This window comes from Pseudophryne corroboree, chromosome 2, assembly GCF_028390025.1.
Source record: "Pseudophryne corroboree isolate aPseCor3 chromosome 2, aPseCor3.hap2, whole genome shotgun sequence".
Taxonomy (NCBI): domain Eukaryota; kingdom Metazoa; phylum Chordata; class Amphibia; order Anura; family Myobatrachidae; genus Pseudophryne; species Pseudophryne corroboree.
Window position 1 is genome coordinate 602910864 of NC_086445.1, and position 144179 is coordinate 603055042.

General features: G+C 48.1%; 1 protein-coding gene across 2 annotated transcripts; it reads left to right on the top strand.

The window, feature by feature from the left end:
- The first annotated feature begins 43493 nt into the window (after positions 1-43493).
- Positions 43494-96037, top strand: GPN2 (GPN-loop GTPase 2). 2 transcript variants are annotated; one of them, XM_063954710.1, is made up of 5 exons: positions 43546-44228; positions 51895-52051; positions 52280-52440; positions 91516-91643; positions 95146-96037. In XM_063954710.1, the coding sequence occupies exons 1-5, from the start codon at positions 43806-43808 to the stop codon at positions 95216-95218; spliced, it is 942 nt and encodes a 313-aa protein (XP_063810780.1). In that variant the 5' UTR covers positions 43546-43805; the 3' UTR covers positions 95219-96037. The 2 variants fall into 2 exon arrangements, with proteins under 2 accessions (XP_063810781.1, XP_063810780.1); XM_063954711.1 differs by lacking the exon at positions 95146-96037 and having other exon boundaries at positions 43494-44228; positions 52280-52454; positions 91516-91629.
- Positions 96038-144179: the final 48142 nt, after the last annotated feature.

The following is a 144179-nucleotide window of genomic DNA, read 5'->3' on the forward strand; positions in this document are numbered from 1 at the left end:
GACTGCCCGATTGATCTCGTTCCAGGGAAGGTTCCACCTCGAGGCCGAACTTATCCGTTGTCTCTGCCTGAGACGCATTCTATGGAGGAATACATTAAAGAGAACCTAGCAAAGGGGTTCATTCGACCTTCTTCTCCAGCCGGCGCAGGCTTCTTTTTTGTAAAAAAGAAAGATGGTGGTCTGCGGCCGTGCATCGACTACAGAGGTTTGAACGACATTACCATCAAGAACCGCTATCCTTTACCCCTGATTACTGAGCTCTTTGACAGAGTTAGCGGAGCTACCATCTTTACAAAGCTGGACTTGAGAGGTGCATACAATCTCATCCGGATCCGTGAGGGTGACGAGTGGAAGACCGCATTTAACACCCGTGACGGACATTATGAGTACCTCGTCATGCCCTTCGGATTGAGCAATGCTCCAGCTGTCTTCCAGCATTTCGTCAATGAGATCTTCAGAGACATTCTATACCGTCATGTCGTGGTCTATCTAGATGATATCCTCATCTTTGCCAACAATTTAGAGGAACATCGTTTTTGGGTAAAGGAGGTTCTGTCCCGTCTCCGTGTCAATCATCTCTATTGCAAATTAGAGAAATGCGTCTTTGAAGTCAAGTCCATTCCGTTTCTAGGGTACATTGTGTCCGGTTCCGGACTAGAGATGGATCCTGAGAAACTACAAGCAATCCAGAATTGGCCGGTACCCTTAACCCTCAAAGGGGTCCAGAGGTTCTTGGGGTTCGCCAATTATTACCGAAAGTTTATACGAGACTTTTCCACCATTGTGGCGCCTATTACTGCTTTCACCAAGAAGGGTGCTAACCCGTCCAAGTGGTCTGAAGAAGCCATGCAAGCTTTTCATCTTTTAAAACAGAGGTTCATCTCTGCGCCTGTCCTGAAACAGCCTGACATCGACTCTCCTTTCATCCTAGAGGTGGATGCCTCCTCCGTTGGAGTAGGAGCGGTGTTATCTCAGAGGGCTAAAGATGGCCATTTACATCCTTGCAGTTTCTTCTCACGGAAGTTCTCCCCAGCTGAGCGCAACTATGCCATTGGCGACCAGGAGTTGCTAGCCATCAAGCTCGCTCTAGAGGAGTGGAGATATCTGTTGGAGGGAGCTTCTCATTCAATCACCATCCTTACAGACCACAAGAACTTTCTATATCTGAAAGGCGCACAATGTCTCAACCCTCGTCAGGCCAGATGGACACTTTTCTTTTCCAGGTTCGACTTTAAACTCCAGTTCTGTCCGGGCTCTCAGAATCGCAAGGCCGATGCCCTTTCCCGCTCATGGGAGCAAGAAAATGAGTCAGAGTCTTCAGACAAGCATCCTATTATAAATCCGTTGGCATTCTCCACGGTAGGGATGGACTCTACGCCCCCATCAGGGAAAAGTTTTGTGAAGCCGACACTAAGGAAGAAGCTCATGCATTGGGCCCATGCTTCCCGCTTTGCCGGACATACAGGTATCCAAAAAACCCTGGAGTTTATCTCTAGGTCCTATTGGTGGCCAACTCTGAAAAAGGACGTTTTGGAGTTTATTGCATCTTGCCCAAAGTGTGCTCAACATAAAGTATCCCGCCAGTCGCCTGCGGGGCAACTGGTTCCACTATCTGTTCCTCGTCGTCCATGGACCCATTTGTCGATGGATTTTATTACAGATTTGCCCATGTGCAACAAGTTTAATACCATCTGGGTGGTAGTTGACCGGTTCACCAAGATGGCACACTTCATTCCTCTCACCAGTCTTCCGTCAGCTTCCAAGTTGGCTCAAGTATTCATACAAGAGATCTTTCGACTCCACGGTCTTCCAGAAGAAATTATCTCAGATCGAGGAGTTCAATTCACAGCCAAATTCTGGCGAAGTTTATGTCAAGCCCTCCAAGTCAAGCTAAAGTTTTCCACGGCTTACCATCCTCAGACCAATGGTCAAACTGAGAGGGTGAATCAGGACTTGGAGTCCTTCCTCCGCATCTATGTGTCCTCCTCTCAAGATGACTGGGTTCAATTACTTCCCTGGGCCGAGTTCTGTCATAACAACCAGTATCATTCTTCATCTTCTTCAACACCATTCTTCACCAACTTTGGATTCCACCCTAAAGTCCCTGAGTTCCAACCGCTTCCAGCAACTTCTGTTCCCGCAGTGGATATCACCTTGCATCAGTTTGCCAATATCTGGAAGAGCGTACGATCAGCTCTGCTCAAGGCATCGTTCAGGTACAAGAAGTTTGCGGATAAGAAGCGTCGAGCAGTTCCTGCTCTCAAGGTGGGTGATCGGGTATGGTTATCCACGAAGAATTTGAGGTTAAGAGTTCCCAGTATGAAGTTTGCACCTCGCTACATCGGTCCTTTTAAAATTGATCAAGTCATCAATCCTGTTGCTTACAGACTCCAGTTGCCTCCCTTCTTAAAGATACCCAGGACATTCCATGTTTCCCTGTTGAAACCGCTAATCTTGAATCGGTTTCATTCCTCACTTCCTCCAACTCCGAAAGTCCAAACTCAACGAGGCGTTGAGTATGAAGTAGCCAAGATCCTGGACTCACGTCACCGTTACGGTCAACTTCAGTATCTTATTGACTGGAAGGGTTATGGCCCTGAGGAACGTTCATGGACCAATGCTTCTGATGTCCATGCTCCTGCCTTGGTCCGGAGATTCCATTCCAAGTTTCCTCAAAAGCCAAAGAAGTGTCCTGGGGCCACTCCTAAAGGGGGGGGTGCTGTCACGATCCGGGTATCTGGACGCCATTTCTTACCTATCAGATGCCTCCTAAGGCTGGCTCAGCGCTCCAGGACCGGATCCCATCTGTCATCCTGATGTGCACATTCCCGCATCCTCGCCTGTCTCTCTGGACGCAGTCACAGTAACGCCTTATACATCTGGCATGGCGTCTCCCGCGGCCTCCGCCGCCGTCCCTGAGCTTCTGCATTCAGAGTGGCGATTACGTCAGCCGCGGCCTCCGCTGTGTCCGCGTGGTTGGATGTGCATCTGTCAGCCTGGCGTCTCCTGTCTCCGGTGGCCGGCGCCGCCATTACTGTTTTCCAGACCACATGGATTACAAACCAAACTTTCCTCCAAGTGTCTGCATGGGCGCAGCCATCTTGGATTCTGTCAGCTGATCATTTCCTCCAATCTGTTGTCAGTTTTGTTAATCTGCATAATTGCCTAGCCAATCCCTTCCTTGCTGCAGGTATAAATACACTGTGCCTGAGCAAGGAAGGCGTCAGTGCTTTGGTTGTCAAACCTAGTTCCAGTTTGTCTCTCTTCTGTGAATGTCTTCCAGGTTCCAGCTCCTGTCTCCAGACTTCTGCTATAGAGACCCGCACCAGCATTCCATCTGCGGTGTAGCCTGACTCTCCGATCCATACTGGACTCACCTGTTTCCAGCTACAACATCACCTGCTTCCAGCTCAGCTTCCAGCAGTGTACAGCTTCTCTTAAAGGGCCGGTGTCCTTTCTGCAGTTTACCACTCTCCACCGGTATTATTATTTCTCCGCTCTCAAATTCTACATTTCATCTACATTGCATCGCTCTCAAGCTTTATTTATTATTTAACTGGTTCCAGCCAGTATCCACTCCGTGCCAACACCTGTCTGGTTCTAACCAGTACCCACAGCAGCATTTTATCTACAGCAGTCCAGCTTTCCCTGGAACACCAGCTGGTACGACCCTGGGCTTTCCTCATTGCTACAGTTGAGCCTGGTAAGGACTTTCCAACTTGCAGATAATAAGAACTGTCTCATACCACCAGAGCTCTGTGGCCCCTGCCACCCTGTAGTACCCAGGAACTGTATTATTATTTCTCTGCTGATTTTTATGTTACTTTTACTGCTACTGTGATGCATGGAGTTTGTCATAAATAAATATCATTGACTTTTACTCAAGTTGTCGTGGTCACGCCTTCGGGCGGTTCCTCTTCATGTTACTTACATGTCCAGGGGTCTGATACAACCTCCCAGGTTCCGGTACATCTCAGCCCCTACAACTGAGGCTGCCTTCCGTCAGCTCAGGCCCTCAGTTGTGACACAGGGTGAGCGCCCGAGTCCTGCGGTCCCTCAGTTGTAGGTCGGATCAGCCCGTGGACACCAGGCGTGGAGCACAAGACGGCAGGCGGGAGAAGCGCTGATCGGGTCCGGGAACAGCCGCTGATGACTTCCGGTCCGGTCCCGCACAGCATGATTATTCTTAATATCATCAGTCATTACTAATTTTATTTGAATAGAGAATTTTAAATATAATTGGGATATTAACTGTGTATTTAATTAAAGTTGTGTGTATAAGCTTTTAATACGCTCCTTACCATTGGTTATTAGTATCAATGTGACTTTTCTATTTGCTGACATCCAGATTGTCCTTCTAGGAGCTGCATAAATACTGTTATTTTATTTTTTTACTGAGGTACATACGAATTGATTCCCTTTTTAAGGGGTATTTTAAGATTAAATTCTTACTGTGCGCCCAATTTTTTTCATTTGTGCCAAAGTATTGGGACACATCTGAAAAAAATTGCTGAGTGTGAAGAAGAGGCAGGGCCAGAATTTTGTTGTTTGTCTTTTGCCTTATTTGCTTGAGAGCCCTTTAAGACCCGTTGCGGCCTCGCCACATATTTGTCCATGATGACAGTGGTGTGTCAGTAGGAGATATGTAAAGTGCCGTCAGAGGTGATGGACAATGAGTTGGGAGGAATCAATATAGCCGAGTCCAATTGCCACTATCCACCAGCAGCAGGATTAACAGACAGTAAAAGTATTCACAGGCTCCGGGCCACAGCAGTGTTAGCTAGAGATTAACTGGATAGTCGTACAGAACTTCCGTACAGCAATGAGGAATAGGTCATTGGAGCCAGACCTCAATAACAAACCCCACTCGTGGATACTTACAGTGGGATCTGTTGATTAAAGGCCCAGACAGAGGGTAAATATAGGCTATAAGTGGCGTTCGTGTTTCAGGCGGGAGGAACGAGTCATATAGCAGGAAACTGTGGAGCAATAACAATTTACAGCAGGAGCTTTGTTCACTCACCACTCCTGGCAGACGGCACCCTGTCTAGCCTTGCAGCGTAGCAGATACTGCAGCTAGTAGCAGGGATCCAGTCAGCCGAGGACAGGAGGAGGCACCCCCAGTCACCGGGCACTGTGCTGAGGAGTCAGGCGACTGGATATCAGCGTCCCGCTGCATGTGCGAGTCCCGCTGTAGACCATGTGAGTGAAGCAGCCGGTGAACAGCACTGGGTACTGAGACGGCTGACAGGGGGAGCGTGGAGCTGCGGTAGGAGAGACGCAGGATCTCCAGACCCTGTGCGTCCACTGTATTCCCGGGTGCCGCCAGAGGTAGGTGGGAGGCAGGGGCAAGTCATGGAAGCACTCGGCCACAACCAAGATGGCGGCCGTGGGCAGGAGCACTTGCTTAAGTGCAGGATTCCGGGGATATCGGAGCGGTGGAGAGCCTGGGAAGGGACCCTCTTGTACACTGCTATCTCCTACACCTCCGCTGCAAATATGGGGTCCCAGCACCCAGGGAATACCCCAGTTAGGAGCACGTGTACAGAGCAGGGAGCAGAGAGCTTATATAAAGCGACCCGTTACCAGGTCCGCCCACCGGAAGTCCGTGCTTCTCCATCTTTAATATGTTCCAGTAATATGTCCAGTAATGTGCACTGCCCCTTTCCTCATCCATATGTCCATTATTATGCCCCACCCATCTGTATAACCATTACTGTTCTCACCACTTTCCTACGGCGTAGCTTGTAATGTACCTTCTCTCCTCCCCATAGCAGTTATATTATGTAACTCCTGCCCATAGCATAGCAGGTAATGTGTATTTGCCCCCCCCCCCCCCACAATAGAATACAATGTGCCTCCCCATAGTAGAAAATGTAATGTGACATCCCTTTTCCACATAGCACAGTCATACTATGTACCTCCTTCCCATAGTATGGCATGCAATGTGCCCCACATCCCCAGAGAATAGCATGTTTTGTGCCCCACTCCCCATATCAAATGTAATGTGCCTCCCCCTTCCATAGTATAGAATGTAATGTGCCTCCTCCCTCCCCATAGTACAGGAGGGATGTAGTTATGTAACTGGCGGTCAGGAGAGCGCCGGTCACAAAACCTCCCCCTACATCCCAAAGCCTGACAATCCCAACAGTCCACAACACCCATAGAGTGAGAATAGAACCTGTGGCAAGTGTACCGACCTGCAAGGGAACCATCGATGGTTTCACCCACCAATGGTCATCCCTTCTTTACTACGGAGTGGGCTGCCGGCAAATCAGTGACTGGGGACAGGACTTCATGGGTGTCAGGGGCGGAGCTATGCTCAGTGTCCTGACACAGTGTAGAGGGGTAAAAAAAAAATCTGGTTGATCTTTACCATTGATGGAAGAAAACCATCTGCTTCTCCCCCATCGATGGCTAAAGCATTCAACATCGCCCATAGACCATCAAGGATTTTGAATCATCGATGGTTGATGGCCATCCCTAATTTGATGGCAGATAAGAACTACTTGGCCCATCCAATCTGCCCTAAACACTTGAGCATGCTTATACACTAGGGTTAATTTTTGATGGGAGCAAATTAACCTGCCAATATATTTTTGGGTTGTGGGAGGAAACCAGAGAACCCAGAGGAAACTCACACAAGCATGGGGAGAATATAGAAACTTCACACAGAATGGATGACCTCAGTGCCGTGAGGCAGTAAAGCTAACTATTACACCATCCGTACAGCCACAGTATAGAATTTAATGTGCCCCCACCCATAGCATGGAAAGTAATGTACCTCACTCTCCCATAGTGTAGAATATAATGTGCCTCCCCTCCCCATATTACAGAATACAATATGCCACCTCCCTCACCATAGTATAAAGGGGGCGATTCAGCATAAATTGCAAATGTGCTGAAAATAGGATTTTTGTTACCTACCGGTAAATCCTTTTCTCGTAGTCCGTGGAGGATGCTGGGGTCCACATTAGTACCATGGGGTATAGACGGGTCCACCAGGAGCCATTGACACTTGAAGAGTTTGAGAGTGTGGGCTGGCTCCTCCCTCTATGCCCCTCCCACTAGACTCAGTCTAGAAACTGTGCCCGAGGAGACAACATGCTTCGAAAATAAGAATTTACTTACCGATAAGGACCATGGGGAATAGCGGCTCCGCAGGAGACTGGGCACAAAAGTAAAGCTTTAGAACTACCTGGTGTGCACTGGCTCCTCCCCCTATGACCCTCCTCCAAGCCTCAGTTAGGATACTGTGCCCGGACGAGCGTACACAATAAGGAAGGATTTTGAATCCCGAGTAAGACTCATACCAGCCACACCAATCACACCATATAACTTGTGATCTAAACCCAGTTAACAGCATGATAACAGAGGAGCCTCTAGAAAAGATGGCTCACTACAGCAATAAGCCGATTTTTTTTTGGTAACAATAACTATGTACCAGTATTGCAGACAATCCGCACTTGGGATGGGCGCCCAGCATCCACTACGGACTACGAGAAAATAAGATTTTACTTACCGATAAATCTATTTCTCGTAGTCCGTAGTGGATGCTGGGGACTCCGTCAGGACCATGGGGGATTAGCGGCTCCGCAGGAGACAGGGCACAAAAATAAAGCTTTAGGATCAGGTGGTGTGCACTGGCTCCTCCCCCTATGACCCTCCTCCAAGCCTCAGTTAGGATACTGTGCCCGGACGAGCGTACACAATAAGGAAGGATTTTGAATCCCGGGTAAGACTCATACCAGCCACACCAATCACACCGTACAACTTGTGATCTGAACCCAGTTAACAGTATGACAACGTAGGAGCCTCTGAACAGACGGCTCACAACAATAACAACCCGATTTCTTTGTAACAATAACTATGTACAAGTATTGCAGACAATCCGCACTTGGGATGGGCGCCCAGCATCCACTACGGACTACGAGAAATAGATTTATCGGTAAGTAAAATCTTATTTTCTCTAACGTCCTAGTGGATGCTGGGGACTCCGTCAGGACCATGGGGATTATACCAAAGCTCCCAAACGGGCGGGAGAGTGCGGATGACTCTGCAGCACCGAATGAGAGAACTCCAGGTCCTCTTTAGCCAGGGTATTAAATTTGTAGAATTTTACAAACGTGTTCTCCCCCGACCACGTAGCTGCTCGGCAGAGTTGTAATGCCGAGACCCCTCGGGCAGCCGCCCAGGATGAGCCCACCTTCCTTGTGGAATGGGCCTTGACAGATTTAGGCTGTGGCAGGCCTGCCACAGAATGTGCAAGTTGAATTGTGCTACAAATCCAACGAGCAATCGTCTGCTTAGAAGCAGGAGCACCCAGCTTGTTGGGTGCATACAGTATAAACAGCGAGTCAGATTTTCTGACTCCAGCCGTCCTTGAAATATATATTTTCAATGCCCTGACAACGTCCAGCAACTTGGAATCCTCCAAATCGCTAGTAGCCGCAGGCACCACAATAGGCTGGTTCAGGTGAAACGCTGACACCACCTTAGGCAGAAAATGAGGACGCGTCCGCAGTTCTGCCCTGTCCGAATGGAAAATCAGATATGGGCTTTTATACGATAAAGCCGCCAATTCTGACACTCTCCTGGCTGAAGCCAGGGCCAGTAGCATGGTTACTTTCCATGTAAGATATTTCAAATCCGCCGATTTGAGTGGCTCAAACCAATGGGATTTGAGAAAATCCAAAACTACATTAAGGTCCCACGGAGCCACTGGGGGCACAACCGGGGGCTGTATATGTAGTACTCCTTTTACAAAAGTCTGGACTTCAGGAACTGAAGCCAATTCTTTCTGGAAGAAAATCGACAGGGCCGAAATTTGAACCTTAATGGACCCCAACTTGAGGCCCATAGACAATCCTGTTTGCAGGAAATGTAGGAATCGACCCAATTGAAATTCCTCCGTGGGGGCCTTCCTGGCCTCACACCACGCAACATATTTTCTCCAAATGCGGTGATAATGTTGTGCAGTCACCTCCTTCCTGGCTTTTACCAGTGTAGGAATGACCTCTTCCGGAATGCCTTTTTCCCTTAGAATTCGGCGTTCAACCGCCATGCCGTCAAACGCAGCCGCGGTAAGTCTTGGAATAGACACGGTCCCTGCTGAAGCAGGTCCCGTCTTAGAGGTAGAGGCCACGGATCTTCCGTGAGCATCTCCTGAAGTTCCGGGTACCAAGTTCTTCTTGGCCAATCCGGAGCCACGAGTATCGTTCTTACTCCCCTTTGCCGTATAATTCTCAGTACTTTTGGTATGAGAGGCAGAGGAGGAAACACATACACTGACTGGAACACCCACGGCGTTACCAGAGCGTCCACAGCTATTGCCTGAGGGTCTCTTGACCTGGCGCAATACCTGTCCAGTTTTTTGTTGAGGCGAGACGCCATCATGTCCACCTTTGGTTTTTCCCAACGGTTCACAATCATGTGGAAGACTTCTGGATGAAGTCCCCACTCTCCCGGGTGTAGATCGTGTCTGCTGAGGAAGTCTGCTTCCCAGTTGTCCACTCCCGGAATGAACACTGCTGACAGTGCTATCACATGATCTTCCGCCCAGCGAAGAATCCTTGCAGCTTCTGCCATTGCTCTCCTGCTTCTTGTGCCGCCCTGTCTGTTTACGTGGGCGACTGCCGTGATGTTGTCCGACTGGATCAACACCGGCTGACCCTGAAGCAGGGGTTTTGCCAGGCTTAGAGCATTGTAAATCGCTCTTAGCTCCAGTATATTTATGTGAAGAGACATCTCCAGGTTTGACCATACTCCCTGGAAGTTTCTTCCCTGTGTGACCGCTCCCCAGCCTCTCAGACTGGCATCCGTGGTCACCAGGACCCAGTCCTGTATGCCGAATCTGCGGCCCTCTAACAGATGAGCACTCTGCAACCACCACAGAAGAGACACCCTTGTCCGTGGCGACAAGGTTATCCGCTGATGCATCTGCAGATGCGATCCGGACCATTTGTCCAGCAGATCCCACTGAAAAGTTTGTGCGTGGAATCTGCCGAATGGAATCGCTTCGTAAGAAGCCACCATCTTTCCCAGGACTCTTGTGCATTGATGCACAGACACTTTCCCTGGTTTTAGGAGGTTCCTGACAAGTTCGGATAACTCCTTGGCTTTCTCCTCCGGAAGAAACACCTTTTTCTGAACCGTGTCCAGAATCATTCCCAGGAACAGCAGACGTGTCGTCGGGGTCAATTGAGATTTTGGAAAATTCAGAATCCACCCGTGCTGTTGCAGCACTATTTGGGTTAGTGCTACTACGTCCCCCAGCTGTTCCCTGGACCTTGCCCTTATCAGGAGATCGTCCAAGTAAGGGATAATTAATACGCCTTTTCTTCGTAGAAGAAACATCATTTCGGCCATTACCTTGGTAAAGACCCGAGGTGCCGTGGACAATCCAAACGGCAGCGTCTGAAACTGATAATGACAGTTTTGCACCACGAACCTGAGGTACCCTTGATGTGAAGGGCAAATTGGGACATGCAGGTAAGCATCCTTGATGTCCAGGGACACCATAAAGTCCCCTTCTTCCAGATTCGCTATCACTGCTCTGAGTGACTCCATCTTGAACTTGAATTTTTGTATGTACAGGTTCAAAGATTTCAGATTTAGAATAGGTCTTACCGAGCCGTCCGGCTTCGGTACCACAAATAGTGTGGAATAATACCCCTTTCTCTGTTGTAGGAGGGGTACCTTGACTATCACCTGCTGAGAATACAGCTTGTGAATGGCTTCCAATACCGTCGCCCTGTCTGAGGGAGACGTTGGCAGAGCAGACTTTAGGAACCGGCGAGGGGGAGACTTCTCGAATTCCAACCTGTAACCCTGAGATATTATCTGCAGGATCCAGGGGTCCACCTGTGAGTGAGCCCACTGTGCGCTGAAATTCTTGAGTCGACCCCCCACCGCCCCTGAGTCCGCTTGTAAAGCCCCAACGTCATGCTGAGGGCTTTGCAGAAGCCGGGGGGGGGGCTTCTGCTCCTGGGAAGAAGCTGCTTGGTGCACTCTCTTACCCTTTCCTTTGCCTCGGGGCAAATATGACTGTCCTTTCGCCCGCTTGTTCCTATAGGAACGAAAGGACTGCGGCTGAAAAGACGGTGTCTTTTTCTGTTGGGAGGGGACCTGAGGTAAAAAGGTGGATTTCCCGGCTGTTGCCGTGGCCACCAAATCCGATAGACCGACCCCAAATAATTCCTCCCCCTTATACGGCAATACTTCCATATGCCGTTTGGAATCCGCATCACCTGACCATTGTCGCGTCCATAAACTTCTTCTGGCAGATATGGACATCGCACTTACTCTCGATGCCAGAGTGCAAATATCCCTCTGTGCATCTCGCATATATAGAAATGCATCCTTTAAATGCTCTATAGTCAGTAAAATACTGTCCCTATCCAGGGTATCAATATTTTCAGTCAGGGAATCCGACCAAACCACCCCAGCACTGCACATCCATGCAGAGGCGATGGCTGGTCGCAGTATAACACCGGTATGAGTGTATATACTTTTCAGGGTAGTTTCCAGCCTCCTATCTGCTGGATCCTTGAGGGCGACCGTTTCAGGAGACGGTAACGCCACTTGTTTTGATAAGCGTGTGAGCGCCTTATCCACCCTAGGGGGTGTTTCCCAGCGCGCCCTAACCTCTGGCGGGAAAGGATATAATGCCAATAACTTCTTTGAAATTAGCAGTTTTCTATCGGGGTTAACCCACGCTTCATCACACACTTCATTCAATTCGTCTGATTCAGGAAAAACTACAGGTAGTTTTTTCAGACCCCACATAATACCCCTTTTTGTGGTACATGCAGTATCAGAGATATGTAAAGCCTCCTTCATTGCCGTGATCATATAACGTGTGGCCCTACTGGAAAATACGTTTGTTTCTTCACCGTCGACACTAGATTCGGTGTCTGGGTCTGTGTCGACCGACTGAGGTAAAGGGCGTTTTACAGCCCCTGACGGTGTCTGAGACGCCTGTACAGGTACTAACTGGTTTTCCGGCCGTCTCATGTCGTCAACTGATTTTTGTAATGTGCTGACATTGTCACGTAATTCCATAAATAAAGCCATCCATTCCGGTGTCGACTCCCTAGGGGGTGACATCACCATTACCGGCAATTGCTCCGCCTCCACACCAACATCGTCCTCATACATGTCGACACACACGTACCGACACACAGCAGACACACAGGGAATGCTCTTATCGAAGACAGGACCCCACTAGCCCTTTGGGGAGACAGAGGGAGAGTTTGCCAGCACACACCCAAGCGCTATAAATATATAGGAACAACCCTATAGAAGTGTTGTCTCCCTTATAGCAGCTTAATATATATCAAAAACGCCAAAAAAAAGTGCCCCCCAAGGGCTATATGTGATGTATTTTTTAGCCAGAACAATGTATTCTCATTGCTGCCCAGGGCGCCCCCTGCAGCGCCCTGCACCCTCCGTGACCGCTGGTGTGAAGTGTGTGACAACAATGGCGCACAGCTGCAGTGCTGTGCGCTACCTCATGAAGACTGAAAAGTCTTCTGCCGCCGGTTTCTGGACCTCTTCGCTTTTCGGCATCTGTAAGGGGGTCGGCGGCGCGGCTCCGGGACCGGACTCCATGGCTGGGCCTGTGTTCGATCCCTCTGGAGCTAATGGTGTCCAGTAGCCTAAGAAGCCAATCCATCCTGCACGCAGGTGAGTTCACTTCTTCTCCCCTAAGTCCCTCGTTGCAGTGAGCCTGTTGCCAGCAGGACTCACTGAAAATAAAAAACCTAAAAACTTTTTCTAAGCAGCTCTTTAGGAGAGCCACCTAGATTGCACCCTGCTCGGACGGGCACAAAAACCTAACTGAGGCTTGGAGGAGGGTCATAGGGGGAGGAGCCAGTGCACACCACCTGATCCTAAAGCTTTATTTTTGTGCCCTGTCTCCTGCGGAGCCGCTAATCCCCCATGGTCCTGACGGAGTCCCCAGCATCCACTAGGACGTTAGAGAAATAGAATTATCGGTAAGTAAATTCTTATTTTCTCTAACGTCCTAAGTGGATGCTGGGGACTCCGTAAGGACCATGGGGATTATACCAAAGCTCCCAAACGGGCGGGAGAGTGCGGATGACTCTGCAGCACCAAATGAGAGAACTCCCGGTCCTCCTCAGCCAGGGTATCAAATTTGTAGAATTTTACAAACGTATTTGCTCCTGACCAAGTAGCTGCTCGGCAAAGTTGTAAAGCCGAGACCCCTCGGGCAGCCGCCCAAGATGAGCCCACCTTCCTTGTGGAATGGGCTTTTACAGATTTTGGCTGTGGCAGGCCTGCCACAGAATGTGCAAGCTGAATTGTACTACAAATCCAACGAGCAATAGTCTGCTTAGCAGCAGGAGCACCCAGCTTGTTGGGTGCATACAGAATAAACAACGAGTCAGATTTTCTGACTCCAGCCATCCTGGAAACCTATATTTCCAGGGCTCTGACAACGTCTAGCAACTTGGAGTCCTCCAAGTCCCTAGTAGCCGCAGGCACCACAATAGGTTGATTCAGGTGAAACGCTGAAAACCACCTTAGGGAGAAACTGAGGACAAGTCCTCAATTCCGCCCTGTCCGAATGGAAAATCAGATGAGGGCTTTTACAGGATAAAGCCGCCAATTCTGACACGCACCTGGCCCAGGCCAGGGCCAACAGCATGACCACTTTCCATGTGAGATATTTTAACTCCACATATTTAAGTGGTTCAAACCAATGTGACTTTTGGAACCCAAAAACTACATTTAAATCCCAAGGTGCCACTGGAGGCACAAAAGGAGGCTGTATATACAGTACCCCTTTCACAAACGTCTGAACTTCAGGGACTGAAGCTAGTTCTTTTTGGAAGAAAATTGACAGGGTCGAAATTTGAACCTTAATGGACCCCCATTTCAGGCCCATAGACACTCCTGTTTGCAGGAAATGTAGGAATCGACCTAGTTGAAAATTCCTCCGTCGGGGCCTTACTGGCCTCGCACCACGCAACATATTTTCGCCAAATGCGGTGATAATGTTTTGCGGTTATATCTTTCCTGGCTTTGATCAGGATAGGGATGACTTCATCCGGAATGCCTTTTTCCTTCAGGATCCGGCGTTCAACCGCCCTGCCGTTAAACGCAGCCGCGGTAAGTCTTGGAACAGACAGGGTCCTTGCTGGAGCAGGTCCCTTCTTAGAGGTAGAGGCCACGGATCCTCCGTGAGCATCTCTTGAAGTTCCGGTTACCAAGTCCTTCTTGGCCAATCCGGAGCCACGAATATAGTGCTTACTCCTCTCCATCTTATAATTCTCAGTACCTTGGTTATGAGAGGCAGAGGAGGGAACACATACACTGACTGGTACACCCACTGTGTTACCAGAGCATCTACAGCTATTGCCTGAGGGTCCCTTGACCTGGCGCAATACTTGTCGAGTTTTATAAACATGTGGAAGACTTCTGGGTGAAGTCCCCACTCTCCCGGGTGGAGGTCGTGTCTGCTGAGGAAGTCTGCTTCCCAGTTGTCCACTCCCGGAATGAATACTGCTGACAGTGCTATCACATGATTTTCCGCCCAGCGAAGAATCCTTGCAGCTTCTGCCATTGCCCTTCTGCTTCTTGTGTCACCCTGTCTGTTTACGTGGGTGACTGCCGTGATGTTGTCCGAATGGATCAACTCCGGGTGACCTTGAAGCAGAGGTCTTGCTGAGCTTAGAGCATTGTAAATGGCCCTTAGCTTCAGGATATTTATGTGAATTGATGTCTCCAGGCTTGACCATAAGCTCTGGAAATTCCTTCCCTGTGTGACTGCTCCCCAGCCTCGCAGGCTGGCATCCGTGGTCACCAGGACCCAGTCCTGAATGTGCGGCCCTCTAGAAGATGAGCACTCTGCAACCACCACAGGAGAGACACCCTTGTGCTTGGTGACAGGGTTATCCGCTGATGCATCTGAAGATGCGACCCAGACCATTTGTCCAGCAGGTCCCACTGGAAAGTTCTTGCGTGGAATCTGCCGCATGGGATTGCTTCATAGGAAGCCACCATTTTTTCCAGAACCATCTCATTGATGTACTGAGACTTGGCTCGGTTATAGGAGGTTCCCGACTAGCTCAGATAACTCCCTGACTTTCTCCTCCGGGAGAAACACCTTTTTCTGAACTGTGTCCAGGATCATCCCTAAGAACAGAAGACGAGTCGTCGGAATCAGCTGCGATTTTGGAATATTGAGAATCCAATCGTGCTGCCGCAACACTACCTGAGATAGTGCTACACCGACCTCCAACTGTTCCCTGGATCTTACCCTTATCAGGGAATCGTCCAAGTAAGGGATAACTAAAATTCCCTTCCTTCGAAGGAGTATCATCATTTCGGCCATTACCTTGGTAAAGACCCGGGGTGCCGTGGACCATCCCTACGGCAGCGTCTGAAACTGATAGTGACAGTTCTGTACCATAAACCTGAGGTACCCTTGGTGAGAAGGGTAAATTGGGACATGAAGGTAAGCATCCTTGATGTACCGAGACATCATGTAGTCCTCTTCTTCCAGGTTCGCAATCACTGCTCTGAGTGACTCAATCTTGAATTTGAACCTCTGTATGTAAGTGTTCAAAGATTTTAGATTTAGAATCGGTCTCACCGAGCCGTCCGGCTTCGGTACCACAACAGTGTGGAATAATACCCCGTTCCCTGTTGCAGGAGGGGTACCTTGATTATCACCTGCTGGGAATACAGCTTGTGAATGGCTTCCAAAACTGTCTCCCTGTCAGAAGGAGACATCGGTAAAGCCGACTTTAGGAAACGGCGAGGGGGAGACGTCTCGAATTCCAATTTGTACCCCTGAGATATCACCTGAAGGATCCAGGGGTCTACTTGCGAGTGAGCCCACTGCGCGCTGAAATTCATTGAGACGGGCCCCCACCGTGTCTGATTCTGCTTGTAAAGCCCCAGCGTCATACTGAGGGCTTGGCAAAGGCGGGAGAGGGTTTCTGTTCCTGGGAACTGGCTGATTTCTGCAGCCTTTTTCCTCTCCCTCTGTCACAGGGCAGAAATGAGGAACCTTTTGCCCGCTTGCCCACGAAAAGACTGCGCCTGATAATACGGCGTCTTCTCATGTTGAGAGGCGACCTGGGGTACAACCGTGGATTTCCCAGCTGTTGCCGTGGCCACCAGGTCTGAAAGACCGACCCCAAATAACTCCTCCCCTTAATAAGGCAATACTTCCAAATGCCGTTTGAAATCCGCATCACCTGACCACTGTCGTGTCCATAACCCTCTACTGGTAGAAATGGACAACACACTTTGACTTGATGCCAGTCGGCAAATATTCCGCTGTGCATCACGCATATATAGAAATGCATCTTTTAAATGCTCTATAGGCCATAATATACTGTCCCTATCTAGGGTATCAATATTTTCAGTCAGGGAATCCGACCACGCCAACCCAGCACTGCACATCCAGGCTGAGGCGATTGCTGGTCGCAGTATAACACCAGTATGTGTGTAAATACCTTTTAGGATGCCCTCCTGCTTTCTATCAGCAGGATCCTTAAGGGCGGCCATCTCAGGAGAGGGTAGAGCCCTTGTTCTTACAAGCGTGTGAGCGCTTTATCCACCCTAGGGGGTGTTTCCCAACGCACCCTAACCTCTGGCGGGAAAGGATATAATGCCAATAACATTTTAGAAATTATCAGTTGTTATCGGGGGAAAACCACGCATCATCACACACCTCATTTAATTTCTCAGATTCAGGAAAACTACAGGTAGTTTTTCCTCACCGAACATAATACCCCTTTTTGGTGGTACTCGTATTATCAGAAATGTGTAAAACATTTTTCATTGCCTCAATCATGTAACGTGTGGCCCCACTGGAAGTCACATTTGTCTCTTCACCGTCGACACTGGAGTCAGTATCCGTGTCGGCGTCTATATCTGCCATCTGAGGTAACGGGCGCTTTAGAGCCCCTGACGGCCTATGAGACGTCTGGACAGGCACAAGCTGAGTAGCCGGCTGTCTCATGTCAACCACTGTCTTTTATACAGAGCTGACACTGTTACGTAATTCTTCCAACAGTTCATCCACTCAGGTGTCGACCCCCTAGGGGGTGACATCACTATTACAGGCAATCTGCTCCGTCTCCACATCATTTTTCTCCTCATACATGTCGACACAAACGTACCGACATACAGCACACACACAGGGAATGCTCTGATAGAGGACAGGACCCCACTAGCCCTTTGGGGAGACAGAGGGAGAGTTTGCCAGCACACACCAGAGCGCTATATATACACAGGGATAACCTTATATAAGTGTTTTTTTTCCCCTTATAGCTGCTGTATCTTTAATACTGCGCGTAATTAGTGCCCCCCTACTCTTTTTTAACCCTTTCTGTAGTGTAGTGACTGCAGGGGAGAGCCAGGGAGCTTCCCTCCAACGGAGCTGTGAGGGAAAATGGCGCCAGTGTGCTGAGGAGATAGGCTCCGCCCCCTTCTCGGCGGCCTTATCTCCCGTTTTTCTATGTATTCTGGCAGGGGTTAAATTCATCCATATAGCCCAGGAGCTATATGTGATGCATTTTTTGCCATCCAAGGTGTTTTTATTGCGTCTCAGGGCGCCCCCCCCAGCGCCCTGCACCCTCAGTGACCGGAGTGTGAAGTGTGCTGAGAGCAATGGCGCACAGCTGCAGTGCTGTGCGCTACCTTGTTGAAGACAGGACGTCTTCTGCCGCCGATTTTCCGGACCTCTTCTGTCTTCTGGCTCTGTAAGGGGGCCGGCGGCGCGGCTCTGGGACCCATCCATGGCTGGGCCTGTGATCGTCCCTCTGGAGCTAATGTCCAGTAGCCTAAGAAGCCCAATCCACTCTGCACGCAGGTGAGTTCGCTTCTTCTCCCCTTAGTCCCTCGATGCAGTGAGCCTGTTGCCAGCAGGTCTCACTGAAAATAAAAAACCTAAAACTAAACTTTTCACTAAGCAGCTCAGGAGAGCCACCTAGTGTGCACCCTTCTCGTTCGGGCACAAAAATCTAACTGAGGCTTGGAGGAGGGTCATAGGGGGAGGAGCCAGTGCACACCAGGTAGTTCTAAAGCTTTACTTTTGTGCCCAGTCTCCTGCGGAGCCGCTATTCCCCATGGTCCTTACGGAGTCCCCAGCATCCACTTAGGACGTTAGAGAAAGAAGGATTATACACAGATAGTGGTGAGATCCATACCAGCTCACACTGTCAAAGTCGAAAAAATAAGATTTTACTCACCGGTAAATCTATTTCTCGTAGTCCGTAGTGGATGCTGGGGACTCCGTAAGGACCATGGGGAATAGACGGGCTCCGCAGGAGACTGGGCACTCTAAAGAAAGATTTAGTACTACCTGGTGTGCACTGGCTCCTCCCTCTATGCCCCTCCTCCAGACCTCAGTTAAGGAAACTGTGCCCGGAAGAGCTGACATTACAAGGAAAGGATTTTGGAATCCAGGGTAAGACTCATACCAGCCACACCAATCACACCGTATAACGCGTGATAAACTTACCCAGTTAACAGTATGAACAACAAGCAAGCATCACTCAACTGATGCCACATAACATAACCCTTTAGTAAGCAATAACTATATACACGTATTGCAGACTGGCGCCCAGCATCCACTACGGACTACGAGAAATAGATTTACCGGTGAGTAAAATCTTATTTTCTCTAACGTCCTAGTGGATGGTGGGGACTCCATAAGGACCATGGGGATTATATCAAAGCTCCCAAACGGGCGGGAGAGTGCGGATGACTCTGCAGCACCGAATGGGCAAACTCAAGGTCCTCCTCAGCCAGGGTATCAAACTTGTAGAACTTTGCAAATGTGTTTGAACCCGACCAAGTAGCAGCTCGGCAAAGCTGTAATGCCGAGACCCCTCGGGCAGCCGCCCAAGAAGAGCTCACCTTTCTTGTGGAATGGGCTTTCACTGATTTTGGATGCGGCAATCCAGCCGCAGAATGAGCCTGCTGAATCGTGCCACAGATCCAGCGACCAATAGTTTGCTTTGAAGCAGGAGCACCCAGCTTGTTGGATGCATACAGGACAAACAGCGAGTCAGTCTTCTTGACTCCAGCCGTTCTGGTCACATAAATCTTCAAAGCCCGGACTACGTCAAGCAACTTGGAATCCTCCAAGTCACCAGTAGCCGCAGGCACCACAATAGGTTGGTTCAAATGAAAGGATGACACCACCTTTGGCAGAAATTGCGGACGAGTCCGCAATTCTGCCCTATCCATATGGAAAACCAGATAGGGGCTTTTACATGACAAAGCCGCCAATTCTGACACACGCCTAGCCGAAGCTAAGGCCAACAGCATGACCACTTTCCACGTGAGATACTTTAGCTCCACGGTCTTAAGTGGCTCACACCAGTGGGATTTCAGGAAACTCAACACCACGTTAAGATCCCAAGGTGCCACTGGTGGCACAAAAGGGGGCTGAATATGCAGCACTCCCTTAACAAACGTCTGAACCTCAGGCAGTGAAGCCAGTTCTTTTTGGAAGAAAATGGATAGGGCCGAAATCTGGACCTTTATGGACCCTAATTTTAGGCCCATAGTCACTCCTGACTGTAGGAAGTGCAGGAATCGACCCAGCTGGAATTCCTCTGTAGGGGCCTTCCTGGCCTCACACCAAGCAACATATTTTCGCCATATACGGTGATAATGCTTTGCTGTCACGTCCTTCCTAGCCTTTATCAGCGTAGGAATAACTTCATCCGGAATGCCTTTTTCCGCTAGGATCCGGCGTTCAACCGCCATGCCGTTAAACGCAGCCGCGGTAAGTCTTGGAACAGACAGGGCCCCTGTTGCAACAGATCCTGTCTGAGAGGCAGAGGCCATGGGTCCTCTGTGAGCATTTCTTGCAGTTCCGGGTACCAAGTCCTTCTTGGCCAATCCGGAACAATGAGTATTGTTCTCACTCCTCTTTTTCTTACGATTCTCAGCACCTTGGGTATGAGAGGAAGAGGAGGAAACACATAGACCGACTGGAACACCCACGGTGTTACTAGTGCGTCCACAGCTATCGCCTGAGGGTCCCTTGACCTGGCGCAATATCTTTGTAGCTTTTTGTTGAGACGGGACGCCATCATGTCCACCTGTGGCAGTTCCCATCGATTTGCAATCTGCGTGAAGACTTCTTGATGAAGTCCCCACTCTCCCGGGTGGAGGTCGTGCCTGCTGAGGAAGTCTGCTTCCCAGTTGTCCACTCCCGGAATGAACACTGCTGACAGTGCTAGTACGTGATTCTCCGCCCAACGAAGAATCCTGGTAGCTTCTGCCATTGCCACCCTGCTTCTTGTGCCGCCCTGGCGGTTTACATGGGCCACTGCAGTGATGTTGTCTGACTGAATCAGCACTGGTTGGTTTCGAAGCAGAGGCTCCGCTTGACTCAGGGCGTTGTATATGGCCCTTACTTCCAGGATATTGATGTGCAGACAAGTCTCCTGACTTGACCATAGCCCCTGGAAGTTTCTTCCTTGAGTGACTGCCCCCCATCCTCGGAGGCTTGCATCCGTGGTCACCAGGACCCAGTCCTGTATGCCGAACCTGCGGCCCTCGAGGAGGTGAGCACTTTGCAGCCACCACAGAAGAGACACCCTGGCCCTGGGGGACAGGGTGATCAGCCGATGCATCTGAAGATGCGATCCGGACCACTTGTCCAACAGATCCCACTGAAAGATCCTCGCATGGAACCTGCTGAAGGGAATGGCTTCGTATGACGCCACCATCTTTCCCAGGACTCGCGTGCAGTGATGCACCGATACCTGTTTTGGTTTTAGGAGGCCTCTGACCAGAGTCACGAGCTCCTGAGCCTTCTCCTCCGGGAGAAACACCTTTTTCTGGTTTGTGTCCAGAATCATGCCCAGGAAGGGCAGATGCGTCGTAGGAATCAGCTGCGACTTTGGAATATTCAGAATCCAGCCGTGCTGTTGCAACACTTCCTGAGAGAGTGCTACGCTGATCAGCAACCGCTCCCTGGACCTCGCCTTTATGAGGAGATCGTCCAAGTATGGGATAATTGTAACCCCTTGCTTCCGAAGGAGCACCATCATTTCCGCCATCACCTTGGTAAATATTCTCGGTGCCGTGGACAGGCCAAACGGCAACGTCTGGAATTGGTAATGACAGTCCTGTACCACAAACCTGAGGTACTCCTGATGAGGTGGGTAAATGGGGACATGCAAGTACGCATCCTTGATGTCCAGAGACACCATAAAATCCCCCTCTTCCAGGCTTGCAATGACCGCTCTGAGCGATTCCATTTTGAACTTGAATCTTTTCAGATAAATTTTCAGGGACTTTAAATTCAATATGGGTCTGACCGAACCGTCCGGTTTCGGTACCACAAACATTGTGGAATAGTATCCCCTTCCCTGTTGAAGGAGGGGAACCTTTACCACCACCTGCTGGAGATATAACTTGTGAATTGCCGCTAACACTACTTCCCGTTCCATGGGGGAAGCTGGCAGGGCCGATTTGAGGTAATGGTGAGGGCATCACTTCGAATTCCAGCTTGTATCCCTGAGACACAATCTGTATAGCCCAGGGATCCACCTGTGAGCGAACCCACTGGTGGTTGAATTTTCGGAGACGCGCCCCCACCGCTCCAGCTGTGGAGCCCCAGCGTCATGCGGTGGATTTAGTGGAAGCCGGGGAGGACTTCTGTTCCTGGGAACTAGCTGTATGGTGCAGCTTCTTTCCTCTACCCCTGCCTCTGGCAAGAAAGGACGCACCTCTGACCTTCTTGCTTCTTTGTGATCGAAAGGACTGCATTTGGTAATACGGTGCTTTCTTAGGCTGTGAGGGAATATATGGCAAAAAATTTGACTTCCCAGCCGTAGCTGTGGAAACTAGGTCCTAGAGACCGTCCCCAAACAATTCCTCACCCTTATAAGGCAACACCTCCATGTGTTTTTTAGAGTCGGCATCACCTGTCCATTGCCGAGTCCATAAGACCCTTCTGGCAGAAATCGACATTGCGTTTATTCTAGAGTCCAGCAGGCAAATGTCCCTCTGGGCATCCCGCATATATAGGACAGCGTCTTTGATATGTCCTAGGGTCAGTAAAATAGTCTCCCTGTCCAGGGTATCTTCCTTCATTGCTATAATCATGTATCGGATGGCTTTAGTCATTTCAGGCTGCAACTTTGCCTCATCGTCATCGACACTGGAGTCAGAATCCGTGTTGACATCTGTGTCAACCAACTGGGATAGTGGGCGCTTTTGAGACCCTGACGGCCTCTGAGCTGTAGAATCAGACACGGGTTGAGACCCTGACTGATTATCCAACCTTTTATGCAAGGAGCTCACGTTATCATTTAACACCTTCCACATATCCATCCAATCAGGTGTCGGCGCCGTCGGCGGCGACACCACATTCACTTGCGCTTGTTCTGTCTCCACGTAACCGTCCTCGTCAAACATGTCGACACAAACGTACCGACACACCGCACACACACAGGGAATGCTCTAATTGAGGACAGGACCCCACAAGGCCTTTTGGGGAGACAGAGAGAGAGTATACCAGCACACACCCCAGCGCTATATAACCCAGGGATTACACAGTAACTTAGTGTTTACCCAGTAGCTGCTGTTTTTGATAATTTGCGCCTAAATTTATGTGCCCCCCCCCCTCTCTTTTTACCCTTTTTCTACCTTGATACTGCAGGGGAGAGCCTGGGGAGCTTCCTCTAAGCGGAGCTGTGAAGAGAAAATGGCGCTGGTTAGTGCTGAGGAAGAAGGCCACGCTCCCTCAGCGGCAGGCTTCTGTCCCGGGTCTGTGTAATAAAATGGCGGGGGCTCGTACATATATACAGTGCCCAGCTGTATATATGTGTCTTTTTGCCAAGTGGTATCCTAATTGCTGCCCAGGGCGCCCCCCCCTGCGCCCTGCACCCTACAGTGACCGGAGTGTGTGGGTAGTGTGGGCGCAATGGCGCACAGCTGCAGTGCTGTGCGCTACCTCATGTGAAGACAGGAGTCTTCTGCCGCCGATTTCGATGTCTTCTTGCTTCTGCCGGCTTCTGACTTCTGGCTCTGCAAGGGGTACGGCGGCGCGGCTCCGGGAACGGACGACCAAGATTAAGATCCTGTGTTCGAACATTCTGGAGCTAATGGTGTCCAGTAGCCTAAGAAGCGCAACCTAGCCGCAGTTAGTAGGTTTGCTTCTCTCCCCTCAGTCCCACGTAGCAGAGAGTCTGTTGCCAGCAGAAGCTCTCTGAAAATAAAAAAAACCTAACTAAAATACTTTCTTATTAGCAAGCTCAGGAGAGCTCACTAAAAGCACCCAACTCTGGCCGGGCACAGATTCTAACTGAGGTCTGGAGGAGGGGCATAGAGGGAGGAGCCAGTGCACACCAGGTAGTACTAAATCTTTCTTTAGAGTGCCCAGTCTCCTGCGGAGCCCGTCTATTCCCCATGGCCCTTACGGAGTCCCCAGCATCCACTAGGACGTTAGAGAAATATTGGAATACATGCCTAATGTACTAACCCCATGCACATGCCCGCTGCTCGTGCACTCAGTCCGCCGTGCGTGCACATATCCGCAATTTGCGTAGGATCGCTCCGGCGATCGTGCGCATGATATGGGTATTTACGGCGGAGTTTGTGAGCGCGTAGCGTGTTATTAGAACATGTGCATATATAGCGTACATTTTAGATATAGTTCCCCTAGACCATGTCAGCGAGTATTATTAGTTTAAACAGTTCCTGGACAGAGGGATTCGCCTTTGCATGATAGGAAGGGTCAGACTAAGGTTAGAAGGTGATGTCTAGTATCCAGCTGTAGGGTATTTTAAGGGAAACATACTGGTGTTGGTTAGAGAAAAATTGCATGTTCCTGCGTATAGTTATGTGCAGAAGTAGAATATAGATATAAATTGTATTTAAAAATATTAAGAATGTGGAGGGAACGAGAATGGAACCCAGTCACACATAAATTAAATCTCCCACAGACTGAGATACAATGGCCTTATTTACACTAAACTTTGAGATTCTATGAAGAGGGCTTACACCTTTGTTTACTAAGATGGCCAGGTTTCTCTTCAGAATAATGAGTGCTGAGTTGTCATTATCTCACCTGAAAGTAAGGGACAAACAAGGGTAAACAATGCCCAGGAGCCGAGTATGTTTGGAAGATCAGAAACAATAGCTAACCACAACAAAACCAGACAGATAGGAATTTAGGATACTAACATTCCTAGTCCAAAATCCATGGAGATAGAGGTATTCATTTATATATATTATATATGTATATATATATATAAATGAATAAATATATAATTCCTAACAAATTGTAATAGCAGGAGTGTGTGTGTGTATATATATATATATATATATATATATCCAAAAAAGATACAGGCACTCACCACTTCCTTGATGATGAAAACTTTATTGGTGTGTCTCACATAGAGACAATTAACAGCATGTCAGCAAAAGGTGTCGACGTTTCGGCTCCATCTGAGCCTTTTTCAAGACTAATAAGATTATAACAGGTTCTCACCCAGCAGCCCATGACACACATCAAACCCTGGAGCACTTTTATAGCAGAGGCATATCACAAACCCCGCCCATCAATCATCCAACAGGAAATAACAAAAACACTGATATTAGAGTGTTTAATCGAAGATATATATACAGCCAATCGATTGTCCTATGGCATCAAAGAATTACACAACATGTGAGCATAACAACAACTGTTTAAAACCACAGAAACAACGGATAGCGGCTAATAACCGCGTTACCGGAAGTGCTGTGCATTCCATTGCCCGTGGAACGCACACGTCCATCCGGCGGAAGTAGATTAGCGGACGTGACGTGCGCTCCACTGTGTATGTGGCCGGAAGTGTAAATGGCATAGGACGGCTGTACGTCATCGCTAAGCAACCCGGCTGACGCCAATATATGTGATCACATGACCAACAAGAACACATAAGTGAATATGATCATAGATTGTATGTAGTAAGGCGCGCAAGCACGGAAACCACCATTGGTCGCAATAGTCCAACATTTTGCACCAAATGGTGTATTGTCTTGAACAAGTGTTCGCTAGACCTCATCCTCCTCGTTATTGAGGAGGTTGGGGTCGAATTGAAACAAGTGCGAGAGGACTTGGCTGTATTTAACTCTACACACTTGTCTACATTGATGGTGGACACTGCTGATAAGTGGCTTGATCGTTTGACTGAGCAAGTAAACACTTATCAGCAGGACCTTATTACGTTTAAGCGGAAGAAATTGGTTACCGTAAATGCCGATTACACAAATAATCAGGTTTATAGATGGTTGAGGGGTGAACCCAAAGGTTATACTGGTCGGAGACCACGCTTACAAACCAGAAACAGATACCAAGGTCCCTTAGACAATTCCTCATCCCAATCAAACTCTGAGAGTGAGGTGACTGATAATAGACCCCCCTCTGGCGCTTTTTTAGGGAAGTGCGCCCGGACCAATACCAACCCCAACAGAAACGTAGAACGAGGTTCCCCTCGAGGAGGGGTGGCTATAAGGCGAAGGGGACGCCCAAGAAAATACCAATAGATACTGTCTTTAATCTGTCAGAACACACGCTCTCACCTGTGGAAATAGAAGTATTAGCACTAGGCCTTTCGTTTGTGCCCACTGTTCCACACAATAAATTTGGGTGGGTTGTAGACCATTATAAATTTGGGAGAAAACTCAGATTGCGTGAGTTTTTCTCCAGCAAAACTAATGAAATGACCCAAATTACTGGTTTAGCCAGACCGAGTGTGTTTGACCTTCAGTCAACCAATTCGAGTATACGAACATTTCTCCGTTTGACTAATAATGAGATGAGTACCAGGGTTGCACCACCACGGTACAGTAACCTTTCTTCCGCACAAAGGGCTGCATTAAAGAGTTTGATTAACAACGAACAGATTGTGATTCGACAAGCCGATAAGGGCGGTGCCGTGGTAGTGCAGGATTGGTGTAAATATAATGCTGAGATACTCAGACAATTAGCAGACCCCATGGTATATGTGAAGTGTAGAGGCAACCCAATGTTGCAGATTAAAAAATTGGTGGATATCACCATCAATCAGTCTTTGGCGTGTGGATGGTTGGACCAAAAAATAGCTGGCTATTTGACAGTGGATAGTCCAGTATGTCCAATCATCTACACGCTACCTAAAATACACAAGTCTATGATTGATCCCCCGGGTCGCCCAATTATCTCGGCAATGGGCTCTGTTTTACAGCCATTGGCAATCTTTATCGATTCATTTCTTCAACCACTTGTATCCAGGATGCCAAGTTATATTAGGGATACGGCAGACCTGCTTGATAAGATTGATTCCATTGGCATTATACCTGAAGATGCCTGGCTAATAACTTTGGACATTCAGTCCCTATATACAGTCATACCGCATACAGAGGGCCTAGAGGCCATGCGTGAATCTTTGATCACAGGTCCACATGATGGTCCACCGTCTGAATTTCTGCTGGAGCTTGCTAGCTTAGTATTAAACAAAAATAATTTTGCCTATGGCAAGGATTTCTTTATGCAGTGCAGTGGCACTGCGATGGGGTCAAACCTGGCCCCATCGTATGCCAATTTGTACATGCATAAGTACGAATCCAATAACATCATACCGAGATTTGGATCCAAGTGTCTATTTTTGTTCGTTATATTGACGATGTCTTTATCATTTGGCTAGGGACCGACACAGAGTTCTATGAGATGATTGATTATCTACATAGTCTAGATAGCCCTATCCGCTTCACATATCACATCAATCGTGATAAAGTGAATTTTTTGGATGTCTCTTTTTCGACACAAAGGTAAACTTGCCTCAACCCTCTATAGAAAAGAGACTGACAGAAATACGCTGCTTCATGCCTCCAGTCACCACCCTGTCCATCTGAAAGAGAGTCTTCCCATCTCTCAATTTATGCGTGTGCTCCGAAATAACACCTTGAATGAGGACACTGAGATACAGATTAAAGCGATGGCTGAAAGGTTTTACGAACGCGGCTATTCGAGGAGAACTGTCGAAAGATGTCTGCTTAAAGCAAGATACAGGCACTCCCACTCTAGCCACAGTCATCGTGCCAAGCCAGTAGCCAATAGAATGATCTTCACGACTACATTTGATGTCGCCTCATCACATTCTAACAAGTCTTACGTAAACATTGGCCAATTATCGCCACTGACCCAGTTTTCAAAGGGTTAGGCCATCAACCACCTCTCTGTGCCTACAGACGTGGAAAGAATTTACGACAGACGCTAATGCGTCCGACTTTGCAACCATCTGCCACTAGTAAGACCTGGCTTTCAGATACCAAGAAAGGTTGCTACCGGTGCCCTAATTGTACCACGTGTCGGTCGATGATGACTGGTGCAAGCTTTGCACATCCACATAGTGGTCAACAAATCAAAATCCGTCACCGATTACATTGTACCATGGACCATGTAATTTATATCATTATCTGTCCCTGTGGGTACTATTATGTTGGCATGACAACTAGAAACTTCCGTGACAGAATGGCTAATCATCGCACATCAATTCGAGCTGCACTGGTCTCAAAGGTGTCTGAAAAACCAGTAGCACAACATTTTGCAAGTAGGGGGCACTCAATTTCTAGTTTGAAGTGCATGTTGATCGATCATGTACCAAAACCTCCACGTGGGGGTGACTGGGAGAGGCAGTTATGACAACGAGAGGCTAAATGGATATACGAGCTGGACACTCTGACACCACGAGGCCTAAATGAGGCAAATCCATTCAATATTTTTCTCGGATAGGGCTATGACTAGACATTTTTTAATATTTGCATTTTCCATAGTGTATGTTTATAAACATGTGTGTTGTCTTATTTGTGATTTTTTTTTGCCTTTTGTGTTGGTGATCACTCTGGTTCACCTAGTGGCAGAGGCTATATCACACACCCAATACGGTCTCCATTAAGTCCTGGGTTCCATATATATCTACATTGTGTGTATAAACTCCTACTACACATTTCTCAGCTAAGTTGTATAAGTCATTGTGAATTATTCTATATATATACCTACAAAGGCGAGAATATGTGGTTCTTTTGGTTAGTGATGGGCGGTTAACAAGCTTTTACCCCAGGAATGAAGTTTTGCTAACAGTAAATATGCATCATTATGTGATAATTATTTGTTATCTATTGGAATCAAACTAAGAGTTGTTTAGTGTGGTTAATGCCTGTTCCGCACTCAGGACTAATATGGAGTCCCTGCCTTATGTTCAATACATCTATTAATGATTTCCGTGCTTGCGCGCCTTACTACATACAATCTATGATCATATTCACTTATGTGTTCTTGTTGTTCATGTGATCACATATATTGGCGTCAGCCGGGTTGCTTAGCGACGACGTACAGCCGTCCTATGCCATTTACACTTCCGGCCACATACACAGTGGAGCGCACGTCACGTCCGCTAATCCACTTCCGCCGGATGGACGTGTGCGTTCCACGGGCAATGGAACGCACAGCACTTCCGGTAACGCGGTTATTAGCCGCTATCCGTTGTTTCTTTGGTTTTAAACAGTTGTTGTTATGCTCACATGTTGTGTAATTCTTTGATGCCATAGGACAATCGATTGGCTGTATATATATCTTCGATTAAACACTCTAATATTAGTGTTTTTGTTATTTCCTGTTGGATGATTGATGGGCGGGGTTTGTGATATGCCTCTGCTATAAAAGTGCTCCAGGGTTTGATGTGTGTCATGGGCTGCTGGGTGAGAACCTGTTATAATCTTATTAGTCTTGAAAAAGGCTCAGATGGAGCCGAAACGTCGACACCTTTTGCTGACATGCTGTTAATTGTCTCTATGTGAGACACACCAATAAAGATTTCATCATCAAGGAAGTGGTGAGTGCCTGTATCTTTTTTGGATATGTTTCTGGATTTCTTGTAAATCTTTTATGGAGTACCACCCAGGTTGCAAATTGAAGCAGTGAGTGTGGACTTTCTGGATAGATATATATATATATATATATATATGGGTATATATAATAAGATTTTACTTACCGATAAATCTATTTCTCGTAGTCCGTAGTGGATGCTGGGGACTCCGTCAGGACCATGGGGATATAGCGGCTCCGCAGGAGACAGGGCACAATAATAAAAGCTTTAGGATCAGGTGGTGTGCACTGGCTCCTCCCCCTATGACCCTCCTCCAAGCCTCAGTTAGGATACTGTGCCCGGACGAGCGTGCATAATAAGGAAGGATATTGAATCCCGGGTAAGACTCATACCAGCCACACCAATCACACCGTACAACCTGTGATCTGAACCCAGTTAACAGTATGATAACAACGAAGGAGCCTCTGAAAAGATGGCTCACAACAAGAATAACCCGATTTTTGTAACAATAACTATGTACAAGTATTGCAGACAATCCGCACTTGGGATGGGCGCCCAGCATCCACTACGGACTACGAGAAATAGATTTATCGGTAAGTAAAATCTTATTTTCTCTGACGTCCTAGTGGATGCTGGGGACTCCGTCAGGACCATGGGGATTATACCAAAGCTCCCAAACGGGCGGGAGAGTGCGGATGACCCTGCAGCACCGAATGAGAGAACTCCATGTCCTCCTCAGCCAGGGTATCAAATTTGTAGAATTTAGCAAACGTGTTTTCCCCTGACCAAGTAACTGCTCGGCAAAGTTGTAAAGCCGAGACCCCTCGGGCAGTCGCCCAAGATGAGCCCCCTTCCTTTTGGAATGGGCTTTTACCGATTTTGGCTGTGGCAGGCCTGCCACAGAATGTGTAAACTGAATTGTATTACAAATCCAGCGAGCAATCGTCTGCTTAGAAGCAGGAGCACCCATCTTGTTGGGTGCATACAGGCTAAACAGCGAGTCAGATTTTCTGACTCCAGCCTTCCTGGAAACATATTTTTCAGGGCCCTGACAACGTCAAGTAACTTGGAGTCCTCCAAGTCCCTAGTACCCGCAGGTACCACAATAGGTTGGTTCATGTGAAAAACAGAAAACACCTTAAGGAGAAATTGAGGACGAGTCCTCAATTCTGCCCTGTCAGAATGAAAAATTAAGTAAGGGCTTTATATATGATAAAGCCGCCAATTCTGACACACGCCTGGCTGAAGCCAGGGCTAATAGCATCGTCACCTTCCATGTGAGATATTTTAAGTCCACAGTGGTGAGTGGTTCAAACCAATGTGACTTTAGGAAACTCAAAACAACATTGAGATCCCAAGGTGCCACTGGGGCACAAAAGGAGGCTGTATATGCAGTACCCCTTTTACAAACATCTGAACGTCAGGCACTAAAGCCAGTTCTTTCTGGAAGAAATTCGACAGGGCCGAAATTTGAACCTTAATGGACCCTAATTTTAGGCCCATAGACAGTCCTTCTGCCATTTCCCTCCTGCTTCTTGTGCCGCCCTGTCTGTTTACGTGGGCGACTGCCGTGATGTTGTCCCACTGGATCAATACCGGCTGACCTTGAAGCAGAGGTCTTGCTAAGCTTAGAGCATTGTAAATTGCCCTTAGCTCCAGTATATTTATGTGGAGAGAAGTCTCCAGACTCGATCACACTCTCTGGAAATTTTTTCCTTGTGTGACTGCTCCCCAGCCACTCAGGCTGGCATCCGTGGTCACCAGGACCCAGTCCTGAATGCCGAATCTGCGGCCCTTTCATAGATGAGCACTCTGCAGCCACCGCAGAAGAAACACCCTTGTCCTTGGAGACAGGGTTATCCGCTGATGCATCTGAAGATGCGATACGGACCATTTTTCCAGCAGATCCCACGTAAAGGTTCTTGCGTGAAATCTACCGAATGGGATCGCTTTGTAAGAAACCACCATTTTTCACAGGATCCTTGTGCAATGATGCACTGATACTTTTCCTGGTTTTAGGAGGTTCCTGACTAGCTCGGATAACTCCCTGGCTTTCTTCTCCGGGAGAAAACATCCTTTTCTGGACTGTGTCCAGAATCATCCCTAGGAACAGTAGACGTGTCGTCGGAAAAAACTGCGATTTTGGAATATTTAGAATCCACTCGTGCTGTCGTAGAACTACTTAAGATAGTGCTACTCCGACCTCCAACTGTTCTCTGGACCTTGCCCTTATCAGGAAAGCGTCCATATTTCTTTTAAGAAGAATCATCATTTCGGCCATTACCTTGGTAAAGACCCGGGGTGCCGTGGACAATCCAAACGGCAGCGTCTGAACTGATAGTGACAGTTCTGTACCACGAACCTGAGGTACCCTTGGTGAGAAGGGCAAATTTGGACATGTAGGTAAGCGTCCCTGATATCCAGTGACACCATATCGTCCCCTTCTTCCTGGTTCGCTATCACTGCTCTGAGTGACTCCATCTTGATTTGAACGCTTGTATGTAAGTGTTCAAATATTTCAGATCTCACCTAGCCGTCTGGCTTCAGTACCACAATATAGTGTGGAATAATACCCCTTCCCTTGTTGTAGAAGGGGTACTTTGATTATCACCTGCTGGGAATACAGCCTGTGAATTGTTCCCAATACTGCCTCCCTGTCGGAGGGAGACGTTGGTAAAGCAGACTTCAGGAACTTGTGAGGGGGAGAGGTCTCGAATTTCCAATGTACACCTGGGATACTACGTGTAGGATCCAGGAGTCCACTTGTGAGTGAGCCCACTGCGTGCTGAAACTCTTGAGATGACCCCCTACCGCACCTGAGTCCGCTTGTACGGCCCCAGCGTCATGCTGCGGACTTGGCAGAAGCTGTGGAGGGCTTCTGTTCCTGGGAATGGGCTGCCTGCTGCAGTCTTCTTCCCTTTCCTCTACCCCTGGGCAGATATGACTGGCCCTTTTGCCCGCCTGCCCTTATGGGGACGAAAGGACTGAGACTGAAAAGACTGTGTCCTTTTCTGCTGAGATGTGACTTGGGGTAACAAAAGGTGGATTTTTCAGCTGTTGCCATGGCCACCAGGTCCGATGGACCGCCCCTTTATACGGCAATACTTCCATGTGCCGTCTGGAATCTGCATCACCTGACCACTGTCGTCTGGCAGATATGGACATCACATTTACTCTTGATGCCAGAATGCAAATATCCCTCTGCGCATCTCGCATATATAGAAATGCATCCTTAAAATGCTCTATAGTCAATAAAATCTTGTCCCTGTCAAGGGTATCAATATTTTCAGTCAGGAAATCCGACCAAGCCCCCTCAGCGCTGCACATCCAGGCTGAGGCGATTGCTGGTCGTAGTATAACACCAGTATATGTGTATATACTTTTAGGATATTTTTCAGCTTCCTATCAGCTGGCTCCTTGAGGGCTGCCGTATCTGGAGACGGTAACGCCACTTGTTTTTATAAGCGTGTGAGCGCCTTATTCACCCTAAGGTGTGTTTCCCAACTCGCCCTAACTTCTGGCGGGAAAGGGTATACCGCCAATAATTTTCTATCGGAGGAAACCCACGTATCATCACACACTTCATTTAATTTATCTGATTCAGGAAAAACTACAAGTAGTTTATTCACACCCTACATAATACCCTTATTTGTGGTACTTGTAGTATCAGAAATATGTAACACCTCCTTCATTGCCCTTAACATGAAACGTGTGGCCCTAAAGGAAAATACGTTTGTTTCTTCACCGTCGACACTGGAGTCAGTGTCCGTGTCTGTGTCGACCGACTGAGGTAAATGGGCGTTTTTACAAGCCCCTGACGGTGTCTGAGACGCCTGGACAGGTACTAATTTGTTTGCCGGCCGTCTCATGTCGTCAACCGACCTTGCAGCGTGTTGACATTATCACGTAATTCCTAAATAAGCCATCCATTCCAGTGTCGACTCCCTAGAGAGTGACATCACCAATACAGGCAATTTGCTCCGCCTCCTCACCAACATCGTCCTCCTACATGTCGACACACACGTACCGACACACAGCACACACACAGGGAATGCTCTGACAGAGGACAGGACCCCACTAGCCCTTTGGGGAGACAGAGGGAGAGTTTGCCAGCACACACCAAAAACGCTATAATTATACCGGGACAACCCCTTATACAAGTGTTTTCCCTTATAGCATTTTTATATATGTAATCATATCGCCAAATAAGTGCCCCCCCTCTCTGTTTTAACCCTGTTTCTGTAGTGCAGTGCAGGGGAGAGCCTGGGAGCCTTCCTCACAGCAGAGCTGAGCAGGAAAATGGCGCCGTGTGCTGAGGAGAATAGGCCCCGCCCCCTTTTCGGCGGGCTCTTCTCCCGGAGTTTGTGAGATCTGGCAGGGGTTAAATACATCCATATAGCCTCAAGGGCTATATGTGATGTATTTTAGCCATAAAAGGTATAATACATTGCTGCCCAGAGCGCCCCCCCCAGCGCCCTGCACCCTCAGTGACAGTTGGTGACTGTTGGTGAAGTGTGCTGACAACAATGGCGCACAGCTGCAGTGCTGTGCGCTACCTTATGAAGACTGAAAGTCTTCTGCCGCCTGTTTCTGGACCTCTTCAACTTCGGCATCTGTAAGGGGGGTCGGCGGCACGGCTCCGGGACGAACCCCAGGGTGAGACCTGTGTTCCGACTCCCTCTGGAGCTAATGGTGTCCAGTAGCCTAAGAAGCAAATCCATCCTGCACGCAGGTGAGTTTTCTTCTCTCCCCTAAGTCCCTCGTAGCAGTGAGCCTGTTGCCAGCAGGACTCACTGAAAATAAAAAACCTAACATAAACTTTTATTCTAAGCAGCTCAGGAGAGCCACCTAGATTGCACCCTTCTCGTCGGGCACAAAAATCTAACTGAGGCTTGGAGGAGGGTCATAGGGGGAGGAGCCAGTGCACACCACCTGATCCTAAAGCTTTTATTATTGTGCCCTGTCTCCTGCGGAGCCGCTATATCCCCATGGTCCTGACGGAGTCCCCAGCATCCACTAGGACGTCAGAGAAATATATATATATATATATATGTGTATGTGTATATATATATATATATATATATATATATATGAATATGTGGATATATGAATATCTTGAAGATTGAAATAGATAGTAATATCATGTGTGGGATCATATTGTTCAGAGTCACGTGAACATTAATCTGGCGGGAATAAGAACATTGTTAAAACTTACCTCATTAAGATATTAATAATACCAGATTTATGTTTAATGTGATGGGTTTAACTGATCGTGGGGCGGGAACTCAGATGTAAACAACAGAAACCACATCCCAAGTCCTAGCCATCGCCCACTTCTTGAACTAACCAATGGTCCCCGGTGCAGGACATGTCCCACCCCCTAACCAATGGAAGAAGAGCACACAGTGTCTATTGTATTATGCCTTGATCTACTGAATAAAGAGCGAGCTGCAGGCCAGGTCACTATCAAAGACTCTGAACGCTATCTACCTGATGAGTGGAGGACCGGATCCGGGAAGCGCTTGCGAATATTCTCACGTACGTACATTCTCTGTAGCCATTATTCTGTTTAGATTTACCTGTTAGCCTGTAGTGTATAAATTGTATTGTTTTTACCTTTTTGGAACAAATCCACGGAGGCCTTAGAACCCTGTGGTTTCAACTACAAAACAGTATTGTGTTTTCACTTTCTTGCCTGGGCTTTAAAGTAGTTTAACCTGTTTAAGGTGTGTAAGCATTGTTAAGGTGTACGCACTGCGGATACTTTGTATTGCCAGTGCTACTTAAGGTTGAAAGGTATTACATCATTACAGTACTTTGCTGTTAAGGGTTTAAAGTATAAGCATATCATTACATTATATCGTTAACAAGGTTTAAAGGTTATTAATTGTGTGTGCGCTCGCTGTGTGTTCTCTGTACACTCAGCGCGGCCTGTATACGCCAAGTGCGTACCACGTGGAGGTTTCTGTATGCAAATAGCGTACAAAGTGCGTAGCACGCGCACGTAGTCTAGCGGCCATAGCGGCTCAACGGTAATAGTGTACAAAGGGGTATAGCTTTGCGGTCTAAGATAATACCGACATTATCAATTGAGGGCTCGTCCGGTTCCTTCTCATACCTGCAGCCTAGCAGAGTTTTCGCAGACTTTATCTATCATCAAAGGGTGGAAGGGTATCCCCCTGTACACCTTCTCTTGGTCGGGGGATATAAGTGCTGATTAGATAAGCGTCTGCCCTGCATGGTTTGAAGGGATGCTGGAGGGATCCGTAAGGTAATAACGCAAAAGCTATTTTTCTTTTTAAAATCTGTAAATTTCTGTTTTGGCGCCAAATGCGCACACACCTGTATTTTGTACTTTGCATATCTGCTCCGTTGCCATAATCACTGATTACTAGGTTTATTTTGACCTGTACTGGAAAATTTGTTGCTATTTAGTTAACATATAGAGTTAATATTTAAGGGAGTAAGTGTAAGACGCACACGCAGCCTGGCCTGGTTGATACAGTACTCAACTAAAACGAAGTTGTACTGAACCAAATAACATTTGCAGGAGAACGAAGCGCTGGGCGGGCACCCAGAATCCTCTACGGACTACGAGAAAAGGATTTACCGGTAGGTAACAAAAATCCGATTTTGTCTTACGTCCTAGAGGATGCCGGGGTCCACATTAGTACCATGGGTATGTACCAAAGCTCCCAGAACGGGAGGGAGAACGCTGAGGCTCCTGCAGAACTGACTGACTGAACTTCAGATTATCAGAGGCCAAAGTATCGAACTTGTAAAACTTTGCAAACGTGTTCGACCCAGACCAAGTTGCAGCTCGGCAAAGTTGCACTGCCGAGGCACCCCGGGTAGCCACCCAGGAAGAACCCACCTTACGAGTAGAGTGGGCCTTAACAGATTTTGGACACGGCAGCCCTGCCCTAGAATAAGCATGCTGGATAGTGAACCTAATCCAGCGAGAAATAGTCTGCTTGGAAGCAGCTCTATCTTCATGGAAGATCAAGTAAGGGCTTTTACAGGATAAAGCCCCCAGCTCGGACACGCGTCTAGCAGAAGCCAAGGCCAACAAAGTGACCGCCTTCCATGTAAGAAATTTGACCTCTACCTCCTGTAGAGGTACAAACCAATCCGACTGGAGGAACTGCAACACCACGTTAAGGTCCCAAGGTGCTGTAGGTTGGATATGCAGAACTCCCTTCAAAAAGGTCTGAACCTCAGGGAGGGCAGCCAATTGTTTCTGAAAGAAAATGGATAGGGCTGAAATCTGGCCCTTCACAGAACCCAAACTCAGGCCCATATCCACTCCTGCTTGCAGGAAGAGGAGGAAACGTCCCAGTTGAAACTCCATCGCAGGAATCTTCTTGGACTCACACCAAGAGACATATTTCTTCCAAATACGATGGTAATGTTTAGACTTTACCCCTTTCCTAGCCTGTATGAAGGTAGGAATAACCTTCTTCGGAATGCCCTTCCGAGCAAGAATCAGGCGCTCAACTTCCATGCCGTCAAACGTAGCCGCGGTAAGTCTTGATAGGCGAACGGCCCCTGCTGCAGCAGGTCCCCCGAAGAGGAAGAGGCCTCAGCTCTTCTTGCAGTAGATTCAGAAGGCCCTTCTTGGCCAGTCTGGGGCAATGAGGATCGCTTGAACTCTTATGAGCTTTAGGATTCTTGGGATGAGTGGGAGTGGTGGAAACACGTACACTGACTGGAACACCCACGGAGACACCAGGGCGTCCACTGCCTTTGGGTCCCTTGACCTGGAACAATAACGTCAAAGCTTCTTGTTGAGACGAGAGGCCATCATGTCTATTTGGGGTAAACCCTAAAGATCTGTTATTTCCTTGAACACCTCCGGATGGAGTCCCCACTCTCCTGGATGGAGATTGTGTCTGCTAAGGAAGTCTGCTTCCCAGTTGGCTACTCCCGGAATGAAGATGGCTGACAGCGCTAACACGTGCTTTTCTGTCCAGAGGAGTATTCTTGTCACCTCTGACATTGCCGCTCTGCTCTTCGTTCCGCCTTGCTGGTTTATGTAAGCCACTGTTGTTACGTTGTCCGACTGCACTTGAATGGCCCGATTACTCAGAAGAGGGGCCGCCCGAAGAAGACCGTTGTAGACGGCTCTTAGTTCCAGGATGTTGATGGGCAGGTCGGCTTCCAGGCTTGACCACCATCCTTGGAAGGTTACTCCTTGAGTGACTGCTCCCCAGCCCCGAAGGCTCACATCCGTGGTTAGAAGGACCCAGTCCTGAATCCCAAACCTGCGTTCCTCCAGAAGGTAAGGCAATTTGAGCCACCAGAGGAGTGAAATCCTGGCCTTTGGCGACAGATGAATTCTCTGATGCATGTGGAGGTGAGATCCCGACCACTTGTCCAGGAGATCCAGTTGGAAGGTCCGAGCGTGGAACCTCCCGTACTGGAGAGCCTCGTAAGAGGCCACCATCTTTCCCAATAGGCGAATGCATTGATGAACCGACACCCGGGGTGGCTTCAGGACATCCCGGACCATGGCTTGAATCACCAACGCCTTTTCCTGCGGAAGAAACACATTCTGCACTTCCGTATCCAGGATCATTCCCAGAAATGACAACCTCTGGGTTGGTTCCAAATGTGACTTTGGAAGGTTCAGAATCCAACCGTGACTCTGGAGCAGTCGCGTTGTGAGAACAATGGACTGCCGCAGCCTCTCCTTGGACGATGCCTTTATCAGCAGGTCGTCCAGATATGGAATGATGTTCACACCCTGCTTGCGGAGGAGAATCATAATTTCCACCATCACCTTGGTAAACACCCTCGGTGCTGTGGAGAGGCCGAATGGCAGTGCCTGGAACTGGAAATGACAGTCCAGCAATGCGAAGTGGAGATAAGCCTGATGCAGCAGCCAGATCGGAATGTGGAGGTACGCATCCTTGATATGCAGGGATACCAGGAATTTCCCTTCTTCCAGACCTGATATCACCGCCCTGGGAGACTCCATCTTGAACTTGAACTCCTTTAGAAAGGGGTTCAATGATTTTAGGTTCAGAATGGGCCTGACCGAACCATCCGGTTTTGGTACCACGAAAAGGTTCGAATAGTAACCATTGTTCAGCATGTGAGGTGGTACTGGCACAATGACCTGTGCCTCTACCAGCTTTTGGACAGCGTCTTGTAGTACAGTGCTGTCCTCCAACAGAGTTGGCAAGCCTGACTTGAAAAAGCGATGAGGAGGGAGACTTTGAAATTCCAGCCTGTATCCCTGAGACACAACATCTACCACCCAAGGATCCAGGTCGGATGATACCCAGACATGACTGAAGTGTCTGAGTCTCGCTCCCACTGGCCCCACCACCGGGGCGTGCAGTCCACCGTCATGCGGAGGACTTTGGCGTACCCGAAGCAGGCTTTTGTTCCTGTTAACCTGCAGTGGCAGGCTTCTTGGACTTAACCCGACCTCCCCTAAAGAAGGTATTGGAAGTTCTGGCCTTTCTAGGCTTGTTAGGCTGAAAGGACTGCGTTGCAGATGTAGAGAAAGATTTCTTCGGAGCAGGTGCTGCTGAGGGAAAAAACGAAGATTTACCCGCTGTAGCAGTGGATATCCACGCATCTAGAGCTTCCCCAAAGAGAGCCTGACCTGTATAGGGTAGGGACTCCACACTTTTTCTGGATTCCGCGTCGGCCGACCACTGGCGCAGCCACAGTCCCTGACGAGCTAAAACAGACATGGAAGATATTCCCGCAGCCATGGAACCCAGGCCTTTCATGGATTCTACGATAAAACCTGCGGAATCATGTATGTTGCGTAAATACAATGCAACGTCATCCTTATCCATCGTATCCAAATCCTCAAGTAAGGTAGCCGACCACTTTACTATTGCCTTTGCAATCCATACAGTAGCAATAGTGGGACGTAATATGGCCCCTGAAGCAGTATACATTGATTTATGCGTGTTATCAATTTTCCTATCAGCCAGCTCCTTTAAGGCGGTTAATCCTGGAACAGGTAAAACCACCTTCTTTGAGAGTCTGGACACAGAGGCGTCAACAATCGGCGGGTGGTACATTTTTTCCTATCCTCCTCAGGGAAAGGAAGTGACACCTGGACCCTTTTAGGAATCTGGAATTTTTTCTCAGGGTTTACCCATGCTTTTTCAAATATAGCATTCAATTCCTTTGACGCAGGGAAGGTTAGCGAGGCTTTTTTATTTTCAGTGAAAAAAGCCTCCTCAACCTGCTCAGGTGTGGTATCATTAACATTTAACACATCCCTAATAGCCTCTATCAACAATTGCACCCCCTTTGCAAGAGATACGCATCCCCATCACTATCTGTAGTGTCAGAATCAGTATCCGTGTCGTCTTGTGTGACATACACAAGCGCACGTTTGTGGGGGTATATAACGGGGCGTCCTGAGGTACCAGAACTAGGCCATACTGCCATAGAGCTCTGTAATACCTGGGTTGCAGATTCATTACTTGCAACCCTGTCAGAAATCTGAGAAATCCAAGATTTGACAGAGGAAAACCACTCTGGTTCCCTTGCTGGTATCTGTGCTAAACCAGTGCTATCCTGATTACATGGAATGGGATCATCCTGGGAGGATAAATCCTCTGCAGCATATGACACAGTGTCCCTGGACATAGCTAAAGGAGACCATCAAACACTCCACACACACAAACACACACACACAGGTGGGGGCAAACAGAGTCCCCCCCCCCCCAAGAATGGCAAGAGAGACACAGAGATCGGAGCCAACCCACACACACAGCGCTTTCAGCAAAGGGAGACCCCTTGTCAGCGCAGACTGTGTCCCTTAATAGGAGACACAGTCGGTTTACAGCTTCCCCTCCCCCTTCTACAGCCCCCTGATACCGTGTACTGACAGTTGGAGCTGCCGTGGAGGGACCTGTTCTTCCATCTAGCAATGTGCAGGCAGGAAAATGGCGCTGGAACGCTGCTGGGTCCGCTCTGAGAAGCTCCGCCCCCTTAATGGTGCTGTCTTCCCGCTCTTCATAGATTATACTGGCCTGAGGTAAAACTTGCTGGCTGAGATAGAAACATACATAGAAACATAGAATTTGACGGCAGATAAGAACCACTTGGCCCATCTAGTCTGCCCCCTTTTTCTTTTTATCCTTTAGGTAATCTCAACCCTTTTTGAATCTTAATTCTTTGTAAGGATATTCATATGCCTATCCCAAGCATGTTGAAATTGCTCTACAGTCTTAGCTTCTACCACCTCTGATGAGATCCACGGACCCCGACAGACTTGTGGACCAGTGTGGGGGTAAGCGCTGGCTCAGGGCGCCCCTCACAGCGCCGCACCATGTGCCTCTGAACCTTCACAGGAGCACAGTTGATACTGCTCTCCCTCCCTGTTGCCGCCATCTTCACACCGGCCCCCCGCTTGCTAGGGGGGTCAGTGTCTCACTCACCACTTCTCCAGCACTGTAAGGGGTTGGCGGCATGCTGCTGGGGCAAGCGGTCCCCTGTGGCGGAGACCAATCAGACCCCTCTGGAGCTCAGTGTCCACTCAGCGGAGACAGTGGCTCAGACCCCGCAGGGCGGACACTGCTCCCCCCCTTAGTCCCTCGTTGCAGGCAGGCTGTTGCCAACAGCCTCCTGTAAAAACAAACTCTAAAAATAACTTTAACTAGAAAAGCTCTGTAGAGCTCCCCTGGCTGTGACCGGCTCCTCCGGGCACATTTTCTAAACTGAGTCTGGTGGGAGGGGCATAGAGGGAGGAGCCAGCCCACACTCTCAAACTCTTAAAGTGCCAATGGCTCCTGGTGGACCCATCTATACCCCATGGTACTAATGTGGACCCCAGCATCCTCTAGGACGTAAGAGAAATCGCTATTAGGCGTTTTGTGGGCGTCGATGCACCATTTTGGGGGAGTGGTCCGGACAACGCAGGCGTGTCCGGACAGTTTGTGGGGCTGCGGCCGAAAAGATGGCACCCCTCCGGCTTCCATGTTAGCAAAGCGGGGGTGGGGCTCTGTGCTGGGTGTCTCCTCGCATGTTAGAGTAAAGGGTTGTAGTTGTGCGATTTTTCTCACAACTACAACCCATGCAGAATTGGGCACAAAATGTAATGTGCCCCCCCTTCGCATAGTATAGAATGTAATGAGCATCCCCATAGACTATTATGTACCTACTCCTCATAGTATAGAACAGAGGTTCTCAAACTCGGTCCTCGGGGCCCACACAGTGCATGTTCTGCAGGTCTCCTCACAGAATCGCAAGTGAAATAATTAGCTCCACCTGTGGACCTTTTAAAATGTGTCAGTGAGTAATTAATACACCTGTGCACCTGCTGGGTTACCTGCAAAACATGCACTGTGTGGGCTCCCGAGGACCGAGTTTGAGAACCTCTGGTATAGAATATAATGAGCCTCCCCATAGAATTGAACAGTGGCTCCCAAACGCAGTCCTCAAGGCACCCCAACAGTTCAGGCTTTGAGGACATCCATGCTTAGTCACAGGTGACTTAATTAGTATTTCAGTCCGTTTAATTATACCATCTTTGAACAAGCAGGGATATTCCTAAAACCTGGACTGTTCAGGTACCTTGAGGACCGCATTTTGGAACCACTGGTATAGAATGTATTCCACCCACCCTGCCCCCAGTAGGTACTGCAACTTACCTGGCTTCTGCTTGTCCTGTTCTTTGGGCAGCTGCCTCAGCTACTCAGTGCCGTAACTAGGCATTTTAGCACTGTGTGCAAGAAACGACATTGGCGCCCCCCCCCATGCAAGATAGGGGCAGTGCGCGCCGCAGGCGCGCGAAAAATATATAGGGGCGTGACTTCATGGGGAAGGGGCGTGGCCACAAAATAATAGCAATTCATACTACGGTGCGCAGTAGTCTACATTATTCAAATTACGCTGCACAGTAGCGCCACTACACCAGGTAGAGCCCCTTTTATACATTACAGCAGACAGTGTCCCCCTTTTTACACATTACAGCAGACAGTCTCCCTTTTAACACATTGCGGCAGCCAGTCCCCCTTTTTACACATTGCGGCAGACAGCGTCCCTTTTTTTACACATTACAGCAGACAGCGTCCCCTTTTTTAACATTACGGCAGACAGCGTCCCCTTTTTACACATTACGCAGACGGTGTCCCCCTTTATACACATTGCGGCAGCCAGTCCTTTTTACACATTGCGGCAGCCAGTCCCCATTTTTACACATTGCGGCAGCCAGTCCCCCTTTTTACACATTGCGGCAGCCAGTCCCCCTTTTTACACATTGCGGCAGCCAGGCCCTCTTTTTACACATTGCGGCAGCCAGGCCCCATTTTTACACATTGCGGCAGCCAGTCCCCCTTTTTATACATTGCGGCAGCCAGGCCCCCTTTTTACACATTGCGGCAGCCAGTCCCCCTTTTTACACATTGCGGCAGCCAGTCCCCATTTTTACACATTGCGGCAGCCAGTCCCCCTTTTTACACATTGCGGCAGCCAGTCCCCCTTTTTACACATTGCGGCAGCCAGGCCCCCTTTTTACACATTGCGGCAGCCAGGCCCCCTTTTTACACATTATGGCAGACGGTGTCCCCTGAGAGAGAGAGAGAGAGAGAGAGAGAGAGAGAGAGAGAGAGAGATGCATACTTCCCATCTCCCCGCTGACAGGCTCCTCGTGCAGCTCCCTCGGTGCAGGCAGGTGAGAAGGAGGAGGAGGGAGGGGGACTGGAGCCGCAGCAGCGCTATTTCATTGGTAGTAAGCGCCGCTGCAGCATCCCCCTCTCCTTCCGTATTGGCTGCCCGGCGCTGCTGTGGATGCTGGGATGGAGGAACCGCATCCCAGCATCCACAGCAGCGCCGGGCAGCCAATACGGAACGAGAGGGGGATGCTGCAGCGGCGCTTACTACCAATGAAATAGCGCTGCCGCGGCTCCAGTCCCCCTCCCTCCTCCTCCTTCTCACCTGCCCGGCGCTGTTGCTCTCCGCCCCAGTGCGGCGGCGGCGCACGGCGCAGACTTCAGAGGCATGTAATGAGTCAATTTGACTCATTACATGCCGCTGGCCGTGCGCCCACTTGGCACACACGTAGTTACGGCCCTGCAGCTACTCCTTAAACCAGAGGTTCTCAAACTCGGTCCTCGGGAGCCCACACAGTGCATGTTTTGCAGGTCTCCTCACAGAATCGCAAGTGAAATAATTAGCTCCACCTGTGGACCTTTTAAAATGTGTCAGTGAGTAATTAATACACCTGTGCACCTGCTGGGTTACCTGCAAAACATGCACTGTGTGGGCTCCCGAGGACCGAGTTTGAGAACCTATGCCTTAAACACTCCACCAGCATCATGCATAGGTGGGTTTCCAGTACAGGCACCCTGACATTCCTAATAGGCAACATTACAACAGGTTAAAGTGCACCCAAGTTGTTTGCCATGGCCTCTCTGGCTGCCGTCTGGCAGCGAACGCATGAGGCTGGAGTCTTCTGGAAGCTAGGGGCATCCCCTTCAGGGTTGAGGCTAGATCCAAGTGGCCTAAGGGACCTTTTCCGTCAGGAAGAGGAGCTACGACCCAAGGGGGAGGAGCTACGCCAGCGGGACAGTTGCTCTAGTATCCACGCCACCAACTATTACCTTTAGTAATTCGCCACCGTGCCTGAAGCGTGGCGAGCGTACTTTTCGGGTACCTTGTTCGGCCGTAGCTCCTCCCCCTGGTGACGGATCTCCTCCCCTAGGTACGTCAGAAGGTCCCTTCTCCCACTCCGATATAGAATCAACCAAAACACAACACACCCATCACCTATCGGCTTCAACGGCATCACACAGTGACAGTCACAGAAACAGGAAGTCTCCCGACCCAGCATTTAATTAGTCACATGGTACAAAGATGTTCGTCACGTTGATGTGATGTCACCGTAGCCGCTGCCCGCCTGCAGCTGCACAGTTAGGGACCACTAGCTGCTAACCTGCTGCTGCTCTGCACGGTGGTCACTCCAGCATGGCGGTAGCCAGTGGTGGCGAGCAGCGGCCGCTACTCGGCTTCGGGCAGGCAGTGATCGGTCCCCCTGGCTCCGGGAAGAGCACCTATGTCCGCGCTGTACATGCACTGCTCACTAGCATGGGCCGCCCGGCTGCCATCATCAACCTGGACCCGGCGGGTGAAGAAGAGCCCGGGGCGGCTGTCACCCTGCGGGAGCTGCTGTCTCTGACGGAGGTGATGTCAGAGCTGCACCTAGGACCGAACGGCGCCCTGCTGTACTGCATGGAGTATCTGCAGGGGAACCTGGACTGGCTGCGGGACCGGCTGCTCAGCCTCCGGGGCTCTTACCTCCTGTTTGATTGCCCGGGGCAAGTGGAGCTTTACACCCACCACCCGGCTCTGCCCAAAATACTGAAGCAGCTGGAAACTTGGGGCCTGCGGGTGAGGCTCAATCCACCATGTGTTGTTGCTGTTGTTGTTGTTATTATTATTTTCTCTAACGTCCTAAGTGGATGCTGGGGACTCCGTCAGGACCATGGGGTTTAGCGGCTCCGCAGGAGACAGGGCACAATAATAAAAGCTTTAGGATCAGGTGGTGTGCACTGGCTCCTCCCCCTATGACCCTCCTCCAAGCCTCAGTTAGATTTTTGTGCCCGGCCGAGAAGGGTGCAATCTAGGTGGCTCTCCTGAGCTGCTTAGAATAAAAGTTTAAGTTAGGTTTTTTATTTTCAGTGAGTCCTGCTGGCAACAGGCTCACTGCTACGAGGGACTTAGGGGAGAGAAGTAAACTCACCTGCGTGCAGGATGGATTTGCTTCTTAGGCTACTGGACACCATTAGCTCCAGAGGGAGTCGGAACACAGGTCTCACCCTGGGGTTCGTCCCGGAGCCGCGCCGCCGACCCCCCTTGCAGATGCCGAAGTTGAAGAGGTCCAGAGGTCCAGAAACAGGCGGCAGAAGACTTTCAGTCTTCATAAGGTAGCGCACAGCACTGCAGCTGTGCGCTATTGTTGTCAGCACACTTCATACCAGCGGTCACTGAGGGTGCAGGGCGCTGGGGGGGGCGCCCTGGGCAGCAATGTAGTATACCTTTTTTATGGCTAAAATACATCACATATAGCCCTTGAGGCTATATGGATGTATTTAACCCCTGCCAGATCTCACAAACTCCGGGAGAAGAGCCCGCCGTTTTAGGGGGCGGGGCCTATTCTCCTCAGCACACGGCGCCATTTTCCTGCTCAGCTCTGCTGTGAGGAAGGCTCCCAGGCTCTCCCCTGCACTGCACTACAGAAACAGGGTTAAAACAGAGAGGGGGGGCACTTATTTGGCGATATGATTACATATGTGAAAATGCTATAAGGGAAAACACTTATATAAAGGTTGTCCCTGTATAATTATAGCGTTTTTGGTGTGTGCTGGCAAACTCTCCCTCTGTCTCCCCAAAGGGCTAGTGGGGTCCTGTCCTCTATCAGAGCATTCCCTGTGTGTGTGCTGTGTGTCGGTACGTGTGTGTCGACATGTAGAAGGACGATGTTGGTGAGGAGGCGGAGCAAATTGCCTGTATTGGTGATGTCACTCTCTAGGGAGTCGACACCGGAATGGATGGCTTATTTAGGAATTACGTGATAATGTCAACACGATGCAAGGTCGGTTGACGACATGAGACGGCCGGCAAACAAATTAGTACCTGTCCAGGCGTCTCAGACACCGTCAGGGGCTTGTAAAAACGCCCATTTACCTCAGTTGGTCGACACAGACACGGACACTGACTTCAGTGTCGACGGTGAAGAAACAAACGTATTTTCCTTTAGGGCCACACGTTACATGTTAAGGGCAATGAAGGAGGTGTTACATATTTCTGATACTACAAGTACCACAAATAAGGGTATTATGTAGGGTGGGAATAATCTACTTGTAGTTTTTCCTGAATCAGATAAATTAAAGGGTGTGATGATACGTGGGTTTCCTCCGATAGAAAATATTGGAGGTATACCTTTTCCCGCCAGAAGTGAGGGCGAGTTGGGAAACACACCTTAGGGTGGATAAGGCGCTCACACGCTTATAAAAACAAGTGGCGTTACCGTCTCCAGATACGGCCGCCCTCAAGGAGCCAGCTGATAGGAAGCTGAAAAATATCCTAAAAAGTATATACACACATACTGGTGTTCTACTACGACCAGCAATCGCCTCAGCCTGGATGTGCAGCGCTGGGGGGGCTTGGTCGGATTTCCTGACTGAAAATATTGATACCCTTGACAGGAACAATATTTTATTGACTATAGAGCATTTTAAGGATGCATTTCTATATATGCGAGATGCGCAGAGGGATATTTGCATTCTGACATCAAGAGTAGATGTGATGTCCATATCTGCCAGACGATGTTTATAGACACGACAGTGGTCAGGTGATGCAGATTCCAGACGGCACATGGAAGTATTGCCGTATAAAGGGGCGGTCCATCGGACCTGGTGGCCATGGCAACAGCTGGAAAATCCACTTTTGTTACCCCAAGTCACATCTCAGCAGAAAAGGACACAGTCTTTTCAGTCTCAGTCCTTTCGTACCCATAAAGGCAGGCGGGCAAAAGGCCAGTCATATCTGCCCAGGGTTAGAGGAAAGGGAAGAAGACTGCAGCAGGCAGCCCATTCCCAGGAACAGAAGTCCTCCACAGCTTCTGCCAAGTCCGCAGCATGACGCTGGGGCCATACAAGCGGACTCAGGTGCGGTGGGGGGTCATCTCAAGAGTTTCAGCACGCAGTGGGCTCACTCGCAAGTGGACTCCTGGATCCTACACATAGTATCCCAGGTGTACATTGGAAATTCGAGACGTCTTCCCCTCACAAGTTCCTGAAGTCTGCTTTACCAACGTCTCCCTCCGACAGGGAGGCAGTATTGGGAAAAAATTCACAGGCTGTATTCCCAGCAGGTGATAATCAAAGTACCCCTCCTACAACAAGGGAAGGGGTATTATTCCACACTATATTGTGGTACTGAAGCCAAACGGCTCGGTGAGATCTAAAAGATTTGAACAATTGCATACAAGGGTTCAAATCAAGATGGAGTCACTCAGAGCAGTGATAGCGAACCAGGACGATATGGTGTCACTGGATATCAGGGACGCTTACCTACATGTCCAAATTTTGCCCTTCTCACCAAGGGATTTCAGGTTCGTGGTACAGAACTGTCACTATCAGTTCAGACGCTGCCGTTTGGATTGTCCACGGCACCCCGGGTCTTTACCAAGGTAATGGCCGAAATGATGATTCTTCCTAAAAGAAATATGGACGCTTTCCTGATAAGGGCAAGGTCCAGAGAACAGTTGGCGGTCGGAGTAGCACTATCTCAAGTAGTTCTACGACCGCACGAGTGGATTCTAAATATTCCAAAATCGCAGCTTTTTCCGACGACACGTCTAATGTTCCTAGGAATGATTCTGGACACAGTCCAGAAAAGGATGTTTTCTCCCGGAGAAGAAGGCCAGGGAGTTATCCGAGCTAGTCAGGAACCTCCTAAAACCAGGAAAAGTATCAGTGCATCATTGCACAAGGGTCCTGTGAAAAATGGTGGTTTCTTACAAAGCGATCCCATTCGGTAGATTTCACGCAAGAACCTTTCAGTGGAATCTGCTGGGAAAATGGTCCGGATCGCATCTTCATATGCATCAGCGGATAACCCTGTCTCCAAGGACAAGGGTGTTTTCTTCTGCGGTGGCTGCAGAGTGCTCATCTATGAAAGGGCCGCAGATTCGACATTCAGGACTGGGTCCTGGTGACCACGGATGCCAGCCTGAGTGGCTGGGGAGCAGTCACACAAGGAAAAAATTTCCAGGGAGTGTGATCAAGTCTGGAGACTTCTCTCCACATAAATATACTGGAGCTAAGGGCAATTTACAAGGCTCTAAGCTTAGCAAGACCTCTGCTTCAAGGTCAGCCGGTATTGATCCAGTGGGACAACATCACGGCAGTCGCCCACGTAAACGGACAGGGCGGCACATGAAGCAGGAGGGAAATGGCAGAAACTGCAAGGATTCTTCGCTGGGCGAAAAAATCATGTGATAACACTCTCAGCAGTGTTAATTCCGGGAGTGGAAAACTGGGAAGCAGACTTCCTCAGCAGGCATAACCTCCACCCGGGAGAGTGGGGACTTCAGCGGGAAGTCTTCCACATGATTGTAAACCGTTGGGAAAAACCAAAGGTGGACATGATGGCGTCCCGCCTGAACAAAAAACTAGACAGATATTGCGCCAGGTCAAGGGACCCTCAGGCAATAGCGGTGGACGCTCTGGTAACACTGTGGGTGTACCAGTCAGGGTATGTGTTCCCTCCTATGCATCTCATACAAAAAGTACTGAGAATCATAAGAAGGAGATGAGTAAGAACGATACTCGTGGTTCCGGATGGGTCAAGAAGGACTTGGTACCCGGAACTTCAAGAGATGCTCACGGAAGAACCGTGGCCTCTACCTTTAAGAGAGGACCTGCTCCAGCAGGGGCCTTGTCTTTTCCAAGACTTACCGCGGCTGCGTTTGACGGCATGGCAGTTGAACGCCGGATCCTGAAAGGGCATTCCAGATGAAGTCATCCCTACTCTGGTCGAAGCCAGGAAGGATGTAACTGCAAAACATTTTCACCGCATTTGGCGAAAATATGTTGCGTGGTGTGAGGCCAAGAAGGTCCCTACAGAGGAATTCCAACTGGGTCGTTTCCTACATTTCCTGAAAACAGGACGGTCTATGGGCCTAAAATTAGGGTCCATTAAGGTTCAAATTTCGACCCTGTCGAATTTCTTCCAGAAAGAACTGGCTTCAGTGCCTGAAGTTCAGACGTTTGTAAAAGGGGTACTGCATATACAGCCTCCTTTTGTGCCCCCAGTGGCACCTTGGGATCTCAATGTTGTTTTGAGTTTCCTAAAGTCACATTGGTTTGATCCACTCACCACTGTGGAATTAAAATATTTCACATGGAAGGTGAAGATTCTATTAGCCCTGGCTTCAGCCAGGCGTGTGTCAGAATTGGCGGCTTTATCATATAAAAGCCCTTACTTAATTTTTCATTCTGACAGGGCAGAATTGAGGACTCGTCCTCAATTTCTCCTTAAGGTGTTTTCTGTTTTTCACATGAACCAACCTATTGTGGTACCTGCGGCTACTAGGGACTTGGAGGACTCCAAGTTACTTGACGTTGTCAGGGCCCTGAAAATATGTTTCCAGGACGACTGGAGTCAGAAAATCTGACTCGCTGTTTAGCCTGTATGCACCCAACAAGATGGGTGTTCCTGCTTCTAAGCAGACAATTGCTCGCTGGATTTGTAGTACAATTCAGCTTGCACATTCTGTGGCAGGCTTGCCACAGCCAAAATCAGTAAAAGCCCATTCCACAAGGAAGTGGGCTCATCTTGGGCGGCTGCCCGAGGGGTCTCGGCTTTACAACTTTGCCGAGCTGCTACTTGGTCAGGGGCACACCCTGACTGAGGAGGACCTGGAGTTCTCTCATTCGGTGCTGCAGAGTCATCCGCACTCTCCCGCCCGTTTGGGAGCTTTGGTATAATCCCCATGGTCCTGACGGAGTCCCCAGCATCCACTTAGGACGTTAGAGAAAATAAGAATTTACTTACCGATAATTCTATTTCTCGTAGTCCGTAGTGGATGCTGGACGCCCATCCCAAGTGCGGATTGTCTGCAATACTTGTACATAGTTATTGTTACAAAAATCGGGTTATTCTTGTTGTGAGCCATCTTTTCAGAGGCTCCTTCGTTGTTATCATACTGTTAACTGGGTTCAGATCACAGGTTGTACGGTGTGATTGGTGTGGCTGGTATGAGTCTTACCCGGGATTCAATATCCTTCCTTATTATGCACGCTCGTCCGGGCACAGTATCCTAACTGAGGCTTGGAGGAGGGTCATAGGGGGAGGAGCCAGTGCACACCACCTGATCCTAAAGCTTTTATTATTGTGCCCTGTCTCCTGCGGAGCCGCTAAACCCCATGGTCCTGACGGAGTCCCCAGCATCCACTACGGACTACGAGAAATAGAATTATCGGTAAGTAAATTCTTCTTCTTCTTCTTATTATTATTATTATTATTATTATTAGCACTCCGCTCTATGGCTGCGACTGGAAGTGACATAAAGGGGCCCGTTCTCCTCATCTGAGCAAGTAGGGATTTACAAGTTCCATCTTTACAAACTTCTGCAATGCCCTGCTGAGTGTAGTGGTACAGTAAATGCACCTACACCAATGGTTCCCAAACTGTCCCTGGGGTGCCTCAGGACACTTGCAGGGGTGCCTTAGATTGGTGGTCCAGGACCAATGTAAATTATTTATGGTCAATGTAATACCACTTTCAGACAGAAAAATCTCAAAAACCTGGATTTTTCACAGGTTTGTGTTCCCGGGAAAAACCCGTGTTACAGTCCCTTACCCCCTTTCACACGGAACACAAAACCCGGAAAATTCCCGGGTCAACCCCTTTCAGACAGAACCCGTGTCAGCCGTGCAATAGACTTGTGTGTCATAAAAAATGGACTGTTTTTATGGCACACAGAGATGAGGTCATGAAAGTGGGTGGTGGGTGTCATTAGCCATGGCCAATGAGAAACTGCTGAGTAGCCCCGCGCAGCATAATGATGACCTCAGACGCCAGTGCAGTGCCCGCTCAGCCAATCGGAGAGACCCTGCTGCTCAGCCAATTGCCAGTGCCCCGCCAGCTCAGCCAATAAGCGCTGTCAGCCGCGACCCGTTTATAAAATACCGGGTCGGACCCTTTCAGACAGCCGGCAACCCGTGTAAGAGCCGGGAAAACCCCAGGTAAATTCCTGGGTCGAATTCCTGGGAACTCGGTCCCGTGTTGACCCTTTCAGACAGAAAAAAATCCCGGGTCGTCCCTTCAGGAGCCGGGAAATTACCGGGTTCTTTTCTCTGTCTGAAAGGGGTATAATAGGCAAAACCAGCGCTGGTGGCTGCCAATCATAAACTGTGTGGACAAACAGAACCAATTCCTGTCCCTAACCACACAATTGAACCTAAGGATAACATATAAACACAATTTACTTCATTTAATATTTATTCTAAATCTCTCAAAAGAAAACTTTTGGCCTAGGGGTGCCGTGAAAAAAATTCTGATACTCTAGGGTGCCGTGATTCAAAAAACTTTGGCAACCACTGCCCTACACGTTACCCACAGATTGCGGTAATGTCCCGTTCCCGCGAAAAGTCAGGTTGGGGAATCTGGTATATTAAATACGATTAAAATTCATTCCCTGAACGGGATTGGCAAATTGGGTATTTTTAACACGTTAACTTCCTAGATTGGCGATCATCGATGATCAGTGGTGCCTGTTGAATTGGGGAAATGGCTTTCCACAATATGTGGGACTTCAGAACTTCTGCATATAAGCAGGAACTCCAATGGGTTGCAATTTATTTAGGCAAAGATAAGTTAAGCATCAGTTCAGAAAGAGAAGGTGCGCACTGGGTAAATTGGTACACCAGCACTTTTGTTAACTCATAACCACTTATGCAGCACAATAGTCTAAAGGTGGGTACACACTGGTAGATATATCTGCCGATCAATTGATCGGCAGATAGATCTATGGACGGATCGGGCAGTGTGTTGAGCATACACACTGTCCGATCCATTGGGGTCTGACGTCATGAACTGGGCGGGCATGTACACATGGCCGTCCAGTACAGCTCTCAATCACCGCCGGCTGCCGCAGCATGTGTACGGGCGGTCGGACACACAGCGACGCGCCAATATATCGGTAGATATATTGGCCATCGGCTGTGCTGCGGGGCCTCCGCGATACGTCTGAACGACGGAGTTCACAGACGTATCGGCCGTACACACTGGCCGACGGACCCGCGATATATTGGCCGCTCAAGAGAACGCCCGATATATCGGCCAGTGTGTACCCACCTTAACATTACCTGCTGAATAAAAATGCATTAAAGCATAAAATCGGATTGTCCAACTAACTATACAATAATATCACTGTTTAGATTATTTACCTGAATTGTCCTATCTGCAAACTAGCAGTGATTTGCTGTGATGTTGCAGAAGATGTAAGTGAAAATTGCTAATTTTATTTCCATTTTTGTATTTTCAGCTGTGTGCAGTACACCTTGTGGACTCCCATTATTGCACAGACCCAGCCAAGTTCATCTCTGTCCTGTGTACTTCTTTGAGTACCATGCTTCATGTGCAGCTGCCACACATCAACATCCTTTCCAAGATGGATCTTATTGAGCAGTATGGTCGCCTTGGTGAGGCTGGGATGCATCACGGGAGGGTGTTTAGAAGGATTGGTCAGGGATCCATAGAGACCGTATGACCAAGGACATCATTCAACAGGCGGTGTAGAGTTTGTTGCAAACTGAGTGAAGTTCTAATCTGAAAACCAGCAGCAAAGAATAAATTATTTAAAAGATTTGACAAGTTCATGATTGTTTACATTCATACTATCAAATTGACATGTCTCTTTCTCATTGCAGCTTTTAATATTGACTACTACACTGAGGTTATGGATCTTTCCTATCTGGTGAATCATCTGACCTCTGATCCATTTTTTCGGCGGCATCGTAGGCTTCATGAGAAAATAGCGGAGATCATCCAGGATTATGGACTGGTGTCATTCATGCCACTCAGCATCAAGGTCAGGACAGATTGGTGAGATGTGGAAAGGTGTGCATGGAGGAAAGCGTTGCAGTGATGTAATGGAACTAATTTATCCCAGCTGTAAAATAAAAGTAAAAACCTGATAAAAGTCAGAGCACAGTACTGCAGACACTGTAACATCACAATGTTGTAGGTCTTGTATATTTATACAGGTCAGAAATGATCTCAAGTATGTTTTTATTTTACAGAAGAGGGTACATTTAGCTCTTTGTAATACACTAAACAAACCAAGGGGTCTATGTACTAAGCTTTGAAGATACAGTGCTCCTAAAGGCCATGTTACAGGTTGTTTGGAAAATTACTGCTAGGAGCTGATTGGTTGGATTTCCCCCCCCTCTTTTGTTCTAGAGGATGCTGGGGTCCACATTAGTACCATGGGGTATAGATGAGTCCACCAGGAGCCATTGGCACTTTAAGAGTTTGAGAGTGTGGGCTGGCTCCTCCCTCTATGCCCCTCCTACCAGACTCAGTTTAGAAAATGTGCCCGGAGGAGCCGGTCACAGCTAGGGGAGCTCTCCTAAGTTTTCCTGGTAAAAAAGTTTTTCTCTGACGTCCTAGTGGATGCTGGGGACTCCGTAAAGGACCATGGGGAATAGACGGGCTCCGCAGGAGACTGGGCACTCTAAAAGAAAGATTAGGTACTATCTGGTGTGCACTGGCTCCTCCCTCTATGCCCCTCCTCCAGACCTCAGTTAGATTTCTGTGCCCGGCCGAGCTGGATGCACACTAGGGGCTCTCCTGAGCTCCTAGAAAGAAAGTTTATTTTAGGTTTTTTATTTTACAGCGAGACCTGCTGGCAACAGGCTCACTGCATCGAGGGACTAAGGGGAGAAGAAGCGAACCTACCTGCTTGCAGCTAGCTTGGGCTTCTTAGGCTACTGGACACCATTAGCTCCAGAGGGATCGACCGCATGGAACTGGCCTTGGTGTTCGTTCCCGGAGCCGCGCCGCCGTCCCCCTTACAGAGCCAGAAGCAAGAAGAGGTCCGGAAAATCGGCGGCAGAAGACATCAGTCTTCACCAAGGTAGCGCACAGCACTGCAGCTGTGCGCCATTGCTCCTCATGCACACTTCACACTCCAATCACTGAGGGTGCAGGGCGCTGGGGGGGGGGCGCCCTGAGCAGCAATAAAAACACCTTGGCTGGCAAATATATCACAATATATAGCCCCAGAGGCTATATATGTGATAAATACCCCTGCCAGAATCCATAAAAAAGCGGGAGAAAAGTCTGCGAAAAAGGGGCGGAGCTATCTCCCTCAGCACACTGGCGCCATTTTCTCTTCACAGTGCAGCTGGAAGACAGCTCCCCAGGCTCTCCCCTGTAGTTTGCAGGCTCAAAGGGTTAAAAAGAGAGGGGGGGCACAAAATTTAGGCGCAATATTGTATATACAAGCAGCTATTGGGAAAAATTCACTCAATATAGTGTTAATCCCTAAATTATATAGCGCTCTGGTGTGTGCTGGCATACTCTCTCTCTGTCTCCCCAAAGGGCTGTGTGGGGTCCTGTCCTCAGTCAGAGCATTCCCTGTGTGTGTGCGGTGTGTCGGTTCGGCTGTGTCGACACGTTTGATGAGGAGGCTTATGTGATGGCAGAGCAGATGCCGATAAATGTGATGTCGCCCCCTGTGGGGCCGACACCAGAGTGGATGGATAGGTGGAAGGTATAAACCGACAGTGTCAACTCCTTACATAAAAGGCTGGATGACGTAACAGCTATGGGACAGCCGGCTTCTCAGCCCGCGCCTGCCCAGGCGTCTCAAAGGCCATCAGGGGCTCAAAAACGCCCGCTCCCTCAGATGGCAGACACAGATGTCGACACGGAGTCTGACTCCAGTGTCGACGAGGTTGAGACATATACACAATCCACTAGGAACATCCGTTACATGATCCCGGCAATAAAAAAATGTGTTACACATTTCTGACATTAACCCAAGTACCACTATAAAAGGGTTTTATGTTTGGGGAGAAAAAGCAGGCAGTGTTTTGTTCCCCCATCAAATGAGTGAATGAAGTGTGAAAAAGCGTGGGTTCCCCCGATAAGAAACTGGTAATTTCTAAAAAGTTACTGTTGGCGTACCCTTTCCCGTCAGAGGATAAGTTACGCTGGGAGATATCCCCTAGGGTGGATAAGGCGCTCACACGTTTGTCAAAAAAGGTGGCACTGCCGTCTTAGGATACGGCCACTTTGAAGGTACCTGCTGATAAAAAGCAGGAGGCTATCCTGAAGTCTGTATTTACACACTCAGGTACTAGACTGAGACCTGCAGATAGTGCTGCTGCAGCGTGGTCTGTAACCCTGTCAAACAGGGATACTATTTTGCGAACATAAGACGTCGTCTTCTATATGAGGGATGCACAGAGGGATATTTTGCCGGCTGGCATCCAAAATTGATGCAATGTCCATTCTGTCAGGAGGGTATTAGAGACCCGACACTGGACAGGTGATGCTGACTTTAAAAGGCACATAGAGCCTTATAAGGGTGAGGAATTGTTTGGGGATGGTCTCTGGGACCTCGTATCCACAGCAACAGCTGGGAAGAAATTTTTTTACCTCAGGTTTCCTCACAGCCTAAGAAAGCACTGTATTATCAGGTACAGGCCTTTCGGCTTCAGAAAAGCAAGCGGGTCAAAGGCGCTTGCTTTCTGCACAGAGACGAGGGAAGAGGGAAAAAGCTGCACCAGTCAGCCAGTTCCCAGAATCAAAATTCTTCCCCTGAGTCCACCGCATGACGCGGGGGCTCCACAGGCGTAGCCAGGTAAGGTGGGGGGCCGCCTCAAAAATTTCAGCGATCAGTGGGCTCGCTCACAGGATCCCTGGATCCTTCAGGTAAGTATCTCAGGGGTACAAGCTGGAATTCGAGGCGTCTTTCCCCCCCCCCCGCCGTTTCCTCAAATCTGCCTTGCCGACAACTCCCTCAGGCAGGGAGGCTGTGCTAGAGGCAATTCACAAGCTGTATTCCCAGCAGGTGATAGTCAAGGTGCCCCTACTTCAACAAGGACGGGGTTACTATTCCACACTGTTTGTGGTACCGAAACCGGACGGTTCAGTGAGACCCATTTTAAATTTGAAATCCTTGAACACATACATAAAAAAATTCAAGTTCAAGATGGAATCGCTCAGGGCGGTTATTGCAAGCCTGGAGGAGGGGGATTACATGGTATCCCTGGACATCAAGGATGCTTACCTACATGTCCCCATTTACCATCCTCACCAGGAGTACCTCAGATTTGTGGTACAGGATTGCCATTACCAATTCCAAACACTGCCGTTTGGACTGTCCACGGCACCGAGGGTCTTTACCAAGGTAATGGCAGAAATGATGATACTCCTTCAAAAAAAAAAAGGGAGTTTTAATTATCCCGTACTTGGACGATCTCCTTATAAAGGAGAGGTCCAAGGAGCAGTTGTTGGTCGGAGTAGCACTATCTCGGGAAGTGCTACAACAGCACAGATGGATTCTATACATTCCAAGGTCACAGCTGGTTCCTACCACACACCTACTGTTTCTGGGGATGGTTCTGGACACAGAACAGAAAAAAGTGTTTCTCCCGCAGGAGAAAGCCAAGGAGCTGTCATCTCTAGTCAGAGACCTCCTGAAACCAAAACAGGTATCGGTGCATCACTGCACACGAGTCCTGGGAAAAATGGTAGCTTCTTACGAAGCAAAATTCCATTCGGCAGGTTCCATGCAAGAACCTTTCAGTGGGACCTCTTGGACAAGTGGTCGGGATCGCATCTTCAGATGCATCGGCTGATAACCCTGTCTCCAAGGACCAGGGTATCTCTACTGTGGTGGCTGCAGAGTGCTCATCTTCAAGAGGGCCGCAGATTCGGCATACAGGACTGGGTCCTGGTAACCACGGATGCCAGCCTTTGAGGCTGGGGGGCAGTCACACAGGGAAGAAATTTCCAAGGACTTTGGTCAAGTCAGGAGTCGTCCCTACACATAAATATTCTGGAACTGAGGGCCATTTACAATGCCCTTAGTCTGGCAAGGCCTCTGCTTCAAAACCAGCCGGTACTGATCCAATCAGACAACATCACGGCAGTCGCCCATGTAAACCGACAGGGCGGCACAAGAAGCAGGATGGCGATGGCAGAAGCCACAAGGATTCTCCGATGGGCGGAAAATCACGTCTTAGCACTGTTAGCAGTGTTCATTCCGGGAGTGGACAACTGGGAAGCAGACTTCCTCAGCAGACACGACCTACACCCGGGAGAGTGGGGACTTCATCCAGAAGTCTTCCAACTGTCGGTAAACCGTTGGGAAAGGCCACAGGTGGACATGATGGCGTCCCGCCTAAACAAAAAACTAGATATTGCGCCAGGTCAAGGGACCCTCAGGCAATAGCTGTGGACGCTCTAGTGACACCGTGGGTGTACCAGTCGGTTTATGTATTCCCTCCTCTGCCTCTCATACCAAAGGTACTGAGAATAATAAGAAAACGAGGAGTAAGAACGATACTCGTGGTTCCGGATTGGCCAAGAAGAGCTTGGTACCCAGAACTTTAAGAAATGATATCAGAGGACCCATGGCCTCTACCGCTCAGACAGGATCTGCTACAGCAGGGGCCCTGTCTGTTCCAAGACTTACCGCGGCTGCGTTTGACGGCATGGCGGTTGAATTCCGGATCCTAAAGGAAAAGGGCATTCCGGAGGAAGTCATTCCTACGCTGATAAAAGCCAGGAAAGAAGTAACCGCAAACCATTATCACCGTATTTGGCGAAAATATGTTGCGTGGTGTGAGGCCAGGAAGGCCCCAACAGAGGAATTTCAGCTGGGTCGTTTTCTGCACTTCCTACAGTCAGGAGTGACTATGGGCCTAAACTTGGGTTCCATTAAGGTCCAGATTTCGGCTCTGTCGATTTTCTTCCAGAAAGAACTGGCTTCACTGCCTGGAGTTCAGACATTTGTAAAGGGAGTGCTACATATTCAGCCCCCTTTTGTGCCTCCTGTGGCACCTTGGGATCTCAACGTGGTGTTGAGTTTCCTAAAATCACATTGGTTTGAGCCACTTAAATCTGTGGATTTGAAATATCTCATGTGGAAAGTGGTCATGTTATTGGCCTTGGCTTCGGCCAGGCGTGTGTCAGAATTGGCGGCTTTGTCATGTAAAAGCCCTTATCTGATTTTCCATATGGATAGGGCAGAATTGAGGACTCGTCCCCAGTTTCTCCCTAAGGTGGTATCAGCTTTTCACTTGAACTAACCTATTGTAGTGCCTGCGGCTAATAGGGACTTGGAAGATTCCAAGTTACTGGACGTAGTCAGGGCCTTAAAAATGTATATTTCCAGGACGGCTGGAGTCAGGAAAATTGACTCGCTTTTTATCCTGTAGGCACCCAACAAAATAGGTGCTCCTGCTTCTAAGCAGACTATTGCTCGCTGAATTTGTAGCACAATTCAGCTGGAGCATTCTGCGGCTGGATTGCCGCATCCTAAATCAGTAAAAGCCCATTCCACGAGGAAAGTGGGCTCATCTTGGGCGGCTGACGAGGGGTCTCGGCTTTACAACTTTGCCGAGCTGCAACTTGGTCAGGGGCAAACACGTTTGCAAATTTGATACCCTGGCTGAGGAGGACCTTGAGTTCTCTCATTCGGTGCTGCAGAGTCATCCGCACTCTCCCGCCCGTTTGGGAGCTTTGGTATAATCCCCATGGTCCTTACGGAGTCCCCAGCATCCACTAGGACGTCAGAGAAAATAAGATTTTACTCACCGGTAAATCTATTTGTCGTAGTCCGTAGTGGATGCTGGGCGCCCATCCCAAGTGCGGATTGTCTGCAATACTTGTATGTAGTTATTGCCTAACTAAGGGTTTTTGGTGAGCCATCTGTTGAGAGGCTCAGTTATATTTCATACTGTTAACTGGGTGTAGTATCACGAGTTATACGGTGTGATTGGTGTGGCTGGTATGAGTCTTACCCGGAATTCAAAATCCTTCCTTATTGTGTCAGCTCTTCCGGGCACAGTATCCTAACTGAGGTCTGGAGGAGGGGCATAGAGGGAGGAGCCAGTGCACACCAGATAGTACCTAATCTTTCTTTTAGAGTGCCCAGTCTCCTGCGGAGCCCGTCTATTCCCCATGGTCCTTACGGAGTCCCCAGCATCCACTACGGACTACGAGAAATAGATTTACCGGTGAGTAAAATCTTATTTTATTTTTTAGAGTTTATTATTTTCCAGGGAGGCTGCTGGCAACAGCCTCCCTGCAGCGAGGGACTGAGGTGGGGAGCAGTGTCTGCCCTGCGGGGTCTGAGCCACTGTCTCCGCTGACTGGACGCTGAACTCCAGTGGAGTCTGATCGTACTCTGCCACAAGGGACTGCTCTCCCCAGCAGCATGCCGCCCCCACCTTGCAGAGCTGAAGAATCTGTGACGGGTGAGACACCGACCCCCCCCCCCTAGCAAGCGGGGGGTCTGTGTGAAGATGGCAGCATAAGGGTAGGAGTGCAGTATTAACTGCGCTCTGGAGATGGATCAGCGGTACATGGTGCGGAGCTATGAGGGGTGCCCTGAGCCAGCACGACACCCTACACTGGTCCAGAAGCCTGTCAGGGACCCCGGATCTCAGCCAGCACTAAATTCTCAGGCCAGTATAATCTGATGAAGAGCGGGAAGACAGCACCATTTTGGGGGCGGAGCTTCTCCTCAGAGCAGACCCAGCAGCGTTCAACGCCATTTTCCTGCCTGCACAGCGCTGACGAGAATCGGGTCCCTCCACAGCAACTCCAGCTATCTGTAAACGGTACCAGGGGGTTGTAGAAAGGGGGGGGGGGGGAGGCTGCAATAGGACTGTGTATCCTATTAAGGTACACAGCGCTGAAAATGGGTCTCCCTTTGGTAAAAAAGCGCTGTGCGTGGGTTGGCTCCAATCTCTGTGTCTCTTGGGGGGGAAACTCTGTCTGCCCTCCCCTGTGTGTGTGGTGTTTGGTGGTCTCCTTTAGCTATGTCCAGGGACACTGTGTCATATGCTGCGGAGGATTTGTCCTCCCAGGATGATCCCATTCCATGTAATCAGGATAGCACTGGTTTAGCACAGATACCAGCAAGGGAACCTGAGTGGTTTTCCTCTATCAAATCTTGAATTTCTTAGACTTCTGACACGGTTGCAAGTAATGAATCTGCAACCCAGGTATTACAGAACTCTATGGCAGTATGGCCTGTTTCTGGTACCTCGGGACGCTCTGCTATATACCCCCACAAACGTGCGCTTGTGCATGTCACACAGGATGACACTGATACAGATTCTGACACCACAGACTGTGATGGGGATGTGTTGCGGGGGTCTGCATCTCTTGCAAAGGGGGTGCAATTGATGATAGCCTCTATCAAGGATGTGTTGAATATTAATGATACCACACCTGAGCAGGTTGAGGAGGCTTTTTTCACTGAAAATAAAAAAGCCTCGCTAACTTTCCCTGCGTCAAAGGAATTGAATGCTATATTTGAGAAAGCATGGGAAAACCCGGAGAAAAAATTCCAGATCCCTAAAAGGGTCCAGGTGTCACTTCCTTTCCCTGAGGAGGATAGGAAAAAATGGGAAAACCCGCGATTGTTGACTCATCTGTGTCCAGGCTCTCAAAGAAGGTGGTTTTACCTGTTCCAGGATTAACCGCCTTAAAGGAGCCGGCTGATCGAAAGATTGATAATACACTTAAATCAATGTACACTGCTTCAGGGGCCATATTACGTCCCACTATTGCTAGTGCAAAGGCTATAGTAAAGTGGTCGGCTACCTTACTAGAGGATTTGGATACGATGGATAAGGGTGATGTTGAATTATTTTTACGCAATGTTCACGATTCAGCAGGTTTTATCGTAGAATCCATGAAAAACCTGGGTTCCGTGGCTGCGGGAATCTCTTCCATGTCTGTTTCAGCTCGTCGGGGACTGTGGCTGCACCAGTGGTCGGCCGACGTGGAATCCAGAAAGATTGTGGAGTCCGTACCTTATACAGGTCAGGCTCTCTTTGGGGAAGCTTTAGACGCGTGGATATCCACGGCTACAGCGGGTAAGTCTGTTTCTTCCCTCAGCTGCACCTGCTCCGAAGAAATCCTTCCCTTCATCAGCAAGACAGTCCTTTCGGCCTAACAAGCCTAGAAAGGCCAGACCGTCCAATACCTTCTTTAGGGGAGGTCGAGTTAAGTCCAAGAAACCTGCCGCTGCAGGTTCCCAGGAACAAAAGCCTGCTTTGGGTACGCCAAAGTCCTCCGCATGACGGTGGTACCGCGCGGCCTGGAGGTGGGGCCAGTGGGAGCGAGACTCAGACAATTCAGTCACGTCTGGGTATCGTCCGGCCTGGATCTCTTTGTGATAGATATTGTATCCCAGGGATACAGGCTGGAATTTCAAAGTCTCCCTACTCATCGTTTTTTTTCAAATCAGGCTTGCCAGCTCTGCTGGCAGACAGTACTGTCCTACAAGAAGCTGTCCAGTAGTTGGTGGAAGCACAGGTCATTGTGCCAGTTCCTCCTCATTCGCAAGCCACAGGTTACTATTCGAACCTTTTCGTGGTTCCGAAACCGGATAGTTCGGTCAGGCCCATTCTGAACCTAAAATCATTGAACCCCTTTCTAAGGAGTTCAAGTTCAAGACGGAGTCCCCTCAGGGCGGTGATATCAGGTCTGGAAGAGGGGGAATTCCTGGTATCCCTGGATATCAAGGATGCGTTCCGATCTGGCTGCCGCATCTGGCTTATCTCAGTTTCGCATTACTGGACTTTCATTTCCAGTTACAGGCCCTGCCGTTCGGCCTCTCCACAGCACCGAGGGTGTTTACCAAGGTAATGGCAGAGATGATGGTTCTCCTCCGCAAACAAGGGGTGAACATCATTCCATATCTGGACGATCTGCTGATAAAGGCATCATCCAAGGAGAAGCTGCTGCAGTCAATTGTTCTCACAACCCGCCTCCTCAAAATCCACGGTTGGATTCTGAACCTTCCAAAGTCACATTTGGAACCAACCCAGTGTTACGTTCCTGGTGCTCAGAACGAGAGATGTTGCGTAGTGAGTCCAGAGCACCAGAACGTGACGCTGAAATAAGGTGTGGTATGGAAATAGCCCCAGCAGCCTACCTCCATTGTTTCACCCGTGTGGTCAGTTCACGCCTGCGTGACTATGGTTTCTTGGGCCCACGGCAGCCACGTTTGAAGGGCGGATTAGGTCTGCCCAACTCCGATGCCCCCAGGTCTTAGAGTGAGACAAGGCGTGAACCGAGACAGGATAATAACAAGGGGACCTCTAACTAAAGCAAACAGAAGGCTAGGGGCTACTAACAACCCTAAAACTAAATACATGTGCGGCACGCCACCAAAGGAAAAGAACAACAAAGAAAATGCTGTCCACACGCCGACACTATACTGTTGTGTACCGGCGGTGACAGCATATGCAGAACCCTCTGCAAAACACCAGTAACAGATATAACCAAGGAATACAGCGGCCTAGGCCGACTGATGCGGCAAAGCCGCTACTCGCGGAACCGGTACAAATACTGGCAAACGGACAGGAACCCCCAATGTAGCCGACACAGGCTCTCAGAACCGGAGGACAGGCAGAATCCCAAACGACAGACCGGTGGACACCAAGAAGCCAGATACTTGACCAGGCACAGACAAGGCCACAGGACTTCTGGACAGGAACGCTTCACGGCAGGACATGGGATCAGACACTGGAACCGACACTCAGGAACTGGCAGGAACTAGCTCAGAACTCAAGAACTATCACCAGTGTCTGTGTATTGCACTCAGCCAGAATATAACAGAGAGCCCTAATTAATTATGTTGTGCAGCTGCCCTGTTGCATGACTCCAAACTGACAAGATGCAATTAGCAGACAGGTGAGGCCAAACACATGGAAACAGGCTGCAATTACACAGACTCACCACCGACCGCAAACAAGAATCTTCTAAACCAGAGAAAATGGAAATCCTGGTCTGCAAGAGAACTATAAACATAAAATAGGAATGAACCACTACCCGTGGTTCATAACACCCAGAGGTTGTCCTTTCTGGGATGATCCTAGACACAGAAGTGCAGAGGGTGTTTCTTCCGCAGGAAAAGGCGTTGGTGATACAAGCTATGGTCCGGGATGTCCTGAAGCCAGCCCGGGTGTCTGTTCATCAATGCATTCGCCTGTTGGGAAAGATGGTGGCCTCTTACGAGGCTCTCCAGTACAGGAGGTTCCATGCTCGGGCCTTCCAACTGGATCTCCTGGACAAGTGGTCAGGATCTCGTCTCCACATGCACCAGAGAATACGTCTGTCGCCGAAGGCCAGGATTTCGCTCCTCTGGTGGCTGCAATTTCCTCACCTTCTGGAGGGACGCAGGTTCGGGATTCAGGAATGGGTCCTTCTAACCACGGATGCGAGCCTTCGGGGCTGGGCAGCAGTCATTCAAGGAGTAACATTCCAAGGAAGGTGGTCAAGTCTGGAAGCAGGCCTGCCCATCAACATCCTGGAACTAAGAGCCGTCTACAACGGTCTTCAGGTGGCCCATCTTCTAAGAAATCGGGCCATTCAAGTGCAGTCGGACAATGTAACAACAGTAGCTTACATAAAACGGAAAGGTGGAACGAAGAGCAGAGCTGCAATGTCGGAGGTGACAAGAATCATCCTCTGGGCAGAAAGACACGCGTTGGCGCTCTCAGCAATCTTCTTTCCGGGAGTGGACAACTGGGAAGCAGACTTCCTCGGCAGACACGATCTCCATCCAGGGGAGTGGGGTCTCCATCCGGAGGTGTTCAAGGAAATAACAGACCTTTTGATGGCCTCTCATCTCAACAAGAAGCTCCAACGCTATTGTTCCAGGTCGAGGGACCCACAAGCAGTGGCAGTGGACGCCCTGGTGTCTCCGTGGGTGTTCCAGTCGGTGTATGTGTTTTCACCACTTCCACTCATTCCAAGAGTTCTAAAGCTTGTAAGGAGGACAAGAGTTCAAGCGATCCTCATTACTCCAGACTGGCCAAGGCGGGCTTGGAACGCGGACCTTCTGAATCTCTTGCAGGAAGAGCCGAGGCCTCTTCCTCTTCGGGAGGACCTGCTGCAGCAGGGGCTGTTCGCTTATCAAGACTTACCGCGGCTACGTTTGACGGCATGGAAGTTGAGCGCCAGATACTTGCTCAGAAGGGCATTCCGAAGAAGGTCATTCCTACCCTGATACAGGCTAGGAAAGGGGTAACGTCTAAACATTACCATCGTATTTGGAAGAAATATGTCTCTTGGTGTGAATCCAAGAAGTTTCCTACGGTGGAGGTTCAACTCTGACGTTTTCTCCTCTTCCTGCAAGCAGGTGTGGATATGGGCCTGAGGTTGGGATCTGTGAAGATCCAGATTTCGTCCCTATCCATTTTCTTCCAGAAACAATTGGCTGCCCTCCCTGAGGTTCAGACTTTTTGAAGGGAGTTCTGCACATCCAACCTCCCTTTGTACCACCTACAGCTTCTTGGGACCTTTAACGTGGTGCTGCAGTTCCTCCAGTCGGATTGTTTTGAGCCTCTACAGGAGGTTGAGGTCAGATTTCTTACATGGAAGGTTGTCACGTTGTTGGCCTTAGCTTCTGCTAGACGTGTGTCCGGATTGGGGGCTTTATCCTGTAAAAGCCCCTACTTGATCTTCCATGAAGATAGAGCTGAGCTCCGGACACGTCAGCAGTTTCTTTCCGAAGGTTGTGTCGGCATTTCATATCAACCATCCTATTGTGGTGCCAGTGGCTACTGACTTCTCAGTTGCATCTAAGTCCTTGGATGTTGTGAGGGCTCTGAAGATATATGTGAAGAGAACTTCTCGTCACAGAAAATCAGATTCTCTGTTTGTCCTATGTGATCCCAAGAAAATTGAGTGTCCTGCTTCTAAGCAGACGATCTCTCGCTGGATTAGGTTCACTATCCGGCACGCTTATTCTACGGCAGGATTGCCGTGTCCAAAATCTGTTAAGGCCCACTCTGGTCGTAAGGTGGGGTCTTCCTGGGCGGCTGCCCGGGGTGTCTCGGCATTGCAACTTTGCCGAGCCTCAACTTGGTCTGGGTCGAACACGTTTGCAAAGTTTTACAAGTTCGATACTTTGGCCTCTGATCTGAAGTTCAGTCAATCAGTTTTGCAGGAGCCTCCGCACTCTCCCTCACGTTCTGGGAGCTTTGGTACATCCCCATGGTACTAATGTGGACCCCAGCATCCTCTGGGATGTAAGAGAAAATAGGTTTTTGGTTACCTACCGGTTAATCCTTATCTTGTAGTCTGTAGAGGATGCTGGGCGCCTGCCCAGCGCTTCGTTTCCTGCACCCGTTTTATGGTTCAGTACAGCTTGGTTTACTTATGTACTGTATTATTTGGTAAGTAATGTTTCAGCAGTTGCTGAGGTTTTCAAGCTAGTTGGCTTGATGTGCCTTGTGAGCTGGTGTGAATCTCGCCACGATCTGTGTTAAATCCTTCTCTTGACTATGTCCGTCTCCTCGAGCAGTTTCTAGACTGAGTCTGGTAGGAGGGGCATAGAGGGAGGAGCCAGCCCACACTCTCAAACTCTTAAAGTGCCAATGGCTCCTGGTGGACCTGTCTATACCCCTATGGTACTAATGTGGACCCCAGCATCCTATACGGACTACGAGAAAAGGATTTACCTGTAGGTAACCAAAATCCTATTTTTATCTCCAGCCACTTTATCTCTCTCCAAAGCTTAGTACATAAACCCCCAAGTATTGTGTATAAAACAAAGCAAGTTTCTTGCGTGAAGTGATCCTCATACCCAGATGTGTTACCTTCACTAACTATTGCGCATTCCATCATGGAACACTTTTGCAATGAGTCATGTGACACAATTGACATTACTATGCTCCGCTTATAAATTGAATGCGTTCATTTAATGTAAAAGATAAGAGGTATGGACCCACAAATATTCCTGTATCCGTTAATCAATTTAGGGGGAGATATACTAAGCAGTGAAAAGTGAGCGAGTGCAAAAGTTGCCCATGGCAACCAATCGGCATTGAAGTAACATTTATAATTTGCATAGTATAAAATTACACAGAATAGCTGATTGGTTGCCATGGCCAACTTCTCCACTGGCTCATTTCTCCACTCGTTTTACTGCTTAGTGCATCTCCCCCCTCAGCAATCTCAACTGTTAGTGACTACTATCTTACTTGCAGTTTATGGCTTCCTACATTCCTTTATCTCTGCCTATGTACTAGACATAGTAGTGATAATGTAACACTGTACTATGCCACACCAGGCAGTGGATAAATCTGAACATCCAGAAAAGATGAAGATATAAGGTAGACAAATTAAATGCAGACATGAAAACAGATGGTAAAGACTAGAACACAGGTTCTCAAACTCTGTTTTCAGGACCCCACACAGTTCATGTTTTGCAGGTTCACAGGTGTATTAATTACTCACTGACACATTTTAAAAGGTACACAGGTGCAGCTAATTATTTCACTTGCGATTCTGTGAGGAGACCTGCAAAACATGCACTGTGTGGGGTCCTGAGAACTGAGTTTGTGAACCTGTGGACTAGAGTGTCTTACAATTGAATAGGAAAAGTGTAGTGCTGAGATGAGCGAGTGTGGTTCATAAGGGAGATTGGTAGAGTAGAAGGGAACAGTAGGAGGAGCTTGTGCTGTAAGAAATGAATGGGGTATTTAAAGATTTGAATGCTGCAGGAAAGTCTGCTAACTATTAGGGAGTTCTGTAGGTATGTAGGAATAAATGTATTGTGTGTCAGCACTGATACCGCTTCTCCCTCATGTATGACTGCAGCGGTGTGACAGGGATGCTAAAAGATAGCAGGCCGATATCCAGGGCAATGTATGAACAGCCAGCATCACTGGCCGTTCCAACACCTGCAGGTGGCGATGCCCATACACCACAGCAAGGACAGAGGTGTCCCCGGCTATGGCGGGTGCCGGCTGCGGACTGCGCAGGGGATCTCGCGTGATTAGCACAGAGGAGCCGTCTGGGAAGGAGACATAGCGAATCATCACTGAGCTGATGCACTGTGAGCACAGGGGGGAAGCATTGCTGAAGGGTGGAGCTTTTGCCTCCCCGCTTCAGCAGACAAGATGTTTGTACATTTTACCAATGTCCCTTCCTGCTTTGCCTTGGTAATGAGGCGAAGCAGGAAGTGTTTTATAGCGGCACGATCCGTGGCGCTATAATATATTTACCCTATAGTGGCATGGGAGAAGCCTTGTAGGTGGGAGTGAGTGTTAGTTGTCAGAGGAGGTCAAAGAGGGCGGCATCCGGTCTCCAAGTCGACCACACTTGCGTCGACAATGTCTAGGTCGGCCACTATTGGTCGACAGTAACTAGGTTGACAGGTCACAAGGTCGACACCCAATGATCCACGTGGATTACGATTGGGAATAGTAATCTTGCCCGAAGCATGGCGAGCGAAGCGGTGCACTAATTAGGGTTCCCAGTCACACTACGGAGGAAAAGACACACAAATAAAAAAAACCTCATGTCGACCTAGAGACCCTGTTGACCTAGTTACTGTCAACCAATAGTGGTCGACCTTCCATACCACACCCAAAAAGAGGACATGGAGAGTTTTTCAAGAAAAAAAAATTGATGTATTAAGTGATAAGAACTATGTAGGTGATGTTAATTTTAGTTGGATTCTGCAGGGTATGAATAGTTATAGTGGCATTAAGCGTGATACCAAGGCTGGAGACTGAGAATATTGTGTCATTGGTTATTCTGTCCATACTCCGTGAGATAAAACTCACCATCAGACAGACCTTCCCATACACTGTATATACACTGAGATCCGAACACCAATTATTGCATCTGTTGGGTGTGCAGGAAGATTTCTCATGCCTGACAGAGTAATAACTGGTGCTCTGTTGTGGCCATTGTGTACAATTATCTCTTGATCAGCCGATTATTACGCTGTGAATGGCTGCCTTTAGTGAGATATGAGTGGATGGGGTGACGCTGAGAGGAGAATGTAAGATCTGTATTGCTCATGCTGAAATTAATGTTGTGTTGAAATACATTAAAATAATGCTACAGTCTGGTTAGGACAGATAACTGGGGTATGTGGCAGACAGCTTGCTGAAGCTAGCAACAGTGGGAAACTATTGTGTACTCTGTGATCCTGTACCCAAAGTATGGTGAGCAAACAGCCAGTCGCTGAAAGGAAGCAGGAAACAAGGGTGTGTGCTAGGGAAGAATAGGAGGGAGGAGCGCCCTTGCTGTAAGAGTTTGCATAGGAATGGCTGAACTGAGAGAGGATACATGATGGAGGTGGAAAGCAGACAACGTATGTTTTAATGGTGAATTTTAAGCTGGAAAGCACAAAAGTGAAAAAAGGTGCTGCAATGTTATTTAGTAGCCGAATTGTATAGACTGCCCAACTTTCTTATACCTGTATCCCTTTGATCCTGATTTAATTGGGGGTACTACTCTATGACCTATCAGACTGAAGTACAATGAAAAGGGGAGAGAAAAGGTAGGTCTTTAGTGAAGTACAACCAAGGCCAGTTGTTGTTGTTGTTGTTGTTGTTGTTGTTAATATATAACTTTATTAATTAAAAAATTATGTATATATATATATATATTTTTCTGCTGCGTGGTACACTGGGCTCCACAGGGAATGACATTGGGGTGTAGAGTATGATCTTGATCCGAGGCACCAACAGGCTAAAAGCTTTGACCTTCTTCCCGGAATGCATAGCGCCGCCTCCTCTATAACCCCGCCTCCGTGCACAGGAGCTCAGTTTTGTAGTTGTATGCCTGCACTGCATGGCACCAACAGGTGGGCTGCTCCAACAGCCCTGAGAGAAGCTTTTTAAGAATATTGAAGACTTCAAGGGCTGCAGCAGAGACACTGAGTGTGTTAGATGTCAGTCAGACATCTCCTGCTGCAGCTCCATCACCTCCCCCAGCGGCGCTGTATACTCCCGCGCCCTGGTTGCCGGGTACTTACAGCGGAGGCTCCGGTTTTCTTCAGTCAGGCACACACACCACCGCAGCTCTACAGGATCGTGTGGCCGCATTCAGGGAGGAGGTAAGTGGGTCCCCCAGACGGGACCCGCTGTAAACCGCGATCTGGCGCGGCCGGTGGGAGGTGGGCTGCGCGGGCTGGCGTGGACAGTGTGGCAGTACAGGGACCCCACTAGACCACCAGGGCAAGGGCACAGGTCGGATTCTCTCAAAAATCCGTTTGGTAAGGCCCACAGTACCCGGTGGTGAAGTCCAGCAAGGGGATAAGGCTCTGACCTGTAGACCCTCCCCCAGCCCTGAGCGCCATTTAGAGTAAATGTTCCCGCCCTGGAGCTGCATATCTCTCTCCCTCACTCCCTGTCAGCGTTTGGGTGCCATTAGGACAAGTTGAGCTGATCCTGGGACTGTTTGGGCAAATCCTCCTCTGTAAAGCCGCCTACATGTCAGCGCTGTGCATTTTACAGGACACTTAAGTATTCTACATGTCTGACAGTGTTAGTTAAGAAAAAGTGCATTTTTTGACTCACTCAGCTGGGATTCCTACCGCAAACTATGTATCCCTATTTAGTGATAATGTTTATCCGTAATCTCAGGTGACCCTGTCCGTATAGTCTGATCCTTCCAAATTTTTGGAATGGCTGCTAACGCCCCTGATTGATTTGAAGAAGAACCTTGTAGGATGTTTGCAAACCCCCCCCCCCCCCCCCCCCTCCCCCAACTCCCATGACCTTTATTTCGTACCCTTGATTGTGTTGTCTTATCTTTTTTTTCTCTCTTTTCTATCCTGTATTTTAATTGCATATAACTGATTTGTGTGTGTGTTTTTCTATGGTATGTTTTCTGGGGATTGCAACTAAGATGCTACATGCTGTAGCAAACCGTTCTATACTGATTCTTTGACATGGTCTGTTTTGGAGCTTTGATGGCGTGGCTCTTACACATTTTGCTGCAGTGCCTATTTCGTATCGCTGTGTTGCATAACCCATATCCCTGCCTTTTACTTCTGTATGCAATTATTTTGTATACTGTGTATTATATTTTGTACTGTTCTCTCCTTTCTTGTATAAGAAAAATCCAATAAAAACCTTTAAAAAAAGAAAGTGCATTTAGTCAGGGTTATTTAGTACAAGTACCCTGTGATATACATCCAGTCTTTACTGTGCATTGTTATATCTATTGAGTGTATAGCTATACTTAGTATTACTCTGTATTGCTAGTCCAGTGCAGTTTTATTGCATGTCATAATTTCTGCATTGTACAATGTGACTATGTGTGTGCATATAGCTGCTGTGTGACCTCCATTTTGTGTATCTCACTCAGATTGCTATCCCTATATTCTGTAACCTGAGGGGGCTAAGTGCATCAGGATTATTACTTAATATAGGTGGTTCACAAGATATACTTATTGTGTATTTTTCTCTGTGATTTTTAGCCACCATATACCTCTTGAACTCTCTGTTTGTGCTAATACACTACACGGGGTTCTTGTCAGGTGTTGTGCTGCTGATATTGTACTGGGTTGCCTTGAATTGAGCTTTCAGACATGTCGGCTACAAGAGGCGACGGAGCTGGGGCTGATCCCACATTGCGTGGTGGTGACGCTGCAGACACATTAGAGGAAAACATAGCAGCAGAGGGTTTAGGTTCTGGGGGTTCCCTACCCCCCAGTGGGAACTTAGCAACAGGGGTGCATAATGACGCACCTTGGGCTACTTTCTTCACGTTATTGATTACACTGGTAACTAGACTTACGCCCCCTATGGGACCTCCTGTGCCGTTGCAACCGCTTATGGTCCCTGCGGTTAATCCGCCACGGGCATATCAACTGTCCACTCTGTTACAGCAATTGAACCAATCTCTGACAAAACAGAAATCTCACCCTCGTCCGTCTAAGACCAAGGGGTCCTCTAAGCGGGCTGTTACTCCCTCACAATCCACCAACGTCCCAGACACCTCGTCGGATGGCGTATATACTGACCCCAAAGACATTGATACTGATAATTGTGATGGGGAATCTGTTTCACAGGTGGATGTTCCTGACTTGTTGGAGGCTATCGGGATAATTCTTCAAATTACTGATGACCCAGAGCCTGATACTGCCCCTAAGAAACCGGACAGATTTAAACGTCAGAAAATGGTTAAACAGGTTTTGCCTCACTCTGACCATTTAGTTGACATACGTCAGGAATCCTGGGAAAATCCAGGAAAGAAATTCTTGCCTCACAAGAAGATGCAGGCTCGCTATCCCCTCGGGGCGGAGCTAAGTAAAAATTGGGAGACACCCCCGCCAGTGGATTCGCAACTGACGCGGCTGGTAGTGTCCTCAGCTCTGCCTGTAACTACCGTCACGTCTCTGAAAGAACTGACGGATAAGCATGGGGTTGTTTTAAGGCGATTTACACCCTAGCGGGTGCGGCGCATCGGCCCAACATTGCAGCAACTTGGGCTGCAGAGGCTGTTGAAGCGTGGGCTCAGGAGTTGGAAGCTGAGCTGACTTCCAACGTTTCTGATCATGCTAGACCAGTGGTTCTCAAACTCTGTCCTCAGGACCCCACACAGTGCATGTTTTGCAGGTAACCCAGCAAGTGCACAGGTGTATTAATTACTCACTGACACATTTTAAAAGGTCCGCAGGTGGAGCTAATTATGTCACTTGTGATTCTGTGAGGAGACCTGCAACACATACACTGTGTGGGGTCCTGAGGACCGAGTTTGAGAACCTGTGTGCTAGACAATGTCTATCGTATATTGTCACAGCTTATCATAAGGAGGCGGCTTCTGATGCCGGTATTCTGGCGGCCTAGGCTTCTACTACGTCCATTTTGGCTCGCCGGATTCTCTGGTTGCGGTCCTGGTCTGTGGATCTGGACTCTAAGAAAACCCTGGAGGTGTTCCCTTTTAAGGGAGACATTCTCTTTGGAGTAGACCTCAATAAGATAGTGGCTGACTGAGCCTCTGCTAAAACAGCTTGTCTACCTAGTACTGCTCTTTCGGTACCGAAGGCTAAGAGTACTTCCTTTCGTCCTTCAGGGAAAGCAAAGGGTCAGGCGTACCTGAAACAGGCCCGCAATTCCAAACCCACTAAGCCCAAACCTAAACGGGCCTGGGCTGCCCGTCAGCCTGCTTCCAAAACTGACAAGCCTGCTGCATGACGGGGCAGGCCTCCCTCTGGGAAATCCCAGGGTGGGGGGCCGACTTCTAGGGTTTACCCAGGAATGGTTGAAGACCACTTCCGATGCCTGGGTACGGGAAGTCGTCACTCGAGGTTACGCCGTATCCTTCAAGAATTGTCCCCCTCATCGATTTTGCCTGACAGATGTCCCTTCAGATCTGGTGAAGGCAAAAACTCTTCATTCGGTGGTACAGTCCCTCCTGGACACAGGAGTGGTAGTACAGGTGCCTCTGGCTCAGAGAGGCAAGGGGTACTATTCACCGCTGTTCCTAGTCCTGAAACCAAATGGGTCCTCTTGGCCCATTCTCAGCCTCGAGTCCTTGAACAAATTTGTGAGGGTCTCCAAGTTTCGTATAGAAACTCTTCGCTCTATTGTTCTGGCCTTGGAACCTGGGGATTATATGGTCTCCCTGGACATACAGGCTGCTTACCTGCATATTCCCATTGCAATGTCGCATCAGCAGTACCTGAGGTTTGCGGTTGGCAACCTCCATTACCAATTTCGGCCTTTACCTTTTGGTTTGACGACGGCTCCGCGAGTCTTCACCAAGGTCATGGCGGTAATGACGGCTGTACTCCGCCGTCAAGGGGTCATGATCCTGCCGTATCTGGACAACTTGTTGATCTTGGCGAATTCCACAGAAATTCTCCTACGCCATCTGGATCTGACGCTCCAGTTTCTGTAAGCCCACGGGTGGCTCATCAACTGGAAGAAATCTTCCATGGTCCCTGTTCAGAGCATGCTGCACCTGGGGGCGTTGTTAGATATTCACAACCAGCAGTTATTCTTGTCTCAAGAGAAGGTCCTGAAACTTCAGGACAGGATTCGATGCTTCCTATCTCGTCCGCAAGTGTCGATACATTCGGCGATGCAAGTGCTAGGTCGCATGGTGTCTGCTTTTGACATGGTGGAATACGCTCAATTTCATCCCCGCCCTCTCCAGAGGCTGATTCTTGCCAAGTGGGATGGCCTGCCTCACCGGATCAGGTCTCGCATGATCTCCTTGTCTCCGGAGGTACGTCTGTCACTGAGCTGGTGGCTTCAGGACCAACGATTGAGCAGGGTTTGTCCCTTCAGGATCGCCAACTGGGTCCTTCTGACGACGGATGCCAGTCTGAGAGGTTGGGGCACGGTGTTGGAGCAACACTCCCTTCAGGGTCGGTGGACCAAGGAGGAGTCTCTCCTCTGAATAAACATTCTGGAACTGCAGGCGGTGTTCAATGCTCTGAACTTGGCCCAGCATTTAATACAGAACAGACATGTTCAAGTACAATCGGACAACGCCACCGCGGTGGCGTACATAAATCATCAAGGCGGCACTCGCAGCCGTATGGCAATGAGGGAAGTATCAAGAATTCTTCAGTGGGCAGAACGCCATCTGCCAGCCATATCCGCAGTGTTCATTCTGGGGGTCCTAAACTGGGAAGCGGACTTCCTCAGTCATCAGGACGTACACTCCGGAGAGTGGAGCCTCCATCCAGAACTATTTCAACTCCTAGTGGACAAGTGGGGCCTCCCAGATGTGGACCTGATGGCGTCTCAACACAATCGCAAGGTTCCGGTCTTCGGAGCAAGGACAAGGGATCCTCGAGCAGCGTTCGTGGATGCACTGGCAATTCCATGGAACTTTCGGCTGCCCTACGTGTTCCCTCCGGTGTCACTCCTGCCCAGAGTACTAAGGAAATTCAAGCAAGAAGGAGGAATCCTACTTCTACTTCTGATCGCTCCAGCGTGGCCCAGACGGCACTGGTTCTCAGACCTTCAGGGTCTATCGTTAGAGCGTCCTCTTCTGCTTCCACAACGACCAGACGTCCTCGTTCAGGGCCCTTGTGTCTACCAGGATCTGGCCCGGCTGGCTTTGACGGCGTGGCTCTTGAAGCTTCCGTCTTGAGGGCCAAAGGATTTTTTGAGGTGGTCATTCAAACTGTTGAAGGCCTGGAAACAGCCTACTGCTCAGATTTATCATTGGGTCTGGCATTCTTACTTTGCTTGGTGCGCCACTAACAATCGTGACGCTTACAAGTTTAGTACGGCCAAACTTTTGGCCTTTCTACAACAGGGCCTGGACTTGGGCCTTCGTCTGGCCTCCATCAAGGTTCATATTTCTGCCTTGTCGGTTTGGTTCCAGAGAAAAATTGCGACTTTACCTGATGTCATACGTTCACTCAGGGTGTGTTGCGGATTCAACCTCTTTATGTCCCGCCTGTGGCTCCTTGAGACTTGTCTGTGGTTCTGGAGGCGTGCAAGTCTCTCCGTTTGAGCCCCTTGAATCTACAGACCTTAAGTGGCTTTCTCTTAAGGTATTGTTTCTGCTGGCTATTGCCTCTGCTAGACGGGTGTCTGATCTGGGTGCCTTGTCTTGTAGGTCCCCATATCTGATTTTTCAAAGTCACCGGGCAGTTCTTAGAACACGTCCCGGGTACTTACCTAAGGTGGTGTCTCCTTTCCACCTTAATCAGGAGATCGTGGTTCCGGCCTTTGCTTCTCCTGACTTGTCTTCCAAAGAGTGGTCTTTGGATGTGGTACGGGCTCTCCGTATCTATGTGAAGAGAACTGCATCCCTTCGGTAGTCTGATTCTCTCTTTGTCCTGTTTGGTTTTGACAAACGTGGCTGGCCTGCTCACAAGCAGACCCTGGCCAGATGGATTAGAATGGTGATTGCGCATGCTTATGTACAGGCTGGCCTTCCAGCTCCTGCTACCATCAAGGCCCATTCTACTCGGTCTGTTGGACCTTCCTGGGCGGCCCGCCATGGTGCGTCCCTTGAACAATTGTGCAAGGCGCCTAAGTGGTCTTCAGTGAACACGTTCATAAGGTTCCATGCCTTCGATACTTCCGCCACCCAGGATGCTTCCTTTGGACGCCGGGTTCTTGTGCCCGCTACAGTGCATCCACTCCCATGAGGAACTGCTTTAGGACATCCCCAATGTCATTCCCTGTGGAGCCCAGTGTACCTCGCAGCATAAAACGAGATTTATGGTAAGAACTTACCGTTGTTAAATCTCTGCGGGGTACACTGGGCTCCACAGGGCGCCCACCCTGACTCACTTAGCTTCTTTGGGTTGGTATGGCATTAGCCGCTGACTTTTTTTCTCCTGACGTGAGAATGTGGTGTATGAGGCTACTAACGGTTGTCGTCTCTTTTACCTGCTACTGAATTGGACTGGTTAACAAAAACTGAGCTCCTGTGCACGGAAGCGGGGTTATAGAGGAGGCAGCGCTATGCATTCTGGGAAGAAGGTCAAAGCTTTTAGCCTGTTGGTGCCTCGGATCAAGATCCTACTCTACACCCCAATGTCATGCCCTGTGGAGCCCAGTGTACCTCGCAGAAAGATTTAACAACTGTAAGTTCTTACCATTAATCTTGTTTTTTCGAATCTGTATTGTACAGTAAACCATGAGACAACAAAACAAGCAATAGGCTTGTACATATTATTTTCTCTAACGTCCTAGTGGATGCTGGGGACTCCATAAGGACCATGGGGAATAGACGGGCTCCGCAGGAGACAGGGCACTTTAAGAAAGAATTAGGATACTGGTGTGCACTGGCTCCTCCCTCTATGTCCCTCCTCCAGACCTCAGTTTGAATCTGTGCCCGGACGAGCTGGGTGCACCTTAGTGAGCTCTCCTGATCTTGCTAAAACAGAAAGTATTTTGTTAGGATTTTTTATTTTCAGAGAGATCTGCTGGCAACAGACTCTCTGCTACGTGGGACTGAGGGGAGAGAAGCAGCCCTACTCACTAGAAGATAGGTCCTGCTTCTTAGGCTACTGGACACCATTAGCTCCAGAGGGATCGTACGCAGGATCTCACCGTCACCGTCCGATCCCGGAGCCGCGCCGCCGTCCCCCTTGCAGAGCCAGAAGACAGAAGCCGGCGTGAGAAGCAAGAAGACTTAGAAATCGGCGGCAGAAGACTCCAGTCTTCATATGAGGTAGCGCACAGCACTGCAGCTGTGCGCCATTGCTCCCACACTAAACCCACACACTCCGGTCACTGTAGGGCGCAGGGGGTGGCGCCCTGGGCAGCAATTAGGTACCTCTTGGCAAAAGCAGCATATATACAGTTGGGCACTGTATATATGCATGAGCCCCCGCCATTATTTTTACACAAAACACGGGACAGAAGCCTGCCGCTGAGGGGGCGGGGCTTCTTCCTCAGCACTCACCAGCGCCATTTTCTCTCCACAGCTCCGCTGAGAGGACGCTCCCCAGAGAGGGGGGGCACATAAATTTGGCGCAAAAACAGTTATACAGCAGCTACTGGGTTAACACTAAGTTACTGTGTGACTCCTGGGTAATATAGCGCTGGGGTGTGTGCCGGCATACTCTCTCTCGGTCTCTCCAAAAGGCCTTGTGGGGGAACTGTCTACAAATAGAGCATCCCCTGTGTGTGTGGTGTGTCTGTACGCTTGTGTCGGCATGTTTGACGAGGAAGGCTATGTGGAAACAGAGCGGGTACAAATGAATGTGGGGTCGCCGCCGACACCCGATTGGATGGATATGTGGAAGGTCTTAAATGATAATGTTAATTCCTTGCATAAAAGGTTGGATAAAGCTGAAGCCTTGGGACAGTCAGGGTCTCAACCCATGCCTGATCCTACAGCGCAGAGGCCGTCGGGGTCTCAGAAGCGCCCACTATCCCAAGTTGTTGACACAGATATCGACACGGATTCCGACTCCAGTGTCGATGGCGATGATGCAAAGTTGCAGCCTAAAATGGCTAAAGCCATCCGCTACATGATTATAACAATGAAAGATGTGTTGCACATCACAGAGGAAACCCCAGTCCCTGACAAGAGGGTTTATATGTATGGGGAGAAAAGGCAAGAGGTGACCTTTCCCCCTTCACATGAGTTAAATGAGTTATGTGAAAAGGCTTGGGAATCTCCAGATAGAAAACTGCAGATTTCCAAACGGATGCTTATGGCATATCCTTTCCCGCCAACGGACAAGTTACGCTGGGAATCCTCCCCTAGGGTAGACAAAGCTTTAATACGCTTATCCAAGAGGGTAGCCCTGCCGTCACAGGATACGGCCACCCTAAAAGATGCTGCGGATAGAAAGCAGGAGGGTATCCTGAAGTCCATTTATACACATTCAGGTACCCTACTAAGGCCAGCGATTGCGTCGGCCTGGATGCGTAGTGCTGTAGCAGCATGGATAGATACCTTATCTGAGGAACTTGATACCTTGGACAAGGATACTATAGTGCTGACCCTGGGGCATATAAAAGACGCTGTCCTATATATGAGAGATGCCCAAAGAGACATTAGCCTACTGGGCTCTAGAATAAATGCAATGTCGATTTCCGCCAGAAGGGTCCTGTGGACTCGGCAATAGACAGGCGATGCCGACTCAAAAAGGCACATGGAGGTTTTACCTTACAGGGGTGAGGAGGAGTTTGGGGACGGTCTCTCGGACCTGGTCTCCACAGCTACGGCTGGAAAGTCAATTTTTTTTGCCATATATTCCCTCACAACCTAAGAGAGCACCGTATTACCAAATGCAGTCCTTTCGATCACATAGAGGCAAGAAAGTCCGAGGTGCGTCTTTTCTTGCCAGAGGCAGGGGTAGAGGAAAGAAGCTGCACAATACAGCTAGTTCGCAGGAACAGAAGTCCTCCTCGGCTTCCTCTAAATCCGCCGCATGACGCTTGGGCTCCACAGGCAGAGCCAGGCCCGGTGGGGGCGCGTCTCCGAAATTTCAGCCACAAGTGGGTTCACTCACAGGTGGATCCCTGGGCTATAGAGATTGTGTCTCGGGGATACAAGCTGGAATTCGAAGTGATGCTCCCTCACCGTTACCTCAACTCGGCCCTGCCAGCTTCCCCCATAGAGAGGGAAATAGTGTTAGCAGCAATTCAAAAATTGTATCTCCAGCAGGTGGTGGTAAAGGTTCCCCTCCTTCAACAGGGAAGGGGTTACTATTCGACAATGTTTGTGGTACCGAAACCGGACGGTTCGGTCAGACCCATATTGAATTTAAAATCCCTGAACATATACCTGAAAAGGTTCAAGTTCAAGATGGAATCGCTCAGAGCGGTCATCGCAAGTCTGGAGGAAGGGGATTTTATGGTGTCTCTGGACATAAAGGATGCTTACCTTCATGTCCCCATTTATCCACCTCATCAGGAGTACCTCAGATTTGTGGTACAGGATTGTCATTACCAATTCCAGACGTTGCCATTTGGTCTGTCCACGGCATCGAGAATATTTACCAAGGTAATGGCAGAAATGATGGTGCTCCTGCGAAAGCAGGGAGTCACAATTATTCCATACTTGGACGATCTCCTCATAAAGGCGAGGTCCAGAGAGCAGTTGCTGATCAGCGTAGCACGCTCTCGGGAAGTGTTACAACAGCACGGCTGGATTCTGAATATTCCAAAGTCGCAGCTGATACCTGCGACGCGTCTGCCCTTCCTGGGCATGATTCTGGACACAGACCAGAAGAAGGTTTTTCTCCCGACGGAGAAGGCTCAGGAACTCATGACACTGGTCAGAGACCTCTTAAAACCAAAACAGGTGTCGGTGCATCACTGCACGCGAGTCCTGGGAAAGATGGTGGCGTCATACGAGGCCATTCCCTTCGGCAGGTTCCATGCGAGGACCTTTCAATGGGATCTGTTGGACAAGTGGTCCGGATTGCATCTGCAGATGCATCGGCTGATCACCCTATCCCCCAGGGCCAGGGTGTCTCTTCTATGGTGGCTGCAGAGTGCTCACCTTCTCGAGGGCCGCAGATTCGGCATTCAGGACTGGGTCCTGGTGACCACGGACGCAAGCCTCCGAGGGTGGGGGGGCAGTCACACAGGGAAGAAATTTCCAGGGTCTGTGGTCAAGTCAGGAGACTTGCCTTCACATCAATATCCTGGAACTAAGGGCCATATACAACGCCCTAAGTCAAGTGGAGACACTGCTTCGCAACAAATCGGTGCTGATTCAATCAGACAACATCAGCGCAGTGGCTCATGTAAACCGCCAAGGCGGCACAAGGAGCAGGGTGGCGATAGCGGAAGCCACCAGAATTCTTCGATTGGGCGGAGAATCACGTACGAGCACTGTCAGCAGTGTTCATTCCGGGAGTGGACAACTGGGAAGCAGACTTCCTCAGCAGACACGACCTCCACCCGGGAGAGTGGGGACTTCATCAAGAAGTCTTCACGCAGATTGCAAGGCGATGGGAACTGCCACAGGTGGACATGATGGCATCCCGCCTCAACAAAAAGCTACAGAAGTATTGCGCCAGGTCAAGAGACCCTCAGGTGATAGCTGTAGACGCACTAGTGACACCGTGGGTGTTCCAGTCGGTTTATGTGTTTCCTCCTCTTCCTCTCATACCCAAGGTGCTGAGAATCATAAGAAAAAGAGGAGTGAGAACAATACTCATTGTTCCGGATTGGCCAAGAAGGACTTGGTATCCAGAGCTACAAGAAATGCTCACAGAGGACCCATGGCCTCTACCTCTAAGACAGGATCTGTTACAACAGGGGCCCTGTCTGTTCCAAGAATTACCGCGGCTGTGTTTGACGGCATGGCGGTTGAACGCCGGATCCTAGCAGAAAAAGGCATTCCGGATGAGGTTATTCCTACGCTGATAAAGGCTAGGAAGGACGTGACGGCTAAACATTATCACCGTATATGGCGAAAATATGTTGCTTGGTGTGAGGCCAGGTATGCCCCTACGGATGCCCCAGCTGGGCCGTTTCCTTCACTTCCTACAGTCGGGAGTGACTTTGGGCCTAAAATTGGGGTCCATTAAGGTCCAGATTTCGGCCCTATCCATTTTCTTTCAAAAAGAACTGGCTTCTCTTCCTGAAGTTCAGACGTTTGTAAAGGGAGTACTGCATATTCAGCCCCCGTTTGTGCCTCCAGTGGCACCTTTGGATCTTAACGTGGTGTTGAGTTTCCTGAAATCACACTGGTTTGAGCCACTTAAAACCATGGAGTTAAAATATCTCACGTGGAAGGTGGTCATGCTATTAGGCTTCGGCTAGGCGTGTGTCAGAATTGGCGGCTTTGTCATATAAAAGCCCCTATCTGGTTTTCCATATGGACAGGTCAGAATTGCGGACTCGTCCGCAATTTCTGCCAAAAGTGGTGTCATCTTTTCATATGAACCAACCTATTGTGGTGCCTGTGGCTACTCGTGACTTGGAGGATTCCGAGTTACTGGATGTAGTCAGGGCTTTGAAGATTTATGTAGCCAGAACGGCTAGAGTCAGGAAAACTGAGTCGCTGTTTATCCTGTATGCATCCAACAAGGCTTGGTGCTCCTTCTTCAAAGCAAACTATTGCTCGCTGGATCTGTAACACGATTCAGCAGGCTCATTCTGCGGCTGGATTGCCGCTTCCAAAATCAGTAAAAGCCCACTCCACAAGGAAGGTGGGCTCTTCTTGGGCTGCTGCCCGTGGGGTCTCGGCATTACAGCTTTGCCGAGCGGCTACTTGGTCAGGTTCAAACACTTTTGCAAAGTTCTACAAGTTTGATACCCTGGCTGAGGAGGACCTTGTGTTTGCTCATTCGGTGCTGCAGTCATCCTCACTCTCCCGCCCGTTTGGGAGCTTTGGTATAATCCCCATGGTCCTTACGGAGTCCCCAGCATCCACTAGGACGTTAGAGAAAATAAGATTTTACTTACCGGTAAATCTATTTCTCGTAGTCCGTAGTGGATGCTGGGCGCCCGTCCCAAGTGCAGACTTCTTCTGCAATACTTGTATATAGTTATTGCTTAAATAAGGGTTATGTTATGGTTGCATCAGGGTTATCTGATGCTCTGTTGTTGTTCATACTGTTAACTGGGTAAGTTTATCACAAGTTATACGGTGTGATTGGTGTGGCTGGTATGAGTCTTGCCCTGGATTCCAAAATCCTTTCCTTGTACTGTCAGCTCTTCCGGGCACAGTTTCCTTAACTGAGGTCTGGAGGAGGGACATAGAGGGAGGAGCCAGTGCACACCAGTATCCTAATTCTTTCTTAAAGTGCCCTGTCTCCTGCGGAGCCCGTCTATTCCCCATGGTCCTTACGGAGTCCCCAGCATCCACTACGGACTACGAGAAATAGATTTACCGGTAAGTAAAATCTTATTATTATTATTATTATTTATTATTTATTTATATATTTTTTATTTTTTTAAACTTGCGTGGTAAAAGAACAGTTTGTTGTAGAAAAGAGGCATAGAAAGAGGTCAACAATGATACACAAACGGAAGAAAATTAAATTTAAGTAGAACTATAGCAGGCTAAAGCAATTATGATCAGTCTTCAGTGAGAGAAAGGAGGGTAGGAACTGGGAAAGGAGATAGGAGTGTAGTAACAGAGACCCTGGATAGGTTACAAAGGGGAAGGGCAGTAATAGTTTTCATTGGAGACATATTTTTATAAATAATGCACAAATCTGCTGAATTGAAAGCTGTAGAGTAGGAGGGTATACTTCTGTTATCTCACAGTGAAATCTAATATCGGGTCACTTTAGAATAGCTGATAATGGGTACAGACCTAAGTATAAGTCTGTAATAGATTATATAGATGTCACGTAGCTATTTATTTTGTGGCCAAGTACATGGGACATTGGATGTGACTCGGGTACATGCAGTGTAGATGACAGACGCAGTGGCTATTATTTTTGCCACTGCGTACGTTCCAAAGCCGCAATGCAATTGATTAGCAATAGACTGCACAGGCGGCTTCCTGTCTATAGACAGACCGTAAAAAGATAGACCGTCATTAGTTAGAAACTATATGGTCGACAGTCAAAAGTCAGACACAAAAGAAGAATTTATTATTATTTTTTGTTATTTTTTTTTGTGTGTGTGTTGTTGTTGTGGTGTGTGTGTTTTTTTTTTTGTTTTGTTTTTTTTTTACAACTTTTGCCTCATTTACTGTCCATGTCACAAACTATTACCTTTTATTAAAGTTGTGGCAAGCAGAGCGAGACACAGAGCCCGAAGCGTGGTGAACAGACGAATTTTGCAAAATTTGCGTTAAAAATGTTTATAAACACAAAAACATTATTTATTTATTTTTTGTCTGACTTATGACCCTGTTGACCATATAGGGGTATATGCAATAGCGGGCGAATTGGCAAAAAAGGCGAATTCCGGGACGTTTTCGCCTCCAAAAATCAATTCGCCTATGCAGTGCAGTCATTTTTCGCAAAAAAACGGCCCGTCAAAATTCGCCTTTTCTCAATTCGCCTTTTTCCGAATTCGCCTTTTCTGCAATGGTACAGATGCTGCAATTCGCCTCCAGCATATTCAATTCAAGTTTGGAAATTCGCCTGCAGTGCTTTTAGACAGCAAATTCGCGATTTTCAATCCGCCACACTTTGGAGGGTGAAAACAAATAAAAAAATTTTAAACATGGTTTTTTTGGTGTTTTTTTTTTTGGGAATAGCAGATCTATTTATATTAGAAGGGATTAGGTTTTTTTTTTTTTTTGGGGGGAGGCACAAATATTATTTATATATTTTTTAAAATAATATTTTTATTTTTTTATTTTTTTTTATTGCTGGAACGGTAAAATCAGAAAAAAAAATGGCGTGGGGTCCCCCCTCCAAAGCATAACCAGCCTCGGGCTCATTGAGCTGGTCCTGGTTCTAAAAATGCGGGGGAAAAATTGACAGGGGATCCCCCGTATTTTTAAAACCAGCACCGGGCTCTGCGCCTGGTGCTGGTGCCAAAAATACGGGGGACAAAAAGAGTAGGGGTCCCCCGTATTTTTAACACCAGCATCGGGCTCCACTAGCTGGACAGATAATGCCACAGCCGGGGGTCACTTTTATGCCGTGGGGGAGTGGGGACCCCTTCAATCAAGAGGTCCTCCCCCCCCAGCCACCCAAGGGCCAGGGGTGAAGCCCGAGGCTGTCCCCCCCCCATCCAATGGGCTGCGGATGGGGGGGCTGATAGCCTTTGTGTTCAAAAAAAAGATATTGTTTTTTCCATTAGTACTACAAGTCCCAGCAAGCCTCCCCCGCAAGCTGGTACTTGGAGAACCACAAGTACCAGCATGCGGGAGAAAAACGGGCCCGCTGGTACCTGTAGTTCTAATGGAAAAAAAATACCCAAATAAAAACAGGACACAGACACCGTCGACAGTAAAACTTTATTACACACTGCCGACACACACATACTTACCTATGTTCACACGCCGACATCGGTCCTCTTCTCCATGTAGAATCCCGGGGTACCTGAAAATAAAAGATCAATATACTCACCTCAACAGGCTCCAGAGATAAATCCACGTACTTGGCAAAAAAAGAAAGCGCATTTACCCGCACCAAAAACGGACTGAAAGGGGTCCCATGCTGACACATGGGACACCTTTCCACGATTAAGATCTGTCAGTGACAGCTGTCACTGACAGGTCTCTAAGCCAATCAGGAAGCGCAACTTCGTTGCGCTCACCTGATTGGCTGATCGCTGTGACAGCGCATCGCACAGCTCCCTCCATTATATTCAATGGTGGGAACTTAGCGGCTAGCGGTGAGGTCACCCGCCGGTCAGCGGCTGACCGGCGGGTGACCCCACCGCTAGCCGCTAAGTTCCCACCATTGAAAGTAATGGAGCGGCTTTGCGAGGCGCTGTCAGAGTACAGACGGCGTCCAGCCAATCAGGTGAGCGCCACGGCAGTAGCGCTTCCTGATTGGCTGAAGGGACATCAGTGACAGGAGTCACGTGATGTCCCGGCATTCGGGGGAAGGGATCTGATGTGAAAACATTGGACCCCTTTCAGTCCGGTATGGCTCGGTGTTCGGTTTGTTTTTTTACAAAGTACGTGGATTCACCTCTGGACGCTGGAAGGTGAGTATAATTTTTTGACAGGTACCCTCGGATCGTCGGAGATCGTTGCAGTCGGCGTGTCAACACAGGTAAGTATGTGTGTGTCGGCGTATGAAATAAAGTTTTACTATCAAGGTGTGTGTGTCCTGTTTTTATTTGGGTATTTTTTTCCCAGTAGTACTACAGGTACCAGCGGGCCCGTTTTTCTCCCGCATGCTGGGACTTGTGGTTCTCCAAGTACCAGCTTGCGGGGGAGGCTTGCTGGGACTTGTAGTACTAATGGAAAAAACAATATCTTTTTTTTTAACACAAAGGCTATCAGCCCTCCCATCCGCAGCCCATTGGATGGGGGGGGACAGCCTCGGGCTTCACCCCTGGCCCTTGGGTGGCTGGGGGGGGGGGGGACCCCTTGATTGAAGGGGTCCCCACTCCCCCAGGGTACCCCGGCCAGGGGTGACTAGTTGGATATTTGATGCCACGGCCGCAGGGCACTATATAAAAGTGACCCCCGGCTGTGGCATTATCTGTCCAGCTAGTGGAGCCCGATGCTGGTGTTAAAAATACGGGGGACCCCTACTCGTTTTGTCCCCCGTATTTTTGGCACCAGCATCAGGCGCAGAGCCCGGTGCTGGTTTTAAAAATACGGGGGATCCCTGCCCGATTTTTCCCCTGCATTTTTAGAACCAGGACCAGCTCGATGAGCCCGAGGCTGGTTATGCTTTGGAGGGGGGACCCCACGCCATTTTTTTTTCGGGTTTTTCCCCGTTTTTTCCCGTTTTTTAAAATCGCGGTAAAATCCGCAAAATCGGCCGATTTTCGCCCGCGACTCTGGCGAATCCGTTTTTCATTGCATATGGTGAATTCCGGAAGCCACCTTCCGGAATTCACCTGGCGAATTTGGTCGAATTGAAAAAACGGCGATAATTGCCGCGATTTCGCCCGCTATTGCATATACCCCATAGTGTCTAACTAATGACTGTCTATCTTTTAACTGTCTATGAGCTACACCACACCCGCACAGGCTATTTATTTGCAAAGTGAATGACAGGTAGTCAACGCTTGGGAGAGGTAACGGGGTGGCTAGGAAAATGCAGGTGTGTCAGGACCGTTTTCTGGGCGTACCATAGTCGACCTCTCCAAATTTGTTTGCAGCTGGAGAGGCCCTGACGTCTTAGGGGAGATGGCATAGGGCTGCTCAGAGATCTGGCCGATGTGCGCTCAATGTTCCTGCTTATGTACGTGAGCAGCAGATGTGAGACGCTGGCAGTGGACATCTCTGTGCACAAGACAGCGGCTGAGCAATTAGCATATTTTCACTAGTACTCTGCGCCGATTGTCACCCAAATAGTAATAGTTCTTTGTGCTTAGTATTGGGCTTAGTTTCTGTTGCTCCCATTCATTCCTGCCAGAGATCAGAAATGATGCAATATATTTCAATTAGAAACGTGTATCACTATGTAAGCCATAGTTGGGGGTATTCAATTGTTTGAAAAGTCAAATGGGTGTCTATTAGATAGGAAAAAACAATCTATCTAATAGACACCCAACTGACTTTTCAAACAATTGAATACCCCCCAATGTCTCCTATTTGTTATCTAAAGCTGGCCATATATTATGCAATTATAGGCCCGATTTGCCGATTATCGTGCTAATGACTGCATAATGTATAGCTGCAACCGATCAGCAATGATTGGATGGTCAGGCATGAGATCAGCTGCATCTGGCAGTGTATGTGTTGCCACAGCTGACCACCCAAACGGGGAGAAATAGGGAAATGTCTCCTCCCCAAGAGAGGAACGCAGATACCGTGTGGCCAAACACTGAGATGTCTCACAGCGTATGTCCATGATATCTGATGGGTGTCAGATAAAAGTATTTATACACGTGTGTATTAATTTGTATATCTAGCTTGTGGTTTGTCCACACACACACACACACACACACACACACACACACACACACACACACACACTATAAATCAGCAATGACACACAATAAGTTGCAATATTGGTGATATCAGCAGGGTTTCATACTCTTGATTACAGTCAGACTACATTGATAAATACCTCGCTACTAAGCGCAAACAACTACTACTATTTAGGGGAGACTATCACACAGTCACAAAAGAAATGTCTAGCTGCGTGATCTATTAAGACATACTTCACTATCTAATAGTAGCTATTGTGCACAGCCTTACCAGCATAATGTAGAAGTTGTATAGGTGCAGTAATTATTGTATATAGGATTATAAACACACTGTACTATAGCCACCTGCATATCTTCGCATTACATAATCCTTTTTCTCTGACGTCCTAGTGGATGCTGGGAACTCCGTAAGGACCATGGGGGATAGCGGCTCCGCAGGAGACTGGGCACAACTAAGAAAGATTTAGGACTACCTGGTGTGCACTGGCTCCTCCCTCTATGCCCCTCCTCCAGACCTCAGTTAGAATTTTGTGCCCGGCCGAGCTGGTTGCACACTAGGGGCTCTCCTGAGCTCTTAGAAAGAAAGTATATTTAGGTTTTTTATTTTCAGTGAGATCTGCTGGCAACAGACTCACTGCTTCGAGGGACTGAGGGGAGTAAGGGGAGAAGAAGCGAACCTACCTGCTTGCAGCTAGCTTGGGCTTCTTAGGCTACTGGACACCATTAGCTCCAGAGGGATCGAACACAGGCCCAGCCTCGGTCGTCCGGTCCCGGAGCCGCGCCGCCGTCCCCCTTGCAGAGCCAGAAGCAAGAAGAACATCCAGAAAATCGGCGGCTGAAGACTCCGGTCTTCATTAAGGTAGCGCACAGCACTGCAGCTGTACGCCATTGCTCCCCATGCACACCTCACACTCCGGTCACTGATGGGTGCAGGGCGCTGGGGGGGGGGGAAACCGCCCTGGGCTGCAATATAAATACCTTAGCTTGGCAAAAAAACACATAATATAGTCAGGAAGACTATATATGTGTAAAATCCCCTGCCAAAAATATCCTGAAAAAAGCAAGAGAAGTCCGCCGTGAAGGGGGCGGGGCTATCTCCCTCAGCACACTGGCGCCATTTCCTCTCACAGCTCAGCTGGAAGGACGCTCCTAAGGCTCTCCCCTGCAGTTTCCAGGCTCAATAGGGTAAAAAAGAGAGGGGGGGCACTAAATTTAGGCGCAAATTGTGTATTATAGCAGCTATAGGGGAAAAATCACTGTGTGTAGTGGGTATCCCTGTATTATATAGCGCTCTTGTGTGTGCTGGCATACTCTCTATGTCTCCCCAAAGGACTTTGTGGGGTCCTGTCCTCAGTCAGAGCATTCCCTGTGTGTGTGCGGTGTCGATACGGCTGTGTCGACATGTTTGATGAGGAGGCTTATGTGGAGGCGGAGCAGGTGCCGATAAATGTGATGTCACCCCCTGCGGGGTCGACACCTGAATGGATGGACATGTGGAAGGAATTACGCGACAGTGTCAACTTACATAAAAGGTTTGACGACATAGCAGATGTGGGACAGCCGGCTGCTCAGCCCGTGCCTGCCCAAGCGTCTCAAAAGCCATCAGGGGCTCTAAAACGCCCACTACCTCAGATGGCAGACACAGATGTCGACACGGATACTGACTCCAGTGTCGACGAAGATGAGACTAGTGTACATTCCAATAGAGCCATTCGTTATATGATTACGGCAATTAAAAATGTGTTGCAAATTTCTGATATTACCCCAGGTACCACAAAAGAGGGTATTATGTTTGGGGAGAAAAAGCTACCAGTGTTTTTTCCCCCATCTGATGAATTAAATGAAGTGTGTGAAGAAGCGTGGGCTTCCCCTGATAAGAAACTGGTAATTTCTAAAAAGTTACTAATGGCGTACCCTTTCCCGCCAGAGGACAGGTCACGTTGGGAGACATCCCCTAGGGTGGATAAAGCGCTCACACGTCTGTCTAAAAAGGTGGCACTACCGTCTCCAGACACGGCCGCCCTAAAGGAACCTGCGGATAGAAAGCAGGAGGCTATCCTGAAGTCTGTATATACACACTCAGGAATTATACTGAGACCGGCTATTGCTTTAGCATGGATGTGCAGTGCTGCAGCTGCGTGGTCAGATTCCCTGTCGGAAAACATTGATACCCTAGATAGGGACACTATATTGCTAACCGTAGAGCATATTAAAGACGCTGTCTTATACATGAGAGATGCACAGAGGGATATTTGCCGGCTGGCATCTAAAATAAACGCAATGTCCATTTCTGCCAGGAGAGGATTGTGGACTCGGCAGTGGACAGGAGATGCAGATTCTAAAAGGCACATGGAAGTTTTGCCTTACAAGGGCGAGGAGTTGTTTGGGGATGGTCTCTCGGACCTCGTTTCCACAGCGACAGCTGGGAAGTCAGCATTTTTACCCCATGTTCCCTCACAGCCAAAGAAAGCACCGTATTATCAGGTACAGTCCTTTCGGCCCCAGAAAGGTAAGCGGGTTAGAGGCGCGTCCTTTCTGCCCAGAGGTAGAGGGAAAAAGCTGCAACATACAGCCAGTTCCCAGGAACAAAAGTCATCCCCCGCTTCCTCTAAGTCCACCGCATGACGCTGGGGCTCCACAGGCGGAGCCAGGTACGGTGGGGGCCCGTCTCAAGAACTTCAGAGACCAGTGGGCTCGCTCACGGGTGGCGCCCTGGATTCTACAAGTAGTATCTCAGGGGTACAAGCTGGAATTCGAGACGTCTCCCCCTCGCCGTTTCCTCAAATCTGCCTTGCCGACAGCTCCCCCGGACAGGGAGGCAGTGCTGGAGGCGATTCACAAGCTGTTTTCTCAGCAGGTGATAATCAAGGTACCCCTCCTTCAACAAGGACGGGGTTACTATTCCACAATGTTTGTGGTACCGAAACCGGACGGTTCGGTGAGACCCATTTTAAATTTAAAATCCTTGAACACTTATATAAGAAGGTTCAAGTTCAAGATGGAATCACTCAGGGCGGTGATTGCAAGCCTGGACGAGGGGGATTACATGGTATCACTGGACATCAAGGATGCTTACCAGCATGTCCCCATTTACCCTCCTCATCAGGAGTACCTCAGATTTGTGGTACAGGATTGTCATTACCAATTCCAGACGTTGCCGTTTGGTCTGTCCACGGCACCGAGGGTATTTACCAAGGTAATGGCCGAAATGATGATACTCCTTGGAAAAAAGGGAGTTTTAATTATCCCGTACTTGGACGATCTCCTTATAAAGGCAAGGTCCAGGGAACAGTTGTTGATCGGAGTAGCACTTGCTCGGGAAGTGCTACAACAGCACGGCTGGATCCTGAATTTTCCAAAGTCGCAGCTGGTTCCTACAACGCGTCTACTGTTCCTGGGGATGGTTCTGGACACGGAACAGAAAAAAGTGTTTCTCCCGGAGGAGAAGGCCAAGGAGTTGTCATCTCTAGTCAGAGACCTCCTAAAACCAAAACAGGTGTCGGTGCACCATTGCACGCGAGTCCTGGGAAAGATGGTGGCTTCTTACGAAGCGATTCCTTTCGGAAGGTTCCATGCAAGGATCTTTCAGTGGGATCTGTTGGACAAGTGGTCCGGATCGCATCTTCAGATGCATCGGCTGATAACCCTGGCTCCAAGGACCAGGGTGTCGCTGTTGTGGTGGCTGCAGAGTGCTCATCTTCTAGAGGGCCGCAGATTCGGCATACAGGACTGGGTCCTGGTGACCACGGATGCCAGCCTTCGAGGTTGGGGGGCAGTCACACAGGGAAGAAACTTCCAAGGACTATGGACAAGTCAGGAGACTTCCCTACACATAAATATTCTGGAACTAAGGGCCATTTACAATGCCCTAAGTCAGGCAAGACCCCTGCTTCAACACCAGCCGGTGCTGATCCAGTCAGACAACATCACGGCTGTCGCCCATGTAAACCGACAGGGCGGCACAAGAAGCAGGATGGCGATGGCAGAAGCCACAAGGATTCTCCGATGGGCGGAAAATCACGTGATAGCACTGTCAGCAGTGTTCATTCCGGGAGTGGACAACTGGGAAGCAGACTTCCTCAGCAGGCACGACCTCCACCCGGGAGAGTGGGGACTTCATCCAGAAGTCTTCAAGCTGATTGTAAATCGCTGGGAACGGCCACAGGTGGACATGATGGCGTCCCGCCTCAACAAAAAGCTAAAAAAATATTGCGCCAGGTCAAGGGACCCTCAGGCGATAGATGTGGACGCTCTAGTGACACCGTGGGTGTACCAGTCGGTTTATGTGTTCCCTCCTCTGCCTCTCATACCCAAGGTACTGAGAATAATAAGAAGGAGAGGAGTAAGAACTATACTTGTGGTTCCGGATTGGCCAAGAAGAGCTTGGTACCCAGAACTTCAAGAAATTATCTCAGAGGACCCATGGCCTCTGCCGCTCAGACAGGACCTGCTGCTGCAAGGACCCTGTCTGTTCCAAGACTTACCGCGGCTGCGTTTGACGGCATGGCGGTTGAACGCCGGATCCTGAAGGAAAAGGGCATTCCGGAGGAAGTCATCCCTACGCTGATTAAAGCTAGGAAGGAGGTGACCGCAAACCATTATCACCGCATATGGCGAAAATATGTTGCGTGGTGTGAGGCCAGAAGGGCCCCAACGGAGGAGTTTCAGCTGGGTCGATTTCTGCACTTCCTACAGTCAGGGGTGACTATGGGCCTAAAATTGGGTTCCATTAAGGTCCAGATTTCGGCTCTGTCGATTTTCTTCCAAAAAGAACTGGCTTCACTGCCTGAAGTTCAGACGTTTGTTAAAGGAGTGCTGCATATTCAGCCCCCTTTTGTGCCTCCAGTGGCACCTTGGGATCTCAACGTGGTGTTGAATTTCCTTAAGTCACATTGGTTTGAGCCACTTAAAACCGTGGAACTAAAATATCTCACGTGGAAAGTGGTCATGCTGTTGGCCTTGGCTTCGGCCAGGCGTGTGTCAGAATTGGCGACTTTGTCATGTAAAAGCCCTTATCTGATTTTCCATATGGATAGGGCGGAATTGAGGACTCGTCCCCAATTTCTTCCTAAGGTGGTATCAGCTTTTCATTTGAACCAACCTATTGTGGTGCCTGCGGCTACTAAGGACTTGGAGGATTCCAAGTTGCTGGACGTAGTCAGAGCCCTGAAAATCTATGTTTCCAGGACGGCTGGAGTCAGGAAAACTGACTCGCTATTTATCCTGTATGCGCCCAACAAGCTGGGTGCTCCTGCTTCAAAGCAGTCTATTGCTCGCTGGATCTGTAGTACGATTCAACTGGCACATTCTGCGGCTAGACTGCCGCATCCTAAATCTGTAAAAGCCCATTCCACGAGGAAAGTGGGCTCTTCTTGGGCTGCTGCCCGAGGGGTCTCGGCTTTACAACTTTGCTACTTGGTCGGGTTCAAACACATTTGCTAAATTCTACAAGTTTGATACCCTGGCTGAGGAGGACCTTGAGTTTGCTCACTCGGTGCTGCAGAGTCATCCGCACTCTCCCGCCCGTTTGGGAGCTTTGGTATAACCCCCATGGTCCTTACGGAGTTTCCAGCATCCACTAGGACGTCAGAGAAAATAAGATTTTACTCACCGGTAAATCTATTTCTCGTAGTCCGTAGTGGATGCTGGGCGCCCATCCCAAGTGCGGATTGTCTGCAATACTTGTATATAGTTATTGCCTAACTAAAGGGTTATTGTTATGAGCCATCTGTTCGTGAGGCTCAGTTGTTATTCATGCTGTTAACTGGGTATAGTATCACGAGTTGTACGGTGTGATTGGTGTGGCTGGTATGAGTCTTACCCGGGATTCCAAAATCCTTTCCTTATTGTGTCAGCTCTTCCGGGCACAGTTTCCTAACTGAGGTCTGGAGGAGGGGCATAGAGGGAGGAGCCAGTGCACACCAGGTAGTCCTAAATCTTTCTTAGTTGTGCCCAGTCTCCTGCGGAGCCGCTATTCCCCATGGTCCTTACGGAGTTCCCAGCATCCTCTACGGACTACGAGAAATAGATTTACCGGTGAGTAAAATCTTATTATTTTACTGTAAAATGTTATTAGACTTTAAAATTGTTGAATAGACTTGAAAAAGTTGCATATTGATGTAGAAATAGTGAAAGGGAGGAATGACTTGGAAACGTGAATGAATGGTCCTCCCAATGAGTACAGTGAAGTTTAGCTTAATGATTTTATTATTTTGTACTCCCACTCTCAGGATGAACAAAGTATGAAGAGAGTTTTGGCTGCTGTGGATAAAGCAAGTGGGTTCTGCTTTGGGGCAGAAAACAGATCACCTGGAAATCTTATGTCTGCTGTAGTAGGGGCGGACTTCCATTTCACATCGTATCCTAATTCTGCCACTAATGGCCTGATTTAAAAAACAAACAAACTATATTTTAAAAATTATATTTTGTTTTTATATTATGTATTATAATGGGGAGGGTGAAGTCAAAATGGTGGCGGTCGTGTTCCCGGCGCTCAGGATACTGATGCCGTAATTCCGACCTCCAGCATTTGACTGACGGCTGCCATACCGACATCCGCTCTTAATTCCCACTTGGTTGGTGGTTCCACACCACCAAACAAGTGGGAATAGAACCATCACCACTGGCCCTGAAGCATGGCTAGAGCACGCTTCCTCTGGGACTTGCTGCCGCTATTCTGGCAGACAGGATGCTGCTGTCGGGATACTGAAAGCCAGCATCCCGATTACCGATATCATACCGGACCCACTCAGGGCCACCCAGCACAGGCCAAGAGCGCCCAGCACGTGTGGTGGTGCCCTGCGATGCATTTGCAATTTAATTGCAAAGTCATCCAATAGCGTTCGACCACATGTTTCCATACGCAGGCGACGTCATAGGCCGGCCCCGAAAACGGCTATGACATTGCCTGTGTTTGACATCTGGGGGCAGCAATCGAGAGTCGCTTGTCAGCCACCATGCGATTGGATCATTCCGGGGTGCGGTCGCATGGTGAAGGGTTGCGCACTATGGTCGTGGTGTGCGCAGACCCTATGGACGTGGCCACTGCATGCATCTCAGAATAAGGCCCAAAGTCCCATCGGGCAAATAATTTTCTCAAATAAAACACTCCCCTGTAACTGAAGTCCTCCAGTACCTTGCCTAAATTTGTGGTGTTACTAAGCTTATCTTTGATTCTTTGGTTAACCCTTTTTTTCTCTTTTAAAGGGTCTCATGCCATGATGACCAACATAAAAACTGAATGCACATTGTGTAGTATAGTTTTGAATTTATTTTTTTTATCTTTCCATTTCAAAATGTGCGTGCATACTGATATTTTAAGTGTCTTTCTTCAATTCAAGTGCATCTCTCATAATGTCACATATAAAGAGGAAAAAAAAGGGTCCAGCAATCAACACACACAACCGTAGACAAAATAAATCTAACATTTTGTTATGCAATAATACTAATCTTTTATTGTTTTACTGCTTTATTAGATGCACCTGCTAGTTAAGACAAATATATAATTAGCCAATTATGTAACAGTAAATCACTGCATAAAAAGCATACAGACATAGGGCCTTATGCAGAGAGGGACGCAGGTCGCTACATATGCAGCCAGATCTGCATCCATCTCCTCAGATGCTGGGGGCTGCCCAGCATGGGTGAGGGGCCACCTTCCGATGCGGATGTTGGATTGCAGATACATCGGATTTAAGTTTGACCCCTGGCTGTCAGACGGTCGGCTGACATTTTTTGAATATCTGAGCGGCTGTGTGTGGCGTCATGTAGCTGCCCCGAAAATGTTCTCGGCTATACCCATTTGCCCTGCCCCCCAATGCAGCGTCGCTGCTCTGCGGATGCCTGCTGCTGTCAATCACATGCAAGCAGTTTAGCGTTTAGAGAGAATTGTGCATAAAACAAAAAACATGAGTGAGTGGCATTTCTATGGATGAAAATGCTTATTCATGGATCGTGGTCAGCAGATAATGACCTGGTTCATGCTGACAGGAAGGCCACACATCTGTTTTGGGCAAAGCTTCTGAAGTCTGACCCATACATGTTCCTTTTTCTTGATATATTTTCTGGAAAAGGTAACCAAGATGCTACATAAAGTGATCTCAGTCTGTAACTTTTCATTCCTTTTTGCTACCTGAATGAATTGCATAAGACCAGTAAAATACTAAGAAGCCCATTTATCAACGAGTGATAAAACTTGTGTATGATAAATGGCACTCAAGCCAATTGGCTCCCAACTGACATTTTTTGAACACATGACAGTTGGGAGCTGATTGGCTAGAGCACCATTTATCAGATGCAACAAGTTTTATCACTTGTTGGTAAATGAGCTCTTTAGTGTTTTTTGAATTACTCAGGATGTCTGGTGCAATAATGTATCTGGAGCCTTTGAATGTGCCTCTGAGCATACAGCCACTGGCTTCAGCACACCCAGAAAACAGGGCTGACACTCCTATGTCTTGTGGAATGCTGCCCCCCGAACTCCAGCATTATGTCCTGCAATGCATTTGGAGCACTGCAAGTGACAGTTCAGCCCCAGCTCTGCATAACATGCAGATCGAAATCATCAGAGATGGGTGTAGACACTGGGTTTATGTACAGCTGTGAATTAGAGCCACAGTCCACACATAAAGCCCATTAAATTCAGTGCTAAAGCCTGATCATGCTCTTCAACACTATAATGTATTTGGAAGTTTCCTCCCTCCAGCTGGCTGTGCAAGAGTACTGAGAAGGCAGGTATGTATATTGGGGGTGATTCCGAGTTGTTCGCTCGCTAGCAGATTTTAGCAGCATTGCACACGCTAGGCCGCCGCCCTCTGGGAGTGTATCTTAGCTTAGCAGAATTGCGAACGAAAGATTAGCAGAATTGCAAATAAGTAATTCTTAGCAGTTTCTGAGTAGCTCGAGACTTACTCCTACACTGCGATCAGCTCAGCCCGTTTCGTTCCTGGTTTGACATCACAAACGCGCCCTGCGTTCAGCCAGCCACTCCCCCGTTTCTCCAGACACTCCTGCGTTTTATAGTGGCACGCCTGCGTTTTTCCCGCACACTCCCAGAAAACGGTCAGTTTCCGCAGAGAAACATCCACTTCCTGTCAATCACACTCCGATCACTTCAACGATGAAAAATTCTTCGTTCGGACGTGAGTAAATCTACTAAGTTTTGAGCTAAAATACTTAGCGCATGCGTACTGCGTACCATGCGCTTTTTCGCCTTAATCGCTCCGTTGCTAAAATCGGCAACGAGTGAACAACTCGGAATGACCCCCATTGATTCACTACCTAAGCTATTATCAAAAATAGCTGTTCCCCAGAAGACACTTACTTTCCATCTTTTCGGGAGAGGACTGTCTCCTTGTCTGCAGAAATTTTCATGACACTGATTTAAAGGTCAGTGGCATAACACAGAAGTGACATAGGTGCCAGTGACTTTCTGACGGGCATAATCTCTAACTTTTAAAGTAGTAAGCAGCGGTCCAGGGAGCCTTTTCTTGTCTCCTACTTGGGTTCCTGGAGGTGTGACGCAGTGACCACCCAGACCAGCAGAGTATCTGTAAATAATATGATAGTAAATCAACAGTACACTTACCTCTATCAGCTGAGACACTGGAAAGGGGATGAGGAATAACAATACCAGAGATTTATTTGACGATGCCTCTACTGTGATGGCTAAGGTCTCACATTCTTGGTAGCCCCCCCTTATCTCAATTGTTTTTATCTTCCCTGCCTAACCCTAATAAAGATCTCATGCGGTCTGGAAGGTAGATTTAAAAAAAAAAAGTCTTAATTTGTATTGAATCTTTGTGTATATAAAGTCGTGTCTCCTACTGTTGCAATATAGACCTTAACATATACTATTAAAGAACACTGGCGTTTCAAGAGAAATATGTTGAAAATGAGACGCGAACAGTGGAAGAGGAGGCATTGGACTTGTAATCTTCAGTCTGCGTTGAGGCACATGGCTTTCCTAATGAGGAAAATGCAGCTGATATAACTTCAGTATAGTATAAGTATAGCTGTATGAATCTTCTTCACCTGGACACTGGATAAAGAGTTGCACCATCCTTGGAGTTCCATTTCTACTATATAGCATGCCCTACTAATCATAAAAAGAAAAAAACAAAAGAACAACACAAGATGTGTAACTTGCTAGTGTCACTTGACTGAATACTGTAGAAGCAGAAGGTCATACGGAGATGTAGGTAATGGAACTTCTGCAATCAAGCTTATGAGGTCTGGGGCCAAATGTAATAGAGTGAGAGATTTGGTAAGGTTCTGCCGTTTGTTTATTTTTTAAAGTGGCGATCATTTACACAGCAAGATCAACATGGTTTTGCAGTGTAAATGATTGCCACTTTAAAAAAAAAACTACTGCAAAACCTTACCGAATTTCTCACTCTATTACATTTGGCCCCTGGTCTGCAGTTGTGACCACATTGCTTTTACAGGTCTGCCCTTGCTCTTACCCCGTGTTAGTCACTTTGGCACATATGATGGCTTTTACCATCTGTGTATTGTTCATCATTTTCCAGTGTTTAGGACTGAATATAATTTACAGTGAGTACAGCAACACCGGTGTCCATGATCCTAGTGCCTGTTTTCATAGTGCATTACTTTTACTGGATTCCCTTTGGAATGCTGCTTGTGAAAATGCTTACAAAGTGCTCATTAGAGCTTAGGCGTGAGGAATACATTTTGGTTTTAAGTTATTTTTTTTTGTATGAAATCTAAATAAAAATCTCTTGTTCTGTTTTACCGCATGTAATATTTATTCATGACTTAGATGCACTGATGTATAATAAGGAATAGTGTTTTGTTCATATATTTGATTAAAGTAACCATAAAACCAAAATAAATGTAACTACAGATATAGCCACGTTCAACGTTGCCGCAGCGGATGTGCGGCAAGTGTGCCCATGACTGTGTGCCTGTGTACGCACGCGCACACATAGAAGTCTATAGAGCGAACGCTGGCAGTAATCACTCACAGCCAGGTGTGTTCGCACTATGCCATGATGTGTATGCTCGTGCATACGCATTGTGGCATCGATGAGCGTGGCTACATCTGTAGTTCATATGAAATGTATTAATTTTTATTTAAAAAAAAAATAAACTGCTCAAAAAAATAAAGGGAACACTTAAACAACACAATGTAACTCCAAGTCAGTCACACTTCTGTGAAATCAAACTGTCCACTTAGGAAGCAACAGTGATTGACAATCAATTTCACATGCTGTTGTGCAAATGGAATAGACAACAGGTGGAAATTATAGGCAATTACCAAGACACCCCCAATAAAGGAGTTGTTCTGCAGGTGGTGACCACAGACCACTTCTCAGCTCCTATGCTTTCTGGCTGATGTTTGGTCACTTTTGAAAGCTGGCGGTGCTTTCACTCTAGTGGTAGCATGAGACGGAGTCTACAACCCACACAAGTGGCTCAGGTAGTGCAGCTCATCCAGGATGGCACATCAATGCGAGCTGTGGCAAGAAGGCTTGCTGTGTCTGTCAGCGTAGTGTCCAGAGCATGGAGGCGTTACCAGGAGATAGGCCAGTACATCAGGAGACGTGGAGGAGGCCGTAGGAGGGCAACAACCCAGCAGCAGGACCGCTACCTCCGCCTTTGTGCAAGGTGGAGCACTGCCAGAGCCCTGCAAAATGACCTCCAGCAAGCCACAAATGTGCATGTGTCTACTCAAACGATCAGAAACCAACTCCATGAGGGTGATATGAGGGCCCGACGTCCACAGGTGGGGGTTGTGCTTCCAGCCCAACACCGTGCAGGACGTTTGGCATTTGCCAGAGAACACCAAGATTGTCAAATTCGCCACTGGCGCCCTGTGCTCTTCACAGATGAAAGCAGGTTCTCACTGAGCACATGGGACAAGAGTCTGGAGACGCCAAGGAGAATGTTCTGCTGCCTGCAACATCCTCCAGCATGACCGGTTTGGCAGTGGGTCAGTAATGGTGTGGGGTGGCATTTCTTTGGGGGACCGCACAGCCCTCCATGTGCTCGCCAGAGGTAGCCTGACTGCCATTAGGTACCGAGATGAGATCCTCAGACCCCTTGTGAGACATATGCTGGTGCGGTTGGCCCTGGGTTCCTCCTAATGCAAGACAATGCTAGACCTCATGTGGCTGGAGTGTGTCAGCAGTTCCTGCAAGACGAAGGCATTGATGCTATGGACTGGCCCGCCTGTTCCCCAGACCTGAATCCAATTGAGCACATCTGGGACATCATGTCTCGCTCCATCCACCAACAGACTGTCCAGGAGTTGGCGGATGCTTTAGTCCAGGTCTGGGAGGAGATCCCTCGAGAGACCATCCGCCACCTCATCAGGAGCATGCCCAGGTGTTGTAGGGAGGTCATACAGGCATGTGGAGGCCACACACACTACCGAGCCTCATTTTGACTTGTTATACTAAAAAACTAATAATCTATTATGAATTTATAATATCTGCTACAGTGATATATTTTGAAGGAAAATTATAGTCATGGAACAGTGCCTAAATGTGTTTATATTGGGGAGGTATCTTTTGGTGGGGTGGGCCTGGGTGTGAAAAAAATAGCCCCAGCCCCACCCCCACCCAAATCATAGGTAAATTGTATAACAATGATTAACTGATGTCCAATGTGTGAAGATGCCATAGGATTGTGAGCACTAGAGAAAGTAGCTAGGAATGTAGGTGAATAGTTACTTATAACACCATATTGCTGTTAACCAAATTAAACTTGTAGTTTTCAAGGTGGTAGATGAAAATCACTATAAATTGGAGGGAATTGGGATGGGTAAAAAGGTGAGGGAAGGGGGATGTTTTCTATCACAATTAATAATAATAAAGACTGATAAATTAATATTGTCGCCAGGTACGCACCCGGTGGTTTTCTTTTGGATGCGAAAATTAGCCCTAAAGTTCCTTCGACTCTCCATTAGCCATGGGAATCTGCTTGGGGTGACAGCGTTCTTTACATGAGGTGCAGCTGATCATGCAGCGTCACAGTTAACATTCAGTTCTGGATGGCCGGTTTCAACACACTGGGGCTGGTGATCTGCCTGTCTTCACAGAGCTTTGCTGTAAATGACAGGCTGCTCCTTAAGTAAATTGCAGTCACTGGGGTTACTGACGGTATATGGGGTGGCACAGGTGTCCCTTGATTTAGACCAAATGGTGCAGTGGCCTCAAGGATGCATGTGTTACCCGGACTGTTGCTGTGGAGACGCAGCTGTTAAAGTCATGCTGTGGCACGTGGGGAAACTGTATTCCATATCCCGGAAAGCAAGGTACCAAGTCCCGTGAGCTTCCACGAATACTGGCACGGAGAAAGCTACAGGTTGGGAAGGTGAGAACATACATGGCCACAGAGGTTACACTTTTAAGTTCTTCTAGGGGGTAGGTGTCTGTCTGGGCCCTGATGGTGGCCCTGTACACAGGTGTATACTGATTGCAGTCCCAAACAAGGTAAGATACTATACACCTGAATTACAAGGGTAATGTTTCCCATGCTGTATAGAGGGGAAAAAAGGAGTTTGATATTTTGCATTCAGATTATATTGTCTAGTGGATGGAAATTCAATAATTATAAAAGCAGCACAGTACAATTATTTAAAAAATATAGATTAATACCAATTGTAGTTGGAGACCCCATACTCCTTCTGGGTGTGCTCCTCCTGGTGTTATGTGGTTCAAACAGGCCAACGCTGACGTTTGTTCAGCACACCAGGCACTTTATATTTATTGCATTTCCATCCACTGAGATCTGGACATAGCTCTAAAAAATAAGATTTTATACCTACCGGTAAATCTTGTTCTCCTAGTCTGTAGAGGATGCTGGGGACTCCGCAAGGACCATGAGGTATAGACGGGCTCCACAGGAGACATGGGCACTCTAAAGACTTTAGAATGGGTGTGCACTGGCTCCTCCCTCTATGCCCCTCCTCCAGACCTCAGTTAGAGAAACTGTGCCCAGAGGAGACGGACAGTACGAGGAAAGGTTTGTTGGGGTGCGCTCCCTGGGTCACTAAGGGCAAAATCCTCCGTCCAGACAGAAAATTGAAGAGCTTTCTATTCAGCAACACTTCCCCGCTCCAATTTCAACGGTGTTCCCAAAATAGAAAGAGAGCAATATATAGTGAAGTACAGTAGGATTAAAATCCCTTCACATAAGGTGATGAATCCACTCACACAGGGTTAATAGGTGAAGAGGGAAAGGGGTTCAAGAACTGGAATCCACCATACAGATGCGAGCCTACGTACCGGAATTTGTGGGGTGTCTATAGCGCCCACCCGTATACGCTTGTTTTATCACTTTCTTTCATCTACGATGGTACCCGGCTCGTCACCTTCCAATTGCTCCACCACTTCACCACTCCACTTGGGAGTATAATACCCCAAAAATTAGGAGGAAATGACGATATATAGTGAAGTATTGTTTTTCAGTGTGCAAGATTAATTTATTTAAAGTGCAGCACAAAACATATACATTTTAAAAGCACAACCTGGATGTGCAAGTTCATTGAATAAAATTCAAACACTAAAATCCACCACAATCTGGTGAGCCCACGTACCAGAAATGTTGGGGTGTCAAACAAATGTCCACCCAAAAGCGCTATAAATGCTGTTCCCCGGGATTCTGCAGTCACAGTCAAACGCTTCCTTCTGGCTCCTGTGGGTCCCTCCAACTAATCACCTATGGTGATTAGTTGGAGGGACCCACAGGAGCCAGAAGGAAGCGTTTGACTGTGACTGCAGAATCCCGGGGAACAGCATTTATAGCGCTTTTGGGTGGACATTTGTTTGACACCCCAACATTTCTGGTACGTGGGCTCACCAGATTGTGGTGGATTTTAGTGTTTGAATTTTATTCAATGAACTTGCACATCCAGGTTGTGCTTTTTAAAATGTATGTCTTGTGCTGCACTTTAAATAAATTAATCTTGCACATTGAAAAACAACACTTCACTATATTTCTCTGACGTCCTAGTGGATGCTGGGAACTCCGTAAGGACCATGGGGAATAGCGGGCTCCGAAGGAGGCTGGGCACTCTAGAAAGATTTATGACTACCTGGTGTGCACTGGCTCCTCCCACTATGACCCTCCTCCAAGCCTCAGTTAGATCTTGTGCCTGGCCGAGGTTGGATGCACACTAGGGGCTCTCCTGAGCCCTTAGAAAGAAAGTATAGATTTAGGTTTTTTATTTTCAGTGAGACCTGCTGGCAACAGGCTCACTGCAGCGAGGGACTAAGGGGAGAAGAAGCGAACTCGCCTGCTTGCAGCCGGATTGGGCTTCTTAGGCTACTGGACACCATTAGCTCCAGAGGGATCGACCGCAGGCCCAGTCCTTGGTGTTCGGTCCCGGAGCCGCGCCGCCGTCCCCCTTACAGAGCCAGAAGCAAGAAGAGGTCCGGAAAAGCGGCGGCAGAAGACATCAGTCTTCACCAAGGTAGCGCACAGCACTGCAGCTGTGCGCCATTGCTCCTCATACACTCATACACACTTCACACTCCCGTCACTGAGGGTGCAGGGCGCTTGGGGGGGGCGCCCTGAGCAGCAATAAAAACACCTTGGCTGGCAAAAATACCACAATATATAGCCCCAGAGGCTATATATGTGGTAAATACCCCTGCCAGAATCCAGAAAAAAGCGGGAGAATAGGCCGCGGAAAAGGGGCGGAGCTATCTCCCTCAGACACACTGGCGCCATTTTCTCTTCACAGTGCAGCTGGAAGACAGCTCCCCAGGCTCTCCCCTGTAGTTTTCAGGCTCAAAGGGTTAAAAAGAGAGGGGGGGCACTAAATTTAGGCGCAATATTGTATATGCAAGCAGCTATGGGGGAAAATTCACTCAGTTATAGTGTTAATCCCCACATTATATAGCGCTCTGGTGTGTGCTGGCATACTCTCTCTCTCTGTCTCCCCAAAGGGCTTTATGGGGTCCTGTCCTCAGTCAGAGCATTCCCTGTGTGTGTGCGGTGTGTCGGTACGGCTGTGTCGACATGTTTGAGGAGGAGGCTTATATAGTGACGGAGCAGATGCCGATAAATGTGATGTCGCCCCCTGTGGGGCCGACACCAGAGTGGATGGTTAGGTGAAAGGTATTAACCGACAGTGTCAACTCCTTACATAAAAGGGTGGATGACGTAACAGCTGTGGGACAGCCGGCTTCTCAGCCCGCGCCTGCCCAGGCGTCTCAAAGGCCATCAGGGGCTCAAAAACGCCCGCTCATTCAGATGGCAGACACAGATGTCGACACGGAGTCTGACTCCAGTGTCGACAAGGTTGAGACATATACACAATCCACTAGGAACATCCGTGACTTGATCCTGGCAATAAAAAATGTGTTACACATTTCTGACATTAACCTCCAAAAATGGGTTTTTATGTTTGGGGAGAAAAAGCAGGCAGTGTTTTGTTCCCCCATCAGTTGAATGAATGAAGTGTGTGAAAAGCGTGGGTTCCCCCTGATAAGAAACTGGTAATTTCTAAAAAGTTACTGATGGCGTACTTTTTCCCGCCAGAGGATAAGTTACGCTGGGAGATCTCCCCTAGGGTGGATAAGGCGCTCACACGGTTGTCAAAATAGGTGGCACTGCCGTTTTAGGAACGGCCACTTTGAAGGTACCTGTTGATAAAAAGCAGGAGGCTATCCTGAAGTCTGTATTCACACACTCAGGTACTAGACTGAAACCTGCAGAGCGTGCTGCTGCAGCGTGGTCGGTGATCCTGTCAAACATACTAGTTTGCTAACATGACAACATATTAAAGACGTCGTCTTATGTATGAGGGATGCACAGAGGGATATTTTGCCGGCTGGCATCCAAAATGAATGTAATGTCCATTCTGTCAGGAGGGTATTAGAGACCTGTCACTGGACAGGTGATGCTGACTTTAAAAGGCGCATAGAGATTCTGCCTTATAAGGGTGAGGAATTACTTGGGGATGGTCTCTGGGACCTCGTATCCGCAGCAACAGCTGGGAAGAAATATTTTTACCTCAGTTTTCCTCACAGACTAAGAAAGCACTGTATTATCAGGTACAGTCCTTTCGGCTTCAGAAAAGCAAGCGGGTCAAAGCCGCTTCCTTTCTGTACAGAGACAAGGGAAGAGGGAAAAAGCTGCACCAGTCAGCCTGTTCCCAGAATCATAATTCTTCTCTCGCTTCCTCTGAGTCCACAGCATGACGCGGGGGCTCCACAGGTATAGCCAGGTACGGTGGGGGGCCGTCTCAAAAATTTCAGCGATCAGTGGGCTCGCTCACAGGTGGATCCCTGTTTCATTCAAGTAGTATTTCAGGGGTACAAGCTGGAATTCGAGATGTCTTCCCCCCGCCGTTTCCTCAAATATGCCTTGCCGACAACTCCCTCAGGCAGGGAGGCTGTGCTAGAGGCAATTAATAAGCTGTATTCCCAGCAGGTAATACTTAAGGTGCCCCTACTTCAACAAGGACGGGGTTACTATTCCACACGGTTTGGGGTACCGAAACCGCATGGTTCGGTGTGACCCTTTTTTATATTTAAAATCCTTGAACACATACATAAAAAAATTCAAGTTCAAGATGGAATCGCTCAGGGCGGTTATTGCAAGCCTGGACGAGGGGGATTACATGGTATCCCGGGACATCAAGGATGCTTACCTGCATGTCCCCATTTACTATCCTCGCCAGGAGTACCTCAGATTTGTGGTACAGGATTACCATTACCAAGTCCAGACTCTGCCGTTTGGACTGTACATGGCACCGAGGGTGTTACCAAGGTAATGGCCGGAATGATGATACTCCTTCGAAAAAGGGGAGTTTTTAATTATCCCATACTTGGACAATCTCCTTATAAGGGCGAGGTCCAAGGAGCAGTTGCTAGTCGGGGTTGCACTATTTTGGAAAGTGCTACAACAGCACGGTTGGATTCTAAACAGTCCAAAGTCACAGCTGGTTCCTACGACACGTCTACTGTTCCTGGGGATGGTTCTGGACACAGACCAGAAATAAGTGTTTCTCCCGGAGGAGAAAGCCAAGGAGCTGTCATCTCTAGTCAGAGACCTCCTGAAGCCAAAACAGTTATCGGTGCATCATTGCACGCGAGTCCTGGGAAAAATGATAGCTTCCTACGAAGCAATCCCATTCGGCAGGTTCCATGCAAGAACTTTTCAGGGGGACCTGTTAGACAAGTGGTCCGGGTCGCATCTTCAGATGCATCGGCTGATAACCCTGTCTCCAAGGACCAGGGTATCTCTACTGTAGTGGCTGCAGAGTGCCCATCTTCAAGAGGGCCGCAGGTTCGACATACAGGACTAGGTCCTAGTGACCATGGATGCCAGCCTTTGAGGCTGGGGGGCAGTCACACAGGGAAGAAACTTCCAGGGACTTTGGTCAAGACAGGTGACTTCCCTACATAAATATTCTGGAACTGAGGGTCATTTACAATGCCCTGAGTCAGGCAAGGCCTCTGCTTTAAAACCAGCCGGTCCTGATCCAATCAGACAACATCACGGCAGTCGCCCATGTAAACCAACAGGGCGGCACAAGAAGCAGGATGGCGATGGCAGAAGCCACAAGGATTCTCCGATGGGCGGAAATTCATGTGTTAGCACTGTCAGCAGTGTTCATTCCCGGAGTGGACAACTGGGAAGCAGATCTTCTCAGCAGACACGACTTCCACCCGAGAGAGTGGGGACTTCATCCAGAAGTCTTCCAAAGGATTGTACACCATTGGGAAAGGCCACAGGTGGACATGAAGGCGTCCCATCTCAACAAAAAGCTATAAAAGATATTGCGCCAGGTCAAGGGACCTTCAGGCGATAGCTGTGGACGCTCTGGTAACACCGTGGGTGTACCAGTCGGTTTATGTGTTCCCCCCTCTGCCTCTCATACCAAAGGTACTGAGAATAATAAGAAGGCGAGGAGTAAGAACGATACTCGTGGTTCCGGATTGGCCAAGAAGAGCCTGGTACCCAGAACTTCAAGAAATTATATCAGAGGACCCATGGCCTCTGCCGCTAAGACAGGACCTGCTGCAGCAGGGGCCCTGTCTGTTCCAAGACTTACCGCGGCTACGTTTTGATGGCATGGCGGTTGAACGCCGGATCCTAAAGGAAAAGGGCATTCCGGAGGAAGTCATTCCTACGCTGATTCAAGCCAGGAAAGATGTAACTGCAAAACATTATCACCGCATATGGCGGAAATATGTTGCTTGGTGTGAGGCCACAAAAGGCCCCAACAGAGGAATTTCAACTAGGTCGATTTCTGCATTTCCTACAAGCAGGAGTGTCTATGGGCCTAAACTTAGGCTCCATTAAGATACAGATCTCGGCTCTGTCGATTTTCTTCCAGAAAGAATTAGCTTCAGTACCTGAAGTTCAGACATTGTAAAAGGAGTGCTGCATATTCAGCCCCCGGTTGTGCCTCCAGTGGCACCTTGGGATCTCAACGTGGTGTTGAGTTTCTTAAAATCACATTGGTTTGAACCACTAAAAACCGTGGATCTAAAATATCTCATGTTGAAAGTGGTCATGTTATTGGCCTTGGTTTCGGCCAGGCGTGTATCAGAATTGGCGGCTTTGTCATATAAAAGTCCTTATCTGATTTTCCATATGGATAGGGCAGAATTGAGGACTCGTCCCCAGTTTCTCCCTAAGGTGGTATCAGCTTTTCACTTGAACCAACCTATTGTGGTGCCTGCGGCTACTAGGGACTTGGAGGATTCCAGGTTACTGGACGTAGTCGGGGCCTTGAAAAATTATGTTTCCAGGACGGCTAGAGTCAGGAAAATTGACTCGCTATTTATCCTGTATGCACCCAACAGACTGGGTGCTCCTGCTTCTAAGCAGACTATCGCTCGCTGGATCTGTGACACGATTCAGCAGGCGCATTCTGCGGCTGGACTGCCGCATCCTAAATCAGTGAAAGCCCATTCCACAGGGAAGGTGGGCTCATCTTGGGCGGCTGCCCGAGGGGTCTCGGCTTTACAACTTTGCCGAGCTGTTACTTGGTCAGGGGCAAACACGTTTGCAAAATTCTACAAATTTGATACCCTGGCTGAGGAGGACCTTGAGTTCTCTCATTCGGTGCTGCAGAGTCATCCGCACTCTCCCGCCCGTTTGGGAGCTTTGGTATAATCCCCATGGTCCTTACGGAGTTCCCAGCATCCACTAGGACGTCAGAGAAAATAAGAATTTACTCACCGGTAATTCTATTTCTCGTAGTCCGTAGTGGATGCTGGGCGCCCATCCCAAGTGCGGATTGTCTGCAATACTTGTAAATAGTTATTGTTAACTAAAGGGTTATTGTTGAGCCATCTGTTGAGAGGCTCAGTTGTTTTCATACTGTCAAACTGGATATAGTATCACGAGTTGTACGGTGTGATTGGTGTGGCTGGTAAGAGTCTTACCCGGGATTCTAAATCCTTCCTTATTATGTCAGCTCGTCCGGGCACAGTGTCCTAACTGAGGCTTGGAGGAGGGTCATAGTGGGAGGAGCCAGTGCACACCAGGTAGTCATAAATCTTTCTAGAGTGCCCAGCCTTCTTCGGAGCCCGCTATTCCCCATGGTCCTTACGGAGTTCCCAGCATCCACTACGGACTACGAGAAATAGAATTACCGGTGAGTAAATTCTTATTATCGTCATTTCCTCCTAATTTTGGGGTATTATACTCCCAAGTGGAGTAGTGAAGTGGTGGAGCAATTGGAAGGTGACGAGCCGGGTACCATCGTAGATGAAAGAAAGTGATAAAACAAGCGTATACGGGTGGGCGCTATAGACACCCCACAAATTCCGGTACGTAGGCTCGCATCTGTATGGTGGATTCCAGTTCTTGAACCCCTTTCCCTCTTCACCTATTAACCCTGTGTGAGTGGATTCATCACCTTATGTGAAGCGATTTTAATCCTACTGTACTTCACTATATATTGCTCTCTTTCTATTTTGGGAACACCGTTGAAATTGGAGCGGGGAAGTGTTGCTGAATAGAGAGCTCTTCAATTTTCTGTCTGGACGGAGGATTTTGCCCTTAGTGACCCAGGGAGCGCACCCCAACAAACCTTTAGAACTTTTATTGAACTTTCTTGGGATAGTGGTGACCATCCCGGTTGGAGGACTGCAGCACCTTTGATTTGAAGCGCCATCTGTACTTTTTTTGTCTTCAGTACGAGGAAAGGATTTTTGTTAATCAAAGGGCAAGATTCAAACCAGCCCACACCGTACAACATGGAATATACGAACCAGTTAACAGTATGAAACAAAACAGCATCAGCCCGAGACTGATCAAAACTGTAACATAACCCTTATGTAAGCCAAAACTATATACAAGTCTTGCAGAATTTAGTCCACACTGGGACGGGCCTCTACGGACTAGGAGAAAAAGATTTACCGGTAGGTTTAAAATCTTATTTTCTCTTACGTCCTATAGGATGCTGGGGACTCTGTAAGGACCATGAGGTTTATACCAAAGCTCCAGACCGGGCGGGAGAGTGCGGATGACTCTGCAGCATCGATTGAGCAAACATGAGGTCCTCCTCAGCCAAGGTATCAAACTTGTAGAATTTAGCAAAAGTGTTTGAACCCGACCAAGTAGCCGCTCGGCAAAGTTGCAATGCCGAGACACCTCGGACAGCCGCCCAAGAAGAGCCCATCTTCCTAGTGGAATGGGCCTTTACCGAATTTGGTACCGGCAATCCAGCCGTAGAATGAGCCTGCTGAATCGTGTTACAGATTCAGCGGGCAATAGTCTGCTTAGAAGCAGGGGCGCCAACCTTGTTGGCTGCATACAGGACAAACAATGCCTCTGTTATCCTAATCCGAGCCGTCCTGGCTACATAAACTTTTAAGGCCCTGACTACATCAAGAGACTTGGAATCCGCCAAGTCCCCCGTAGCCACAGGCACCACAATAGGTTGGTTCATATGAAACGATGAAACCACCTTCAGTGGTGCACCCAGGGGGGGGGGGTGCACCCAGAAACCCCCCTCCACAAAAAAAAAATATATGTATATATTTTTTTTTTTTTAGCTGCATGAGTATTATTAATGGCTGTCTAGCGTCCTCTGCAGCCTGCTGTCTTCCTGGTGGCACTTGTAAGTGCAATAAAAGTTTACTTTATTTTAATTATAGTACATATATATCCATGTGCATGCATATATACACATGTATATACATACATATAAACACACACACATATGATATATATATATATATATATATATACACATGTGTGTATATATATGTGTACTGTATGTGTGTGTGTACATATATATATATATATATATATATATATATGTGTATGCAGGTTTAATATGCTATGTATGTATATATATATGTGTGTGTGTGTAGATATATGTGTGTGTGTGTGTATATATATATATATATATATATATATATATACACACACACAGACACACCAGTTTTACGGACCCAACATATACTGGGTCACCTCAGTCCCCACCCCCGTTATTGGCTCCGCCCAGTTCTGGAAAACCCCCCCCATGCAAATCCTGCGTTTGCCACTGTCCTTAGGCAGAAATTGAGGACGAGTCCTCAACTCTGCTCTATCCACATGGAAAATCAGATAGGGGCTTTTGTGAGACAAAGCCGCCAATTCGGATACCCGCCTCGCAGATGCCAAGGCCAACAACATGACCACTTTCCAAGTGAGAAATTTCAACTCAACTGTTTGAAGAGGTTCAAACCAGTGTGACTTAAGGAACTGTAACACCACGTTAAGGTCCCATGGTGCCACTGGGGGCACAAAAGGAGGCTGGATGTGCAGCGCTCCCTTTACAAAAGTCTGGACTTCTGGGAGAGAAGCCAATTCCTTCTGAAAGAATATAGATAGGGCCGAAATCTGTACCTTAATGGAGCCTAACTTCAGGCCCATATCCACTCCTGTCTGTAAAAAGTGGAGAAAACGGCCCAGGTGGAAATCTTCCGTAGGAGCATTCTTGGCTTCACACCAAGAAACATACTTCCTCCAGATACGGTGATAATGTTTCGCCGTCACCTCCTTCCTAGCCCTTATCAGAGTAGGGATGACTTCCTCCGGAATACCTTTTCCAGCTAGTATTCGGTGTTCAACCGCAATGCCGTCAAACGTGACCGCGGTAAGTCTTGGAACACGCAGGGCCCCTGCTGCAACAGGTCCTCCCTGAGAGGAAGAAGCCATGGATCTTCTGTGAGCATCTCCTGAAGATCTGAATACCAGGCCCTTCGAGGCCAATCTGGAACAATGAGTATTGTCTGCACTCTTTTTCTTCTTATGATACTCAATATTTTGGAGATGAGAGGAAGAGGAGGGAATACATATACCGACTGAAACACCCATGGTGTCACCAGGGCGTCTACCTCTACTTCCTGAGGGTCCCTTGACCTGGCACAATACCTCCGAAGCTTCTTGTTGAGGCGTGACGCCATCATGTCTATTTGAGGAAGTCCCCAAAGACTGGTTATCTCTGCAAAAACTTCTTGATGAAGTCCCCACTCTCCTGGATGGAGATCGTGTCTGCTGAGGAAGTCTGCTTCCCAGTTGTCCACTCCCGGAATGAAGACTGCTGACAGAGCGCTTACGTGATTTTCCGCCCAGCGCAGAATCCGTGTGGCTTCCGCCATTGCCACTCTGCTCTTTGTCCCGCCTTGGCGGTTTACATGAGCCGCGGCTGTGACGTTGTCTGATTGAATCAGAACCGGTAGTTCAGGAAGAAGATTCTCCGCTTGTCGTAATACGTTGTATATGGCCCTTAATTCCAGTATGTTGATGTGTAGACAAGCCTCCTGGCTTGACCATGTTCCCTGAAAATTTCTTCCTTGTGTGACTGCTCCCCATCCTCGGAGGCTCGCGTCCGTGGTCACCAGAACCCAGTCTTGAATGCCGAACCTGCGACCCTCTAGAAGATGAGCACTCTGCAGTCACCACAGGAGAGACACCCTGGCCCTGGGGGACAGGCTTATTTTCTGATGAATTTGGAGATGGGACCCGGACCACTTGTCCAGAAGGTCCCACTGAAATGTCCTTGCATGAAACCTGCCGAAGGGGATGGCCTCGTAGGTTGCCACCATTTTTCCCAGTACTCGAGTGCATTGATGGACTGACACTCCTTTCGGTTTTAACAGGTCTCTGACCATGTTCTGGAGTTCCCGGGCTTTTTCCAGCAGGAGAAAAACCCTCTTTTGTTCCGTGTCCAGAATCATGCCTAAAAAAGATAGCCGAGTCGTTGGAACCAACTGTGACTTTGGTAGATTTAGAATCCAGCCATGTTGCTGCAGCACACCCAGGGAGAGCAACACGCTTTTCAGCAACTGATCTCTCTATCTGCTTTTATCAGGAGATCGTCCAAGTACGGGATAATTGAGACTCCCTGTCTGCGCAGGAGCACCATTATGTCCGCCATTACCTTGGTGAAAATCCTCGGGGCTGTGGAAAGCCCAAACGGCAACGTCTGAAACTGGTAATGACAGTCCTGTACAGCGAATCTCAGGTACGCCTGATGAGCGGGATATATGGGAACATGAAGGTATGCATCCTTTATGTCTAGTGACACCATAAAATCCCCCCCTTCCAGGCTGGAGATAACTGCCCGGAGCGATTCCATCTTGAATTTGAACCTTTTCAAGTACAGGTTTAGGGATTATAAATTTAGAATGGGCCTGACCGAGCCAGCCGGTTTCGGGACCACAAATAGGGTTGAATAGTATCCCTTCCCCTGTTGAACTAGGGGAACCTCGACAACCACTTGTTGTTGACACAGTTTTTGAATTGCAGATAAAACTATCTCCCTTTCTGGGGAAGAAGCTGGTAAAGCCGATTTGAAAAACCGGCGAGGAGGTACGTCTTCGAATTCCAGCTTGTAGCCTTGGGATACAATTTCCATTGCCCAAGGATCCACGTCTGACTGAACCCAGACGTGGCTGAAGAGTCGGAGGACGTGCCCCCACCGGCGCGGACTCCCTCAGAGGAGCCCCAGCGTCATGCGGTGGATTTAGTAGAAGCCGGGGAGGACTTCTGCTCCTGGGAACTAGCCGTAGCAGGCATTCTTTTCCCTCTACCCTTACCTCTGGCGAGGAAGGAAGAGCCCCGACCTCTTTTAGACTTATGCGACCAAAAGGACTGCATCTGATATTGTGGTGTTTTCTTTTGCTGTGGGGGAACATAAGGTAAAAAAGTAGATTTACCCGCGGTAGCTGTGGAAACCAGGTCCGCAAGACCTTCCCCAAATAAAACCTCACCCGTGTAAGGCAAAACCTCCATATGCCTCTTTGAGTCGGCATCGCCCGTCCATTGGCGGGTCCACAGGGCTCGCCTAGCAGAAATCGCCATGGCGTTGGCTCTCGAACCTAGCAGCCCAACGTCTCTCTGAGCGTCTCTCCTATATAAGACTGCGTCTCTAATGTGAGCTAAGGTCAATAAAATTGTATCCCTATCTAGGGTATCAATGTCAGCTGACAAGGTATCTACCCAAGCTGCTACAGCGCTACAAACCCAAGCCGACGCTATTGCCGGTCTGAGCAAGGCACCCGTATGTGTATAAATTGATTTTAAGGTAGTCTCCTGTCTGCGATCAGCAGGATCCCTGAGGGCTGCCGTGTCCGGGGATGGTAGCGCCACCTTTTTGGACAAGCGCGTTAAAGCCTTGTCCACCTTGGGTGAGGATTCCCACCGTAACCTGTCCTGTGCCGGGAAAGGATACGCCATAAGAATTCTCTTGGGAATCTGCAGTTTATTGTCTGGAGTTTCCCAAGCTTTTTCAAATAACTCATTCAGCTCATGGGATGGGGGAAAGTTACCTCAGGTTTCTTTTCCTTAAACATGTGTACCCTCATGTCAGGGACAGAGGGGTCATCTGTGATATGCAAAACATCTTTTATTGCAATAATCATATAATGAATACTTTTGGCCACCCTTGGGTGTAACCTCGCATCATCGTAGTCGACACTGGAGTCAGAATCCATGTCGGTATCAGTGTCTGCTACTTGGGACAGTGGACGTTTCTGAGACCCAGAAGGGCCCTGTGACACAGTCAAAGCCATGGATTGACTCCCTGTGTTATCCCTGGACTTTGCTTTGTCCAATCTCTTATGTAATAAAGACACATTTGCATTTAAAACATTCCACATATCCAACCAATCAGGTGTCGGCGTTGCCGACGGAGACACCACAATCATCTGCTCCACCTCCTCCCTAGATGAGCCTTCCGCTTCAGACATGCCGACACACGTACCAACACCCCCACACACACTCAGGGATATATCTATATGGAGACAGTCCCCCAATAAGGCCCTTTGGAGAGACAGAGAGAGAGTATTGCCAGCACACACCCAGCGCCACCGGACACTGGAATAAAATCCCAGCTAGTACAGCGCTCTTATAGAAATATATATACAATTACACTCACTGCGCCAATTAATTATTATTATTACATTTTATTTATAAGGCGCCACGTGTTTCGCAGCGCCGTACAAAGGACAGTACAGGGGACAAAACATTGCATTACAGTAAATAAATAACAGAAATAGAGTACAGGTAACAGAGCACCACACATTCTCAAGACATAATACAGCTAAGATGTAAGTATTGAGGGAGTGATCATCGTACTACTAGAGGCTGGTGGCCATAGATGGAGATGAGCCTTTACTAGCAGGATAAAGATGGTCTTTGAGTAGGGGAGAGCTGTGAGTGAAATGTGTTGAGACGATGGCTTAGATAACAAGAGGAAAGAGGGCCCTGCTCTGAAGAGCTAACAATCTATTGGGGAGGGGCGACAGACAGATGACAAGAGGTGCAGGCAAGTGGGAGGTAGCCTGATGGCAGTATGCAAGCAAAGCGGAGATGTTCACGGCATGAGGCAGGGGGGTGGAGGCGTGCCCCCCCCCCCTCCCCCCTCTGTTTTGCCCTATGTAACCGTGTTCAGCAGGGGAGAGTCCGGGGAGCCAGCTTCTCTGCAGTGTGCTGTGGAGAAAATGGCGCTGGTTAGTGCTGGAGGATCAAGCCCCGCCCCCTCAGCGGCAGGCTTCGGTCCCACTCAAATTATTTATACTGGCGGGTTTTTTTTAATATACCGCCTCCGCAGTATATGATCCATATGCCAGTGTCCCTTGAGGTTTATATTGCTGCCCAGGGCGCCCCCCCTGCGCCCTGCACCCTTACAGTGCCCGTTGTATGTGTGGGAGCAATGGCGCGCAGCGTTACCTCAGTGAAGTTCTGAAGTCTTCTGCCGCCTTTGAAGTCTTCTTTTCTTCTCAATACTCACCCGGCTTCTATCTTCCGGCTCTGTGAGGAGGACGGCGGCGCGTTCCGACCCTCTGGAGCTAATGGTGTCCAGTAGCCTAAGAAGCAGAGTCTATCATTTAAGTAGGTCTGCTTCTCTCCCCTCAGTCCCACGATGCAGGGAGCCTGTTGTCAGCAGTGCTCCCTGAAAATAAAAAACCTAACAAAAAGTATTTTTCAGAGAAACTCAGTTGAGCTCCACTGCAGTGCACCCAGTCTCCTCTGGGCACAGGATCTAACTGAGGCCTGGAGGAGGGGCATAGAGGGAGGAGCCAGTGCACACCCATTCTAAAGTCTTTAGAGTGCCCATGTCTCCTGCGGAGCCCGTCTATACCCCATGGTCCTTACAGAGTCCCCAGCATCCTCTAGGACGTAAGAGAAATGATCTGTACCACCAGCCCAGTGAATCTGATAACAGTAGTTATATATCTTGATATACACCTCTCTCCACTCTAATCTATCCTCAATGCTACTGCCCATCTCATCCACCTCCCCTCTCTTACAAGCCATTCACTGGCTCCTCTTCTCATTCAGAATCCAGGTCAAGCTTCTCACACTCTCCTTCAAAGCCCTCACCCACTCTTCATAATAAAAGCTGCTACTATGCTGAGATTTGTAATGCCAAACAGAAAAAAGGGGAAAAGGCAGGTGCACTCCCTAAGCACTAAGAACATTGATAATCAGTCATTGCATGTTTTTAATTAATATGGGTCCTGCATTTGCAGTCTACAAATTGGAATAGACTCTATTCTAGGTAAGTCCTGGATACATTTATGTAATATGTCCGTATTAGGAATGGGGTCAGGGCACGGCGTCCCCTGGGTTGGTGTGGCTGGGCTGCTTTTTATTAATTTAACACTTTAATTGCTACTTCTCCCCTATGTAACACTTTTAGCACCGAAGTTGCTACTTCTTATTAATGTAACACTATTTTAAACTGCTACTTCTTACTAGTGTGAAGCCTTGGAATGGTTGGGTTGTGCTGGCCCAGGGGGGTCCTGTGTTCTGGACTTGAACCATAGGAACATAAGGAATCCATCTGATGAGGTCACATAGCTATTATAGGTATGTCCATATTTTTGTCCAAAAATTATGCTAAGAACCTAAATTTTACTGCATGTTAAATTGCAGCATTTATTATAATTGTTCTGATTATCAGTGTGTGTAGTGTTCATAGTGAGCACCTACATTATCCCCTTTTTTTCAATGTGTAGCTCAAGCATGCCCTCTGTGCACAGTAGGGGGTCGATATTCCTGAGTCCCCTCTACGGGGTATATTTACTAAGGTCCCGATTTTGACCGAGATGCCGTTTTTTCATCAAAGTGTCATCTCGGTAATTTACTAAGCAAAAATCACAGCAGTGATGAGGGCATTCGTAATATTTTGGAAGTCCTAGGAAAAAATCACGAATCAATACACCATCGGTCAAATACGCCTGCAATTTGCTAGAAATCGGGAATTTACTAAAAAGTGCAAAACACAAACACTGCCGACAATAGCCAAACACTGCCGTGATAAAATACAAATCGTGAAAAAGTGCTAAAAAAAAAACAGACCTGCTTTTTTATCCCGTGTTTGTATAGGCATGCACGGATCCATGAGATCCGTGCATGTTTTTCAGTGGGAAGGTGGGTGAAATGTTCTAAATTTTCAGAAAAAAAATTGCGTGGGGTCCCCCCTCCTAAGGCAAACCAGCCTCGGGCTCTTTGAGCCGATCCTGGTTGCAGAAATATGGGGAAAAAATGGACAGGGGTCCCCCGTAATTTTGAAACCAGCACCGGGCTCCACTAGCTGGACAGATAATGCCACAGCCGGGGGGTCACTTTTATACAGTGCCTTGCGGCCGTGGCATCAAATATCCAACTAGTCACCCCTGGCCGGGGTACCCTGGGGGAGTGGGGACCCCTTCAATCAAGGGGTCCCCCCCCCCCCAGCCACCCAAGGGCCAGGGGTGAAGCCCGAGGCTGTCCCCCCCATCCAATGGGCTGCGGATGGGGGGCTGATAGCCTTTGTGATAAGTGTTTGATATTGTTTTTAGTAGCAGTACTACAAGGCCCAGCAAGCCTCCCCCGCAAGCTGGTACTTGGAGAACCACAAGTACCAGCATGCGGCGGAAAAATGGGCCCGCTGGTACCTGTAGTACTACTACTAAAAAAATACCCCAATAAAGACATTACACACACACCTTGAAAGTATAACTTTAATACATCCATCCACACCTCCATATACACATACTTACCTTATGTTCCCACGCAGGTCGGTCCTCTTCTCCAGTAGAATCCATGGTGTACCTGTTGAAAAAATTATACTCACATAATCTATGGTTGAAGGCTCCTCGGATAATCCATTTGTAATCCACGTACTTGAAAAAATAAAAAAACGGATACCCGACCACGAACTGAAAGGGGACCCATGTTTTCACATGGGACCCCTTTCCCCGAATGCCAGAAACCCACTCTGACTGATGTCTAAGTGGGTTTCTTCAGCCAATCAGGGAGCGCCCTCCTGATCGGCTGTGTGCTCCTGTACACATATTTCAATTGTGCCGTTATTGTGAGATAATGAACTGAGCAATTTCCTTTTTGTTTATCATTTGTTTTAAATGCATCATCCCACAGTCTTTTAAATAAAATACGATATTATTTATTGTTACGTTGGCTCTCTCTATTGTTACTAATATCTATTTCTGAAATCCAGCGCAGCCATCTCTCTTTTTCTTGTTTATTACCATGGCTATGTTTGGCTTCATGTTTGGTAGTTTTACTAAACTCCCCCATAAAATACCGCTCTGCATTAAGAATTACATCAACATCGGAAAACTCAAATTGAACAAACACGGGAGCTTAATAAATTTCCAAATTTGTTTTCAAAAGTTACAAAATAAAACAGCTGATGTCAGCAGAGATTGATCTCAGTCAAAATCTTCTGAAACTTGAAACTTAGTAAATTTACTCCTTAGTGTCATAGGTGTAGAGGGACTTCCCTCCCTTGGGCACTGATGGGAGGCAGATTTGGGATGTCTTCATGCAGAGTTTTAGAGTTTTGTGGTGGTATCCCCTCGTGTGGTTGTGATATTTGCCAGATATCAGCAAACCCAATTGTACATTCTACACAGAGTTTATTGGACTCTGGCTCAGCTCAATAGGTATTGCTGGTGGTCTTCTGAGCCATGTCCTAAATGTGGAGCCACCTGTGCTGGTTTCTGGCACCTGCCATGATCCAGCTCTCACATGTCTGCATTTTTGGTTTGGATTTGACCTGACGCATTCTCATAAGTTATATCTACAGCTCTGTGTTAATCTTTATGTAGTTAGCTAAGGTATCTTGCTCAAACCTGGATGGTTTATATATCATAAGCATCAATGGCCTTTGAAATTTTATAGGGGTTGGGTTCTGTGGCACTCATCCAGGTACGCTTGTGAATTTACAGTTCCCGGAGCTCTGAGCATTCTTTAATTTTTTTATTTTTAGTTTTTTTTGGCCCATGGGTGTCTCCGCCTACACCCCTCCCTTTTTCTTTTTTTCCCTAGTGAAAACTTTTTTTTTTTTATACATGACTACAGTTTTAAGTTTACAGTATGTATTTACTACATTGAAGTACTCAATCTGTACAGATATTTCTGTAATCCATTAACGTATCATTCACAGTGAAGATGGCAGCATATCGTGGTATAAATGACTTTGAATCAGGCTTCATAGTAGGTGCCAGAGAGATGGGTCACTCCATCACCAAAATCAACACAAAATTTGGATTATCGTAAGTAACAATTTAAAGGGTGCGCCACAACTACACTATCAGGGAAGACCTCCAATGTTCAACACTACTGTGGCCGACTATCATGGACAGCATATTCTGGCATGCATAGTAACATCTGACAGGTGTGGAACATTGCTGCAGATAACAGCAAGACGGCATACTGGGGCAACAAATAACATCAGCATTTTAACAATGCAACATTCCCTTTTCTCTAACGTCCTAGTGGATGCTGGGGACTCCGTAAGGACCATGGGGAATAGACGGGCTCCGCAGGAGACATGGGCACTTTAAGAAAGAATTTAGATTCTGGTGTGCTCTGGCTCCTCCCTCTATGTCCCTCCTCCAGACCTCAGTTTGAATCTGTGCCCGGACGAGCTGGGTGCTGTTCAGTGAGCTCTCCTGAGCTTGCTGTAAGAAAGTATTTTGTAAGGTTTTTTATTTTCAGGGAGCTCTGCTGGCAACAGACTCCCTGCATCGTGGGACAGAGGGGAGAGAAGCAGCCCTACTCTCTGAAGATAGGTCCTGCTTCTTAGGCTACTGGACACCATTAGCTCCAGAGGGATCATACACAGGATCTCACCCTCGTCGTCTGAGCCCAGAGCCGCGCCGCAGTCCCCCTCGTAGAGCCGGAAGACAGAAGCCGGGTGAGTATGAGAAGCAAAGAAGACTTCAAAATCGGCGGCAGAAGACTCCATTCTTCACATGAGGTAACGTACAGCACTGCAGCTGTGCGCCATTGCTCCATACACACCTCACATACTCCGGTCACTGTAAGGGTGTAGGGGGGACGCCCTGGGCAGCATATGGACCTCTGTTGGCAAAAGTAAGCATATATACAGTTGAGTACTGTATATATGTATGAGCCCCCACCAAAAAGATATGTATTTTAGCGGGACAGAAGACCGCCATCGAGGGGGCAGGGCTTCTCCCTCAGCACTCACTAGCGCCATTTTTCCTCCACAGCTCCGCTGAGAAGAAGCTCCCCAGGCTCTCCCCTGCAGATCACGGTAGAAAAAGGGTAAAAAGAGAGGGGGGGCACATAATTAGGCGCTAAAAACACAAATACAGCAGCTACTGGGTTAACATTAAGTTACTGTGTTATTCCTGGGTTATATAGCGCTGGGGTGTGTGCTGGCATACTCTCTCTCTGTCTCACCAAAGGGCCTTGTGGGGGAACTGATTTCAAAAAGGGCATTCCCTGTGTGTGTGGTGTGTCGGTACGCTTGTGTTGACATGTCTGATGAGGAAGGCTATGTGGAAGCAGAGCGGGAGCAAATGAATGTGGTGTCTCCGCCGACACCTGATTGGATGGATATGTGGAAGGTTTTAAATGATAATGTTAATTCCTTGCATAAAAGGTTAGACAAAGCTGAAACCTCAGGACAGTCAGGGTCCCAACCCATGCCTGATCCTATGTCGCAGAGGCAGACAGGGTCTCAGAAGCGCCCACTATCCCAAATTATTGACACGGATACCGACATGGATTCTGACTCCAGTGTCGATTACGATGATGCAAAGTTACAGCCAAAATTGGCTAAATCCATCCGTTATATGATTATAGCTATTAAGGATGTGTTGCACATCACAGAGGAAACCCCAGTCCCTGACAGGAGGGTTCATATGTATGGGGAAAAGAAGCCGCAGGTAACTTTTCCCCCCTCACACGAGCTCAATGAGTTATGTGAAAAGGCTTGGGAATCTCCAGATAAAAAACTGCAGATTTCCAAAAAGATTCTTATGGCGTATCCTTTCCCGCCAGCGGACAGGTTACGCTGGGAATCCTCCCCTAGGGTGGACAAAGCTTTGACACGCTTATCCAAGAAGGTAGCCCTGCCGTCACAGGATACGGCTACCCTCAAAGATGCTGCGGATCGCAAACAGGAGGTTACCCTGACGTCCATTTATACACATTCAGGTACCTTACTGAGGCCGGCAATCGCGTCGGCTTGGGTGTGTAGTGCTGTAGCAGCTTGGACGGATACCTTATCTGAGGAACTTGATACCTTAGACAAGGATACTATATTAATGACCTTGGGGCATATTAAAGACTGTCCTTTATATGAGAGATGCTCAGAGAGACATTAGCCTACTAGGTTCTAGAATAAATGCTATGTCGATTTCTGCCAGAAGGGTCCTGTGGACTCGGCAATTGGACAGGTGATGCCGACTCAAAAAGGCACATGGAGGTTTTACCTTACAAGGGTGAGGAATTGTTTAGGGAGGGTCTCTCGGACCTGGTCTCCACAGCTACGGCTGGGAAGTCAAATTTTTTGCCATATATTTCCTCACAACCTAAGAAAGCACCGTATTACCAAATGCAGTCCTTTCGATCACAGAAAAACAAGAAAGTCTGAGGTGCGTCCCTTTCTTGCCAGAGGCAGGGGCAGAGGAAAGAAGCTGCACAACACAGCTAGTTCCCAGGAACAGAAGTCCTCCCCGGCTTCCATTAAATCCACCGCATGACACTGAGGCTCCACAGGCGGAGCTAGGCCCGGTGGGGGCGCGTCTCCGAAATTTCAGCCACAGGTGGGTTCACTCACAGTTGGATCCCTGGGCAATAGATGTTGTGTCTCAGGGATACAAGCTGGAATTCGAAGAGATGCCCCCTCACCGATACCTCAAGTCGGCCCTGCCAGCTTCCCCCTTAGAGAGGGAAATAGTGTTAACCGCAATTCACAAATTGTATCTTCAACAGGTGGTGGTCAAGGTTCCCCTCCTTCAACAAGGAAAGGGTTATTATTCGACCATGTTTGTGGTACCGAAACCGGACGGTTCGGTCAGACCCATATTGAATTTAAAATCCCTGAACGTGTAACTAAAAAGGTTCCGGTTCAAGATGGAATCGCTGAGAGCGGTCATTGCAAGCCTGGAAGGGGGGGATTTTATGGTGTCTCTGGACATAAAGGATGCATACCTTCATGTCCCCATTTATCCACCTCATCAGGCGTACCTCAGGTTTGTGGTACAGGATTGTCATTACCAATTTCAGACGTTGCCGTTTGGTCTCTCCACGGCTCCGAGAATATTTACCAAGGTAATGGCGGAAATGATGGTACTCCTGCGGAAGCAAGGGGTCACAATTATCCCATACTTGGACGATCTCCTCATAAAAGCGAGGTCAAGAGAGCAGTTGCTGATCAGCGTAGCACGTTCTCTGGAAGTGTTACGGCAACACGGCTGGATTCTGAATATTCCAAAGTCGCAGTTGGTTCCTACGACTCGTCTGCCCTTCATGGGCATGATTCTGGACACAGGCCAGAAAAGGGTTTATCTCCCGATAGAGAAGGTTCAGGAACTCATGACACTGGTCAGGGACCTATTAAAACCAAAACAGGTGTCAGTGCATCACTGCACTCGAGTCCTGGGAAAGATGGTGGCATCGTACGAGGCCATTCCCTTCGGCAGGTTCCATGCGAGGACCTTTCAATGGGACTTACTGGACAAATAATCCTGATCACATCTTCAGATGCATCGGTTAATCACCCTATCCCCCAGGGCCAGGGTGTCTTTCCTGTGGTGGCTGCAGAGTGCTCACCTTCTCGAGGGCCGCAGATTCAGCATTCAGGACTGGGTCCTGGTGACCACGGATGCAAGCCTCCGAGGGTGGGGAGCAGTCACACAGGGAAGAAATTTCCAAGGTCTGTGGTCAAGTCAGGAGACTTGCCTTCACATCAACATCCTGGAACTAAGGGCCATTTACAACGCCCTACGTCAAGCAGAGGCCCTGCTTCGCGGTCAACCAGTTCTGATTCAGTCAGACAACATCACCGCTGTGGCTCATGTAAACCAACAGGGCAGCACAAGGAGCAGGGTGGTGATGGAGGAAGCCACCAGAATTCTTCGCTGGGCGGAGAATCATGTAAGCGCACTGTCAGCAGTGTTCATCCCGGGGGTAAACAACTGGGAAGCAGACTTCCTCAGCAGGCACGGCCTCCACCCGGGGGAGTGGGGACTTCATCAAGAAGTCTTCGCACAGCTTGCAAGTCGGTGGGAACTGCCACAGGTGGACATGAAGGCATCCCACCTCAACAAGAAACTACAGAGGTATTGCGCCAGGTCAAGAGACCCTCAGGCGATAGCTGTAGACGCCCTGGTGACACCGTGGGTGTTCCAATTGGTCTATGTATTTCCTCCTCTTCCTCTCATACCCAAGGTGTTGAGAATCATAAGAAAAAGAGGAGTGACGGCATGCGTTTGACGGCATGGCGGTTGAACGCCGGATCCTAGCGGAAAAAGGCATTCCAGATGAGGTAATTCCTACGCTGATAAAGGCTAGGAAGGACGTGACAGCTCAACATTATCACCGTATATGGCGAAAATATGTTGCTTGGTGTGAGGCCAGGAATGCCCCTACGGAGGAATTCCAGCTGGGCCGTTTCCTTCACTTCCTACAGTCAGGAGTGACTTTGGACCTAAAATTGGGTTCCATTAAGGTCCAGATTTCGGCCCTATCCATTTTCTTTCAAAAAGAGCTGGCTTCTCTACCTGAAGTTCAGACGTTTGTGAAGGGAGTGCTGCGTATTCAGCCTCCTTTTGTGCCCCCGGTGGCACCTTGGGATCTTAACATGGTGTTGAGTTTCCTGAAATCCCACTGGTTTGAACCACTCAAAATGGTGGAATTGAAATATCTCAAGTGGAAGGTGGTCATGCTACTAGCATTGGCTTCGGCTAGGCGTGTATCAGAATTAGCGGCTTTGTCACATAAAAGCCCCTATCTGGTTTTCCATGCGGATAGAGCAGAATTGCGGACCCGTCCACAATTTCTGCCAAAAGTGATTTCATCCTTTCATATAAACCAACCTATTGTGGTGCCTGTGGCTACTACTGACTTGGAGGATTCCGAGTTACTTGATGTGGTCAGGGCTTTGAAGGTTTATGTAGCCAGAACGGCTAGGGTCAGGAAAACAGAATCTTTGTTTATCCTGTATGCTTCCAACAAGCTTGGTGCTCCTGCTTCAAAGCAAACTATTGCTTGCTGGATCTGTAATACGATTCAGCAGGCTCATTCTGCGGCTGGATTGCCGCTGCCAAAATCAGTTAAGGCCCATTCCACTAGGAAGGTGGGCTCTTCTTGGGCAGCTGCCCGAGGGGTCTCGGCATTACAGCTGTGCCGAGCGGCTACTTGGTCAGGTTCAAACACTTTTGCAAAGTTCTACAAGTTTGATACCCTGGCTGAGGAGGACCTTGTGTTTGCTCATTCGGTGCTGCAGAGTCATCCGCACTCTCCCGCCCGTTTGGGAGCTTTGGTATAATCCCCATGGTCCTTACGGAGTCCCCAGCATCCACTAGGACGTTAGAGAAAATAAGATTTTACTTACCGGTAAATCTATTTCTCGTAGTCCGTAGTGGATGCTGGGCGCCCGTCCCAAGTGCGGACTTCTTCTGCAATACTTGTATATAGTTATTGCTGCAATAAGGGCTATGTTATAGTTGCATCAGGGTTGAACTGATGCTCTGTTGTTGTTCATACTGTTGACTGGGTAAGTTTATCACAAGTTATACGGTGTGATTGGTGTGGCTGGTATGAGTCTTGCCCTGGATTTCCAAAATCCTTTCCTTGTACTGTCAGCTCTTCCGGGCACAGTTTCTCTAACTGAGGTATGGAGGAGGGACATAGAGGAGCCAGAGCACACCAGAATCTAAATTCTTTCTTAAAGTGCCCATGTCTCCTGCGGAGCCCGTCTATTCCCCATGGTCCTTACGGAGTCCCCAGCATCCACTACGGACTACGAGAAATAGATTTACCGGTAAGTAAAATCTTATTTTTATTTATGGGATACAGGAGCGAAGGACCCAATCAGGTTTCATTGATAACCTCATGTCACAAGGCTCTGTGCATCTCCTGGGGTAGTGAAGACCGCCACAGGATGCCAGTTACTGGAAATGAAGTAGCCTGGTCCGGAGTCGTGGCTCCAACTGTTTCAGCCAGAAGGACAATTGTGCATTTGGCAAAAAAACACAAGGCATTAGACCCCACATACTAAGGCTGGGGGCACACATAGCATTTTAGCAGGATGCAGCAGAACAGGACCTGTTTGGCAGGATATACCTTCTTGGGTTCACACATGAAGGCCACACATTGTGTTTTAGCAGGATGCAGTCAAACAGGACCTGCAATTACACCTTAGCCAAAGACTACCTGCTTCCAATACTGCCAGCTTCCGGCAGGTGGGTTTGTGGTTCTACCACACTGTGTACACACATACATTGAAATGTATATGTTGTACTTGTCATCCAGCCGTCCTGACATCCTGTTGAACCGCTGCATCTTGTGGGTGTGATCCAGCAGGATATGTGTAGACAGCTGCATAGAATACTATGTTCAGGCTCCTTCCTGCCAAGTGGGTTCCGCTGAAAGGAACCTGCTAAACCGCTCTGTGGCCACAGTCTAACAAGGTAATTGTGGCTCCCTAATAGTTTGGGGTGTTTTCAGCTGGCACACATTAGGAGCTCTAAGATCTGCAGACATCACTGACTGGTGGGTACTACGTATCCATCCGTTCATGTCATGCATTCACTAAGACAGAAGCAGGTTCTTTCAGCACAACAATGCATCACGGCACAGGTCCATCGCAATGAGATTATAGCTAGAGGAGCATTAATCATTTTCCTTTTTGTCAATATTGGATTTAGTGCTCTTTGGTTCAATATTTACCTATCATTCTTTATAACCCATATTCAGGAACTACTCCCCTGCAAATGTTGTAGTATACTGAAGGGGAGCAAGCCCCATTTCACTGGATCCTGGGTATAGTGTATTACTAATGCAGTGATTGGTAAATTGATCATCTCAGAATAGCTAGATTCCAGACTCCAGTTGAAATGTTTTAAAAAATTTAAAAAGCTGATTTAGGTTTAAAAAGCTTAAACCCAAGAGCAATTTGACACTTAGCGGTCTATTTACTTAAGCCTTGGATAGAGAGAAAGTGGATGGAAATAAAGTCCCAGCCAATCAGCTCCTAACTCCCATGTCACAGGCTGTGTTTGAATAATGACAGTTAGGAGCTGGTTGGCTGGTACTTTATCTCCGTCCACTTTATTTCCATCCAAGGCTTAGCAAATAGACCCTTAAAATCACTTCATTTTGCTTTGTAAATTTTCAATCATGTTTTCATCAAACATTCATTACAAGTTGTAATTGATCTTACAAGATACAAGATACATTAAGGCATGTTGAAAATGAGGCAATCCCGAACCAATAATTTTGAGAAAATTATCCCAGCAAATATTCCTTTTTGGTATCAGTATATACAATCTAAGTCAATTACTGTACTAAACTTTTATCCCAAATTTGATGGGAAGGAGATTTGCAGTGTACATTTACTCCCTACAATAGGAAGCTATGTATACTAACTATTCACTTATATCTAGGTGTTCTAAAAAATTAGAAATACATTTCAGATTGCTCCAAAGATTATATATTACACCAACTAAATTACATAAAATGTGGGTCTCTTGCTCAAAATATTGCTGAAGACAATGGTCTGAGGAAGTTACTCTTTCATATATTTTGGGAGTGGCCAGTACTTTATAACTTTTGGACAGAAGTTTTTGAATGATTGTCTAAGGTATTTCAGATAACTGTAAACCCAAATCCAGCACTTGCCTTTCTGAACTGATGAGCTTTAACTATCCCTAAAATGGGAAAATACTTGACAGGACAACTCTAGCTGAATATGGAAATCTCCCATCTTGTCAAGTGATTGATAAAGTTCAACATCATTTTGAAATGGAGACATATGTAGTCTCGCAGTCTCTTTCATCCAACTCAATGTCGAGAAAATGGACACTGGTACTTATATATAATTGAAAGGGAGGGTTCCACTACTCTTTGAAGAAGTTGAGAGTGGAACTCTCTGATGCTTATTCAGTTCAAACAAGGCAAGATTCCTAGAATTGGGTATATTAGATTAATTGTTTTATACAAGTCATTAATTCCTTACATTTTAGCTAAGCATCCGATTGAATGTTTTTGTCACTTGTCTCTTAGAAGTATTCCTAATTTATTAATTTTGAATGTAAAATATTTCTGGTAATTAGTATGTATAGACAGTATCTATTGATTGTTTAATATACCCTTCCCTATCCCTTTATTGTTATTTTATTTTGCATAGAAAAATCAATACATATATTGTTGGTAAAAAAAAAGAAGAAAATGAGGCAATACTTAGCTTATCCTGCATTGTTTGATCTTGTATCAAACCAATATACAAGGGGGATGCTATTGTGATCCAGAACTTGGTTCTGTATATTTTGTCACTGTCAACATGGTCATAATGTCAACAATGTCTGTTTAAGTAAAGCCTAACGCAAACTCCCACATTTTCACAATGTCAACATCATAACATTTATTCTGGTGTCGACATTGTGAACGTCGGCATAATGACTACATACCTACAAAATTAGAGGAAACATGTTTTACTTTAAATGGGTTATTTAAATACCACTAGGACGCTGAGAGAACGTTACAAAAATTGTAACATATTGCTCTCAAAAATTGGGAAGTGCTTTTTGTAATGGACAAGCATAAAAGCGAAGCAACAGATACACATTATTTCAACTTTTCCCTTTGCAGACTGGTGTGTTGCCCCCCTGTGTGGCATTTTTTTTGTAGTGTTAAATGTGCACCACGAGTAGCACTGGCACAGTCTCAGGTGTGCTGCAGGTGGCTGGAGCCCAAATTAAATGATTTGGGCTAGTATGTCTGTAATCAGGGCGACAATCTGTCTGTTAGCCATAGCGAGGCCAATTCCACCGGCTGCACAGCTTGGCGTTAAGTCATCTTCCACTTAATTCTCTTATGCACGAGTCCCTAGCTCCCGGCAACTGGAAGAATGTAGGAAGGATCCCTTCTCTACCCACCTCTGACTCCATCTACCATCTCTCTCCACCCCCCCTCCCCCACACCCCCTCAAAAATAAAGTCCCCCATCCACTAGTCCGATTAGGGCACTTTTCTTCAGAATTCGACACATCTGACCGAAAATTCTGAAGAAAAGTGTCACATTGGATGGCTCATCCGATCCGATGCACAGTCCCATGTCAGATATGTCTTAACTACAGATCTTTGTGGCTGCCCTAACTATTTATCTGAATCTGAAGAAATCAGGTGCACATCGGAGTGTTTTTTTTTTTTTTAACTTCAGATGTATCTGATCAGATGCATCTGAAGCATCACTTGACTGGCATCTCCCTGGCCACTCCCATCCACGCGACGGCAGCATCAGATCAATCACATGTAGCATGGGTGCATCAGATATATCTTATGTGATCTGGCACATGATAGATCGCATCATATATATCTGAAGTGAATGTAGTGAAAATTAAAGCCAGGGTCTGATCCAATTCTCAGGACACTCCCGGGAGAGTTCAAGAGAAATCTGATGCGATCTGCAGTTCAGAGAATTCTGAGTAGTGGATGGTCACCTTAATGGTGCCCATACACTTGTGAGATAATCGGTGCTAACCTTCGATTTCGACCGGATCTGTGAGAGAAATCGAAGGATTGTATGCACATTTTAGGTACCTTGTGACGCGATGTGCGGGCACGCCAGTCGAATCTCAGGTCTCAAGATAGTATGTGCTGCACATAATATTTCTCGCATCGCAGTGCGATCATGTGTTTTTTTATAACACATGCAATATATCGCACTGCGATGAGCGATGGGCACCCGCTCCGCTCCCACTCGGTGGTGATGTGCCCATCAAGTGATTACCATGCGATCTATCGCATGATCTCATGGTAATCACTTTGGCAGTTCAGGTGCGGTGCAATTTCATTGCACCTGAACTGCCGGTGCGATGCCGCGTCGTGGGGCATCGCACAAGTGTATGGGGGCCATAAGAGAGAGACAGACAAACTAGGGTACCATGTACTGAAAAAGTTTGGAAACAACTGAAACAAGTCCATTAACAAATTCTTCCAAATCAAAAACACAACAAAAGTCTTTAATAAAAATATATTTTCTTGAACTTGACTTAAAATGCATTTAGATTTCCAGACATACTGTACCTAATATCTGCAATAGTCACTGTAGAACTCACTGTTTTCCTGAGTATTTTAATTTTCATTTCCAACAAAACAATTATGTATAAAGTCAAAATAAAAACTTAGGTGGGTTATTCAGATCTAATCACTGGGCTGCGTTTTTGTTGCCCTGCGATCAGATAGTCGCTGCGTACAGTCGGAGGGGGAAAAGGCTGTTCAAGTGTGCGACTGCTTCATTAGCAGAGCTGCACAAAAATAGGATTTTAATTACCTACCGGTAAATCTTTTTCTCGTAGTCCGTAGGGGGATACTGGGAATCCATTTAGTACCATGGGGTATAGAGGGGTCCACTATGAGCCATGGGCGCTTTAAGAAATTGATAGTGTGGGTTGGCTCCTCCCTCTATGCCCCTCGTACCAGACTCTCTTGTGCCCGAGGAGATGGACATACTTTGAGAGAAGGCTAGATAAGGAAAGTGAGAAATGGATTACTAAGTAATGCCTTTGGCGCTAGCTATGAGCTGCTTGACTAAAAAGCTGCTAATATACCGGGGTTAGTTAGGCCCCACAACTAGAACAACACAAAATAAAAATTAGCGCTAGAAAACTGGATAATAAATTGATCACAATTTTTATGATTTGATTAAAAAATAGTACTGTTGCAACAGATTATTAAAACACAATATGTATGTTTAAATTAGAGCATATCTTAGCACTGCAGATAGTGAGAAAGTTCCATACACTTCGTATACAGCGCTAATTTTTATTTTGTGTTGTTCTAGATAAGGAAAGTGGTGAGATTAGGAACACAAAACATGAGGAAAGCCAAGCTAACCAAACTTGAAACAGGAACAGCAACAGCTGAACAAACCGGAATACTTAACCAAGTAACAGTGCAGGAAGAACGTAGCACTGGGCGGGCACCCAGTATCCCCTACGGACTACGAGAAAAGGATTTACTGGTAGGTAATTAAAATCCTATTTTCTCTTACGTCCTAGGGGATACTGGGAATCCATTTAGTACCATTAGTACCATAGGGAAGTACCAAAGCTCCCAAACCGGGTGGGAGAGTTCTGAGGTTCCTGCAGAACTGATTGACCAAACTGAAGGTCCTCAGAGGCCAAAGTGTCGAACTTGTAAAATTTTGCAAACGTGTTCGAATCTGGCCAAGTAGCCGCTCAGCAGAGCTGTAAAGCCAAGACACACCGGGCAGCCGCCCAAGAAGAACCCACCGACCTAGTAGAGTGAGCCTGTATAGATTTTGGAACCAGCAAGCCTGTCGTGGAATAAGCATGCCGGATAGTGAGCCTGATCCAGTGTGCAATTGACACCCAATCTTACTCATAGAGAATGAACAGCGAGTCCGATTTCCTGTGAGGAGCTGTTCTCTTTAATACACCCTCAAAGCCCTCACAACATCCAAAGACTTTGAAGTAGCAGAGGTGTCCGTAAAAACCAGAACCACAGTAGGTTGGTTGATGTGAAACGCAGAAACCACCTTAGGAAGAAATTGCTGACGAGTTTTGAGTTCAGCTCTGTCCTCATGGAAAATTAGGTAGGGGCACTTGTGAGACAACGCCCCTAGCTCCGACACACTTCTTGCTGAAGCCAAGGCCAACAGTGTGACGGTCTTCCTCGTAAGGTACTTTACGTCTTCCTCCTGTAACGGTTCAAACCAGTCCGATTGGAGAAACTGCAGCATCAAATTGAGATCCCAAGGTGCCATGGGAGGCACAAAGGGAGGTTGGATGTGCATAACACCTTTCAAGAACGTCTGAACCTCAGGGAGAGAAGCCAATTGTTTCTGAATGAAAACAGACAAGGCCGAAATCTGTACTTTTTATGGAACCTAGACATAGGCCCACATCCACTCCCGACTACAGCAAAAGCAGGAAATGTTCCAGATGAAATTCCACCACAGAATATTGTCTGCTCTCACACCAAGAGCCATATTTCTTCCAAATATGGGGGTAATGTTTAGACGTTACCCCCTTCCTGGCTTGGATCATAGTCGGGATGACCTTATCAGGAGCCCTCTCCTGGCTAGAATCAGCCATTCAACTTCCATGCTGTTAAACGTAGCCGCAGTAAGTCTTGATAGGAGAATGGACCCTGTTGCAGAAGATCCTCGCAAAGAGGTAGAGGCCACGGATGTTCGAGCAGCATTTCGAGAATATCCACATGCCAGGCCCTTCATGGCCTCTCCGGGGCAATGAGAATTGCTTGAACCTTTTCCCTTTTCATTGTTTTTAGAATTCTTGGGATCAGCGGAAGTGGAGGAAACATGTAGACCAGCTGGTAGACCCACGGAGTTGTCAGAGCGTCTACCACCACTGCTTGTGGGTCCCTCGAACAATACTGCTTGAGCTTCTTGTTGAGTCGAGAGGCTATCATGTCGATTTGTGGATATCCCCACCGACGAGTGAACCACCGGAACACCTCCTGGTGAAGGCCTCACTCCCCCGGGGTGCAGGTCGTGTCTGCTGAGGAAGTCTACTTCCCAGTTGTCTACTCCCAAAATGAAGAGCGCTGACAATGCCACGGCGTGTTTTTCCACCCAGAGGAGAATTCTTGACACTTCTGACATTGTGGCTCTACTTTTCGTTCCGCCCTGTCGGTTTATGTAGGTCACATCTGTCACATTATCCGACTGGACCTGAACGGCCTGATTCTGAAGAAGAAATGAGGTCTGCAGAAGGGCGTTGTATATAGCCCGTAATTCCAGGATGTTTATCGGGAGGACGACTTCCTGACTTGACCATCTTGCCTGAAACTGCACCCCCTGGGTAACTACTCCCCAACCTCTGAGGCTTGCGTCTGTGGTTAGCAGAATCCAATTCTGAATCCCGAACCTCCAACCGTCGACTAGGTGAGAAGTCTGTAGCCACCACTGGAGGGAGATCCTGGCTTTTGGTGATAGACGGATCCTCTGGTGCATGTGAAGATGCGATCCGGACCATTTGTCCAACAAATCCAGCTGGAAGGGCCTCGCATGAAACCTTCCATACTGAATCGCCTTGTAATAGGCCACCATTTTCCCCAGAAGGCGAATGCACAGATGCACCGAGACCCGGGTTGGCTTCAGGACAGCCTGAACCATCGACTGGATTAGCATTGCCTTTCCAAGGGAAGGAACACTCTGTGTCCAGTATCATTCCCAGGAAAGGAAGCCTCTGTGTTGGTTCTAGGTGAGATTTTGGTAGGTTCAGAATCCACCCGTGATCCAGGAGTAGTCTGGTTGAGAGGCCAATGCTGTCCAACAACTGCTCCCTGGATGGTACCTTTATCAGAAGATCGTCCAGGTATGGAATTATGTTCACTCCTTGTTTGTGGAGTAGAAACATCATCTCTGCCATCACTTTGGTGAACACCCTCGGTGTCATGGAGAGACCAAAGGACAGGGCCTGGAACTGGTAGTGACAGTCCTGCAGTGCAAACCGTAGATCAGCCTGATGAGACGGCCAGATCGGAATGTGAAGGTACGCATCCTTGATATCCAGAGACACTAGGAATTCCCCCTCCTCCAGACCTGATATCACCGCTCTAAGAGACTCCATCTTGAATTTGAACACTTGTTCACGGGTTGAACACACAGGTTCAACGACTTGAGGTTCAGAATCGGTCTTACCGAACCATCCGGTTTCGGTACTACAAACAAGTTGGAATAGTACCCCTTGTTTTGCAGATGAAGTGGAACTGGAACAATGACCTGTGTCTGTACCAGTTTTTGAATGGCATCCTGTAAAGTTATACTTGCCTCTTGTGAAACTGGTAAGCCTGATTTGAAGAATCTGTGAGGTGGGAGCTCCTGGAACTCCAGTTTGTAGCCCTGGGAAATAAGATCTATGACTCAGGGATCCTGGCACGAACTTGTCCAGATGTGACTGAAGAATTTTAGCCGGGCTCCCACCTGCCAGTCTTCCAGGCATCGCAGTCCACCGTCATGGTGAAGGTTTTGAGGAAGCAGAGCTTGAGCCTTGTTCCTGTGAACCAGCAGTTGCTGGTTTGCGTGGTTTACCTCTAGCGCCTCTGGTGGTTGTAGAAGAACCTCTGGGTTTGCCCCTAAACTTGGCAGTCCGAAAGCACTGTAAATTGGGACCTGAGTAGGCTTCCTAGTTGGGGGAGCTGCAGAAGGAATGTATGTGGATTTACTCGCAGTAGCTTTGGAGATCCATTTGTCTAGTTCATCTCTAAATAAGGCCTCGCCTGTGAAAGGTAGGTCTTCCACACCTTTCGTGGAGTCTGCATCCGCCGTCCACTGGTGTAGCCATAGACCTCTGCGTGCAGACACTGCCATAGCCGTAGTGCATGCATTAAGCAAGCCTATTTCTTTTATAGCTTCCACCATAAAATTCACAGAGTCCTGTATATGCTGTAGGAACAAGATAACCTCCTGAGGGAAGGTGTATAACCCTTCAATCAGGCTACCTGACCATTTGGCAATGGCTCTAGTAATCCACCCACATGCTACAGTGGGTCTCTGGGCCACCCCAGCAGCTGTAGACAAGGATTTGAGCATAGCCTCAATTTTACGATCAGACGCGTCTTTTAGGGAGGCTGCACCCGGGACAGGCAATACAATTTTTCTTGAAAGCCTGGATACTGATGCATCCACTATCGGTGGATTTTCCATTTTTCTATCCTCCGGAGGAAAAGGAAAGGATAACAACAACCGTTTAGGGATTTGAAATTTCCTATCAGTACTAACCCACGGTTCTTCAAACAGGGTATTAAGTTCCTTTGACACAGGAAAAGTGGCTGAGGATTTCTTTTTTTATATTAAAATAAGATTTCTCACTCTCCTCAGATCTTCTGATAGCTTCTATGAGAGCCTCTATTCCCTGTAACAGAGTACCCTCCCCGGGATGCGGTCAAAATCCCGCTGTGCGAAATACCGACACCAGGATCCCGACCGACACAATCCCGACATTTTCTCCCTCTGTGGGTGTCCACAACACCCATAGAGGGAGAATAAATGAGTGTGCCGAGCGTAGCGAGGCACTGTGCCCGCAGCGTGGCGAGTGCAGCAAGCCGCGTTGTGCTCGCCCCCATGTCGGGATTGTGCCAGTCGGGATCCCGGTGTCTGTATTCTGACCGCCGGGATCCCATCCGACGGAATTTCGTACTGATCTCCCCTCCCCCACCTCTGAGTCCACCTCACCCTCCTCCATTTCTGACCCCTCATCAACCGGGACTGAATGCAGGATATGGGCCAAAGTGTGGACAAATGGCAGGGGACTGAGACACTGGTTTGGGTACCGAGTCTCTTTTCATAAACTCAGTCATAGATTGTCTTAAGTATTGCGTCTCTTTCTCGGTCCAAGATAACTTAGTAGAGATTGTGGAAATCATTCTCCTAATGGAATCCAGCCATGCTGGTTCTGCCCCACTAGCCTGGGAAGGGACACTACATTGAGTACACACTAGCAAACCCCCTGGGGAAGAGGAACACTGTGCCTTACATGAAACACTCTTTGCCTGACATACTCTATAATGACAGCACACACACACAGGAAAATATTAAATGCACAATTAACCCACACAGAGGGAGTATGGAACCAGCACACGGTGCCCTTATTGCGAATGCCAAGCTTAGCCGGGTTGCAGACTAAGTACCTAGATTAGGGACTTAGTACACTAATAAGGACTCCCCTGTGCTATGAGCCCCTGGTACCGCTGAGGTAATCTAGAGTCTCTCCGGAGGAGCTGCGCGTCCCTGTCAGTCAGCGTCTGTGTCAGCTGCAGAGGGAAAATGGCACTGGTGAGCTGCTGGATTCGCTCATAGTGAAGCCCCACCCCTTCAATGGTGCGCAGTCTTCCTGCTCTTTTCTTATACTGGCTGTATGTGTCTATGTACATAAAATGGAGACAGTACTCAGACTGTCAACAAAGCCATAGAAGGAGTCTGTGTCCGCTGTTCAGCGTCTGTGATCTTACACAGCGGGAGACGCAGTTCACCCCGTTTAGAAGCCGTGCATCTCTGTACCCTCATACCCCCAAAATGGCTGGCGACCCGCTAACCGAGACGCCGGCTTAGTACTTACCACTCTTCTTTCTTCTGGCTCTGTTAGGGGTCGTGGCGTCCTGCGGGAATGTATGCTCGCCGTGGTGGGGCTTGCGAATAGTTCCCTCAGGAGCTAGTGTCCTGTCAGCGGGGAACGGGACCATTAACTCTGAGAGAGGTTGGGCCGTTCCCCTCCCTAAGTCCCACGAAGCAGGCAGGCTGGTGCCATCCAGTCCTGCCTGAAAATAACAAACAGAAAATAAATGCAGAAAACTCTGCAGGAGCTTCCAGAGACGTGACCAGCTCTTCCGGGCACATTTTCTAAACTGAGTCTGGTAGGAGGGGCATAGAGCCAGCGCACACTATCAATTTCTTAAAGTGCCCATGGCTCCTAGTGGACCCGTTTATACCCTATGGTACTAAATGGATTCCCAGTATCCCCTAGGACGTAAGAGAAAATAATTTTGTGCAGTCTCTGCGCAGCCCAGGACTTACTCAACTGCTGCGATTGAATCCTGTTGATCGGGGATGGAGCGGACGCCAGACACCCTCCCTCAAAACTTCTAAGCCTGCCTGCGTTTTTCCGGACACTCCAGGAAAACAGTCAATTTCCACCCACAAACAGCCTCTTCCCGTCAATCTCCTTGCGAACGCCCGTGCGACTGGATCCTTCGCACCATCCCGTCACAGGGTGCCGGCCCCCATAGCAGCCGTCCATTGCGCCGGTGTAATGCGGCTCAGACACATGCGCTACTTGGATCAAAAACGCACAGCAGCGATCAGATCTGAATTACCCCCTAGATTCGGGCTGTGATCAAATTCATCCAGTGTTAGTACTGCTCTCAATGTAATACATGAATTAGTAGTGGCCAAGGAGGACATGGTGCCGATTTCTGTGATGTAATGTGTGTGTACTCTACAATATAATCTCCACCATCAATGTTTTAAAGGAAGTTCACAAATGAATACCTCAATTTCCTAGATGTGTTTAAATCACCCAGTTGAGGAATAACATAATTCCTCTAATATGTACAATGATACATTATTACGGCATCTCCTTGTCCACAGTCTGCTTTATTCTCAATAGCTACCACAGCTTGCAGCTGCAGCTTTTCAGAGTTTGGCCCCAAAGGTGGATGCTCTCTTCAGATGCTGTGACGCTCTACACCCATGACAGCATTCTCACAGCAGAAGGATCCTGCGATCCCTTTCTTATAGCCTTCGTCCTCCCCCAGTAAGTTTTTCCCTGTAGAAATCTCTAAATACATAGGGGGTAATTCCAAGTTGATCGCAGCAGGATTTTTGATAGCAATTGGGCAAAACCATGTGCACTGCAGGGGAGGCAGATATAACATGTGCAGAAAGAGTTAGATTTGGGTGGGTTATTTTATTTCTGTGCAGGGTAAATACTGGCTGCTTTATTTTTACACTGCAAATTAGATTGCAGATTGAACACACCCCACCCAAATCTAACTCCCTCTGCACATGTTATATATGCCTCCCCTGCAGTGCACATGGTTTTGCCCAAATGGTATCAAAAATTCTGCTGCGATCAACTTGGAATTACCCCCATAGCAAGGATAATTATGTTAAAATCTCCAACACATGCTACAATACAAATTATCACAGCACTTCTATGCTTATTGCTACATAGGCCTCTCAGGGTAAAAATGCTTGTAAGGAATTTTTTTTTTACATAATTAAAAAATTTATTAATCTGGAATCAAAAGTCTAACCATTCTAATTATACATTTTCCAATCCGAAAGTGCATTAGTAATACAGTAGCTGGGATGGAAGTCCAATGCTGAATACATTATGCCCGTTTCAGTTAAATGGATCTGAAAACAAAATAGTATTTTCCCCTAGGCGGTTGCATGATTGTGCCCCTGTATCAGGGGTGGGGCCTCCCCTTATGTTTAGTATGTGATGTGGGTCCCCCTGAATCAGAGGCTTCAATTAAGCTACTGTGACAATCTGGATTTAGCTCTACACTGGTAAGGTCTGACTTGTTCAATCTAATTTTCTCTTACGTCCTAGAGGATGCTGGGGTCCACATTAGTACCATGGGGTATAGACGGGTCCACCAGGAGCCATTGGCACTTAAGAGTTTGAGAGTGTGGGCTGGCTCCTCCCTCTATGCCCCTCCTACCAGACTCAGTTTAGAAAATGTGCCCGGAGGAGCCGGTCACAGCTAGGGGAGCTCTCCAGAGCTTTCCTAGTAAAAAGTTTGATAGAGTTTTTTATTTTACAGGGAGGCTGCTGGCAACAGCCTCCCTGCAGCGAGGGACTAAGGGGGGGAGTAGTGTCCGGCCGGCGGGGTCTGAGCCACTGTCTCTGCTGACTGGACACTGAGCACCAGAGGGGTCAGATCGCTCCCCGCCACAGGGGATCGCTCGCCCCAGCAGCATGCCGCCACCCCCTTACAGAGCTGAAGAAGTGGCAAGTGAGACAGCGACCCCCCTAGCAAGCAGGGGGCCGGTGTGAAGATGGTGGTAGCGGGGAGGGAGCGCAGTATTAACTGCGCTCCTGGGAAGGCTTAGCGGTACATGGTGCGGCGCTGTGAGGGGCGCCCTGGGCCAGCGCTTACCCCCTACACTGGTCCAGAAGCCTGTCGGGGTCCTCTGATCTCAGCCAGCACTAATTCCTCAGGCCAGTATAATCCATGAAGAGTGGTGACAGCGCCATTAAGGGGGTGGAGCGCCATTTTCCTGCCTGCACAGCGCTGAGAAGGAGAATCAGGTCCCTCCACAGCAACTCCAACCATCTGTAAACGGTACCAGGGAGTTGTAGAAGGGGAAGGGGGGGGGGGGGGGGGAGGCTGCAATACGACTGTGTGTACTATTAAGGGGCACAGTCAGCGCTGATAAGGGGTCTCCCTTTGGTAAAAACGCTGTGTGTGGGTTGCCTCCAATCTGTGTGTGTCTCTTGCCATTCTTGGGGGGGAAACTCTGTCTGTCCTCACGTGTGTGTGTGTGTGTGTGTGTGTGTGTATATATATATATATATATATATATATATATAGAGTGTTTGGTGGTCTCCTTTAGCCATGTCCAGGGACACTGTCATTTGCTGCAGAGGATTTGTCCTCCCAGGATGATCCCATTCCATGTAATCAGGATAGCACTGGTTTAACACAGATACCAGCAAGGGAGCCTGAGTGGTTTTCCTCTATCATATTGTGGATTTCTCAGATTTCTGACAGGGTTGCAAGTAATGAATCTGCAACCCAGGTATTACAGAACTCTATAGCAGTATGGCCGGTTTCTGGTACCTCAGGACGCTCCACTATATACCCCCATAAGCGTGCGCTTGTGCATGACACACAGGATGACACGGATACCGATAAGGACACCACAGACGGTGATGGGGATGTGTCGCGGGGGTCCGCATATCTTGCAAAAGGGGTGCAATTGAGGATAGAGGCTATCAGGGATGTGTTGAATATTAATGATACCACACTTGACAAGGTTGAGGAGGCCTTTTTCACTAAAAATAAAAAAGCCTCGCTAACCTTCCCTGCGTCAAAGGAATTGAATGCTATATTTGAGAAAGCATGGGAAAACCCTGAGAAAAAATTCCAGATCCCTAAACGGATACAGGTGGCATTTCCTTTCCCTGAGGAGGATAGAAAAAAAAATGGGAAAACCTGCCGATTGTGGACGCATCTGTGTCCAGACTCTCAAAGAAGGTGGTTTTACCTGTTCCAGAATCTACCGCCTTAAAGGAGCCGGCTGATCGGAAAATTGATAACACACTTAAATCAATGTACACTGCTTCAGGGGCTATATTACGTCCCACTATTGCTAGTGCATGGATTGCAAAGGCTATAGTAAAGTGGTTGGCAACCTTACTAGAGGATTTGGATATGATGGATAAGGATGATGTTGCATTATTTTTACGCAACATACATGATTCAGCAGGTTTTATGGTAGAATCCATGAAAAACTTGGGTTCCATGGCTGCGGTAATATCTTCCATGTCTGTTTCAGCTCGTCCGGGACTGTGGCTGCGCCAGTGGTCGGCAGACGCGGAATCCAGAAAAAGTGTGGAGTCCCTACCCTATACAGGTCAGGCTCTCTTTGGGGAAGCTCTAGACGCGTGGATATCCACGGCTACAGCGGGTAAGTCTCTGTTTCTTCCCTCAGCAGCACCTGCTCCCAAGAAATCCTTCTCTTCATCTGCAACACAGTCCTTTCGGCCTAACAAGCCTAGAAAGGTCAGACCGTCCAATATCTTCTTTAGGGGAGGTCGAGTTAAGTCCAAGAAACCTACCGCTGCAGGTTCCCAGGAACAAGAGCCTGCTTCAGGTACACCAAAGTCCTCCGCATGACGGTGGACCGCACGGCCTGGAGGTGGGGCTAGTGGGAGGGAGACTCAGACAATTCAGTCACGTCTGGGTATCGTCAGGCCTGGATCCCTGGGTGATAGATATTGTATACCAGGGATACAGGCTGGAATTTCAAAGTCTCCCTCCTCATCGCTTTTTCAAGTCAGGCTTGCCAGCTCTGTTGGCAGACAGCACTGTATTACAAGAAGCTGTCCAAAAGCTGGTGGAGGCACAGATCATTGTGCCAGTTCCTCCTGCTGCGCAGGCCACAGGTTCCTATTCGAACCTTTTCGTGGTACCAAAACCGGATGGTTCGGTCAGGCCCATTCTGAACCTAAAATCATTGAACTCCTTTCTAAAGGAGTTCAAGTTCAAGATGGAGTCTCTCAGGGCGGGGATATCAGGTCTGGAAGAAGAGGAATTCCTGGTATCCCTGAAAATCAAGGATGTGTACCTACACATTCCGATATGGCTGCTGCATCAGGCTTATCTCTGTTTCGCATTGCTGGACTGTCATTTCCAGTTCCAGGCCCTGCCATTCGGCCTCTCCACAGCACCGAGGGTGTTTACCAAGGTGATGGCAGAGATGATGGTTCTCCTCCGCAATCAAGGGGTAAACATCATTCCATATCTGGACAGTCTGCTGATAAAGGCATCGTCCAAGGAGAAGCTGCTGCAGTCCATTGTTCTCACAACACACCTCCTCAAGAGTCATGGTTGGATTCTGACCCTTCCAAAGTCACATTTGGAACCAACCCAGAGGTTGTCCTTTCTGGGAATGATCCTGGACATGGAAGTGCAGAAGGTGTTTCTTCCGCAGGAGAAGGCGTTGTTAATACAGACTATGGTCCGGGATGTCCTGAAGCCAGCCCGGGTGTCGGTTAATCAATGCATTCATCTGTTGGGATAGATGGTGGCCTCTTACGAGGCTCTCCAGTACGGGAGGTTCCACACTCGGACCTTCCAACTGGATCTTCTGGACAAGTGGTCGGGATCTCATCTCCACATGCACCAGAGATTTCATCTGTCGCCGAAGGCCAGGATTTCGCTCCTCCGGTGGTTACAATTACCTCACCTTCTGGAGGGCCGCAGGTTCGGGATTCAGGATTGGGTCCTTCTAACCACGGATGCGAGCCTTCGGGGCTGGGGAGCAGTCACTCAAGGAGTAACTTTCCAAGGACGGTGGTCAAGCCTGGATGCCGACCTGCCCATCAACATCCTGGAACTAAGAGCCGCCTACAACGGTCTTCTTCAGGCAGCCCCTCTTCTAAGAAATCGGGCCATTCAAGTGCAGTCGGACAACGTAACAACAGTGGCTTACATAAACCGACAGGGCCGAATGAAGAGCAGAGCGGCAATGTCAGAGGTGACAAGAAAACTCCTCTGGCCAGAAAAACACGCGTTGGCACTGTCAGCCATCTTCATTCTGGGAGTAGACAACTTCTTCAGCAGACACGATCTTCATCCAGGGGAGTGGGGTCTCCATCCGGAGGCATTCAAGGAAATAACAGACCTTTGGGGATTACCCCAAATAGACATGATGGCCTCTCGTCTCAACAAGAAGCTTCGGCGTTCTTGTTCCAGGTCGAGGGACCCACAAGCAGTGGCAGTGGACACCCTGGTGTCTCCGTGGGTGTTCCAGTCAGTGTACGTGTTTCCACCACTCCCACTCATCCCAAGAATCCTAAAGCTCATAAAGGAGAACAAGGGTTCGAACGATCCTCATTGCTCCAGACTGGCCAAGAAGGGCTTGGTACGCGGACCTTCTGAATCTACTGCAAGAAGAACCGAGGCCTCTTCCTCTTCGGGAGGACCTGCTGCAGCAGGGGCCGTTCACCTATCAAGACTTACCGCAGCTACGTTTGACGGCATGGAAGTTGAGCGCCTGATTCTTGCTTGGGAGGGCATTCCTAAGAAGGACATTCCTACCCTGATACAGGCTAGAAAAGGGGTAACGTCTAAACATTACCATCGTATTTGGAAGAAATAGGTCTCTTGGTGTGCATCCAAGAAGTTTCCTACGGTGGAGTTTCAACTCGGATGTTTTCTCCTCTTCCTGCAGGCAGTTGTGGATATGGGCCTGAGGTTGGGATCTGTGAAGGTCCAGATTTCGGCCCTCTCCATCTTCTTCCAGAAACACTTGGCTGCCCTCCCCGAGGTTCAGACTTTTTTGAAGGGAGTTCTGCACATCCAACCTACGGCGCCTTAGGACCTTAATGTGGTGCTGCAGTTCCTCCAGTCGTATTGGTTTGAGCCTCTACAGGAGGCTGAGGTCAAATTTCTTACATGGAAGGCAGTCACGTTGTTGGCCTTAGATTCTGCTAGACACGTGTCTGAATTGGGGGCTTTATCCCGTAAAAGCCCTTACTTGATCTTCCATGAAGATAGAGCTGAGCTCCGGACACGTCAGCAAGTTTCTTCCGATGGTTGTGTCGGCATTTCATATCAACCAACCTATTGTGGTGCCAGTGGCTACTGACTCCTCAGTTACATCAAAGTCCTTGGATGTTGTGAGGGCTCTGAAGATATATGTTAAGAGAACTTCTCATCACAGAAAGTCGGACTCTCTGTTTGTCCTATATCAGGGCTGGCCAAACCGGTCCTCGAGATCTACCAACAGTTCATGTTTTCCAGGCCTCCTGGAGATCATTAGAATTGTCAGTTAGGAATGAATGCAGCACATCTTAATTAGTAATGACTACACCTGTGCACCAGCTAGGTGGTCTGGAAAATATGAACTGTTGGTAGATCTTGAGGACTGGTTTGGCCAGCCCTGTCCTATATGATCCCAAGGAAATTGGGTGTCCTGCTTCTAAGCAGACTATTTCTCGCTGGATTCGGTTCACTATCCAGAATGCTTATTCTACGGCAGGACTGCTGTGTCCAAAATCTGTTAAGGCCCACTCTACTCGTAAGGTGGGGTCTTCCTGGGCGGCTGCACAGGGTGTCTCGGCATTGTAACTTTGCCGAGCTGCAACTTGGTCTGGGTCGAACACGTTTGCAAAGTTTTACAAGTTTGATACTTTGACTGAATTTAAGATAATCAGAGGCCAACCAGTTCTGGAGGAGCCTCCGCGCTCTCCCTCCCGTTCTGGGAGCTTTTTTTTTTGTTTTTTTTGAAAGAACGTTTTATTGATTTTCTAAGCATATAAACAAACAAATGAACCGTGATAAATAGTAAGAGGCATATAAGGAAATAAGGAAATAATAAAATAAAATAGGGAGGGGGGCGCTAAACAGGTGTGTCAATTGGCGCATATCAAACAACCCTCCGTTCAAACAGGTTCATGAGCTGTTACAAACATCAATTAAAATGAAAAAAGAAGAGAAAAAAAACAAAAAAACAAAATTGAGGGAGATACAGAATAAAGAAAAGGGAGCAGGGGCGGGAGAGGATAGTAAAGAACGGGAGAGGGGGAGAGAGAGAGGTCGGCCGGTCAGAGCCATGTATAATAGTAAACTGGAGCATAAATAATGTACAGATTAAATAGTTGTCAATGGCGGTTCAGCATTAAAGTGTAGGGTCCAAGGTATCCATGTTTTAGTAAAGAATTCCGGGGAGTCTCAGAGCGCAGCTGTAATTCGCTCTAGCTTATATGTGAACCAAACTGCGTTAATAGTAGCAGTCAGAGTGGGAGGGGCCATGGATTTCCAATTAGACGCAATTTGACATTTAGCCGTATTCATAATGTGTTTAATTAAGGCGCGTTGGTGGCGTGAGGTGTCAGGAATGGGACGGGAGAGTAGCGAATAAAGAGGCGAGTCAGGGACGGTTATGTGTGTAACATCCAAAACCAATTTATGGATTTGTCGCCAATACTGGCGGATCGATGAACAAGACCACCAAACATGCAGCAGGGTCCCCTGGTGCCCACATAATCTCCAGCACTCAGCCGAGCACGTGGGGTAGATAGTTTGCAGTCTAGTAGGAACTAGATACCAGCGGTAGTACAGTTTATATGAATTTTCAGCAATTCGAACAGAGATAGAACTTTTGTTAATTTCTTGTCTAATACCCTCCCAGTCCTCAACGGTTAAGGTCTCTCCCACCTCTTTCTCCCAGGCCAATTCGTGACTCTCCTTGGGGGGGACATTGTGTGACAGTAACACCCGGTAAATGCGAGAGAGTAGTCCCTTCGTCGAATGAGGTCACCACATCTCAAGAGGGATAGCTGCCATAGGGTGGGCGGGTTTAGTGAGAGTACCATAGAAATGTCTAATTTGTAAAAACTGAAAAAACTGAATGGGGGAGCGAAAAACGGGATTGTAGATACGCGAAAGATGGAAATGAGGAGAGAGGGGCTACATCCTGCAGAAAAAGAATGTTGTGCGTGGTCCAATGGTGAAATGCAGAGTGATTATTGCTCGGAGGGAATTGTGTGTTATTCCATAAAGGAGTTAAATAAGGGTTGTGAGAACAGAGTTGATAGAAGCGAGTACAAAAATCCCATATCGACAAAGAGAAACGCACCGCTGGTAAGAGAAGAGTAGATTTCGGGCGGGAGCGGGACGGACACCATAGCAGGGTTGAGGGTGAGAACATATGAAGAGAATGCGCCTCAAGAAAAGTCCACGTTCTCTGTGCCGGGGGTGAGTGCCAAAGAACACAAGAGGCCAAATGCGTAGCACGGTAGTAACGAATAAGGTCCGGTACGCCAAGACCGCCCTCTGAGCGGTGTTGTTGGAGCAGCAGCATTTTGACTCTGGGTTTTTTCCCAGCCCAGATGAAATTAGATAAGTCTTGCTGAAGATTCTTCAATATCTTAACGGGGATGTGAATTGGAAGGGTTTGCCATAAGTATAATAAGCGCGGCAATAGGTTCATTTTGACTGCCGCGATGCGACCAGACCAAGAAATAAACAATTTATTCCACGCGGTAAGATCAGATTTCAGTGAAGATATTAAACGTGGAAAGTTGGCTGCATATAACGATGAATAGGATTTGGTTAAGTAAATGCCTAAATATTGGAGTTTAGTGCTTTGCCATTTAAAGGAATAAGAGGAACGTAAAAGACAAAGAGAAATGTGTAGGTCTAGAACCTCTGTTTTGTCGGCATTGAGTTTATAGTTCGAAAGGGAGCTATATGTCCGAATCTCCTCAAAGAGATGTCGCAGGGAAGTGTGTGGGTCGGTCACAGTTAATATGACATCATCTGCATATAGTGCAATTTTATATTCATGGTTGCCTACCAAAATACCCGAGATGTTGGAGTTCAGTCGGATTTTTGCCGCCAACGGCTCCATTACCAGGGCAAAAAGTAGGGGGGAAAGTGGACATCCCTGCCGGGTGCCATTTCTAATAGGTAGGGGTGGGGAGGAAATATACGTTATGGTAAGAACTTACCGTTGATAACGTGATTTCTCTTATGTCCTCAGGTATCCACAGGATAACATTGGGATATTGTCGAGTGACAGCGAAAATGGCACCAACACGGTCACGAGCTTTCTGGCCTCCCAGGATGCATTGGGGCCTCCACTATATAGTTCCGCCCACTGACTCAGTCAGATCAGTTCTTTCCACAGCGATTTTAGGCAGGAACATTAGGTAGAGACCTGTACAGGCGATAAGAACACACATGCACACCCTTCCATACAAGAAGGAAGAGGTTTTAGTGATTGTCTAGATCCTCAAATCAGATACGTCAGGGTGGGATCCCTGTGGATACCTGTGGACATAAGAGAAATCATGTTATCAACGGTAAGTTTTTACCATAACGTATATTTCTCTGGCTGGGTCCACAGGATTATCCACAGGATAACATTGGGATTCCCAAAGCCATTTTAGTGGTGGGGATGCTCCTGATTGCACAGGAGGACCTTTCGCCCGAAGTCTGCGTCATGAGAGGCAAAAGTATTCAAGGCATAATGTCGGATGAATGTGTTTATGGAAGACCATGTGGCTGCCCTATATATCTGTTCTGCTGAAGCACCCTGTTGTGCTGCCCAAGAAGTACCTACCTTACGTGTAGAGTGTGCAGAGACATTAGCCGGAATAGGGAGATCTGCATGAGAATAAGCTTCTGCTATTACCATACGGAGCCATCTCGACAGCGTCTGTTTACTAACAGGCCATCCTATTCTATGGAATCCGTAGAGGATGAAGAGAGAATCTGTTTTCCTGATGGCACTAGTACGATCTATGTAGATTCTTAAAGCCCGGACCACGACCAGCGACGCTTCTCCCGCAGATAGTCCCGATATCTGAAAAGCTGGGACTACAATTTCTTCATTCAGGTGAAACTTTGATACCACCTTTGGAAGATAGCTAGATCTCGTTCTGAGAACTGCTCTGTCTGGAAAAAAACTTAGGAAAGGAGACTTACATGATAATGCTCCCAAATCTGACACTCTTCTGGCTGACGCCATTGCCAGTAAAAAAAGAATTTTAACCATTAACCACTTAAGATCTGCTCTCTCAAGTGGTTCAAACAAAGGACCCTGGAGAAATGTAAGAACTAAATTCAAATCCCAGGGAGCTGCAGGAGGAACAAATGGAGGTTGAATATGTACTACTCCTTGGAAAAATGGACGTACATCCTGTAAATCAGCAATCTTCTGCTGAAACCATACAGTCAACGCCGAGACTTGCACCCTCAAGGAAGCAACTTTCAACCCTTTATCCAATCCTGCCTGAAGGAAATCCAAAATCCTAGCTACTTTAAAAGATCTCGGATTGTAATTTTTTCCAGTACACCAGTGAATATAGGCTTGCCATATTCTATGATACACATGGGCCGAAGAAGGCTTTCTTGCTCTAAGCATGGTTTGGATTACTTGTTTCGAAAATCCTTTAGCCTCTAAGATAGAGGTTTCAACAGCCACGCCGTCAAATATAGGCGATCCAGATGACTGTGATAACAAGGACCCTGCATTAGCAGATCTGGACGTTGAGGGAGCAGTATCTGTGCTTCCACGGACATTCTCAACAGATCTGTGTACCAATGCCTTCTTGGTCAAGCTGGAGCTATTAGAATGATTGCTCCTTTTGCCTGTTTTATCTTTCTCACTACTCTGGGTAACAGAGATATTGGAGGGAACAGATATGCCAGCTGAAACCTCCATTCTACTGACAGTGCGTCTACCAGGACCGCTCCTGGGTCCCTTGTTCTTGATCCGTACCTCGACATTTGTTGTTTAGACGAGACGCCATAAGGTCTATCTCCGGTAGACCCCATCTGTTCACCAGTGTCTGAAAGACTTCTGGGTGTAGTGCCCATTCGGTTTCCTGAATGGTGTGCCGACTGAGAAAATCCGCTTCCCAATTTAGTACACCCAGGACAAATACTGCTGACAATGCCGGGAGATGGAGTTCTGCCCATTTTAGAATGGGAGTTACTTCCTCCATCAGACTCTTGCTGTGAGTTCCTCCTTGATGATTGAGGTATGCTACTGCCGTCGCATTGTCTGAGCGGATCTGGACTGGTCTTCCTTGTAAATTGTCCTTTGCCTGAACTAGAGCCAAGTAAACGGCCCTTATCTCCAACAGATTTATCGGCAGGCGACTTTCCCTTGCGGTCCATTTTCCCTGGAACCATAGGCTTCCGAGTACCGCCCCCCAGCCTTGCAGGCTGGCATCTGT

What these genes read in the sequence shown, in the direction of transcription:
- GPN2 (XM_063954710.1), top strand. Translation starts at nt 43,806, where the DNA reads ATGGCGGTAGCCAGTGGTGGCGAGCAGCGGCCGCTACTCGGCTTCGGG. An exon ending in TCATGCCACTCAGCATCAAG is followed by an intron (nt 52,441 to 91,515) that starts GTCAGGACAGAT and finishes TCCCACTCTCAG; the next exon opens with GATGAACAAAGTATGAAGAG. An exon ending in GCGGACTTCCATTTCACATC is followed by an intron (nt 91,644 to 95,145) that starts GTATCCTAATTC and finishes ATACTATTAAAG; the next exon opens with AACACTGGCGTTTCAAGAGA.